Below are 144,179 nucleotides of genomic sequence, written 5' to 3'. Positions count from 1 at the left end.
CATGTGTTTCTGCACATGAGAAACTGGATAAAGTAAGCATCTTAAAAAGCTTAAAGCTTTTTCTGCCCTAGATACCCATTCAGGTGTAAGATGTTACCAAGTTCTTCTAACTACTAATTAGCATTTGAACTTACAGTGACGACAATGTGAGCTTGGTACTGACAGAACGAACTTGTGTGTGTGGCCTCGGCATAGGATCACGCACGGTCATTTACCCTTTATTTAGTCACATCAGTCGAGGGTTGCTACCTTTTAAGAATATTGCTTTCAAAGGTCCTTGAATACTAGTTATCATTTAAAAAATAAATAATAAGAATTTTGGTGACTCTGCCTCCCCTCCCTCCCTCACACACAACAGTCATAATAAGATTTCTGAAAACAAACACAACAGGTTTAGATCAAAGACCTGTGGTATGAATCTGGATTCTTATTTTGAATATTTAACGTGCATTGGACACAGTGATCATCACTAATTAGCATTTCGCGTAGCCAGGCCAGCAAATGATTCAACTGTTTTTGTGTTCACCCTCCGCTGGCACCACCCATCAACGCTGATCCGCATGAATGTTATCAAGCGTTTGCAGCTTGAGAAAGACATGATCCCGATGTGACTCCTCTATTTTGCCCCAATTAGAATCAAGTGGAGCACCACAATCTCCACCGTAAACCATTTACATTGTCATCTTCCTATTATCATGCTTGTGAATTTTATTGTCTTGGGATGGATCGAGAGCTTTTACATCAGTTCAGTGTTGCTAATGGAAAATGTTATTTACACAAGACTTTTTCCTGTCTGCATTCAGCCATGCAGAAATATACTGTCATCTAAAAGCCAAACGATGCTGATCTGAAGGAAAAGGTGTCGGCTGGTACTGGTGCCAGTCAAACGAGAATAAACCGCCAGGGAAGACACAAGTGAGAAACGTTAGCTTGGACCAAGTTTGCTTTTCTCGCTCTCTCACTCTTGACATTAGGTATGTAACACGTGCGTACACACAACATCGGTCTCTGAAATGTGAGGGATGCCGGATTACGAGCAAACAGGGAATCTGGGGACAGAACTCCAGTGCACCCTCATGCCCCACCTCCTTATCTTGCCATATCATGGTTCTGACAGTGAGAGGTTAGAGTGACCTGTGGCAAAGATGGGGGAGCTCATTTCTGCTCTGTTTCAGGGAATAACTAGGGGCCAGCCTCTTCTAGTAGAAGTGGCTTGAAATAGAGCTATAGCCAGAAATTAAGGGATCTTTGTGAACACCTGAAGCAGGAGTTTATCCAGAGATGGAGGGCACAGGGCAAGAAACGGCTTCCGTGTTGCAGTCTGTGGTGAAGACAGGGTCCATTTTGGCCTGCATTTACCACAGTAATTTTTCACTTACCTACTTTACAAGTGGTATTTGAACTGATGGTGAATCAAAAGAATGATAATGGATACTTTTCCCTATCAAAAAAAAAATCTAGATATCTTAGTGTTACAATAACTGCATGCCCTGAGAAGAGTATTTGGATCCTGTCTCATTATCTGAAGAAAATATCAGCCTGATCATATAAAAAAGATCCATCTTTTACCTAACCAAGAAGTTACAGTAAAAGAAAAGAAGTTTTGTAAAAAATGCACAGTTTAGTACAAGAAAATGAAAATAATGAAATTAACTGGTAATGGAAACAAGACTTACCAAAACAATCAATGACATCAGAAAATTTTCAAGAACACTTACTCAACAAACTAAAAATTCACCACAGCAATATAATGTGTTCTACAGCTAATGTTAATTTAAGATACATCGGAGAGAACAACTGATTGACCAATGACCTAAATAATTAAATTTTTATATAAAAATCAAGAGGTTAAGAAATTCCAGGGCAGAAGTAAAATAAAAACTAAAATATAAAGTATCTGGACTTTAAAGACCTGTAAATCATTTTTTTCACATCTTTATTGGAGTATAATTGCTTTACAATGGTGTGTTAGTTTCTGCTTTATAACAAAGTGAATCAGCTATACATATACATATATCCCCATATCGCTTCCCTCTTGCGTCTCCCTTCCTCCTACCCTCCCTACCCCACCCCTCTAGGTGATCACAAGGCACCGACCTGATCTCCCTGTGCTATGCGGATGCTTCCCACTAGCTATCGGGTTTTACATTTGGTAGTGTATATATGTACATGCCACTCTCTCACTTTGTCCCAGCTTACCCTTCCCCCTCCCCGTGTCCTCAAGTCCATTCTCTAGTAGGGCTGCTTCTTTATTCCCGTCTTGCCCCTAAGTTCTTCATGACCACTTTCTTTTAGTTTCCATATATATGTGTTAGCATACGGTTATTTGTTTTTCTCTTTCTGACTTGCTTCAATCTGTATGACAGACTCTAGGTCCATCCACCTCACTACAAATAACTCAATTTCATTTCTTTTTATGGCTGAGTAACATTCCATTGTATATACGTGCCACATATTCTTTATCCATTCATCTGTAGATGGACACTTAGGTTGTTTCCATCTCCGGGCTATTGTAAACAGAGCTGCAGTGAACACTGTGGTACATGACTCTTTTTGAATTATGGTTTTCTCAGGGTATATGCCCAGTAGTGGGATTGCTGGGTCGTATGGTAGTTCTATTTTTAGCTTTTTAAGGAACCTCCATACTGTTCTCCATAGTGGCTGTATCAATTTACATTCCCACCAGCAGTGCAAGAGGGTTCCCTTTTCTCCACACCCTCTCCAGCATTTATTACTTGTAGATTTTTTGATGATGGCCATTCTGACTAGTATGAGGTGATATCTCATTGTAGTATTGATTTGCATTTCTCTAATGATTAATGATGTTGAGCATTCTTTCATGTGTTTGTTGGCCATCTGTATGTCTTCTTTGGAGAAATGTCGATTTAGGTCTTCTGCTCACTTTTGGATTGGGTTGTTTGCTTTTTTGATATTGAGCTGCATAAGCTGATTGTAAATTTTGGAGATTAATCCTTTGTCAGTTGCTTCATTTGCAAATATTTTCTCCCATTCTGAGGGTTGTCCTTTCATCTTGTTTATGGTTTCCTTCGCTGTGCAAACACTTTTAAGTGTCATGAGGTCCCATTTGTTTATTTTTGTTTTTATTTCCATTTCTCTAGGAGGTGAGTCAAAAAGAATCCTGCTGTGATTTATGTCATAGAGTGTTCTGCCTATGTTTTCCTCTAAGAGTTTTATAGTGTCTGGCCTTACTTTTAGCTCTTTAATCCATTTTGAGTTTATTTTTGTGTATGGTGTTAGGGAGTGTTCTAATTTCATTCTTTTACATGTAGCTGTCCAGTTTTCCCAGCACCACTTATTGAAGAGGCTGTCTTTTCTCCGTTGTATATTCTTGCCTCCTTTATCAAAAATAAGGTGACCGTATGTGCATGGGTTTATCTCTGGGCTTTCTATCCTGTTCGCTTCATCTATATTTCTGTTTTTGTGCCAGTACCATACTGTCTTGATTACTGTAGCTTTGTAGTACAGTCTGAAGTCAGGGAGCCTGATTCCTCCAGCTCCATTTTTCTTTCTCAAGATTGCTTTGGCTATTCGGGGTCTTTTGTGTTTCCGTACAAATTGTGAAATTTTTTGTTCTAGTTCTGTGAAAAATGCCAGTGGTAGTTTGATAGGGATTGCATTGAATCTGTAGATTGCTTTGGGTAGTAGAGTCATTTTCACAACGTTGATTCTTCCAATCCAAGAACATGGTATATCTTTCCATCTGTTTGTATCATCTTTAATTTCTTTCATCAGTGTCTTATAGTTTTCTGCATACAGAAGACCTGTAAATCATTTAATCTGAACGTCTACCACTCATGGAAATGGTGTTAACAATTCTAGCAGTGAAAATCAAGTTACTGAAGGAAATCCTTCAGTTTTTTTATGTTTATGTGAGATTTGAGGGGAATCAATCAGGCACAAATTAAAGAAAGGCCACACAAGTCAGCATTAGGGGAATTCTGAAGATGTGTTATAGTGAGAGGTACAAGGTTACCATATTAGAATACTGGGAGCCATTTCTTTGAAGTATAACCTAAGAGTATGGATGGCAGCTCTGTGTACCACCCAGCCCAGCTGCAGAGGCAAGACGGTTCTTACAAGTGCTAAGCATCAATGATTTGTTTTGTTATCAGATCGCAAAACCAGGAGAATGCTTTTCATAGCATGTCAGATTATGTGCATACTCAACAGTTCACACCTCTTAAGCACCCTTAGAATTAGGAATTTGTGACATTTATTCCAGGAAGAAGACCAAAAACCAACAAGAACTACAAAAGCAACCCAGTATCACCTTCAGCTTTAGGAAGCAGACCTACCACATAATGCTTGCCCAGATCATCACAGCTAAAACCCCATCGCAAAAAGTTGCCTAGTGCTGAGGAAAGAAATGCCATTTGTTCCAACTTCCGTAAGTCGGGGTGTTGGGGTACGGTACGTAAGGAAAAGATGCAGCCGTTTAAAACTGCACTTTATATATGATGAAGAAAAATTTGCCTGGTTGCAGAACATACAACTGAAAATGATATTTTCTTGGTTGTTATGAATGACTTCCATCAAAAGACACTACCAACTCCGAGTTATTATAAGTACATGAAAAAGTTATTAAGTATAGTCTAACATATACACAACAGGTTAAATAACAGACAAAAGTATTACAAAACTATTGTTGAAAGCAAAAGCACTAACTGAAATTCTATTCCTCTGAACAGAACTATCCAGAGAACTCATGTAAAATGATAGTGTTAAAAGAGCTTTGGAACACATGGAATTTGAAGGACCTGAAAGTCATGCATTATCTCAACAGCCTGGGTGGCTCCACATATGTGAGGCTGACATCTCAGGACAGTAAGTGGCATTGCATCCTGGCCATCTAAGTTCATTACTTTAGGATACCCACCCATCATCAGGGGGAAAAAATGAAAATGCTCAGCAGTAAGTTATCTGAGGAAGGTAAAATGTTTTTAAAGAATCAACAAATACCTATTACTAACATTGGGAAATAAACCCTCAAACCATTGAGCCTAAGTAGATGGATAAGAGGAATGATATTCATGTGTGAAGACAGCAGATTGTTATTCCTACAGAGCAAGTGACCTAAGTTTTTAAGAGCAGATAAAGCAATTAAACATATTGCTTGTGTGACCTGCCTGCATTTATTCTCCATATGCTAACTCATATACTCTTGTGCGGGTTTTTTAGTATCTTTTCTGTTATTTTTTTTAAATGTACTAAAATTCCCAAGAAGGTGAAAACATGACTACTATTAATAATAGCAACAATCAAGGATTTCCCTGGTGGCGTAGTGGTTAAGTATCCGCCTGCCAATGCAGGGGACATGGGCTCAAGCCCTGGTCTGGGAAGATCCCACATGCCGCGGAGCAACTAAACCCACATGCCACAACTACTGAGCCTGCACTCTAGAGCCCGGGAGCCACAACTACTGAGCCTGCGTGCTGCAACTACTGAAGCGCACCTAGAGCCCGTGCTCCGCAACAAGAGAAGCCACTGCAATGAGAAGCCCACACACCGCAACCAATAGCCCCAGCTTGCCGCAACGAGAGCTCGCGCGCAGTAATGAAGACCCAACGCAGCCAATAAATTAATTAAAAAAAAAAATAATAGCAACAATCATAGCAACCAGTATTTTTTTAGTGCATGCTATTTGTTCACTTAATCCGAGCAGCAACCCTAAAGGCACCTGTTACTATGATCCCCATTTTTTAGTTAAATTAGTTGAGATTCTGAAGAGTAAAAGCATGTTTCCCTGGATCACACAACTGGAAATGAACAGTGCTAGGTGTCCAAGCCCAGACTGGACTGATGGCAAAATCCATGATCTGGTCTCCACTGACTCCTAAACACTGTCTCACATGCAGGGCATATGAAAGTTTCCTTATGAAGTATCTCTGTGTCTTTGGGCAAGTCATTTAACTTCTCCAGAAGCCTATTCTTCTGGAAGAAGGCGGCTTCTTCTCTGCAACCTGAGATACTGGATTAGATGATTTCTTAGTTCTAAATTCTCTGTGATTCTAGCTTCGATTACCATCCTACATAAGGAATACCTTTATTATAAATACCTGCTGTAGAGTTTCCTATCGACAGATCTTTGAGGGAGCGCGCGCACGCACGCGCGTGTGTGTTTGTGTGTGTGTGTGACTATTGCCAAAAGATTTTCATCACAAGCACATGAATCAAAATGCTAACCTTCTAACTGCTGCTAGAAATGCTTCTGACTAGGTAGGTGTTCCAAATACTGGGCTGCTCTTATTATGGACTTGATTTTTAGGAACGCCTATTCTTTTTCACACATGCTAATACATTGTCTGTCATGCCTCTCCTAATAGCCCATGAGTCTTGAACTTGGAGCCAGAAAAGTACTGCCTTTGTAAAGCACAAAAGAATACCAGTTGGGGTGATTTTTTGTGTGTTTTTTTGTTTCTTTTATATCACACAAGGGCTGAATAAAAAGCTCTTGCACCATTCAGAGGCTGCTTGCATTGTGCAGCTGTTCCCTGACTGCTGAGAACATCTCGCTGCTGACAATGCAGTACCTGAAGGAAACACTGCTCAGGGAGCTCTCCAGGAGTTGCAGGACCTGGGATTTTTGCCAGTGTCCTCAGAAAGACTGGGGGCCTTTTTCTTGGTCAAACCCCAATAAGCATTTTGCAGTTTGTTATTGGTTGTTGTCTGCCAGCCAGCGTTTGTTTCACAATATTATTGCAACCATGTCTTCCCAACATGCTGACACTTGGGGACTTTTTCTTTTCCTGTTTCGGTCCCACCTCCGTGAAATGTACAGTGAGACTTTGATTGGTCATAGTCCACACCCAGTTAGCAACGCATCACTGTGTGAACTGAGTTCCCAGGGCTCTGGCTCCCTAGGACAATGTCTCTTTCTTCACCAAGCTGATGGTAAATATCTGGTCAGCCTCATCTATTTAAAACCAGCCAAGCAGGGACTCTAGTGCCGGGGAGAGGATTCTTTTGTTTGTTTGTAAGTAAACAATGGGCCCAGCTCTTCCTAACTAAAATTAAATTCCAATCACTCGGGCTTCCCTGGTGGCGCAGTGGTTGAGAGTCCGCCTGCCGATGCAGGGGACACGGGTTCGTGCCCCAGTCCGGGAGGATCCCACATGCCGCGGAGCGGCTGGGCCCGTGAGCCATGGCCGCTGAGCCAGCGCGTCCGGAGTCTGTGCTCCGCAACGGGAGAGGCCACAGCAGTGAGAGGCCCGCGTACCGCAAAATAAAAAAAAATTCCAATCTCTCTTAAAATAATACCAAAAAACGAATCTAATTGCAATAACGGGGTGGAGGAAGAGGAACGCAACTCTACTGGTGCTGGCTGCTGCTTCCTCACGCTGCCTAAGGTGAGTTTTCTAACTGATGATTCTGGAGAACCCGTCTATGCAGAGGAAATGACTGTGTTCCCTGTGGGTAGACAGGGCTGGGTGAACTAAAAGCCAGATGGACTTTATTTGAAATCAATCTTTATTTGAAATCATTTCCTTTTGGGTATATAGGATTGAGTTATTTAGTACTGGCATTTAACTTTTTAATAGTTGTTTTATAATGCCTAAAAACTTAAGGGCCATGCAAAATGACTACCACATCTTCTTGCTTTAGAATGATACAGAAATCCCTGCTGTCAACAGTCTCAGTATAGGAAAATCTGGATTGGAGAAAAATCGAGGCAGTGGGTGTAACCTGTTTTACAAAATCGTTCATAGGAGGAGTCGGAAGCAGAAACTCTGCTCCTACAGTTATAACATGACTTGTTTACAAGCTGTACATTTGTTGAAAGGTGCTGCATATTTCCAACTTCTCCCTCAGCTCAGCATCAGCCCCGCTTTTCAGGGTGTGTGGGCCCCCCTGGACCGCGCAGGACGCCAGTGTGGATGGGAATGCTTTATGACTCCAGCTGAGCCCCAGCTGATGGGCTGCTCTCATCATCTCCCTCAGGTTGTCGGCAGCCTTTATTCCTGCAGTTTACATTCCCATCTAGTATTAGAAACATCATCAACCCAATTACCTGTGTCTCTGATTGGATACAAAGTCAGAATAACTGTGATGTTACCTGGGTCACAGTTTCATCTTGTTCAAAATCCAAGATCACGTGCCTATCGCAAACTTCCCGCTGCTCACCCACAGCAGCCCCCTTATGCCACAAGCTTTTGCTCATCGCTGCGATTTCTATTTGTCTCCACCCAAATCCTTCCTGTACTCTCCCTCTCGCCGTCGCAAAGCCAACTTTGCATTTGTGCAGACTTGCAGTTCTTCATCCCACTTGCTACCCAGCTTCCCTGTTGCCCAGCCAGGTCAATGACCTTATTGCTTGGTCTAACTTTAAGCCTCCCAGGGCAGAGGCTGCCCTCCTCCCTTCCTTCAGGGCACCCTAGTCCCTGCTCTCGACACAATGTCTGTGCTTTTCTTTAGACTCTCGTCTCCTTATAGCAGCACGTGTATTTGTATGATGCTGAGTGTTTTTCCCCTCCCGGCTGAGGGGCCTGATTTACGTATAGGTAAAGATGAGTAGAGAATTTCAAACGCTAGAAAGCTGAAAATGTGAACTTCGTCAGCTGCTCTTTATTGAGTTATATCTTTGGTGAGGCTTCTGTAACCTTCTAGAAAGGTCCTCTGTTATAAAAGTAGAAAGTCTTCATTTGTTCATTCAGTCATTCAGTAACTATGTTCCCAGTGCGGGCTCAGCACTGGGTGTCTAGTGGTGAATAAAAAAGACATGATCCAAGGATTCATGAGCTCAAAGTCTAGTGGCCACAAAAGATAACCCGACCAGTGAGCAAGTGAGTACACTGCCCACGACAGCCTGTGGTCAGCAGCGCGAAGGGAAAGAACGGGGTTGCATGAAAAACAGCGCTGTGGGGCTTCCCTGGTGGCGCAGCGGTTGAGAGTCCGGCTGCCGATGCAGGGGACACGGGTTCGTGCCCCGGTCCTGGAGGATCCCACATGCCGCGGAGCGGCTGGGCCCGTGAGTCATGGCCGCTGAGCCTGCGTGTCGGGAACCTGTGCTCCGCAACGGGAGAGGCCACAAGAGTGAGAGGCCCGCGTACCGCAAAAAAAAAAAAAAAGAAAAGAAAAAGAAAAAGAAAAACAGTGCTGTGATGAGGAGGGGGTGTCGGGAACCCACACAGATGGTTTGGGCACGGAAGGTCTCAGAGAAGGTAGTATTTGAACTAAGAGCTGGAAGAGGAGGAGGGGCCAGCCAGGGAGGCCAGGGGGAAGAGCTGTGCTGGCTGGCTGGAATGTGGGGACGGGCTCTCAGGAGCTGAGTGTGCAGGACCGTGGGTTCAGGAAGTCTGTATTTTGTTCCAAGTGCGGTGGAAGCAGTGAAGCGGGTTGAGACCCGCTTCATGCTCCATACACAGCAGAACTGAGGTGGCAGCAGATGTGGAAAGAAGGGAAGGAATTCTAGCTGTATTTAGGAAGAATCAACAAAGCTTGCTGAGATAGAGCCACTGGATTCCGGAGCTAGTCCCTGACGGCCTTTGCGAGAGCAGCTCCGGTGGAGTTACAGGCAAGGGGAAACAGATCACTGGGGAGCGGATGGAGGTCGGGAGGTAAATGCGGGTTGGAGCTGTACCAACCCGGGCGAGGCATCTGGCAAGGAAGGTTAAGGCCTTCAAGGGGAGGACAGATGGAGAGAAAGGTCTGTTTGGAGTAGGGAGACAGGCGTGTTAATGGCTGTGTCAGTGGGTTGGGAGAGAGTGAAACTTCCAGAGAAAGGGCCAAAGAGATGGGCAGCCTCCTTGGGGAGGGTGGAAAGAATGAATGTGGAACGAGGTGAAGGAGGGGTGAGTCTTGAAGGCAAGTGGAAACCCGAGGGAGGGAAGCCTGGAGGTGTGTGAGGACGGGAAAGAAACAGCCAATGGCCACCTGGCCTTGGTTTTACGCCCCCGGTAGGAAGTGGGGCCTCCACCTAGACAGGGAAAGAGGTTTTGAAGAGGGTAGTAAGGGTCTGCCGTCTGAACTGCCTCGTCAATCCAGAGGGGGGCTGCTTTCGAGTAAAAGGACTGGAGAGCAGTTAGCAGCGTTGCTAAATTTGTTTGCAACCCTTCCAAACAGCTATGTACAATTTTCCTCCAGCCATGCTGCCTCACTCCAGAGAAAAGTGTGCTGATGTATTTTGGAAAGATTTTCAATAACAAGAGCTTTCTCAATAACTTTCAGTTTAACCAGGAAGTCATTCAGCCGGAACCCCCCTCCCCCAAGTATTCCAGTTAGTCGAAGTCAGTTACTGAGACATGTCAGCACTGAAAAATGCAGAAGGCGGCTCAGGAGGACCGACTAAAAAGGCGTCAGAAATCCCACATCTGTGCACAGAGCAACCAACGGCCAGTCCCTTTAAAAGCTAGTCATTTACCAACCTGCCATCTCCAACGCACAAGAGCACCACAGGTTCAAAAAAGGAAAAAGGAAAGAAGGAAATCCACAGCACAGAGTTGAAGGACAGTCCATTCCGAGGATTCCAAGGCACGTGCGTTTTATTCAGTTGACAGGACGTTTTGAAATCTCAACTTCAAAATGAACCAATAGCTTTGCATAGTCTTCCCGAACAGTCCAAGGGATTCAGATGGCCAAAAGGTTACTAAATAGGTACGACACGGGATTTATTTTAAAACAGTCCTGTAAAAGTGCATACACAGGGCCAAGCTAAGGAGTGCTTGTGAGCTGCTGGCAGAGGGCGCGGAGAAACCTGATCCTGCACTTTGTAAATTATAAACTGCCTACACCTGTCATCTGTCTGGGTCTCTGCTAATGACACTTTAACAATTGGGTTATGTGTGACAGGGTGCTAAGAGCCAGTGGTTTCAAAGCAACCGCATCCAAAGGCATCGTGACTGAGGTCCACTGGAGTTTGAGGGAAAATAACAAGGCACCGTGAGGGGACGTAGGTGAGGACTTTTACCACCAGGTTGTGGATGCCTTTAGGAGGGTAACCCTGTGACTGTCTCCAGTGGCAAAGGAGGGCCTTTACACAGGTCGACTGGGCCGGGCATGACCTGAGAGACCCAAGTGCCTCTGACACTAGCCTCTGGGTCCCACAGTTCCCCAGATGGAAAGGCCAACTGGGAAAGGCAGGATTTATAACATCAAATTAAAGTCATTGAGTTGTGTCCATCTGACCCGATTGTAGGAAGAATGTTTCTTTAAAATTCTGTCCCCCCTTTTCTCCACTCTAGACCCTCCCATTTCTAACCCCCAACCTCCAGTACGATGCCCTGCACTTAGAATAATAGGCACTTATTAAATGTTTAGTGAATTTAAGATTTAGGAAATGACTATGATTAGAGGGCAGTATGCATAGTAGTTAAGAATAGGCGTTGGAGTTGGTTTGCCCAGGGTTCAAATCCATGCTCCCCCGCTTACTATTGCGTGACCTTAGGAAGTCTCCTGCCCTGTAAAATGGGGATAATAATAGCATCTGTCTGGAGATGTTGTGAGGATTAAATGAGTCATAACACATAAAGAGTGCTGAGCCTGACTCATGGTAAACACAATAAAATATTATTTTGCAAAAATAAAGTCCTCTTGGGCAGAGGGAACCCTTCTGAAAATATACCACCTACAATAAAGGTAAACAGGTATTTTTGGTCACTGATTAAGAAAGATTCTATGACTTCTGCATTTTCAGTATCCTGTTCTCAAAAGTAAAATTCTTAGATTAATATGGGTTTTTTACTCTTCAGAAGTCCAAAGGGTTTAAATAAAATTATATACAATTTAATCTTTTTTAAAAAATCAGTATGAGTCTTTTTAAAAATAAGTTAAGCTTCTAAAATATTCTTTCCTCTAAAAGACAAAAACTTACCAGATTCTGTTTCTTTTTGGAAATAAATTCACATCTAGATTGCCAAATTTCACTCTTAATACGGTACGGAACAGATGAGTTACAGTTTTTTAATCTCCCAGAACACACAGACTTGTGATGGGGACATGGGAAAGGACATTTATCTTTCCAGCTGCACGAAAATGAAACCCATAATATTTTAGTGAACTAAACGAAAAATACATATTAAAAATTAAGACCATGTGTAACAGGGAGTGTCTGCATAGCTACAACACTGGAATCTGTACAATTGCCCTATTGGACAGACTATAATGTCCTTTACCAATTACTGGAAGCAACAGTGCCTTTTACATTAGAATGAAAGCAATGAAAACAGTGACTATTTTCAGTCTAAGATATTCAGGATTTACATTTAGCTCAAATAGATGTGCAGCCATATTGAATTACAGCCACCTTGTGAGTAGGAAAACAAAAGCACTCAAAGAAAAGGGGGAAATGCTGATTAAAACTGGTCACTTAATCCCTAGGTTTAGGCCCTACAACAGCTCTCTTGTAGACGTGTCTCAGACACCAAAATAAGGGGTTGAAATATAAAGTATTTCGTTAATCACTATTCACACTAAATAGGTTCTTTACATTCACACTCGCCAGATGTTTTTGGTTTTATTGTCCTTTTGTTCTAATGCCTGAAGTTAATAACCCTTAGAGACTGTCTACATGTCCACCCGCAAAGCAGAGCCTTGGTTTGTTACTACGATGCCAGTTTCACAATCAGAATCCATTAGTTAATTTAACATAGTCAGAGAAAAACTCATTTGTCTCCTTCAGCGTCTTTCACAGTCAGAGCGACATAGGGTCAGGCATTAACTGGTGGAGGGGGACAGTGAAATTAAAGTCCCTGGGTACCGGCCATTCACAGCGGTGGAATGGATAATTATCAGGCTGGATATAATTATAGAGCCACAGCAGTCCCCCACGATATACTGGCTATCTGCCTAGCACAAAGGTTTAGATCCTTAATTTGTTGCGGGCCAGCATAACTATGAAGTAGCTGTGTATTTTTGTGCACCATCAATCACAACTTAGATAGGCAACTGCTGCTGTTTGCATTTTGGAAGCTTGGCAGCTGTTAAGCTCCTGCCTAGTTTTCGGACAGAAAGATAGGATGCAGGGCTGTGGAAAGGCTTTTAGTGGCAGAAGGATTACACCTCTGCCAGGGTCCTATCGCAGGCTCATTAGCTGAGTGGATATTTGAGCCTAGTCAGTTTCAAAGGTATACTTATACACAGAGTTATCTGTTTCATTAAGTTAATTTACCTGATCTGGCTTTCCTGATAATCGGCTGCTTCTACAGTATCAGCTCCATACTGTAAAGGCAAACGAGGATGGGAGGATGGGGTGAGGTGAGAGGGGCTGATCATCAGGGAACTGGAGTCTATGTGGACATACTCTCCTTTAACTGGGCATTTCCAGAAATCCACATCACATCCGTAAGCAAGTGAGAACCATGGCAGGAAGTTTAGGAAGGGTTGTTAATTCACTGTTGGTTTCAAAGGATGAAGTTGGAAAATGAGAAAGAGATCATGTGCTATGTTAATCACTCAGGAATAGTATCCAATTGTTAAGAAAGGAAATGAAGAAAGGAAAGGGAAGCGATAAAGCAGGCTACGCATTTGTTGATTAGGTGTTTAACCTCTAGTGATCCTGGAGAGTGTAAACTGCTTTTCAACTAGATTCACTTAAATGATTTGGCCTAAAGGAAATGATACCTGCAACTTATATCCTGCAAGAAGTTGTTAATTTTAAAAAAATCCTCATTTCCCTCCCCCTCCCTTTTTTGGTTCTCTAAGTTGTTCATTTTTAATAAGCTTTTGCTTTGTGGCATTTAGACTGGAGTGTTATTAAGTTAATGACACTTGAGTTGGATTTCAGCCTGTTAGATTAGTGGAGAGCTCTTTAGATGTTAGAATTTAATCTTATCTAAGGTTTTGTGGTCTCAGGGTTGACTTTTAACTGAAGGTTCTTACCGACTTTCACACCATGCAGTTAACAGACGGTCTAAGACTAATCGTTAGACTTCATTAGAACCAATTGGTTGACAAGGACAGATGAAACAGTCCACGTTCCCTACCCCTCTCTCCTAGAACAGAGCTAAAACATCAGCTCGCAGGAGGAAGATGGAGAAGAATTCCTCCTCCAACCTCCTTTATACTTTCACCTTTTCATGGCCTACTGGGTATACAAGATCACTTTCTGAAAGTACGTTGGTGAGAAATATTTCCCTCCATATAGAAAAAAGAAAAGCCCCTCTATTTCCATGCATTGGATCATTAGACACAGTTTATTTTATTGAGCAAGCCCCAAGTCCATTTGTTTAATTTGGCAATAGTCAGCTCTTGGCCACGTTCAGTTTTCTTGAGCCAGCATATTGGAAGATCCACCTCCACCCATTTTTAGGGCAGAAATGTTCAGCTGCTTAGTTCTGATGACAAAATGTTGAAAGCCAAGTATGACTGAAGAATTAACCTCCATCTGAATTGATATTTTGCTGGTAGGAGCTTTATGTAACAATTTAACCTTCATTGTCAGAAGTAGGTAAAATAAATATCATCTTTTCACACCCAGGGGAATCTGGGCCAGCTACCTCTTTCTCAGTTCTTATTTCATTGTCCATATAATTGAATAAAATGTCTACTCTAATGTAATATTAAGATCACAGATTTAATAATATAGAACTTGGGGAATGCAAAATTTACTTTTCTCAAGATAACAATTTCTTCCACGTGCTGGGCATTACATGCACTAAAGCTATGCTTTCAGTAACAGGTCAGGGATTTCATAGAATACGGAGGTGTTCATGTCACTGTGCCAATACCAGCGTCTTACATTTCATGTATATTTCAAGAGCCTGTATTTGCAAATAGAAAGGCCAAGCCTGTGTTAGTCTGCTGCTGTGTGTTACCAGGGCATGTATACATAACAGGGTTTCTGAGGCCAGCTAGACTAAGGCCTTTAAAAAAGAAGGTCGGGTGCAATCTACAGTAACTGCTTCATGGCTCCAATCCATTATGAAATGAACTAAGCAACTAAATCTAAACCTTTCTGAAAAAACTCAAAATCTGTGGCATTTTCCTTATAGTACATTTGTATTTGTACTTTACTTTGCAGTTCGTTATTGACATATCTGTCTTCCCCCATAAATTGTAAATCCTCTGGGGACAGAGATTGGGTATTCGATTATTCATTCGTTGATCCATTTATTTATCCATCAAACCTTTGTTGTTTTGTTACCCTTGCCGAGTTCACTGTCTAGTGTGTGGGCAGATCAGTAAACGATGTCAGTTTGTTATGACAGAACTCTTTCATGTGGAAGAAAGAAGAGAGACATTAGTAATTAACTGTCAGTGGAGATCAAGAATGACCTCACGAGGAGGTGATATTTGCAGAGTGTCTTAAGGAAAAGGTAGGAATTCCCAAGGCAGGAAAAAGAATGGGATAGAGAAGTTGGCTGAGTTACGGGGCATGGCAATGAGGAAAACACTGGGGGAAAAAAGAAACCACCCCTAGTGGAGGGAAGAGCAGTGTAAGACAGACACAAAGGACCGACAGGAGAGAAGAAAAACCAATAATGGGCACAGGCAGGAAAGCCAAGGCACTAGGGCAGGGCACTCACCAAGAAATGCTAGGTGAGAGGATTCCAGAAATGTTCTTAATGCTGTGTCCTTCCAAGTTCTTGTACATTAGCCATCCTTCATTTTTGTACTGGCCACAGTGCCTGAGACAGTACCTTGCTCATCAATATAGACAATAAATGCTCAATGTACTGTCTGTTATAAAAGGGCTCCTTCCTTTGAGGTATTTGTAAAGTAGCTGGGGAGAGGGTTATGAGACTAGTAGATAATGACTAACACCAGTGACCACAGGCTATTCCTCCTTTTTAAAATGACACGGCCCTGAAAAAAATGCATCAAAGAAAGTACAGCACTCCCTCCCCCAAAGAAGTAATTTAAACTTCCATGACATTTTGGTTAAGTACCAAACTGCACTTACTGTCTTCTCAGAATGGCAGCAATGCACAAGCGAATCAAAATGTGGGCAGCTCCAAGGCAAGACACAGAAGGTTATGTGTGGTTGGGAAATTTTAGGGAAAGGGGAAAATTGAAACTACAAAGAGGAAATATTTTTAGGAAACAAGTGATGCGTAAGCACAGTGTACAAAATTGAAAATGCTGAAACCTGAAGATACGTAGCTTCCCAACGCCAGCCCCCAAGCACAGAGGGGACGGAGAAGAAAATGCAAGCATATATTAAACACCTCTTCAGGGCCCGGGGGCTTTGAGTCCTAACCACAACCGGCTGAAGAGAAAGCATCACTGTCCCACTTTACAAGAACCGGAGGCTTACAGAGATTAAATAGCCGACTCAAGGCCACGTAGCCATTAACGGAAGGAATGGGCTGGAAACCCATTAGAATATACCTGTGCCTGGCACACAGCAGGTGCTCGATAAATCTTTTCTGAAACAACCCAGACTTCTAAACCTTTGTTTACGGCATGGTCAGGGTCGAGTTAGTCACAGAGAGACAAACTTATACTTTCTCCTGGGATAAAGAATTGCCTTGGGCTTCCCTGGTGGCGCAGTGGTTGGGAGTCCGCCTGCCGATGCAGGGGACGCGGGTTCGTGCCCCGGTCCGGGAAGATCCCATCTGCCGCGGAGCGGCTGGGCCCGTGAGCCATGGCCGCTGAGCCTGCGCGTCCGGAGCCTGTGCTCCGCGGCAGGAGAGGCCACAACAGTGAGAGGCCCACGTACCACAAAAAAAAAAAAAAGAATTGCCTTGATAGGCAAGTGGGCACACGTTCGGTGGGAATAAATAACAAATTAACAGCAGTAAAAACAAACAAGATACAAAAGATGAAGAATTAAAGAGATAGTACTGCCTGGGATTTTTACCCCAAATATTTTTTCTTGTATTATTATAAAAATGTTGTCCTTGTCACTGAAACAATAGCTAAGACCAAGCATAGAACATCTGACCCCTAAAGAGTATCTTCTGAAAATTAAGTATGTGAGTGTGTGTGTGTACACGTAATCATACCCACATTCTATTGAGGTTACGAAACTGTGAAAGTAAATGGATATGCTGAAAGCTGTCTTTAATCTTAGCTGTAGCATTTGCTAGTGGAAACTCTGTAATAACTATTGTGTTTTTGGTGGTGGTGATGATTTTTTTTCAAAGGTCTGACAGCTGCCCTCTTGATATTTATATGTTTCTTGTTAGGGAGCCCAAGATGCACAACTCTGAGCCTGTAATGAGGAAAAGAAGACAATATAAGTAACATGAAAAGGGGCGTGAACTGGATATCGCCAGAGAGACAAATCGCATATTCTATGCTGCTTTAATTGGAAAACAGTTCTTTCAGAGGGTTACTTTCTCTTCAGCTGAGATAATTAAGTCTAGGCTGACACTGGTGACCAGCTCCTGATGATATATAGTCAGTTACTAACAATGTAGCAATTAGTAATCAAAATGTATATTTCCCAGGTTACCAGGGCACTGTTGAAGAGAAAAGCCATTCTGATAAGGCTGCAAGACAGGCTTCCTAAGGCAATGTTCACATGGCCTCTACTCCATAGCATCTGAGTGGGTTAATTAGATCTGCTTTATTTCAACTCTGTTATAAAAGAGAACATACCTATTGTCTGTGTTTACATTAAAAATACTTTGCAGGCCCCATGCTGGAAAAGAAGTTTCTGCAGGGCTCCCTGTAACTTTTAATGGATTAAATTATATTTTGCTAGTGGTTTGGCATGAGGGTGGTGGGCACAAAATAAACTTGGATATTTTAAAAGCCACTCCATGTGCCTGGCACAAATGCAAGTTTTTTGAATCATGGTTAATTATCCCTGGCTGTAGCTGAAGGCATTGGAATGAAAGGGACAAGGATTGTAATTTGGATACCACTTGTGTTTACATCAGCGGTTCCCAAACTTGTCTGCTCACTTGAATCACCTGGGGAATCTACTAAAATTTCCAAAGCACACGTCACACCCCCAGGCCAATTCAGTCACAATCTCTGCGTGTGGGACACGGGCATCCTTAACATTTGAAGCTCTCCAGGTGACTCCAGTGTGTAGGCAAGTTTGGAAACCAGTAGTTTATGGCCACAGTATGGTCCATTTTCGCATTTAGCTACAGACAGGGCAGCAGGTACTGGTGGAGTGTGGAAAAGAGAACATGCATGTTCCAATAGGTAGCACGTGCCTCCAAGGTTCAAGTTGGAGTTGAAATTCCAATCAGAAAGTACTGTCTCCCACCCCAGTGAGAAACCTAGAGCCCCAAGAAGAGGAGCGTAATGTGACCCACCCAACAGGAGAAGCAACTTCACAGTGGTTGAAATAGGCTCTCAGGAGAAGGGGAACCAAGGAAGGAAGAAACAAGCCTTTGCCTCCGTCTCAGCACCTAGCTCAGTGTTTGTTGAGTAAACCTCACTCCCCAGAGAAGGGTGCTGGGATAAGGGTGAAGGACACTTTTCATCCATCATATCCCAGTACAGTGGGTACCTCTCCACTCAGCCCTCATCGCTCTTCTGATGAAGTCTCCGTCTTTCTCTAGTCAGTGACCTCTGTTCTCTGGGAGAGACTAAGGTGACCATTCCCAGAAGAGAACACTCGTTCCACTTCTAAAAAGTTGGGCATCCTTTGGGCATGCTTCAGAAGCCGCCTTTGGCCTTCCTTTGCCATGGGACATGAATGCCAAGAAAGGGCAATGGTGCCAAAGAACATGGGGGCAGGAGCCTGCCCAGATATGAACATGCAAGGGGAGGAAAAGTAAGTTCCCACACACAGTCCTGTACTCTTCTTTATGGAAAATAAAATTTTAAATATGAAGGGTTTTTGCTTTGAGCTCATCTGATACTTTGTATTTGACTTCATTATGTCCTGCTTTTCTGAGTTGGTTACATTTTTATTTGAAAGCTAATAAATTAGGCAGCCATTCGTATGGCACACAGGCAGGTTTATGGTGTTGTGAAAACTACCAGCCACCGTATATATCCATCTGGGTCACAGATGAAGTTACCACTACTGACACTACAATGCCTATAAACGTCCCTCACCCTCATCCTGTATTCCAGAATATGACCACTGGCTGAGCATACTGTGAGGGGACGGGATCCTGGGAAAAACTGTGGGAATTGGCAGGTAGCAGCAGGCCTGCGTTCCGGGTTTGCCTCTGGAGACACAGATTTAAAAAAATAACTTGTTTTGTTCCAAAAATGAAACACATACATAAGAAAAAAATTCAAAAAAACATAAAAGGGTACAGCATAAAAAGTGAGTTTCTCTCCCACATCTGACCTCCAGTCCTTCTCCCTCAGAGACAGCCACTATTAGTAGTTGCATATGTAACAGAACTGAAACGTTCACAATTCAAAAAAGTCTGTCAGTCCTGACTTGTGTTTCAATTTTCATTTAAAAATCTGCCTCTTTTCAAATCACTATAGAACTCAATGCACTGATATTTAAAAATACTCAAAGCCACTTGGATCAATATCAACAAATATTTAACAAGTGCCTTCAGTGTACAAAATGTTGTCTAAGCAAGCCATTTCTAATGAGAATTTCACACGTATATATTTCATTTTTCTGGTGTATAATCAACAGATCTAATTTAATGTCTTTGTTCTACATCCTTTTATCAGAAACAAAGATCATCTCTTCCTTGCCCCCCATCTCCACCCGCTCATTTGTCTTCTCATCCTTTCACAATTCTCTAATTTGAGATCTGTTTTAAGCCCAGACATCTGGGTGGGTGGTACGTTCTGGCCAGAGTACTATCTCACATACCTTCTCCAGATGGATTGGCTTAAGGGTCTAATATTCCCCAAAGAAATAAAACTTCTCTGAGTTGCAGAAAAAGAGGAACTGCAGTGTTTTCTGCTTGAAGACACGTATGTGTGGAAGGATGAGAGACGGTCCATGACAGAGCTGACATCCGCACCCACATCTTGTCTTCAACCCCACTCTGTACCCCACTGAAGCATTCTGCGCTGATTGCAGATGAGAGGCCCATAGCCCTCTCCAACTCCAGCCAGCAACATCTGTACGTCTTCTCTCCGGCTGGCTGGCCCAGCTGCTCTGGTGTCGGGAGAAAGTTATGAGTCACTGGTAAGGGATTTGAGACAAGAGTGGAGTTAAATCATCTCCTGGGGTCTGTATGTCATTGGCAATAGAGCCTTAGTAACAAGCCAGTGGATGACATGCATCCCCAGGAAGGCCACACACCAGAGCTTAACTCTGTATCCCACACTTCAAGACCTTCTGTAAGCCTTGCAGAGACGGGAAGAGGCAGGGCAGTATGGACACGGTATGCTCCCAACCCAGAAGGCCTCTGATTCTTGCCAGTAATACTCAGCAGGTAATGACCATCTCTCTCCCTGCATATACTTTTTTGGCTACTGACCTAGAGCCTCTACAAGCTGGTCAAACTGGGATCTTGAATGAATGAGGCCTAGCCAAAGCCCAAGGACTTCCTCTTTGATCCTTTGACTGCAGGTACATTATTTCATCTAAAGAGACTGAGTCACCAGCAGGGTTTTGCTGGACCATCTGTGGTTTCCCGCTCTAAGCAGTGCTTCCTCAGGACGTGGGGGGAGGGCTCATCAGAAGATCCAAGAATCGTAGGCAATCAGGCTCTCCACTGGGACCTTAAATGCTGTCTAGTCTAGCCCCATACCCGATGTCTGCCTCCCGTGGACAACATTCCTTCCACCCAAGCCCTCCTCTGGCCTCCCGGCCCCTCATGGGGGCCAGTCCAGGTTTGTGTTACTGGGACTACTAGAAAGGTCCTCCTTATTTTGAGCAGAAATTATCTCCTCATAATTTCTTCCCATTGATCTTAGTGCTACCCTCGTAACTGTCTTCCAGGTTTTTCTTCAGATATCTGAAAATACCTATCCTTGCCCCTTGCATCTCCATTTTTCTTTGCTTTTAACACTGATTTGTCAGAAATTGTTCTGATGCTCTTCCTTGGATTAACATTTATTCATTATTCAGTGAATATCTGCTGGAAGTTCACTGTTCCAGAACGTGGAGATGCAATGATTAACAAGACAAACTTGCCCGTACAAAGCTTATATTCCTAATGGAGTGGAGGGACAGACAAAAACAAATAAGAATATAAATGAAGAAACACCAATTAGGGGCAAATCCATCACAGAAATTTAGAATAAAGTGATGAAAGAAAAGGCACTGGGCTCTTTTCAGGGTCAGGGAAGGCCTGTTCAAGGATGTGGCATTTTAAGTGAGTTCTGAAGGACAGAAGTGGGCCCACTACATGAAGACCGGGGTGGGGAAAGATCATTCCGCGAGGAGGGAGGGGCAAGTCCCTAAGGCAGGAATGAGAGCTGTGTGTTGGAGGAAGCCCAAGCTGAGAGGCTGGAGCAGAGTGGGCAATGGTGGGATGGAACAAGATAGGGTCAGGGAGGTAGGTGAAGCCCTTTGCACCCAGGGTAGAGGGTTTCAACTGTGTTGTAAATGTAATAAGAAATCACTAGAGAGTTTTATGCAGGGGAGGCCATGACCTGATCTACGTTTTTAAAAGACCATCAGTTGCTGCATGGACAGTAAATGGATGGAGGGCCAAGTGGAAGTAGGGAGATTAATGAGGAAGCTACTGTAGTAGTCCAGGCAGGAGCTGATGGAGGGTCAGATGATCATAGGCAGCATGTAGAGAAGAGGAGAGGTTTGACAGGTGTTTGGGTTGTAGAATCAATGCCGGGATGTTCTCTCTCAGTCCTAGGAACTCTCGTATTTCTTTTTTCTTTTTTTTTTTTTTTTGCCGTACGCGGGCCTCTCACTGTTGTGGCCTCTCCTATTGCGGAGCACAGGCTCCGGACGCGCAGGCTCAGCAGCCATGGCTCACGGGCCCGGCCGCCCCGCAGCATGTGGGATCCTCCCGGACCGGGGCACGAACCCGTGTCCCCCGCATCGGCAGGCGGATTCTCAACCACTGCGCCACCAGGGAAGCCCTCTCGTATTTCTTTACATGCTTTCTATAAACACTTTGTTAGAGCTGCTCCTGTACTATTTCCTATAGCAGTCTGGGGGCTCCTCAAGGGCAGAACCCCAAGACCGACCCATGACCTGGGTCTCCCCCACTGCCCCAGCACAGTGCTTTGCTGGCTCACATCAGACTCTTGAGTGAATGAACAGATGAGTGAATGAGTCAAGGTGAACCATCAACAAAGGCAGTTTCTTACTTTACTTTCAGTGCCTACACACTTGTAAGATATTTTCTCGCGTCTCATGTTCTTACTGGTAACTCCCGAAACATTAAGGAAATTATCCGTGATGCACAAAAGGAATGCTCCCTTGGAGTAAAAGTACTTGCAAAACATGGAAAAATTACTAATAACGACTCTCAACCTTCAAATATACCTTCTGTGTGAGGGAGGAGGAGGCATCCGTAAGCCCCTCACTTGCAGATGGGGAAGCAGTGCCCCAGTGGGGGTTACCTTGCCCTCGTGCCCTGTAGCACCATGCTCCCTCCTCACTGAAGATTCTGGAGGAGACAGCCTTGCTTACTCATTTTAGTGCTGCTGGAAAGGACTGATTTTTTTTTTTTTTTTTTTTTTTGCGGTACACGGGCCTCTCACTATTGTGGCGTCTCCCGCTGCGGAGCACAGGCTCCAGACGCGCAGGCTCAGCGGCCATGGCTCACGGGCCCAGCCGCTCCGCGGCATGTGGGATCTTCCCGGACCGGGGCACGAACCCGCGTCCCCTGCATCGGCAGGCGGACTGCCAACCACTGCGCCAGCAGGGAAGCCCAGGACTGATTATTAAACAGATATTCGAGGAGCACGTCTGCCTATTCTTGCCTAACACTTCAGAACGACTTTTCTGTTTTTACTCTTTGGAGAGGTGAAGGCTCTGTGAACCGCACAGGAAGAATATTGCTACTTGAGTAGAACATAATTCTGCCATAGTCTTTTAGTTATTCAGAGGGAAGCGGGGCAATCTCCCCTTCAGGAAGAAGTTCCCGTATTATCCCCTCTCCATGTGTTCCACAGCTGTGTTTTTTCCATCTCACGGCTCAGCCCTTAGAATCCTCACCAGTGAAAGCCTGGGTGACCCAGATGGACCTCTGTGCTTTCCAGTAACCAGGCGATGAGCTTTCAGAGCCATTTATGCACTTCCTGCACCTCCACTTCCTCCCCGGAAAGGTGAGCCTGTGCCTGCAGGGCTCCTGGGGTGACAGCTGCCCAGGCACGCCTGCTGGGCTGGGCACAGGTCACACACTCACTTTCTCTCTGATTTATCGTGTCCCCTTTGTCTAACCCTCAGCACTTTAATTTGGCTTCTGCCTGTCACACTCAAGCTTATTGAATAATTTCACTTTTCTTCCTGATTCTGGACTCTCTCACAGAAATGGTAATTATACTGATCGTCTGCCGTGCTATTAATTACGGGAATGGTGGTTTATTTATTTATTTATTTTTAGATTCGGAGGCTAATTGCTGACGGCCATGTGCTGTCTTCCCTCCAGATAATCTAGACTGCAGCGATTAACCTGGTGTCCAGGTTATCTGCTATTAACCATTTGCCTCCATTTTATCCCAGAGTTAGGACTGATGACCATCGTGCCTGATGCCCACTACCCCTTTAGTGAGGAAGAAAGGAGGGGGACAGTTTGTGGAAGAGCCCCTCAGACAGGAAGGGAAGAGAGTATGCCTTGCTCCTCAGCCACCCACCCAAGGTAATAGCTGTCCTCCCGAAATATTCTTGAAATTCAAATTCTTCATGGTATTACTTAATCCTTCAACCTACTGGTGTTCTCCATGGAAAGAAAATCGCAGGTGACTGAAAATTAAAGGCAGGTGCATATAACAAAGCAAAGGGCTGACACCGCCAGCCCGCAGTTCCCTCTGATTATAGCGACTGGAGAAAGCCATTATCAGGGTCATTCCACGGGCGAGAGAGAGTACGGGCTGCAGACCTTATGGACATTCCTTTGGAGAAACCACCACCAACTGCACAAAAAAGCCTGTGAAGTCTCATCCATTTAACCCAGAGAGAGGAAGGAGTGCTGAACTGCCTGTAGCTGGCTGTTCGGTGGGAGGAAAACCCTCACCCAGGCGAGGGCTGCTGCGCCTGGTGAGGCTGTCACCTTCTGCTACTGCTGGACGTCAGAGCTCACTCACGGGAGCCCTGGAGACCCTCTCTACCAAGATCACCTCTGCCTTGTGAGCATCACTCATCTTGTGGAAGCCTGCACCTGTCAGTCCCTTGAATGGTTTCCGAGCCTGGGAGCCTGTCATTATGAGCACAGAATAGAGAAAATTAAGGCTAGATGACTCTGTCTGCAGTTCCTAATCTCCGAATTATTCTTGCAAGCAAAGTATAATAGGATATATGTGTTTTTTTTAATGAAATCAGATTACATTTTTTTAATTCTGTGAGAATCTCACAATACACCAAGGGTAATTAGAGAGCTGCTGGGCTTAGCAAAACCAGTGTTGGGGATTCTGCTCTAACGGATCTCCTTTTCCCTCATTTTTTTTTTATCCTTGCTTTTTAATCTCTTCAGGGACAAGTCTCTTTTTCAAAACCTTTGGAACAGATGCACTTCAGAATTAAAAAGTTTTCAGATTTTAAAAAGGTAACATGGGACGTATCTCCCAGCGTGGGCAACATCCAGTAATCAAACCCATTAATGTTTTTGCAGTGAAATGTACAAATATTTATCCTAAGAGGGATAAAGTGTCATGCCACTGTAGGTCAAGTTCTGTTGCCCAATGAAAAGGAAAAAAACTCTTGGTTTTTGGGGTGGGGCGGGGGATTGTTCTCGTTTTTTGTTTTGTAATTGCAAATGAGGGATTGTGTACCTGTATTTCAAACAGCAACTTGCTTGTTTTCCTTTAAACTGAAGGAGAAGTGAAGCATTTTAAAAAACAGCTACTACCACCAAAATAGTTCACCTGTGCGCTGACCACCTTCATCTCAGTGGATGGGGTTCAGATGTTTCTGTGCAGTGACCTTTAAGTCACCTGTGTGCGGAATCAAGTCACCAAGCGGTAGAGATATTTAAACAAACCCATAATTTCCTGGAGCTTACTCTCATTGGCCTTAAGGAAGCATATTTTCAGGATGTTTGGAAATAGCTAGTAATTTTGAGGGTAAGATTTCACACTAAAAACAAATGAACACTTTAGGGAATGGGTAACAAGTAAATGGTGCTTTCTCCACCCCAATTCAAACTGATACTGCTCTAAGTAAATCAAGCCAGACTAATGAGTCCCTTTTTATGTGTAGAGAACATGAACAAAGCCAATAAAGAAATCATTAATTCCAGAAAGATGTAGTGCTATCTACCAGATGCAATAATAAACTGAAATAGGTTTAAATGTATGGCTTTGCAGTTTCCCAGCAGTTTACTGGGACACAAAGTGGACTTTTTTTTTTCCTTTCAATAAATGAAATGAATTTCCTAAAGAATATAAGAAAATTGTGGAAATTCAAGAGACAATACTTCCATCTCATTTCTGTTCTGGGTGTGTCTAGACATACAGAAACATACAGATAGTCCACTGCGTTGGTAGATCTTCTACTGGTGATAGGTACCAGTCAGCAGTATCATGCTTTGTTATGGAACAGATCCTGAAATGATATTATGTCTCTCTCTCTATACAATCAGAAGCTTGTAGTCAAATATAAAGTCTATTTTTGGCTTTCAAGGTACTGGGAGAGCATCAGAGGTCACAGAGAACGACAAGCAATACAGTGAAAGATGGCATGCAGCAAACACCAGAGAAACGGATTCAAAAAGTTTAGCTCAAGGAAATGTTTTTCACTCCCTGATCTTGAGACTAAAATTTACCAAAAAAGCAGTGAGAATTTGTAGCGTTCTGTTAAAGTTTCAATCATCCATGCTTGGTGATATTGCTATTTGGGACTGTTATTCAGAACTCAAAGGAGAGACGTGCAGGTTGTTTTTAATTCTCTCCAAGTCATGTCTGAAGTTGACCTCCCCTTCAAAACCAGGAAGGATCAGCCACCTGAACCTGAGAGATACGGCTGGGAGATTCTGTTTTCTGTAAACCACACTGACAGCAAACAGAGGAGAAATTACGAGGGGGAGTCATCTTGGCAAAGGGCAGCCATTGCTCTGCTTCGGTTTAAACCAGCTCAGGATTTTGACAAAGGTTCATGGAAAACTCCAGTCGCTAATATCCCTAGTTTGTTCCCTTAAAAGTTGTTCTGCAAGTATCTTTCTAAAGGCTGGCAAAAAGTGCCTTCAGTTTAGGCATATTATGTTTGCCCTCTTTCATCTTTAATGAAATTACAAATGTACAGAAAGCTAGGGGGAATAATGGGACAATAACTCAAAGAATAAATACCAATATTCCCAGCCGTTACCTCAGAGTTTCCCCTCCCCACACTACTACTTCTTCTTCTGTCATATTCTTAGAAGAAAAAAGTCATCAGATACCATCTTTATTCTGAGTTATATTCTTTAAACCAAACTTTGGGTGAAGTGAAAAAACATCCATCCATTACTTCAGACACATATTTGAAACTCCTTAATCAAAGAGGGAAGTGGTCCAGTTTGAAAGTGTCTGAAGTCCAACCGGCACGGAGTTGTCCGTTTCAATGCCCTGCTCTCCAGATCTGGTCCTTCTACCCGATATGTCCCCCCAGCTGCCTCTCCTCTAACCGCCCCAGTCCTCAGTGAACAATCACGCAACCTGCCAAGGCTTCCTCCAAACAGAGGCCTTCGCTGAGCTTCCCACCTGCGTCCCTCTGCAACACGTTCACCCTCCAGATAGTATTCTCCCCAACAGAACTTTCATTTCTTTTGGAAAAATTATTGTTTGTGTGTTCTATTTTTGGTCAATGTTCTGGAACTGTCAGGCCCACCTACTAAACAGCAAGGTCCTAGAGGGTAAGGGATCTATTTTTTCCATCTCTGTCTCAGCACCTAGCACAGGAGCCTGGCTCCCAGCAGAAAGCAGGGAATCAGTGAGAGGGAAAGCAAGCGATGGAAGTAATGAACACCAGGCAGCAAGCCAAGGAGAAATGAATGAGTCTTGGCTTCCTTTCTGAAAGCTGCGTAATGTAGGGACAGAGCTCGGTGCTGGAGCCAGGAGTCCTCAGTGGCGGCTCAGCTTGGCCACTTTTGAGCAGTACCACACTTGGCAAATGATCTCACTTCTCAGGGCCTCAGTTTCCTTAACAGCAAAACAAAGCGGGTATTTGTTTCTGTCTCTGGAGCGTATGTTTAAGGTCAGCGCTATTGTAAAAGTTGAGAAAGATGGAGATGGCAAAAAGCTGGGGTGTGACATGGGTAAACATGCTTGGGACTGTGGCAGCTTTTTGAGATCAAGGTGGTTTTCCACAGGATATTCTGCACAGATTGCTGAGATCACGCCTATAACTGCAGAGCCCTAACGAGTCATGAGACTGTATCTGAAACATCCAAGCAAAGTGCCTTAAATGCACTGTCTCAAGCATTTACAAGATAGGGAGAGCATTGGTAGAAAGAAAGCAAACGATCATTACAAAGAATCACCTGAGAGACAAGACTCGCCTTCTCTCCTCAAAAGATCAGAGGTTTACAACCAACCTTTATTTTCCTAAAAAAGAAAATTTTTTTCTAAAAAGACTTCTGAATTCACAGCTGTTTTCTCTCTCCTTTGTGACAGCGGTTTCAGATCAAAATGGAACATCTATCATACACAGTTGATATTTATTATTATACTCCATTGAATGCCATCATCCTTCTCCAAAATGTGTTGAAGTTAGGTCTGTGGCATTTCCCTTTCCTCTGAAATGGGAGCTTTTATGTCTCTGTTAATGGCTGAGGAGAAGAAAAAGATCAAATGCTTTATTAAAAGGCTAGAGCTATTTTTCTCATTTGCATAAAACTTACACCTTAATGCAGTGTCACCAAACAGGTGGCCAGCGTGACCCCTGAAGACTGGGTACAGTGGACATTTCAACCAGGATCAACGGGCCCAAGTTGTTCCTAACTCCCATCTGGGAGGAGTCCTTCTGTGGCCTGGCCGTGCTTGCTGTGGACAGCATCTTCCTCCTAATGCTGCAGCCCTTGAAACAGGGCAGTCCAGGCCAGCGAAGGAAACCTGCTGTTTAAACACTCCTTGATTCCTGAACTGTCCCTCTGGTGCAGGAATAACCAGCAGTCTTCAGCATTCAGCAAGCTGGGTTTTCTGCACCAACATCCGCTCTCCCACCTCTCTCTGGGCAGAGGTTCCCTACTCGGATTTGAGAGGTATCCAGATCTGTTTATCCTCTCAGCTCCTGAAACAGGCAACTTTGATTTTATCCTTCATTACAGACGTTGTTCTCTTTGGTGTATTTATTTTAAAACATCACTCTTGAGGGGGCTGCAAGCAGGCACGTGGTTCCACTTAACCCAGTGGTGTCACGAGATAATCAATTCCCCCTAAAACCGTGGTTGAAAAGCATTTGCATCTTTCTATCACCTTAAGCCTGCAATCGCAGGGCCACAAAGTGGAATGAGCCTTTGCATGCCTACACATTTGCAAGCGACTATGTACTCCTTTTATAGATTTATTATCACTGAAGCCATTAGGGACTTACAGCCACTCTGTCCACGTAAGCATAGATGCATCAACCTATACTCAACTATGATCTTAAGTGCAGTTTCCATTTACGCCAGCCTCTCTCTCTTCCCAACCTTCCTTCTGTTCCCCTTTCCCTGACATTCTGGGAAGGACATCGACTGTGGCATCACATAGCCCTGGCTTGGCAACCTGGCTTTCTGTTCTTACTGATGTGCTATAAATATTGACTGGACATGTCACTTAACCTCTGTGAGCCTCAGTTTCCTTGTGTGCACAATGGAGAGGATAAGGCCTGTCTCTCTGGATCGCTGTAATATTTAAATAAAATAACACGCATGTGTACGTCATACATAGAAGGTGCTCAATAAACTTTCACTTCCACCCCACCCTTTCACCGATGTCCACACTGATATTTTCCTTTGCACCTGTGCGAGTGCTGTGATACACGTTTTTTAAAATCACACAACAAGAGCTGTGCCATCCTGAGACAGACTCTCCTGCCTCTCCCAGACACCCACCTCCAGAGCTGGGAAGCTTAGGGGCCGGCAAGGAGAAGAAGAAGAGAGCTGCTTCTCCTGCTGAAGACATAGAACCCCAGCCGCTAATCTGAGAATTTAAGGAATTCCAAGAGAAACTATTAAAATACGGCAATTTTTAGTACCTCAACTGAAGAATAAACTGACATTTATGGAGGACTACCATTTTTACGTGCAGTATCTCATAACTAATCTTGAGACACTGTTTTTCCCCACTCTGAAGACGAGGAAACTGAGGCTCAGAGATCTTCAGCATCTTGCCAGAGGTCCCAGCTAGTAAGTGGAGCAGAGGCATTCAAATCCTGTGTTTTTACCCTCTGCTCCCGCTGCCTCCCTGTACGATCAGCAATCGTCTGATTTCTCGGAAAAGCTTTTACGCCAGTTTCAAGTCAGATTTTTAAAGATACTCACGTTGTGAAAACAAAGATGATGATGGATGAGGTCAGAAGGCTGGAGCAATAAAAATGAAAACGTTATCTTAGCGTAAAACCCGACCAAGCTCCGAATATGATTCAGCGGTAATAATGGTGGTTCTCTTTGGCCAGGGTAGAACTACTTAATGGACTTGAACTTTGTCCTGATGTTGAAACTAGACAGAGTCACAGTTCTTTGCTCCAGCCTAACTTTCTACAACTTGTGTGCTCTGCCTATTGCAGTCCCCCAAGAGCAAAGCTGAAGAGAACCTGTTCCATCCCTCCTGTTTGCCACATGCAGTACCACAGAGTGACACACCGATGGCTCCTTGAGTTTCCAAACCACATGCAATTTAGGGGCAACCACGAAAGGAAAAGCCCAGCCCTGTTCTCTTTGGAAAGATCACTGCCCAAGTGCACAGAGCTTGTCCTGCCCCCGCCCTGCCATCATCTCAGAGGGTGGCGGACAGAACCGCCACCAGAGCCCAACTGCATCTCCCACTGTCTCGAGCTCCAGTACCCCACCCTGCCTCGATGCCTACTCCTCCTGTCCCAGCCCCACACCTCCAGAAGGTGTCCGTGGCCTTGCAGTGTCCAAGCTCAGGGTCACTCCATGTACTATCCTCCTGAATCACCATCTGGTACCCAATCCTTTCTTCACTAGGGCAGAATCGCCTAGAATTGTACAGTCTCAGAGTCCAGGGGAGTTTGATAGGCCATTATATTTTATATCCTTTCATTTTACTGGTGAGGATGCTAGGAGCCAGTGCAGCTACGAGACTGACCCAGGGTCACACCTTCCATCTATTAATGACGGCATGAATTAATGATTATCGTTTAAACTTCCTATTATGTCAGTAGAAAATGTGCTTTTTTAAAGAAGCATGGTAGCAAATAATTTTCCCCACAGAAAGAAAGAAGTGCCACTACCATGATTTCGTCTCTATTTCTAGGCCACACTTAGAGTTATCATCAAGAGCACTTTGCATCTGCAAGTTTTCGGATAAATTATTTTTCTCATCATTACCACTTACTATTAAAATGTTCATTGGATACCAACATTCTGGAAGAATGGTTGTACCAAATCAGATACAAGCTATATCCGTACAGCCAAGTCCAAGTGCAAGTACACTGATGCATTGTCTGCTACAGCTGGACACACAGAGGGTATGTGGGGCAGCCCAACTGGGTCTTTAAAACAAGCAATGTTCATTCACTTGTGTGTACAGACAATAAACGGGACTTCTATCTACCCCTCATACCCTTGTCGTAGTATAGAAGTCACTGTGTCTGGGACTTCCCTGGTGGCTCAGTGGTTAAGAATCCGCCAACTACTGAAGCCCGCACACCTAGAACCTGCGCTCCGCAAGAAGGGAAGCCACGGCAACGAGAAGCCTGCGCACTGCAACGAAGAGTAGCCCCCACTCACCGCAACTAGAGAAAGCCTGCGCGCAGCAGCGAAGACCCAACACAGCTAAAAAGAAATGAAAAAAAAAAAAGAAGAAGAAGACGTCATTGTGTCAGCAAAGCATAAAGCAAAGGGGATGTCACGAGAACCAGAAATGATTATGAAGTCAGAGAATCAGGTCACAAATGGCCACATCTTACTTCTGATCAATCAGGTTAATTTCACAAGAGCCACTACTACCGAGAAGCCATGACAAACCCACCTGGCCAGAGTATGCCTCACACTTCCCCAATATTAGTTCTAACCCTCTGCCCACTACTCCCCAAATCCTGCCCCAGAAAATTGTACTTGGGCTCACAAACTGGTAGGACTTGGCCAAAGGTGACTCACAGAGAAGAAAAAACTAAGTTAGGTGCCAACATTTAGAGAAAAAAAAAAAATAGGAGGTTTAACATACAACTCCAGATTTCTGGCTTCTTAAGAAATAAAAATAAAAATCAGAGATCTGGCTTTGCGGGCCAACACTGCATAGGGCCTGCACTTCAGAGCTGAACAGCAGCTGCCCAGAGTAGAGGGGCTGGCCCTCCCCCAGTGGAAACATTCCCACCATTGTCTTAGGAAGCCTTTTTTACCCATTAACCTCACCTGCCTGTTCTTAAGGTTTTCCAGTGAATTTTCTGGGGTGGAGAAGAATAGGAATATCACTTTTTAGTGATGGTGTATTTTACAGAGGTCATTTCTCTTCCGGCTAAGAGTTATGGGAGGCTGAAACAACTCAGATGGACAATTCAGGCATAATGAGCTTATTTTTGAAGTAAACGTTTTTGTTTAGAATCCTCATGTTGACAGTCTTCCCATGATCTAATTTTCTGGGTAGCTGATTAAGTCTAAGTCATTTTTAGCCTCTACAAGCACAGTCACAAAGAGAGAAATCGACAAGTGTCTGCAGATGCCTATAAAAATGTGCTATATGTGGGTACCACTTTACAAAGTTTCAAGATCGCTTAAACAACCTCGTAGCAGCAGCCCAGCCAGCTCAAGATTTTGAACGCAGTGGAAAGTTCTTGTTTGTTTTTGTTCTTCTGGGCTAGCGCACGTCTGTGTGCTAGGGTCTTAGCAGGGAGACTCAGCCCCTGTTCAGCAGGATGGAAAATGACAATGTGATTGATTGGGATCTCGCCACAAAGTAATCATTTCAACAGGAAAATATACTGTCTACATATTTACAAGGGTTAGAGCCCAAAGTTGTGTAGGAAGGGAATAATACATCAAAACCTCAGCTGAAGAAAATTATAAAGCGTTCATATGGAATGGCCAAGATTAACTGGGACTGCCAGAACACTTTCACCCACATGATGTACATGTTAACAACCTGATGATACGATGACAGGAAGACACATAAAACAGATATTTTTCCTGGCAAAGAGCCCTTCTGTAAACCTGGAGATATTTAAATAACCCATCTTAGCCATGATCCTGGCTAGGATGAGGATTGAAAAAAAGCCATTGGATTGCATAACAGATTTCTTATGCATGCATTGCTCTTCCTGCCAGCTTCTGGGTTGAGAATGTTGCATCAATCCATGCAATCTTAAGATGGGAAAAATTAAAATTGGGAGACAGACTAAAATAGCAGGACTTTGTCTCGTTAGCTTGAGGACATCTGTACAAAGATGAATGCAATTACGGGAGGATACAGACTCCTTTGTCATGTCAAGGAAAATTAATCTTTAAAAGTATACCTATATTCCCAAAGATTTCTAACGGAACGAGAATCAGCCTTTTGAGTCTCCATTATTCTTCCACAGCGTGCTGCAAACTCTCTGAGGCAATAGGCTTCTGTATAATACTATAATACTGCTCTTGAGCCCTCGGTAAATGTTGCCACTTCCTCTTCCCCGTATACTTTCTGACTGGTGGCTGGTTTATGTTTGCTCTTGTGACTGATTTCTCGCCTTTAATGTTACACTGAACAGAAGCTACGACAAACAAAATCAGGGCACCACAGAGCTTCTTCCCTTTGGTTTTAGATTCTCCAGAATAGGAAGAACTAGCAAATGAATGAATGAATAGACTGGTGCTTTTCACCTGTCTGTAAATACACGTTCGTGTCTCTTGGTTATGGACCGCCCTTGTGAACAAGTAATTATTTAAAGTTTAATTTTAATCTACACATCAGAGATGGAGATATGGAATTGCTTAGGCTTTTCTCTCAACCTCTCTCCCTCTTTGATTTTCAAGATAAAGCAAATTAATTAATGTGCACTTTTCGACTGAAGAAATGATTAAGACCCAGCTGTGTCTGTGACATTATCAGTTGGGATGCAACACTCGGGACTCGTTAATGCTTTTTTTTGGCAACGAAGAAGAGACACAGGTATCTCATATTAAGTGTGCTCGAAAAAGCATAAGTTAGCAGTTTGTTTGCCAGATTAACTTTCAAAGACATCTAAGTTACTAAGTTTGACTTTATTACACACCAATCTTAAATGATTGATGTACGACTGTGAAATAGCTTTGTTCAAAACAAGACCTTTGGCAGTCTACTTCAAAGGCTTTACTAAGATAAAAAGATAGCCCCATTTTACATTAATTTCCCTGACAGATCAACACTTATTTGAAATATGCCTGAGAATTATGCAATATGTACTGTCTTATGAGTTTCCTTTCACTGTATCCAGCAGCCCCATATGGGAATGTTTTTACTTCTAAGATTTAGAAGAATTTTTTCTACACGTGAAGAGCATCTTTAAGAAAATGCAGATGGGTAAAACAGTATATTGGCATTTTTATTCACTACTGTTTCATTGCAAGGTAGTATCTGACACTAAAATATACAGAGATATGATTGTTTAAAAATCAACAGTACTATTTCAGGATGTGGTTTCAGATGCCCCCTATAACATTCTCCAGAGTCTGAAAGGATCCATTTATTTCTTTTTAAACGTAGATTCTGTGATTTTATTTATGTCTAAGGTCACTACAGAATTACTACAGAATTACATAAATGAGTGAAAATCTCAAAAGGGGTCAAGCAGGTAATGGAAATCAGTGAACTGGGCCAGTATAGTGGGGACGGGGGTTGGTGAATGGGAGCATGGTGCTTGAAGGGAACTGACATTTAGGTCATTGTATCAGATATTTAATTTTTCAATATCGGGCAACTACTTCAAAATTTTGAAAGATCCTGGGCTGCCCAAACAACTCATGTCTGGGGATGGCATGCTGCTATAAACCTGCTGAGAAGAAAAAAGATGTATTTACCTTAAAAAAGAAAAAAAAAAAAGCTTTCTAAATCATCCACATTTTTTGGAATGCTATTTCGTGACTGTGAAATAGCCACCCGCAATGGCCTAACACCGACTCGGGACAAAGCAGTTAAGGCTCAGAGTTACTTGTTTGGTAGAAGCTTTGCAAAAGGGCCCAGATGCATGGGGAAGGAGGCTGCAGTGGGTAATGGACACGGGTTCCTTATGCAAAACACTGTCATCGGTGAATTCACAGTGGAAGAGACAGGAAACAGGAGCTCCTTTCTCTAAAATTTATCTTCAAGCCCATTTCACTTTATGGAGTGGAATAAAGCTGACTCGTAAAAGAAAGGGAAAAAAATCCCTTCTTTGCTCTTTGGCAGGGTGAAGTAGAGAAATAAAGTCTCCCCGCTGAACTACTATGAGGTCAGAAGCCTTGCTGCTATATTTCACACTGCTACACTTCGCTGGGGCTGCTTTCCCAGAAGATTCTGAGCCAATCAGTATTTCGCATGGCAACTGTAAGTATCCACAATCTCACTCTCACTCTCACTTTCTCCCTCTGTGGGCACTTGAGCCTGCGTCAACAGGCAAAACATACAAATTAAACATTTCATAAAGCAGGAAACTTGTTAGTCGCTTTAACTTGTGTGGATGGCAGAGGTAGATAATTCAAGTCTAGCCAAAATTGGTGGGATGCCTGTTCTGTAACTCCAATAAACGTGGTTGTGAGGATCTGAAACATCCCTCAATACCTCCGATGAAGTCTCAGTTACTACAAGGAGGCTGTGATCATGCCTGGAAACCAGCTATGGGAGAACATCACCGTCATCTGGGTGTTGCCAGTACTCCACCTTTTCATAAGTAATTAGGACAGAGGCATTGTTACAAGATAACAGAAAAGAAGACTGTTTTTGAGTACTTCAGGGACAAAAATTAACTTTTGTTTAGACTCAGAAGTTTCATCCTTGCTAGATTTGGATAGAGAGATTCTGAATTCATAGTAGACCTACTTTTACTGCTTATAACTTTCTTTTGATCTCTGCTTCATTGTCAAGGGTAGAAAGCAACATGCTGAAAAAGTCAGTTGCCTCTTCAAAAAGAGGAAAGTTCTACCTGTGTGTGGGATGAAATAGACAATTCTTTTTTTTCCTGCTCTCCAAAAGATAAAATATTTTGTCACAATAAAAGTGAAAGCATTCTACCCAAATATCTATCTCACAGTAGTAATCTCCAAACACTGAAGGAACCTTAAAAAGGTATTTGACAGTAATACTAGGATACTAACTAAAGAGATCTACCCAGCTTTCTGCTGGACGGTCTAGGTTGTAAAAGGAAATCATTTGATATGAAGGGGAGGTGTCGAGCCTTGACAGCTTTGAGAACAAAAGTCAGGGTATGACTAAGGACCAAACTGTGTCGTTTGAGACCATCATTCTTGAAGTGGCAGAGCCCGCCTAACTTAAGGTACCAAACCTTAATAAGCATTTATTTATGTCCATTTGAGGTAGGTATTCTATCTTTGGTGCCCCTGTACTGAAGAGACCCCGGGCCCAAATGTGCTGCTGAAAATCGTGCTTCAGTGGACACTCAAATCTTTGATAGGAGAGAGACATGAATTGTTTTAGCAACCTCCTTGATCAGTGGGTTAATGAAATTTCAGAGCAGTAGAGGAAAAAGCACGAGACAATCCCATACTAAGCTTGATTGTGAGTAAAATATACTGAGGCTCTCTCATAAGAGTGAGTCATGCTCAGGTGCTACAGGGGTTTAAGGTGTAGGGGTCTGAGCATACATCTGTGAATGGCTTACAAGTCCTTATTTACACCCCTCTCACCCCCAAAACAACTGCCTTTTAAATGTGACTCATCTTTCTTTTCTCCTTAGTTTCTCTGGAGGATTGCCAGTGCTCTGGAGATTGTAGGTTTAAAGGCAGAGAGATTTTTGAGGTGTAGGTATTTCCAAAGGTCAGATATGATTACAAATTGCCCACTCTCAGCTAAAGGGAATTGCAGAAAAGGAGAAATACGCTCACTGACTCTCCAGGTCAGGGAAAATTCCAGATCACCCGACTGGCTACACTCAGTTTGACCCTGTCCTGTCAAAGCCCCCATTTCTGTGAGATCAGCCAATTGCTTAACTCAAGAGCGAACTTCCCACAGTTCCTAGAATGCCAACCAACCTCGCGGGGCTGCCTTCAATGGTAGATTATTCCAACTGGACGCCTGTGGAGACTGTATTTTTCTTCTGGCTCCTGGATGAGGGCTCTTGCCTCCAGACCACATTGCCTTTGTGGTGATTGATGGGAAGGCTGCTTTGAAATAGTTTTGTCCGGAGACAAGATCTTTGGCAGACTGCCCCTCGGGCTTAGCACTCTAAAGATGAAAAGAAAACTGTGGAAGAAAAGAGCACCTTCATGTAAAGGGTTCACTGGCAAGTTTAACCCCCAGAAAGAAGGACAAGTCAGAAAGAGCGACACTTAGAAATCTAAGCCCAGCCTTATTAGCATCAGGAAATGAAACTGTAACCTGATTATCCTTAAAGAGGACTCTTCTATCAGAGCATTTCCTAAAATAACAGACTGGAAAATGGTGGCCCGGTTGGACTTAAATATGGTTTTGTTTTGTGGCTGGCCCCCCTCCTCTCCCTGCCCTGTCAACTCTTGGCTTAATTTCCTTTTCCCTCTCTTGCCCCATCTCCTCTTTTCACAGATACAAAACAGTATCCGGTGTTTGTGGGCCACAAGCCAGGACGGAACACCACACAGAGGCATAGGCTGGACATCCAGATGATCGTGATCATGAACAGAACCCTCTACATTGCTGCTAGGTGAGCCACCTTTTCCTCACGTTTGCCTTCAGAGCAATCCAAGGGTCCTGATACCTAAATGTCCCTGCTAGGCATCATTTTAAAGATCCCCAACAGAGTGTTCTTTAATTTAAAGTCTACTTTATAGTTTGTCAAGCAGTCATTCTTTCAAGATTTTCTGTGTCTGTTTAACTTTATTATGTGGATTTGGGTAGAAATAATGGCATATTTTGGAGCTTAGACTCAAATGATCCACTGTTTATCTTGAACATCGTGTATATGTACAAATATTTGCTCAAGCACAGAGTAAAGCGCTTCTCTCCTTGATACTAAATTAAGTTGAATGTGTAAACATGTATCAATTTAAGTTCAATGAGTGTGTGGGTGTGTGTATATTAATCGTGTGTTTTTGCAGATAATGTACGGTATATATCATTACTTTAGCAGTAGCCATCCATTTTAGAAGTTTTTGATTTGGATCTAGTTAAGAAAATACTTATCCACTAGGGACATGTCATTGAAACAGACCATGTCTTAAGGCTGGATGGCATGGTAAGAATACTACCCAGACAGGAATTACATGGATTAGGCTTTTGTTTCACCTCTAATCTTAATTCACCTGGACCACAACTTCTCTGGCTGTGTAAGTGTCCTCTGTTAAATGAGAGACTAGATTAGATTATCTTAATGTAGTCCTTTGGGATTCTAAAAAGACATGATTTCCCATCTGGGTGTGTGTGTGTAGCTCATTCAAAATATAAAGTATAACCTGGGTCTAGCCTGATGAATCGTTTTACAACGGGAAGGAGAAATGGAGATTATGTTTGTAGTACCCGTTTGGCTGTGAGCACCGGCAACAAACAGGTAAGTAACGACAGTGCTGGATTCCTTCAAAGCACTTAAATGTTCTGAAAATACAAGCTATACGACATAAAGTAAAAATCCACTGGCTGGATTAAAATGTCCTACGAGTACCCTACATTTGGTCACAGGGAGCAATGCCAAAGCACTTTCTAAAATTTTTACTTCACAAATACTTACGTAGTACATATTGGTTGTATGTGCTATATAAATTGCAAATACAGTTGTAAGTCCTTTATAAATGTTAATCCATTCAATCCTGGAAAAAAACCTACGAGATGGAACTTTTATCATACCCATGTCTTACAGGAGGAAACCATGTACAGAAAGGTGAAATGACTGGGTCAGAATGACAGAGGCAGGATTTGAACTGGAATGGTCTTGCTCTAGAGTCTGGGTCACTACTCCCTGTACTCCGCAGCCTACTGAGCCATAGAAGCAGTACTATTTGTCCTGGCCGATAACCTTCTCATAGCTGTTGCCCAAGAACATGGCCATTGTAGGTATTCATTAAAAAGCAATCCAATGAGTCCTTAGTAGCCACCTCTCTGGGAGAGTTATCAGCTCCTTCTTAAATCCCATTTTTAGTTTCCTAAATGTACCAAGTCTGGAAGATTACATTTGTACCCAATTAGCTAAAGGATGGTCAAAACAAATGATTAAACATTGCATCTGTGAGAAATAGGTTGACTCAAGAATCTTCTATGAATTGTTCACTTTGCAACTGAGTCTTTAGGGGAAAAGAAACATTATAACAGACTGTGCTTGTGCCTGATGATTTAGCATGGGTGTGAACTGCAGGTCTCGGTGGGCACCTGAGTTAGGAGCAAGGTGCTATGCAGACTTCACAGTAACCATTACTACAGCTTGTTAAAACCAAGACCGTTTTATCGTAACTCCCTACCCCAAGAAAAGGAGAAAGAAGAGAAGGAAAAAAAAAAAAAAAGGGAAACACATTCACTTTTTTAACACCATAAAATAGACTGTCTTTGGTTAAAGGTCAAATTTGTAACAGCCTAGCATTGACATGTTGGTTTTCACTCTATATGCAGCCACTTCCCTTCAATACACACCCCTGGAGAAGTTCCTAGATTATTTCTGGGGTCGCTGTATTTAGGGTCCCTCCTCTCCCTTTAATTTCAGGTTTCCCAACAGTGCCCCGAGAGATCCACATTCTCAGGCAGCAAGTAACACGATTTAAAGTGAAATCCTTCCCCCACGCTGAAGTCATGGCAACACAGTTCAGTGGTACTCACTGAAGGGGGGAAGAGGAAGTCCTTGGATTAAGTCAGTTTGTGTTCAAATAACTTAATTCAGTGAGAGCAGGGTATGAACCCTGGGATGCACACACTGGTGCTGGGGAATAACCCCTGACCCTGGTCTGCGGTTTAGCATAAAGTGTCGTTCTGTTTGCTGGGCAATGTGATCTCTTGGAGATTGAAAAAGATTGCCACTGTCCAAAAGGAGATTTCATTCACAGAATTTTTTTTTTTTTTTTTTTTTTTTTTTTTTTTGCCCCGGATGCGCAGGCTCAGCAGCCATGGCTCACGGGCCCAGCCTCTCCGCGGCATGTGGGATCCTCCCGGACTGGGGCACGAACCCGAGTCCTCTGCACTGCAGGCGGACTCTCAACCACTGAGCCACCAGGGAAGCCCCATTCACAGAATTTTATATTTAAAAGGCTTCCCCATTCTTCTAGACAATGTGTGTCAGCAATCAGAAGCCAAGTCCCATCCAGATCCCAGGGACTCAGTGAAGCTTGATGGGAAGAATGCTTTTCAGTTCTGCTTTATTATTATCCATTTTGTAAATTCTTCTTTCTTTGTTGTTTAATCTCTGAACTGCTAATTAACATAAACAGGCCATGCCAAAAGGGGGCAATCTAAGAGCTTTCTGAGGAATTGCCAATATTAATCAGTTGTTAGTTTACAATTCATATGTTCAGCTCTCATGTAAAGTTTTGAGGAGAGACAGGGCCAGGAAAAACCTCGAGTCATCTCAAACCTAATACCAAAGTAATAGGCAATTCCATTCCAGTAATGAACCTGACCCACAGCACCACCAATAAGAGTCAAATAAGCGATAAAGGAATGCCATAAACTGCCTTGGAATTAAAGGGCAGGGCGATTCTAGCACCCTATTGAAGTCTGAAGAACTTCCCAATTCAGCAATTTACAAACCAGGCTCCCCTTTCTCCCCCTCACCACCCTTACACACACACACACACACACACACACACACACACACACACACACACTCACTCTCTCTCTCACAGTCCAGGAGCAGGCAAGGGAATTTTGTAGGCCAACTGCCTTGCCCCCTTTTATTTTCACAGGAGAGAGCCTGTTTTTATTTCCATTTTTCTCTGTTGTACTTTCCCTAAAAGCAGTAGCAAACAGATTTCCAAAGAACTGGGGGGAAAAGAATTGAAGTGAATCCTGACAGCAGATTCCTTTCTTTTTTCTTTCTTTCCTTCTCCCCTTTCCGTTTCTTTTAAGTAATGAGGGGGCTTGAAAGTCTGCACTGGAGCCTTGAGGTCTTGCTTTAAAGCTGTGGGTAATTTTCCAGCCCCAGGACTTCCTGCATTTTAGAAAAAGTCAATGTTATTTCAAGGGAAAACGAGCTGTTTTGCTTTCCCTCACTAGCCCCCCATCTCCCCAGTTGAGTGTAGTTCTTTTCTTTCCTTTCTTCTGAATTCCAGACAAAAACGCCCTTGTACTCAGTTCACACAGAAGGGGATGTTTAAATATAGCCCCACACCTGAGCTGCTGATTCCGTTTCTCCCCTTCCAAGGGGAGAATGGCAGCAAATCATAAAGTCAACCGAATTCTCAGCAAAACAGGAAGGTAAACAGAAGAAATGTAAACTTTAGCTCAAGTACATTTTAGACCTTAATTGACCATCATCGTGTGAAAAGAGAGAGTGGCTTCTGGAAACAGTTTTACTTTTATCGTCTTCCATCTTCTCAAATTATCAAAAGCTAAGGCTGAAAATACGTTGTCTAAAAAGAGATGGAGATGAGCTTTTCGTTAGCTCCCTTGATGAACAACTGTAGCATGTTGAATACCATGTGAAAGGGCATGCGAACCCATCTGTGTTCCAGTTTGGAAGCCCATTCAACTTTCAGACATCTCCCACTAAACTACATATATACAGATGTTATAGTTCTATGATGACAGAGACGACTGGAAAGTTTTCATAAAAGGTGTCCCCTGTGGCAAGATGCCACATTTTGTCAGAAGATGCTGCATGTGAGCCAGAGGCATCTCTTGGAGGCTGAACCCTCCCCTTTTTCTTGCATATGCATGTTTTGTTTTTAATAACATGGATGTGGGTTTATCTGCCTTGAATGAGATATATACTTGTATTCAGGAGAAAATGGACGATCTTGTGTTTGACGTTGTATTAATATTTCTTTGTTTATAGGGACCATATTTATACTGTTGATATAGACACCTCACACACAGAAGAAATTTATTGTAGCAAAGTAAGTAGCTTTCAAACCTTCTTTCTGAAATGAAGGACCTTAGGACAGTTCTTGAAGAGAATATGTATTTTAAAGGCATTGATTGAGATGACGTGGCTTATAATAATTTGGAACATTCTGTGAAGTCCTAATTTCGGGGTTAGTTAGGGCTTAATACATACCCAGAAATGGTTATGTACGTCATATTTTATTCATCAATGATGTGTGCGTGCACACTTTGGAGTTTTAGGTAATTGCTAAATTGTTTTAATAAAATATTGGGTGTTTGTCCTGGAAAATATCAGTTTTCATATGTAAACTTTTGTCCTACAAACGTTTCACTGTTATGTTTCCATATCTTGCAATACTAAGTTTGAGTTGACTGTTGCGGTTCAGGAATTTGATAATTATCCATTTCAGACACACATAAAATATAACCTTAAGCTTCCCTTGTAACTCCACATGGAGGTATTTTAGTTAATAAAATCCGCCCCAGAAGTAGATGATCCCCTTCAGCCCATGAGTTTATGCGAAGGAATATAACCTGAATTAAATCTTTGTCAACCTAAAGTGAATGTCTCCTTTATGTTTAAGAAAATGACTTCCATATTTTAAGAAAAAGGCCTGCTTCACGGAAACTGATTTATCAAGTGAAAAAGAAGGGCAAGGACATGTATTTTATCAAAAAGAGCGTAATTTAGCAAGTTAATGGGGATATTTTATGTGAAATGTCCATCCACGCTGTTGTTTATTCTTCTTTCCTTTGTCCTTCATCTTCATCTCAAGGAGAAGAAGATCATTTTGTAGTTTAATGAATAGATAGGGGTTCAAAATTAAATGAACATTTCCACCTCTAATCTTTTGTTGTTATGGTGAATTAATCATGGAGAAAGGGTGCGGAAAGCTTTCAATAAATATATGTTCAGCCTCTAGTCTCCCCCAGGGAACTCTTACTTCTAAAATCAAATGCAACAACCTCTGGGTTCTAATTGATTTCTTTCTTGATCGCTGCAGAAACTGACATGGAAATCTAGACAGGCTGATGTAGACACATGCAGAATGAAGGGAAAACATAAGGTAGGCAATTTTCATTTCTCCTGCAGCTGCCACTTTGGGTTAAGTCCTTGACTGTTATCTCTAGCCGTAGACCTCATGTGGAATGGGTCACACTAGTCCCTTTTCCCCCAGTAATTGTTTCTTCCATCAACTTATTGAAGGTTTTAATTTGCAAAAATAGTTTGCTTTTAATGTGATAAAACATTACGACAGCTGCCAGGGATGCGTCATGAACTATTTAGGGGCACCAGGGATTATGGACACCAAGCTGGCTTCCCCGACTCTTGTGAGTGCCCTATCCGGGAGCCCACGCCTCACGGTCCAGAGCCCTCAGGGAGTCTGCAGAAGAGCTCAGAAAGGCTGCCGCAGACATACAGAAGTCTGTCCCTTTGGTCATAGGACATAAAAACACACTTCAGCCAGGAACCTTATATATCAAGGGACCCTGGAGTCTCTGGCATTAGAATTAATGTGATGGGGAGGCTGGTACTTCAGGCCTGCCTTCCTTTTGAGGCATAAACACATTTTCACTCTATGCCATGTGCTTATTTACTGTTGACAAAGCAGTTGTTATTCTCATCATCTTGTAAACATAAGGAGGGGCTCGAACTTTTCACAGGGGAACGCTCCAGCCACCAGCATTTTAACCTTGCTGTTAGCAGATCATGGTACACGGTCAGGGGGTCTCTATACTGAACGGACTGGATACCAAAAAGTTTGAATTATTTTTCAGGATGAGTGTCACAACTTTATTAAAGTTCTTCTAAAGAAAAACGATGATACTTTGTTTGTCTGTGGAACTAACGCCTTCAACCCTTCCTGCAGAAACTATAAGGTAAATGCTCTCTTGTCACCACACAGCCCGGAGGTATTTCATAATTCACTGTGATTGTGCCTGCAGTAACCTAAGAGGGTTAATTCAACACCACCTGGGTTCCTCTCACTTGTTGGACTTAATGTATTGCTCCACATGAGTGATCCTGGGCAGGCTTCTAAGCTTCCTGTTTGTTCAGGATTGATTGACTCGGCTTTAAAGAGCCGACCCAGCTAAGTTCGTTTCTGTAAAACCCTATTCTCTATTGTTCAGAACGCCAACATATGTACCACATAGAGGATTTCCTCTCTCTCCCTTTCTCTTTTCCCTCCCACCCTACCATCTCCTCTCTGAGCACAAAAACACACTTATATTGTGAACGATTCCTATTTTTAAAGGGATCTCAGAAGCATGTCATTGGAAACTGCAGACTCTCCTCTAGGTAAGATTTTCAAGAACACAGGAAGTTAATTCCATTCAGCACTCAGCTTACTTGACTATGGGCTTACTTAACTTGGCCTTTATGCAAGGGGAAAAAATTAACCCTCGGGCTTCCCTGGTGGCGTAGTGGTTGAGAGTCCGCCTGCCGATGCAGGGGACACGGATTCGTGCCCCGGTCCGGGAAGATCTCACATGCCGCGGAGCGGCTGGACCCGTGAGCCATGGCCGCTGAGCCTGCGTGTCCAGAGCCTGTGCTCCGCAATGGGAGAGGCCACAAGAGTGAGAGGCCCGCATACCGCAAAAAAAAAAAAAAAAAAAAAATTAATCCTCGCAGCATTAATGAATCTAGTTAGTTCTGATGCAGCTGATGGTGGTGTTGCTGAAGAAGCAGAGATGGCAATGATCTGAGGTCTTTCCTTGTCCCTTCTTTCTGCAACAGTCTGTCATTCAGCAAACCCATTTTGAGTTTCTCCCGTGACCAGGCATTGATGTTGTAAAGACAGATAGGAGGCCTCCATCCTTAGGGAAGCCAGACAGGGAGAAGAAAACTGCAATCCCATGGGTTTGCTGCCATGGTGACATAATGCAGAGCATGATGGAAGCATCACAGAAAAGTGCTTATATCAGCCTGAGATGTGGAGTCAGGGAAAGCTTCCAGAAGGAGGTAGACGACTCCCGTCTTCAAGTGTTCCCTCCTGCTGTCCCCACGTATGGAACACGAACACCCCAGCCCAGGAGAAACCCAAGCTTCTGTGATTGCCCAGAACCTGACACAGTGTCTCCAAACAGGTGTTCGATTAATTTTGAAGGGTAAATAGTGAATGAGATAATGCCTACCCTAACCTCAGTCTTAGAGAAGTAGAAGTTACCAAATGAAGGGAGAAGGGCATTCCAGGTAGGGGAACAGCACAAACAAAGGCATGGAGTAAGAAACAGTCTACTGAGCTTGAGAAACTTCATTTGGTTCTGAAGTGCTGGACTGTGAGGTGACAGTGACAACAAAAAAGAGCCTAGAGAGGGAGGTGGCCTCGGATTAAGGGAGGAGATGAGATTCAGGAAATACTTACGTGACAAAAACCAGGAGGATTTGCTAATTAACAAGAAGCACAGGATAAGGAGAGACAGGAGTTAAGAACAGCTGCAAGGCTATCTCCTGGGTGGGTGGACGGATGGGGCGGCCACCAGTTTGGACAGGGAGTAAAGGAAGAGCAGTGAGGTTGAGGGGGGTGGTGAGAACACAGGTGTTCCATCTTGGATGTTAGCAGTACTCCTGGCACCATGGATGGCAAGGCCTACAGGACATGAAAAAAGATCTCCAACAAGAAGATGGACGGGTCAACCTTGATTTAGGGAGAGACATGGGGGGCATATCTAGATTTGGGTTTCACCAGCATAAAGTGAAACCTTAGGGGTGTGAAGAATGCGCAAAGAAATGCTGGGCTGATATCAGGACCAGAGGGCTCACCAGCCTGGGTCTGACAGTTTTAAAAGACTGCCTTAGCACAGACATCGGAGGGAGGGTCTGCTTTACCCTCATGCTCATCTTTCATCTTATGTTTGGAGACGGGCACCAGCAGGGTCAGGATTAGGGTGAGGCAAGTGAGGCACCTGGCTCAGGAGCAACATGTAAGGGGGGGGGGGCATCCAAAAATTCAGTAATCAAGATAAATGATTTTTTCAATGCAGTATTTTTTTAAATCTAAATTAATGCAAAAAATACTGTCATATCCAAATTTTAAATAATGACAGGAGCCGATTCAGGCTGTAATAGAGGCAGCAGCCCAGTCAAACATTCAGCCAGTAACGGTATACCGGAGCACGGACTTCCATTCTACCACGTAATATTCCATCCCTGTTTGTCATTGTTTAGGACTCATTAAGATCAATGCTTCTAACAAATCCTAACAAATTCCCTAGCTGGAAAGCTTATCTTTTATGACAAACTACAGGTTTTCTTGGCACTGTGAGGCCTGGCCTGCAAGTGTTCCAGCTCTTTCTTCCTGCACATGTTCTATTCCCCAGGGCGCTTCATCTCTAAGGGATGCCTTCATCTCTCCCTTGTTCTAGCCACACCTGCTGAAACATGTTCCAGGAGGCTGGGCCTCTCAGAAACCACAGACAGGATACACCTAGCATGGCGAATGATAGTGAGAACCCTTGGCATTGCTCAGACGAGTGTTTTTAGACCCTCGGGGCACGAGGGACTTGGCTGAGGATATGAGACATAATGTATTTGGCTGCAGGGAGAATGGACAGCCTCTCTCTTAAGTGCTTGTTATCTCCAGATCAGGACCAAAGGGTCAAAGCAAAAACAATGACCAGTCTTCCACTAACCCAACTCTCAGAGCGCAGAAGCGTCAAGTTAAACTATCTGAAGCAGGAGAGTGACAAAATTTTGGTCTTTGCTTCTGCACCGGGCCCTGACTTACACAATTTTTTTTTTTTTTTTTTTTGCGGTATGCGGGCCTCTCACTGTTGTGGCCTCTCCCGTTGCGGAGCACAGGCTCCAGACGCTCAGGCTCAGCGGCCATGGCTCGCGGGCCCAGCCGCTCCGTGGTATGTGGGGTTTTCCCGGACCAGGGCACGAACCCGTGTCCCCTGCATCGGCAGACAGACTCTCAACCACTGCGCCACCAGGGAAGCCCTTACACAGTTTTTGTAACAGAAGTAAGCTGAATATATTAGAGAGATTAGAGCCCCAAATAAGATTATCTGGGGAAGAATTCTGAAGGCCGCCCACTATAAATCTACAACTACACTCCACACCTTTTCCCTCCTGTTCTCTAAACCTCTTGAATTTCCGCACAAGTCAGGCTGGTTCTTAGTATAATTATCTGTACCCTATGGTGATTTAATTTACTAGGGGCTGCTATTAAGTCTAAGATCTGATGACTGCTACAAGGATTAGTTCTTACTTCATGGAAGGAGGATTTCACCATGGCATTGTTTTGTCTCTGGACTTTTCCAAGTTCCCAAACCAATACATTAATTCTTCATTGCTTCCTGCCCTTGACTCGCTATAGCTATAGCCGCTTTTTTAGAAGTAGGTACATTTTAAAGCACATATCCCCACTGTATATTATTGTTTCCCCATTGCCAGGATTACAGCATGCACTGCTTGGGATAACAGCATTTCCGTTGCATCATTGTGTACTAAGCCTCACTTTGAATACTTGCCACAGACCGCAAAGTCTGTCACAGTTCATCAGGAAGCTCTCCTTGGGACAAAATATTAGGAAAAGACTTTCATAAAAATGTGCTGGGGCGAGAGTACATTTGCTTTAAAGGATGTCTAACTTGAACATCTTTTCCCTAAGATTACATTTTTAACACACTGCTTTATGTGATTCTCGGCTACAGTTTAAACAAATAGGATGGCTTCGATGGGGGAGATTTCAAAGTGCTTGTACATAGAAATGGCCTGTCATATCCCTGAAAAGGTTTCTGTGGGTTGAGGGCAAAGGGCTAGTGTTGGACAACACTAGCGGCTGCTCAGTAAGAACCTCGCTCCTTCCTCCTGGGCAGCAGCTCCAAGCACCTTGATTTAAGGCACCCCGATTTAGTGCTAAAGGCCTTTTCACAGATCCTTCCTCAGCACCACTGCTGTCTTAGGTTTATCTTCTTTCCGTTTTCATATTATGTAGTCAAACCAGACAACTGCCAGATGATACACAAAATACCCTAAAACCGTAAAGAAGACTGAACTACAGAGAGGGTCAAAACATTAATAATGTGGAGGAGATCTGTCTAGGGACTCTGTGCTTATGAGGTTTAAATTCTAGGACGATCCATGGTGTAAGGAAGAAGCCTGTGTGGTAGGAACCCCCTTAATTATTGGTCTAGGTGGACCAACCACTGACCAGTGTTAGTGGCTGATCATCAGAGGTTCATTTCCTGCTCACATCACAGTCAAGTGTGGGTCAGTGACAGAGGTTCTGTTCTATGAGGAGGTTATTCAGAAAGCCAGCTCCATTCTGCTCTTGTGTCTGCCATCTCTTAGGATCTTGGAATTCTCCACTGGATCCTCTGTATCTAAGGGAAGAATGTGGAAAGAGAGCAAGAGGGGAGGACCCTGGAAGGTTTTTAGAGGCCAGACCTAGAGGTGGTGCAGAGCCTTACACACACCCCATTGGCCAGAGCTCAGTCATGTGATCATACCTGACCTGCAAGGGAGGATGGGAAATGTAGTTTAGCGAGATATGCAGGAAAGGGAAATGAAATTTGGTGAACAGATAGTAAGGCCCTGCCTCACCTGCAAATGCCTATGGAGCCAGACAGGTAACTCACAGGAGTGAAGCAATCAGGTTGTCAGGATAATCTGTGGGTGAAGGAGCCCTGGTGCTAAAGACCACGTGCCTGTTTGAAGAAAATGGCAGGGGCTGCCATTACTCAACTATAGCCTGCTGCCACTTGGGTAAGAACAGCCTAAACTGACTTTCCAACTTGTTCAAAAGAAGCAAGAAATCCAGGTTTTTATATGCAATCTCCCTGTTTTAAAATAGGGCTCACAGGGGCTTCCCTGGTGGCACAGTGGTTAAGAATCCACCTGCCAACGCAGGGGACACGGGTTCGAGCCCTGGTCCGGGAAGATCCCACATGCCGCGGAGCAACTAAGCCCGTGCGCCACAACTACTGAGCCTACACTCTAGAGCGCACAAGCCACAACTACTGAGCTCACATGCCACAACTACTGAAGCCCGTATGCCTAGAGCCCACGCTCTGCAACACGAGAAGCCTGCACACCACAACAAAGAGCAGCCTCTGCTCGGCACTAGAGAAAGACCGCGCACGGCAACAAAGACCCAACGCAGCAAAAGTAAATAAAGTTTTTAAAAATAGGGCTCACAGGCAGGCCAGTAATAACCCCTCGCCAGTAAAAATCTCTAGCTCACAGGAACAAGGCCAGGGCTGGGCAGTAGGAGATGGAAGTCAAGCAGCAGCCTGTGGCTGTTGGGAGCCTCTCAGCTTCTGGGCCTTTCTCACCTGCACAGTCTGAGGATGGGACATGTTTCTGAAGTAGGTACAAAGGCTACCTGAGCTCTGCTTGCATCCATGTTTTTGTTCCTTTGCTGACACCATACTATTCTCATCAGGTAACCCGAGAAAGAATTCCAACGTCGTCTTCTAGGATTTAACCCACAAAGGCAGGACTCCTCGGGCACAACAAAACCAAAACTGAAGTCATTCTCTATAGAGTTCATGACTCAACAGATAATTCATGCAGAGTAGAGGAAGGAGGGGAATTAAGTTTTCCTGGTGTCTGCCTCAGAAATTCCTTTTCCAAGGAGGAAGATGCTACTTCTTGAGCATTTCAGAATGATACTCTTTATTGGAATAAAGGAAGCTCTTTATTGTAGTGGTTCAGCGTCAAGCAGACATGACTGAATTTCTGACTCTCCTAGCCGTAGAATCTTAGTCAAGTGACTTAATCTCTCTAAACCTCAGCTTCGTCATCTGAAACCGAAAGACTTACCTCAGAGGGTATTCGAGGATTATTTGCGCCATGCATATGAATTACTGAGCAAATTGAGAGCTTTGTAAATATTAGTTGCTATTACTACTGTTGGTTTCTGTTGTTCTTAATTAAGTCCCATTATTTCATTTAGATGGATACTTTGGAACCTTTTGGGGATGAATTTAGTGGAATGGCCAGATGCCCTTATGATGCCAAACATGCCAACATTGCACTGTTTGCAGGTAAATGACCTGATTTCTTCTCATTGCATTTGCTTTTGCGTGCTGAGCCTGTGGCCGCACATCTCCTCTGGAGGATTTGCAGAGTCACGGTTGTACTTGGATTCTCTAGTGCACAGTGTAATTAACAACGCCTTTTCCATTTGAAATTCATATGGAAACTGTACTTTCGCTTCTTAAGAGAAGTCTTTGCCACGCCTACCCGTGCTTTTGTGCCTTCAGAAAGAATAACAACTTTGTACTGAACGTGCGACATACTGGTTAGGGCACGCTTGGGCTGAGATACTAGAATATCCCACCTTGAACCACCAACGTGGATTGAGTATTTAAGGTAGGGTAGACTTTGGGGTTGGTTTGATTCAACAACTCAACAATCTCATCCAGGACACAGGTCCTTTTCATTTCTCTGCTCTGCTTCCTTTCTTTCTCTGAGAGAGACTGGCTGTTCTCAGAGTCATAGGATGGCTGCCGGGGCTCAATTAGGGCTACATGTCCTCTTGTCTACATATAGAAGGGAGAAGGAAAGGGACAAAAGGAAGCTTTTGGAAGCTCTATCAGAGCAGTGAGACCACGTACTCATAAGTTAGCAGCAAAGATCTTCTCAAATATCATTGACCTGATTAGGTTGCATGCCTATCTCCGCTAGAAAAATTGCAGTGGCCAAGGGGACGATACTGATTAGCGGAGCTTGACCCATACGCCCCATCCCTACTCCTTCCTTCCATTGCAAAGGATATAAAACAACAGCAAGGAAGCCATGACTTTCAGATTGGGATTTCTGTGTGCGCATGTGTGTGTGTTTTAATTAGAAATTTATTTAGGAATTCACGGCCAGCTGTGCACGTGGAGGTGGGTACAGGGAGAAGTGTTGGTATAATAGTGATTGTTATGGCATGTAATAAAGCAGTTAGCTGTAATTTCCATCACAGCAGCTAAAAACCGGCACATCCTAGCCAGATAAGAGACTTTAGGGCTTCGATTATGAAAAAGGATTAGCTCCTTGAACTTCATCCTCAGTGTCATCCGTTTGTGGGCCTGAATGTGTGGTCAAAGATTGAAGAAGTGGTTTTTGCCAGGTTCAGAAGGAAACGTTTCTCAGGTTCTCCTCCAAAGGTAGAGCACAGCATTGTCGGGAAGCAGCATTGTGAGAAACACAAAGTCTTGTAAACCTGTTTGTAAGCATGGTCAGGGGCAAGGCCAGTGGTTAGGGTGTTTGAGCATATTCCATAACTTGTGCAGCAACACTTTTCTGACGCTTGGCACCTGCATTCGTCAGTACCGTGGAGGATGTGGGCTGCAGTGGAGAACACAGGTTTAAGCATTAACTAAAAAGAAGTAGCTTGAGGTAGAAAGAGGAGAATGGGCAGAGTGTTTACTAAGGCCACCAAGCTTCAAGAAGCAAGCCATGTGAGACCATACTGTGACTGCCCCTCTGCCCCCTCCAACACGTATACTTGAATCAGTGTTCACTGAAATGTCTGAAATCTCATAAGAGCTCAGCCCTTATAAACAGAAGATATTTGTTGCACCTCAACGGTTGCCATATTACGAAGAGTGCCAAAATAGTACTTGATGTTACAAGTAAAAGTTCTGGTGAGATACCCAGTGTACGGGGGAGTGTTCAACAGCGATAACCACACACGCACACACAGTGCTCCCACTGCCCTCCACTCTTCCGGTGTATCTGAATGACCTGGGGCTAGGATTCTATAGGACAAGTTGTGATTTTTGTAGACATATGTTTATCAATAGAAAGGTGTATGTCTGCAGTTAAAATCTAACCCAAACAGTCAACGCTTACTGATATATGAATGCCAAGAGTGTAGATGTGAAGACAGCTCTATCCTGAAACTAAGCAAATGTCAGTTAAGACCAAAAGTAGACATCAAGAACTTTGCTTGGGTATGTCTGGATAAGATTTTTTTTAAGAAAAACCATATGCTTATTCCACAGTGGAAGGGCTTAAAAGAATACTGTATTGTATATAAACCACTTTTGAAGATGCTTTCGAAGCCACAATTAATGAAGATATGTAATCCATTAAAAATGAGCCAAGGAAGTAATTTTTTGTATTAAATATAATTAGTGTTTCCATTTCATCTACATAGATTTTGCTATTCCAGAACAGCCCATTTGATTATTTGTGTAAACAGTGCTTGCTAATCCGCGAAAAGAACGCATAATTTCAAGGATTCACCTTCAGTCATCTTCGCTCTCTTTTGCCTTGAATGTATCCTCAAGCATAAGTCCCAAAGAGCATGAATTCTTAAAGAAAGACCAATCTGAACTCAGCACCATCCCTTCCCCGCCCCACTTTACTTTGGCTTCTTATATATCAGAATGTTCTCAGTTTGTGACTTTGGAAATAATGAAGCAAATATTTCTTAAATGGAAAGCGAGATCGGCAGGGCTTAGTGGCTCTCATGACTGAGGTAAAGAGGGGCAGAGACGCGCAGGATACACGTAGCAATTTTAGTCAGCTCTTTTTTGCTCACGAATCCCCTTTCTTCAACTTCCCTCACCTGCTCAGGCCGAGGACGCTGTTACTTCTGCTTGCACTTAAATCTTCTGGTGATTAAAATCAGCCTCTATCTTTCCCTGGGCTCCTCCCTAATCCAGTTTACCAGGGTGTGGTGGCAGTGGCAGCGTCCAAGAGGCCTTGGCCTTGAGGTTTCGGTCAAGGTACATCTAATCGAGTGAAGCAAACAACATGTTTCATTTACCCTGTTCCCTGAGCTGCTGCTTAGAAATTGCCATGCAGTTTAGAAAATGAAAAATGTTTCATCTCTCAGGATCCCAATTGAAAATGGTTAGGAATGTGGGCCAAGTGCCCTACCTTATCTACCTGATACAGGAAAGCCGGGGCGGGGGAGGCCTCTATTATTCCCGCATGCCCACTGTCTTGCTGCAACTCCGACCACCTCTTCTCTTTCTCTTTGAAGACGGAAAACTGTACTCTGCTACAGTGACTGACTTCCTGGCCATTGATGCAGTCATCTACCGGAGTCTCGGAGACAGCCCAACCCTACGGACCGTCAAGCATGATTCAAAATGGTTGAAAGGTGAACAAACAAAAGAAGAAAAGGAGGGGAGGTGGGGGAGATACATATCCTGAGGGAGATTCAGAGCCTGGATGGACCAGACTGTAGTTGCATTTTAGTGATAGGGCTTCTCACGGACGGGAAGGTGGAAGTTGCACCTTCTGCCCCCAGTTGATTGATTTACCTCCCCTTTTCACTTCCCATGAGTTTCTGGAGTGTTATCAAAACTACCAATGCCACTATAATAGAACACGTGACATGTATCTTTCCTGCTTCAAGCTCTCATTTCAGAGTCCCACGTGAAAACAACTAAACACTTCATTCATGGGAGGGAACAGGGGATTGGAGGTGGTGGGGAACAGGAAAAAAGCTGTTCACAACACTGTATGAGTCGAGGGTGACAAAGGGATGTGTACAAAATCCATTCTGTAATTTGAGCGTTGTATTGTGGAAAATAAAATGACATAGGTATGCAAAACTCATTTATTCTTCACTGTTCATTGCAACTGCTTCTGAAAGATAAAAATCTGTAGGCTTAAATGCTTTCTGAAATCACCAGCACTTGCATGTGTGAAGTCACTAGAAATGGTTAGTGTTAACCAAATGTCTAATGGCCCTACACTTTTCATTAATAACATGTCTTTGGTTGCAGCTGATTGCAGTTCTTTTAACTCTGTGTGACATGTCCCCAATTAAAGTGCCCATTTGTCCACAGAACCGTATTTTGTCCAAGCGGTAGATTATGGAGACTACATCTACTTCTTCTTTAGGGAAATAGCGGTGGAGTACAACACCATGGGAAAGGTAAGAGGGGAGGATGTCTCAATTTGGGGCCAGTGTGGTTATCAATGACTTTGAAATAAGAACCGTAAATCTAATGACAAGGTCGTCGTTTTGAGAAGATCCAGCCAAAGACGGGTGGAAGTGAAACATTTCGCTTCCTCAAACCCCTGTATGCTTTTTCTGAGTAGTGACAGATTACAGGGAAACCTCTTAAATGTTTATATTGAAAATTTAATAGATAGATGTTGGGTTGATTTCATACTGAGTTTCAAGTACCTTAAGATGTGGTTTCCGGGTCCACTCATCAGGGGTTTTTTTGTTTTAAATTGAGTCGCTCCAGAGAGAGAGTGTAAATGTTCAATATCTTTTAAGAAAACCAGGGGTCTTGACTGTATTACAAAAAGCAACAGAACACTTAGGGGATGTCTATTTCAGTTATTTTTATCAGAGAGTAGATCAAGATCACTAAGTTAGAGGGCACAATTCAATGCCGGGGTGGCTTGCACAGTTAGAGGAATTCAGAGCATGAGATGCAGAGCCCAGAGGCAGCTAGTGAGCATGGCCGAGATGGTGCATACAAGTGTGCTTTTGTTTGAGGAAATAAAAAGCTAAGCAGTCTGTATGGAAATGAGTTTATGTGGCTGGGAGCTGATCCCCTGAAGGATTTATGGCTCTGTATTAAATGCTACAGCCTTATCTTTCAAAACATGCTGTTCCAATGCTGAGTTTTTCCCTTCTTTTTTTCTTGCTACTGATTTTAGAAACACAGGATTAAGTTAAGCACCTTGTTGTTCTGTTTCTGTTTTCTAAGAAAGGCAAATTCTACTAAGATCTCCACGAAAAGTAAGTGCATTCCATTTTCTCCATGTTTTTCCTCTGCAGGTAGTTTTCCCAAGAGTGGCTCAGGTTTGTAAGAATGACATGGGAGGGTCACAAAGAGTCCTGGAGAAACAGTGGACATCTTTCCTTAAAGCTCGCCTGAACTGCTCAGTTCCAGGGGACTCTCATTTTTATTTCAACATCCTCCAGGCCGTTACAGACGTGATTCGTATTAATGGCCGTGATGTTGTCCTGGCAACCTTTTCCACACCTTATAACAGGTAACCATGCCCTGGCTGTGTGGACCTAATCGGTCCTTCCTGGCTTCCTTTTCCCAAGGGGTTGTTGTCTAACACACAAGATTTGCAACTGATGGAAAAATTGCCATTCATTCTTTGTAGCTAAGAAGCACTTAACATTCAGTTTTCATCAACAAATTAACAGTCACTTATAAGCACTGTTAGAGTAGGATTCCGGAGAAAGTAATTAGATAAATTGTAACAATATAGTCTTTTCATATGCCTGGGGTATAAACACTATTCATGTGCTATTCCTCAATCCCTCCCGTAATCTTGAAAAGTGAATACTGCTGCCTTCTTTTTACACTTGAGGAAACTGAGTTCAATTATACTATCTGGTCCAGGTAGCCAATGGGTGGAAGCAGCAGTTTTGGAACTCAAGAATGTTCCTCCTTTCCCTTCTAGGTCATCTAACATTTTATTTGACTTTTAATATTTCTATGACTAGATCAGTAATTTTTGAAGTAAAAACACTGGAAACTTATTAAAATGCTACAGAGTGACATTTAGGAATTAGATGAGTCCATCTTGCATCCCACCTAAGGGACCCTGGTTATTATCCTGTCAGAGGAACCAGGATCCCAACCACAGCACTACTGTCTGACTCTGGAGGGTTCTACTGACGACTTACAAGTCATCAAACGTTGCACGGAGAAATACCGTCTCAGCCTGTTCACCCCTATTTTTGTATTTACTTAAGCTAAGACACTGAGCTATTAAATGGCACACTAATAACCGTCCCTGGAACAGTGAAATGTGTAGAGACTAAAGAACAGAAGGAACAGGGACACTGTGTTCCCTGGTACTTGGCTCTCCCAAACCTTAGAGTACTAGCACCGTTGTGTGGAAATGATCCTAACTCTGGCCATGGTCATGAAATTGAAATACATGTACTATATTTTCACTTCCGTGTAGAATTCTGTGTGTTCCATATAATCTTCCATAAGGAATGCACTGTTTTGTTTTGGATTATACTTTTTACAAAAACTCTGAAGAACTTGATGAGTGGCTAGATGACAGGATAGCCGCTAGGAAGAAATGCTTAAGAATTGGGTAGAGCCCAGAACAGAGCTAGCTGAAAGATGAAATAATGTTCCCCAATTATATGGAGGGCAAGAGTCAAGAGTTCCCACTGAAGAGATATGAAAACATACTGCAGCAAGAGGTATTGAGTTCGGTTTAAATAAGCTGCAACCATCTGAAGGAATTTTTAGACTTGAGGATAGAAAAGATTAAAACATTCAGGCCTTGACTGCTGGAACCGATGTATCTAGTAGTGTTGAAAAAGAATACTATTTTGGAACACAGAATGTAGGTGCCAGTGGAGTTTCAGAGCACATTTCTAGTTTTTGTGTAATCACTTCATGATTACAATAGAGTAGTAGATTCCTGCGTATTATGTATACTCCCATCTAAAGAATTTTCTTAAAAGGGCCCTAGGAAACATTCAATTAGTGCGTGCTAATGCAGTCCCAGAAACCGTATCTGTTTAGTAAAATCAGAAAATGGCAAAGATATGCATACCAGTTTTCATATATAAATTATAGCCCCTCTCTTGTTTTACTCCCCCTGGTTTCATCCCTCTCCACGGGCTCCTCCACCCACGCACACTTCATCATGTCAGGTTGTTTCAAACCCTTTAGGTGCTCCTCTCTGCCCTGGGGATAAAGCCCAGCTTCCTTGGCGTAGCATGTAGGCTCCCTCCTGATCAGGCACGGGCTCCTCCTCCAGCGCACAGGGCTTACCCGAGTTTGCTCATGCCCTGCTCTCTGCCAGGTCTGCCCACCCAACCCGTGTCTGTCTGCCCACTGAACCCCCGGGAATGCTCCAAGCCGCGGCTCCAGCTGCCTCCCGTGGAACCCTGCACATACCTCTTTTTACCAGATTGTGTTGGAATATTTGTTATTGTTGTTATTATTATCACCGTTGTTGTTTTTGCTGTTGTTTTCTTACACACTGAACTGTGAGGCAGCTGAGAGCAGGATGCCCTTACTTACTGACATTCACTGCTTGAGATTAGGGATTCCATAAATATAGGCTGAATGAACAGAAGATGGGAAGAAAGGGAGGGAATAAAGCAGGGAAGGAAAAAGAAAGGATTTACAAATGAGTATAACCTTAGGAAGATTATAAAACCCTAGGGTATCTTTAGCTGTTAGGAAGTGCCTCATAAAATACTTCAGTATTTATCCTATTTTTCTTAATATTTAAGGTAAATAGGTACACCTCTTACTTTTAGGAAAGCGAGATGTGGAGAGAGTCTTACAAAATTAAATAATGCTGGGGGTTCTGAAATTTCAAAACAAATGGGGATCATTGTCTTATTACAGACTCAATACTGTGAATACACACACACACACACACACACACACGCTACATACTTTAAAATTCATCCTGCCACCTTGTTTTAAATAAGCTTTCTAATCCTCTCCCTATTTCTTGCTTTATTAGTAATACTTTATAACTGTGTTATGAAATTAAAGATGGCATAAAATTCTCCTAATCACATATGAAGCGATTTCCGTATCCTTTCAACATCTGCAAAATCAGGACTAAATCATTCTTTCTCCCTGGATGATGTTTATGCTGCAAAGTGCTTGTGTCTTGCCCTGGATGCCTCTGTGTGCAGTGACCCACTACCTCAAAGCCTGATTAAAACTGTTGGCCAGCCAGTGGCTGAAATTTATTTGATCAAAATCAAGGAACGACCGCAGCCAAAAACAAACATGGGTTTAAGCAGTGTACCTAGATGAATGAATAATTCATGCCTGTTCACCACTGATGCAAAAAAGAAAAATCCCAAAATCCTTCTAGGAGTGTCAGGCAAGAATGTAATTATAGGTAGAGATTACTGTCATTATTATTATTTAGCACGTAATAGAGCATTTTATTTGCAAAGTGTTGGTGCTTTAGAGATTTAAATTGTTTAGTCTTATGCAAATAAACAGGAAGTAAACTTTGCAATGTTCAGTGACTAACATAAAATATGGTTGGGTTCCTCACACATACATCCTCACTCCTGAAGTCCTTGGCTTGAGAAACTAAATTCAAAGAAGGAATATGTGAACAGTAGGGGCACTTTTACTTCAAATTTTCACCAGTATTAGAGATGCAGAATGTTGTCCAAACGTTTTATCTTTGGTTTAAAGACTGATAATTTCAGGGAATTCATGAAACTTATAAATCACCAGCTCACCCATTCCTCCTTTATAAACAAAAGCAGTGCCAGACACAAGACATAAAGAGATTTTCCTCTATGATTCTGCTGTAACTAGCCCTTTCTTTAAGGCCACTGATGCAAATTTGAGTCACAGAAACATTCTCCTTATGAGCTAGGATCCCTTACATTTCTAGTGTTCACGATGCGAACATTAAATTTCAACTGCCCGTACTAGGAAAGTTACTTTGGAGTATATTTTCCAAACTGCATGCGTGACTGTTGCATGAATAACACTTGGTGTGAAATGTCCTACTGCAGCATCCCTGGGTCTGCAGTGTGTGCCTATGACATGCATGATGTCGCCATTGTTTTTACTGGGAGATTCAAAGAACAGAAGTCTCCAGATTCCACATGGACACCAGTTCCTGATGAACGAGTACCTAAGCCTAGGTATGTGCAAATATTTATACGGCTTTCTTGAATTTCTAGAAATGGTGCCATTTGCTCCCCTGATAATAAGCATCTTATAAACTGCAAACTAGTGCCTTCCATGCTGACCACGCAGATACAAATGCCAACACGATAGAAAGGCTGGTGAGGCCGTTTGCCTTCATTCCCTTAACCGAAACCCCAAATTACCTATAGTTGTATTCAAAACAGTGACTCTCTAGTCTTTTGCTTAGACTCCCTATCTGTGGATTATCCAATGCAATCCTAGGATGACAGGAACCATCTGGTCCAGCAGCCCCAATGGTCTATAGTTGACGAAATTGAGGCCCAGAGAGGTATAAAGTGAGTTGCGCAAGTTCACATCTCTGGGGAGATGATTTCCACCGCCCCTCCCCGCTTCTCTTCAGTTTTGCGGAGACCCATGTCTTTCAGCCTTAAGAAAAATGTAAAAGATAAATGGTGTTCCCTGGAGTTTGTGACTAGACTGGATCAGAGCTGATCCCGGACTCTGGGCCAAGGGCAGCAGGTACAATGGGCCATTATTAGGATGTCTCTGGTCTGTCAGGTTCTGGTCTGCTTGGGGTCCAGATGCACTGTTGATTCTCCCCTCCCCAAAATGTGCCCCAGGAGTGCTTTCACGAGGAACCTATTGTCGAGAGACAATACAGAGACCTTTTGGTCCTGTGGAATATCTATCAAATCCTCACACTAAACCAGTTAACTCATTCCTCCTAACTGGGACAGGATGAAACTCTCTCCCAGCCCTGTGCCTGCCCTGTTTCTGTGGCACACACTGCATACCTCCCATCACAGCATTCAACATCTAAGCTATATAGAAACATCCCTGTGTGTTCGGCTTCCTCCACTTAATTTGTGGAAGGAAACCCCGTGTCTTCTGAACTTTTTTGGTTTCCAACTCTCTCCTCCGACATCCAATCCCCCACACAAAATACCCAGCCCAATTCACTTAACTGAACTAACTTAGATGATATGAAACACTGTACCCACGGGAGAACCCTACAGTTCATCCATTTTCATCCCCTGAATTAAATGGCATGTGCATTCTGTTATTTATGGAGAGCAGACTAGGTGTAAAAAGCATACCCTGGCAACCTCAGAGAGATTCTCTAAGTCATTGCCTAGGATTCTTAGCTACCTTCCAGGTAAGCAGGAAGGGGAGTTAAGCTTAAGGGATCAGGTTTCAGGGAGTACTTATGTAATATGCTCCCCTGGGTATCGAAAGATGGTGTCACTCAGCTGTCACCAGGACACATACTTCAAGTGACTTTCTACTGGTGGCAGCATGTTTGCTTTCATCCTTCCACGTGCTGGCCTGTCTCTCTTACAGATATCTGGGCGCTTTCACTGGCTGGCTGGGTTAGTGCCGTGAAAGCGTGTGCCTGGGGCTAGACCCTGCCAGTGTTGTCAGGGTCCACTTTTCTCTCCTGCACCAGTGGGCAAAGCAGGTGTCTGGACAAGACTGGCGCCGGTGTTGCCCTGATCTGACTTTGCTGAGATGTGCCCTTGACTCCTAAAACCATATAATTTCTTTTAGAAATGAATTTTCAGTGTCATTGTTCAGAAATTTTAAAAATGCCTTTTCAGGCAAGAATTTCAGTGTAAATGGCTTTGCGTACCTACCCAAATCAAACAAAAACAATAAAAAACAAAATCCAAATGTTCTCTGACCCCCTAGTAATGAGAGATGGTTACACTGAGTCTAGCAGGTACGTAAGGCTGGCAGCTTTCTGAACGCCTTTGTTTTCTACATTTGTGAAAATGTCAGCCCAATTGTCTCTTTTTGTGGAGCAAATGCCTCCAGAAATTCTAGCAGTTTTTTGTTTGTTTGTTTGTTTTTCCTGTACGCAGGCCTCTCACTGTTGTGGCCTCTCCCGTTGCGGAGCACAGTCTCCAGACGCGCAGGCTCAGCGGCCATGGCTCACGGGCCCAGCCGCTCTGCGGCATGTGGGATCCTCCCGGACTGGGGCACGAACCCATGTCCCCTGCATCGGCAGGTGGACTCTCAACCACTGCGCCACCAGGGAAGCCCTCTAGCAGTGTTTTAAGAGAGACAGAGCAGTCCCGGAGACGTGCAAACCAAACCCTCACTTGTTTCAAGCTCCATCACTGTTTATGGGGTGGGTTTGTGCTTCTGGCGGGGAAGCCAAGCTGTTCCCAGCCAAGGCTGAACTGTCCTGGCTCAGGCTTCTCTATGGAGTGAGGAGGTGGCCCTGAGGAAATCTAAGCATATTTTTTGGTGGCATTATGCATTGTTCAGCTTCCTCTTCTCAGCCTACGGTATATTCTCCCTCATGCAATATGCACAGAGAAGCAGTTCATTCAAAGAATTTGCCATAAAGCGTGATATAAGCCCCCTCCCTTTGTTTCTTTTTAGGCCAGGTTGCTGCGCTGGCTCATCCTCCTTAGAAAAATATGCAACCTCCAATGAATTTCCTGACGATACCCTGAATTTCATCAAAACGCACCCGCTCATGGATGAGGCCGTGCCCTCCATCCTCAACAAGCCATGGTTCCTGAGGACGATGGTCAGGTGGGTGTCAAGCGAACCACGTCCTCACTGGATTTCCCCTGTTCCTTCCCATGCTTACAGAACCTATCATCAGTGGATCACAATTTGAAATGCCACAAACATCTTCTCTTATCCTGGGCATTGATTCAGCTCTGAAGTCCCGGGCACATGGGTGGATGCCACCAAGCCCCATGATCACATTCCCAGTGAACACAGTTCAGATAGTTTCAGGCTCGTTGGACACTTGCCAGCAATTAGAAGAAACAAAGATATCTCCTTCTGCGTTAGCCTGTTCATCCCATGTGTGTAAGAGTAGAGGAGCAGCGAAGAGAATCAGTCAATGGATGTAGATACCTGTTTGGTTGGATATGGTTGCAAAACGTGCTGCAGACGTCATCCGAGCACTGTCCCTAGATTGTTAGCTATCATACGGAGCATGGAGTAACGGAGCATTTGCACAAGTATACCAGCATGAAGGGTTCATACTTTAGCATTTGTTGTCTGGAGTGGTGGCCAACGGAGAACAGATAGCTGATTAGAAATCTGTGACAGCATTAAATACTCCTCCTTCTCATATTTATTTAGGGCTTATTGCCAAACAGTTCAACAGGCTTTCCCAAGTACCATCCAGTTTGGGCAGTCATCAAACAAAATGTTAATTAACTTTACCACCATTTTTAAACAGTGACTTGATTGAAAGATATTAAAGTAGTGGGTTGGCCAAAAGGTTCATTCCGTTTTTTCCATAAGATGGCTCTAGTAGAACTTAGTTGTCTTTAACTTCATTCGAAGCAATTTTGTTAGTTTGTATGTGACAGCTGTCGTACCAGCGTGCATTTTAAAAAAGACTTATGAAAATCGGTGAATTTTTGTGTAGCCATTTTAATACTGAAGATGAAAGAAAAAAAGCAACATTTTTGGCATATTATGCTGTATTGTTTCAAGAAAGGTGAAAACGCAACCGAAATGCCAGAAAAGATTTGTGCAGTGTATAGAGAAGGTGCTGTGACTGATCGAACCTGTCAAAAGTGGTTTGCAGGGCTTCCCTGGTGGCGCAGTGGTTGAGAGTCCGCCTGCCGATGCAGGGGACACGGGTTCGTGACCCGGTCTGGGAAGATCCCACATGCCGCGGAGCGGCTGGGCCCGTGAGCCATGGCCGCTGAGCCTGCACGTCCGGAGCCTGTGCTCCGCAACGGGAGAGGCCACAACAGTGAGAGGCCTGCGTATCGCAAAAAAAAATTAAAATTAAAAAAAAAAAAAAAAAGTGGTTTGCGAAGTTTCGTGCTGGAGATTTCTCACTGGACGATGCTCCACGGTCAGGTAGACCAGTTGACGTTGATAGCTATCAGATCGAGACATTAATTGAGAACAATCAACATTATACCACGCAGGAGATAACCAACATACTCAAAATATCCAGATCAAGCGTTGAAAATCATTTGCACCAGCTTGGTTATGTTCATCGCTTTGATGTTTGGGTTCCACATAAATTAAGCAAAAAAACCCTTGACCATATTTCTGCATGTGATTCTCCACTTAAATGTAATGAAAACGCTCCATCTTTGAAACAAATTGTGACGGGTGATGAAAAGTAGATACTGTACAATAATGTGGAATGGAAGAGATCCTGGGGCAAGCGAAATGAACCACCACCAACCACACCAAAGGCCGGTCTTCATCCAAAGAAGGTGATGTTGCGTATATGGTGGGATTGGAAGGGAGTCCTCTATTATGAGCTCCTTCCGGAAAACCCAACAGTTTCAACAAGTACTGCTCCCAATTAGATCAACTGAACGCAGCACTTGATGAAAAGCGTCCAGAATTATATGATGCATTAGGTAATGCAAGACCGCGTGTTTCTTCAATGACCAGGCAAAAACTGTTATGGTTTGCCCAGGGTTCTGATTCATCCGCTGTATTGACCAGACATTGCACCTTTGGATTTCCATTTATTTGGGTCTTTACAAAATTCTCTTAATGGAAAAATTTCAATTCCCTGGAAGACTGTAAAAGGCACCTGGAACAGTTCTTTGCTCAAAAAGGTTAAAAGTTTTGGGAAGATGGAATTATGAAGTTGCCTGAAAAATGGCAGAAGGTAGTGGAACAAAAGGGTGAATATGTTGTTCAGTGAAAATGAAAAATGTGTCTTTTATTTTTACTTAAAAACCGAAGGCAGATTTTGGCCAACCCAATACTATAATGGCTCTTGCCCATAAGATGGAAACCATGGTATGTAACTTGCAGAAGAGTCCATGTTTCCTGGTTCCTGCCATGATGCTTAAGGAGAGTGGAGTGTTGAACGGCTATGGGATTTCAGAGGAGCATGCCCAATAGGGCTTATCTAGGCAGGCAATAGGACTAATGCCCTTCACCTTTGGCTTTAGGTGGATCTTGTTTGGCTTGTATATCCATTTATTTATTAATATTGCCGTTAGCACTCTACCTCCCCATCCTTCAGAACTCTCTACCCCTCTGTACACAATCAGAAAGCTTTCCAGTCTGACATTTTGTTGACAAGTCTTGGCACCTCAGAGGAAGAGTATGGAAAAATGGTAGCCGCTGCTTTTCTTTTCAGTGTTCAGTGAAATGTTAGCTGTGATCGCATAGTGGTTAGTACTTTGCATTGCGAAATATGAAATGAATTCACTTATTATTTCTTCCCCTCTTCACAGCAGACATCAGTCTTTCCTTGTTGTTCATGGAAGGGATAATTGCTGAGTGGTTTCAGATGGTGGTGGCTACGTATTTATTATGTAACTTGGCCTCCACACATACATACCTCTTTCCTCCCCTTGGAGCCATACTAATGCTCTACATATGGAAATAAAGGAGCAGAACAGCTTGAGAGCATTATTTATATGCATATATTTTTCTTGAGGTTATTACTAGAAAGCTCTATCCCAATTGTTTGAAGTGGAAAAGGGGACACTTTAATGAAAGACCAACAAAGAGATAAAAAATGTGATCCTGTCATTTTAGATACCGCCTGACCAAAATTGCGGTAGACACCGCTGCTGGGCCATATCAGAATCACACTGTGGTTTTCCTGGGATCAGAGAAAGGAATCATCTTGAAGTTCTTGGCCAGGATAGGAAACAGTGGTTTCCTAAATGACAGCCTTTTCCTGGAGGAGATGAGCGTCTACAACCCTGAAAAGTGCGTAGAATGTTTGGTTCTTTCCTAGTAACTATTTGTTACTTTATTATCTTTTCCATTCAGAGAAATCATGGCAGACTTAGATTTTATGCACTTAGGTGACTTGTAGTATTATTTGTAAAAACCTTTTCATACGTTAAAAGCATTACTTTCTCCTTGCTAATAATGTGTGTGTTTATATAAACACATACATTGTGTGTTTATGTGTATGTGTGTGTGTGTGGGTGCACACATAAGGTTCTGTTTCCCATTCGGTTGGATCAGATTAAGAGATCTGACCTTGTGCGCTGGGAGGTGGGCTGTAAGGGTGGTGGCAGGAAAGAGAGAACTGACCCAAGAGAGACTATGAATGATATTAGCCTGCCTTATAAAATTAGGTGCAGCTATGATGGAGTAGAAGACAAGAGGATTATGGGCATGCAACTGGACAAAGCAAGCAGCTCTCTGTATGTTGCATTTTCCACTTGTGTGATAAAGGTTCCCCTTGGCCGGTGTGAACGACATGGGAAGTGCAAAAAGTATGTATTTGCCCTATTGATCATTAGCAAGTCCACGGTGCTTAGAAAAGAGTCCTAGGTAGCTCACAGTCATCCTCTTCCTACAGAACCTGTATCGCTTCCAGAGACCCCTACTGTGGGTGGGTAAAGGAAGGAGGTGCCTGTGCCCATCTGTCACCTGGCAGTAGGTAAGGAGCCCGAGGTGTGGGAGAGTATAAAGCGGCCTAGACGTACAATAAATTGCGTTCACACACACCACCGCCACTCAGCCTTCTGTGCGCAAACCTCATCAATACGACTGCCGGCCGTTCTCCCTCCTTTTCCCATTTCATAGAACAACCCAACATCACGTGGCAGATTTCCAATTGATTAATCATCCATCCTCAGACTAATTAAAAACAGAGAGAAACAACACAGTGGACTTCTAAGTATCCCCTGGAGAGAGGGACAAGATGGTACATGCCTGGATCATCACAGTGCGAGAAGAGCAGAGAAAGGGAGCAGGAGGGTACCAATTAGATTAGTGATGTGGTTTGTCCAGCCACAGCAAAACTGGCTCTTCTAATTGACCATCCAGGGCCGAGAAGAAACTGCCGAGCATTTGTTAAGCGATGTGTTTGTACTGCAAGCACAGTGTATACATGCAATAAACCTCTCCCCTGCACTGAAGAACAGCTGACCCTATTACTCATTAGGCAGTAAAATCAATTCTTGGCATTTCTCCAGCAGATCAGCTAGATCAAGCTAGTCTGCCATGCATGTGATTTTGATGCTTAGAATTGTTACCCTGACTTTAAACGCCTGGATGGTATTAGCTCAAAGGTTTTATGCTTTTACTTCAGTGGATGTGAAATCCAAAGCGACATTTGGAAAAGTATTCAACGCATGTCCTTGACGGGTTATGGCAATTCAAGGAAAGTGCCAGATGGCAGCACAGTTCTTTCTTAGCCATTTCTTCAACTTCCTCTGATCTAAAGGGCGAAAAGAACGGTCCTCACATCACTCTGAGCCTCCTCTCCCATTTGAGAATAGCTAGGCAACAGACAGGAGGTCATATCTGATGACCACCTGCATAATTTGAGGGAAAGTATTTCCATATACAGGGCTAATGGTAACTATCAAGTCTGACCTGGAAATTTGACTAATGCAAAGGGTTGACTCACCATTTAATATTAGATCAACTTTGTGAGTAGCAATATTGACCTACTACAGTGTTAAAGCTTTGCATCTTTTCACCGGAACCTTGAAGTGAAGGAGAAAGGATCACAATGCACAGTGAGGGAAGCTGAGAAATGACCCATCGCCTTTCTTTAGTCAAGGTGTGACCAAAAGTAGGCAGACTGATTTTTAAGAATCATTTTAAAGTCAACATGAGAACATTTCATTGTTCAAAACATGTGGAACTCTCTTTGGAAAGTGGCCTTCAGGGCCTGGTGCATACTGGCTTTCATTACCACTAGAAATCTTTAGCCTTTGAGGATGAATTTGATTTTTAATACAACACAAAAACAGTGGAAAACAAACATGGTGCATTATTAGATCAAGGTGTGACTTTCCAAAAAGTTTTCCTATATGGCTCATAAGTAAACTCTGAAGGCAGTTACAAAACAGGAGTTTCAGTTACGGTGTAAGAAGCGCAAAGTTCCCCCAAAAAAGGACAAGACCCCTTTGGAGTATTCCAGTGTGCTTATTTAAAAATCAAAATAGATACTATTAGGATTGATCTTATTAATGGCGTTAATAGTTTATACAGCCCAAAGGTGTCCTTATAAGAAGAGTGAGCCTGTAAAGGAGCATGACGGCAATACTCCTGAGGACTGGGCAGGAGTGAACGAAACACTTCAGTGGTCTCAGCAAAATGCACCGCCATGTCCATCCTCTCAGGGTCCCACACATCCGCTGACCATTTGAACACTTTGTTATACAAAGCTACTTCTAAGCAAAGAAACAAGTAAAGGTCCAGGAAGGCAAGAGTTGGGGCAAAAGAGAGGAAAATACTTCTTTCTAATTTAGAGACGTCTGTATCACTTACGTAAGGAGCGTGTGTTAACATGTAAACTTAGATATTTAAGAAATGCTCAGGGCATCAGAGGCAAAGAGTGATATAGGTAATCCACAAACTAATTAACTCCCTGAATAATACCTGAATTAACTGTCTAAAACATGGCTTCTCTTGGGAGATTCACAAAGGACTCATTTCTGTAAGCTTTGGAGATAAACTTCCGAGCTGTTACCTACCTTTTTGGCACCTGTCACTCAATTTATCAAACTGTGGTAGTTGCTTTAGTGAAACTTCAGATGCATCCTGCAATAGACTCATATCATTGAATTTGTGTCTATCTTTCTTCCCTTCCCTCCTTTTTTTGGAAGACTGACTTTTGAACAGGACATAGAGCATGGCAATACAGATGGCCTGGGAGACTGTCACAGTAAGTAGAGCTTTTTATCCATTTGGGTATTGATTCTATAAAAAAGATGCTTTTATAGACTGGCCTAGAAACATGACCCCACATGTGAAACTGAGTGCAGCTGCCTCTAAAACATGTATAAATAACAGAAATCACCTTCTAAATATCAAAGAAAACAGTGTGTTTTGAAGCCTCTGTTGCCAATGCTGTTGCCATAAGGGCTGGTACCTATTTCGTTATCATAACGCTGTGGAACAAACTCACTCTAGAGGATGTCTACTACAGCAGAGCAGTAAGTTACATCAGCACTTCCATTTAAAACCAGTTTTGTTGTTTTTAAAGGTATGTTATTGCCATAATTTTCAGCCAAGTAATAAAAAGACTGATCACTGTACTCTAGCTTTTTAATTGAATGGGACTATTTTATTTCTCGTGAACATATCGATTAACAAAATTATTTTTTAAATTAGATTTAGGTTTATTACCATTTGCAGTAGAAAAAAATTTCAGAAAGAACCCACTACATACAAGGTGACTCAAAATAACCTTTTTATAAGAACTGACCTACTATACTAATCTCAGAGGTCATTTCAAAAGTTATTACATGCCAACGTTTCAGTTAGAACTTTATATAAAGGATCCTGGTCAAAGGTCTGCCCAGTGGTCCAGTGATCTGATTCATATCAATATTCTCCTGAAAATGCTTTATTAATGCTAATTTAGAGAATAATGCCATACTCTTGGAAAACATTTAGTTTGCCATGTTTTAAATGTTGTATGTGATAAATTTCAAGAAGCCTGGATTCAGAATGGCACCAAAAATAGCTCCTAAGGGAATGAAACTATATGACTTCTGATATTCGATTTGATAATGAAAATCATGGATATAACTCTAAATCTTTGAGCCATGTTCTAGGGAACAGACATAATCAAATAAATAGGGCCACAGAGCCTCATCTCCAAATTCTTGGTCATATATTGTTTGTTCGTTTGTTTGCTTGCAAATATATACCGGAAAAAGCTTCTTGTCTTCACACACCAAATCTGAATTAAGAAATTAGCATAGGGGGCTTCCCTGGTGGTGCAGTGGTTGAGAGTCCGCCTGCCGATTCACGGGACACGGCTTCGTGCCCCGGTCCGGGAATATCCCACATGCCGCGGAGCGGCTAGGTCCGTGAGCCATGGCCACTGAGCCTGCGCGTCCGGAGCCCAAAAGATCTGCTATGTGTCTGTAATGAAACAATTTGATGTTTGATTTGGTGGATCTTGATCATGTTTGTGCCTTATGGCCCCATTTTTAGGGAGTCAGGTTTCGGTTGGTATGTATGTCTGAGTGAACTTAATTAGCTGTTTTTAGTGAGTAATTTTCTCCATATTTTTATGATTCGATGATATAGGCATCTAGAAAAATAGGGGTGTCAATTTGGATTGAATAGGTAAATGTATGAAAAATGTGAAAGTGTTACTGGCTCTCTAGAGCATCCACTACAGCAGCAGGCTTACACCACGCCTGGGTCCTCAGGCAGAGTGCAGGGCAGACCCTCAGGCCCCAGGCCAGTGATTTACTCTTCCGTCTCACTGGTCAAGCCTCTGTGTTTTCGTGTGCTCGGTAACTGGATCCCCACTCCTGCTGAGGCACGTAGGGTGCCTGCTCCGGGCAGGAGGTAATGCCTTTCCTAGTGGCTTCTCTGCTCCTGGGCGCCCACCGGAGCATGACCTACTTCTGTCAGACATATCGAGTCACACACAAGCATTCAAAGGATTTAGATATTTGGTACACAATGACTCTTTAACAGGAGTTTTAGGGAAAATGAGGAAACCATAAAGAGCCAGTGTCAGAGGCTGAGTAGCAGGCTGAGTGAACAAGTGACTTGACCCAGACACACAGCGGGGGCACACAAGTGCACACACACACACACACAAATGTATGTTGCCTGTATGTGTGATTTTTATTTTTGTTTTTGATTTCCTAACTAAAACCCCTGCTGAGTTCAGAACATTGTGATACTGGACAGTTGCTCACAGCATGGTTGGGAGGATGAAGTGAGAGAGAATGTAAAGAAAATGTGCTTTGTAAGCGTGGTCCAGATGTGACTCACTTTATCCACATACACATCCCTCTGTATGGAGTAGGGCTTACATATAATGGCAGTTACCATTCCTTCCACTAACTTGCTTTGTCTCTGCCTCTTGGCAACAAAGGCATGACTTTGAGGAAGCTCACTTGGGAAAGAGATAGTATAAGGATATGGAATCGGACCAAATATGAAGCATCTTCTATTACAAGCAGAAAGTAAAAAGCGCTTACTTAGTATTGGGGATCGTATGTTAGCACAGCTCTGTATCAGCTCACTCCCACTTATTACGGAAGTCACACTGAGCAGTGTTAAATGTTAAGTAACTTACTCCTCCCTTCTGTCTTTCAGATTCCTTCGTGGCACTGAATGGTAAGGAAGATATTACTCGTAATTTAATAGCAATGGAAATATATTTGAGAAATCCTGTTTCACTAAACCTCTTGAGTATTTTCGAATTTTACGTTTATTTTTAAATTAATTTTTAAATTCTCATTATTTTTTATAGACATTTCAACTCCTCTACCAGATCATGAAATGTCTTACGACACAGTATATGGTCAGTTTATGGGTTGTTATTTTTTTATTCTTCGAGCCATTCATCCTGTGGTAGTTTATAATCTTCATTCCTAAACATCATGGACCAGATTCTTTGCTACTTCAGGGCCCCAATTCACTAAAATTATTCATAGATTTCATGATGCTTCAAAAATTACTCTACATATATGAGACAACTGACATGTGAGAATGAGTCCTACATTTTTAATCCACAGAACATGAAATATGCCAACCTTAGGGAATTTGGTGAATGCATTTAATGAGTTCTTGAGGGAGAAGAAATTGCTTTTGGACATAAGTACATCCAAGATAAAAGAATAGTGCTTATAACTCATAGGCCATAGCTCCTTCACTGATAGTATCATTCCCCAGAATGCTGACTTTCAGAACAATACCCTCTGCAGGAAAATCTATACAGACTGCAGATACTAAGTTCTTATTAGGCAAAACTTTCCAATATAGCCATCGAAATTTAATCACACAAAGAGTATGAATATGTAGACCTATCTTCAGTGAAATGTCTTTAGATGTATACAAGGAAGAGTGACGCAGTGGAAATGATGTGCAAACAGGATTTACCCCATTGTTCCTGGTCTGAAATATACAGACACTATACTAAACAAAGCCATTAAGTCCATAAACAGACTATTCTGAACTCTTTATAAGAAAAGTTAAACTGTAGTTGAAATGTTCCAGTTCAATTTCTCAAAGCGTCCCCAAATGTTTATTAAGGTAAACTATTCATGTGTCTTTTAAAGATAATGAACAGCATATATGTAATGGGAAATTTAAGCTTCTGCATTATGATGGGGACTGCAAGCTTCACTGATACACATTTTATAACTTATGTTTAAGACACGTAACAATAACAGCTCTAGGTCAGTCTTTAAATGTAGAGGTAGGTAATAGAGGAAGGGGACAAAATAAAGAAAAGAAAAAAAGAGGGAAGAAAAGAAAGCAAGGTGGATTCAGGATTCAAAAAATAGTTCAAGATGGCTACAAATACATCTAATAGCTCTGTGGACACTCTCACTCCTGTGTCTAATTAGCGTAAGTAAAAAGCCTCTTTGAAAGTCCTAGAGACTATCTTATAAACTGGGGCTGTGCCGGTAGGGAAAACAATGCCCGGTTTCTCCTGTCGTGAAGTGAGGCAGCACGGCGTAGATGAGCCCACTGAATTCATCCTCCTTTACCATTCTCTCATCTATGATTCAAGCCAGAATGTCAAACACCAACAGCTGGAAGAAACACTTCTCAGGAGGCAAGTGTCATCTAGCTCAGCTTGCCCTTCACAAAGAGAACCCACTTCGCATCTGCACTTCTCCAGTATCATACTTTGCAATCATTTCCTATAATTGAATAATCTTTATCAGATATTGAGAAATTCAGGTCTTGAATCTAACTGAGCCAGCATTCATCAATAGTACTACGGCCAATTTTAACTCCCAGGTAATTTCTCATATAGATAGAATAATTAAACCATGGGATGCTCTTTATGAACAAAAATCACTCTTCAATTTATGGATTTCTCTTACTGCCTTTATAAAAGGAAAGGAACTTATTAATTCCTCCATGTTAACACTTTAAAGAACAATGCCCATTCGCTCGGTCAGTGGTTTCTGTGATGAAACTAAAGAAGAGTTGGAATTTTCCTTTCAACTAATGACCCTGTCCATTTCAGGCTCAATCTCTCCCGGGTGTGAAGGGGTTAGATGATTAACTGACCATCAACATGAGGGCTGGTCCAGACAGTACTTACAAAAACAGAGGAGACTTTCTTTTCACAAACTACTGCAAGAGATGCTTATTTTGGAGCTAATAAACCTAGAAGAGATTTAACTCATTCATTTGCAGACATCAGTTTAGTGCTTACTATGTGCCAGGTACGGGATTAGGTGCTATATTTGAACCATCAAAGAAAAAAGCAAATTGCTGTTTTTATGAGCATGGATGTAGACTAGGAAGCCAACCCCAAAGTCCAAAATGCACCCACTGCGTCTAGCTGTGTCCTTTGCATGTTCCCATAAAAAGTTCAGTGGCTGAGTACAGACTCATAGGGCGACCCACAGAACCAGAACTGCCTAACTCTGAAAAAGGGATCGTTCAGTAAGCCATGCAGACTCTCTGTGTGGCAAAAGCTCTGTGCAACACCGCTTACATATACAAGAACCCTTTTTTAGTGAATTGGACCCTGATTATCTTCCTTCTCTCATCCTCTCTTGTATTGATTTAGTGTCTCTTCTGTGTCTAACTGGGTACAATCATTGTTAATAGGTTAGAGTAGTTTGAAGGATCTCTAACCTCTAGAATTACAAAGACTTGTAGATATAGAGAAACAATATGATGCATATTAAAGTTAACTTTTTAAATCTGTTTCTTTGTATATTATAAGAATAATACACCATAAGCTCCACTGATTATAATATGAATTTTCATACTGGATTAACAACACAAAATTATAGGTTCCAAATTGTTGACATGTCATAATACCATATCCACAAACGATCGCCTATTTTTGTAGCATTATTTTGGTTACAGTCTCTTAGGGAATGCACAAAAACAATATAGCCTGTAGAATCAGACTCTAAGAAGGAATATAAGTGATTTTCTTTTAACAGTTGGAGAGGTAATAATAATACACCTCTTTGATTTCAAACTAAGGATGGCTGCTTAATGGTGCTTTTACATGGCAGTTCTAAAATTCTTGAGAATCAGGCATTGCTTTCTCCGACTGTTTGCTTCACCCATGACACACATTGCCTGTCCTCAAGCATAAGTTTAAAAGATTACAGACCTCATGCTGCTCTATTTTTTTTTTCCATTTGAGTACATCAGATGCATGGTTTCTCTAGATTTACATGTAGAATATGGAGATGTGGTGGGTATTAGACTAACACTTCAGCAATAGGCAGGAGCTGATTTCTCACATTTGTGTGAAACATTTTCCTACCTAACTACCATCTGGTCCACATTAATTTCCTCTCATAGCCATAGCTTTCCATTACCAATGAGTTTTCCATATATTTGCAGCATATGGTCCAGGAAATCTTTCTACAGAGAATGTGTCCCTTAGGCATATATTTCCCCTAGATTACCGTATTAAGAAATGTTCTCCCTAAACCATACTTAATGGCATTACCATAAAATTGCCCCTTGAACACAGTTAAATTGAAAGTGCTCAAAATGCATATCAATTCAGGTAAAAGAAATTCTTGCTACTTGGTGGAGAGGCTTCTTTTTTTCCTTCCCCCCTTTCTGACGCCCTGCAAAGCTATTTCTAATTGTTTGCTTAGGCTGGGTGCTGAAGTCTCTTAGGTTGACCGTATATTGCATGAGAGCATTGTTGAATTCAAGAGTAGAAAATAGGGCTATATTTTAGACCTCAATATAAGCATAAAGGAAGTAAAAGAAAGTCTGTATTGCCGATTCCAGGTTAATAATTTTCCTACCCTTGTTCTCTTACCAGTATTGGGAGATGAGATGTGAAACCCAGAAATATGAAAACAAAAAGTCTAGACGCAAGAATTCTTTACTTTTAAATGAACAGGTTTTTAGCAGTTGGATGCGAACTAGACTATTTGCAACAAAGCAGATATTTGAAGCTGTCTAAGAGCCAAACAAGCTCTTACACAGAAAGGGGCCTCTTAGACGTTACCAAAGCTTTGTGGTAACACTTCAAGTGTGGAGCCTCCACGGAAATCCTATAGCTTAGATAAGCCACTTGGCTCGCTTGCTTTTCCCCGCTTTATTCATAAACACACACACGCATGTGTGTGTATATGTGTGTGTGTATATATAGTATGTAATTTATAGTATTAAAGTCTCCTAGGAATCCAACTTCCAATAATAATTGTAAAAGAGAAGAATGCAGTGCATTCATTATCTTTCTTTCTGGTGGCTAGTAACATGTTTATCACATATGCGGTGATCACAGCCCAAGGCTGGAGCCACTTGTGAATCTGTCCTACTTTCTACCAAAGGCCCCAATTACACATTCACAGTGGTTGCCTTGATGTCTTTTTAAAAATTGTTCAAGAGGCTGCTATAGGTAAGATGCTTTAATAAGCCAAAGACTCTACTTGAAAATCACAGAGAGGTTATTTTTTATTTCCACCAGAGAGAACAGGTAGTGGGGCTTCTTTAAATCATTGTGACAGCTTAGATCAAAGCACCAGATATGATCTGCATTTAACCTTGTGGAATGATGGGGGGGAAAGCTTAGAAATGTGCTCACAGGAAACATCCAGTTTCTGCCATAACTCCCAACGTAGCCATTCTTCCTCTGGCATTATCCTAGGGTAGGCCACTCTGGATCTCAAAAAGCTATCCCTTTCTAATCTGAATTGGATCAGTCAGTGTGGCCTCAGAAAACCACCTCTCACTAGTATGAGTCATGAAACCATGAAACTAACTTGGCTGGAATAAGACACAAAAGGCACAGCCATAACAACATGGAGCAGTTGAGGCCTCTGTTCCAGGAAGGAGGGGGTGGGAGCAGATCCCTTTAGAAACCAGTCACTTCCCCCGCAAAGAGGAATGCCTGTGAGGCTGAGTTGCAGCTGAAAACTAGACACATCCTCCATGGGAAAGGCTCAGGGCAGCTGAGTTGTTTGTGACGGGGCAGAGGCTCATCCAGTACCATAAACCTGCCCCATCCGTCACAAATGCTCTCCCCAGAGTGGACACATTCTACCTTAGTGCTGCTGTGAGAATACCAAAGAAGGACTCTGATACTTCTTGAGCGCTTACTATGTGTCAGATACTGTTAGGTACCTTCAACATGATGTCACTTTATCCTTCCAACACTGGGAGGTAAACGACATCATCTCCACTTCGTGCACAGGGAAAACCAACCAAGGCCCAGAGAGCCTAAGTGATTCCCTCAGGCTCATCCAGCAAGCAGCAGAGACGAGATCCGGCCCTTCATCCTCTAACTACAAGGGGTCTTCTGCTGAATCCTACCCACCAGTCTTGTTATTTCTAGGACAATCTCCTTTGAGTCTTTTACAGCCAGCGTGGGTGTCCAACCTCCTGGCCTCTGAGCAAAGGGAGAGCGGGTGTCTCCGGTGATGTTTTCCCTAACTATATTTGTGATGAAAACAGGGCACTCCAGTTCCCTCCTGCCCAGCACCACCACGTCCAATTCGGCGGCTCAAGAGGGGTATGAGTCTAGGGGAGGAATGCTGGACTGGAATGATTCACCTGACAGCACAGACTCTTTGGGGGCAGTGTCTTCCCATAATCACCAAGACAAGAAGGGTAAGGCCTTGGAAGTACCTCTTCCTCTGGGGGGAGAGGGAGGGAAAAGTGGGGAGGACTATGGAACTGCTTCCAGCTGAATCATAGCAGCATTTAAGGAACGAACCTCCAACACACTATGATTGAAAGCGTCTCAGAAAAGGCTGCAACCCGATCCTCTATGCTAGGCTTGATCCACAATGATTCCCTGACCAAGGAGAAACCACACAAAACAAATAACACATCCTCTAAGCTTCCTCCACCCAAGAGAGGCGTGGCTTGGCCCAAAGCAGATACTGGCTGCTAAGATCCCTTTCCACTCCTCTTAGCTCGTTCAGTGATTTCTGGATCCTCTCTTCCCCCATAATGGGATGGAATGTGGTGCGGGCTTTGGCAAGTACACGTAATCAAAGTAAAAGCCCGTTTAATCAGTGAATGGAGAAATAGCAGAGTTGAGTCTTTTCTGGCTGGTAGCATCCCTCACTCCCGCATGGTGCTGAATTTGAATAGAGCTGAGGTCCTGAGACGCACTTCATTGCCCTTAGAGGATAACAGCTCAAACAAAAATATGTTATTTAATCAAGCAGAATTGCTATGCATTTAAAATGGAAACGAAGCTGCACTAAATGAAAGGGACTCTACTGTGAACTGTCCTAAATTCTCCCTGGCTTTCTTTGCTCAACTAGAGACAGGAAATGTCATCTCTTTTCTCGCCATTTGCTGCTTCTGGTAACACATCCTACTTTAGTTGCAGCTGCAACCAAAGAGGCCTTTACTTGTCCAAAAAAGTCTTGTAAATCAGAGACTGAAAAGCTCAGTTATGTCGCGAGCTGTTTCCCCCCATTCAGCCTTGTTTACTTCTATATGTTTTCAAGAGTTTCATCCAAGCAGGGATTCGAGTCTCAAGGGCAGACCAGCCACAGTGACCCTTGGAAGACAGTCTCTATCGTGTCTTCCCCCAGGATTTTCTGTATACATATTTCCATCTTTACTTTTAGAGAATGTTTGCTAGGCAGACTCACACACTAAATTTTCACCTTTTTTTTTTTGGCGGCTCATCTCCTGAGAACGTCGTACCTTCTGCTGCTACAGGCCAAGCCCAAAATGGGAAGATGTAGTCCTTTTAACTTTTTTATTTTTTTTTTAGTCTTTACTGAATTTGTTACAATATTGCTTCTGTTTTAGTTTTTTGGCCGCAAGGCATGTGGGATCTTAGCTCCCCTACCAGGGATCAAACCCGCCCCCCCTGCGTCCGAAGGTGAAGTCTTATCCACTGGACGGCCAGGGAAGTCCCTTAACTCGTTCTTTAATATATCCCCTTAATCGATTTTATTATTCTTCTATAACTTCTCACTGTTAATATGTCCTGCCCCAATCTTTTTTTTTTTAAGTGGCTTTTGTCTCAGCAGCCTCTAAATTGGTGGGATCCCTGCTCTTAACCATCGCAAGAAAGCACCAGGCCAATTCGTAATGGGGCAGAACTATCACAGCAGGCCACCAGCCCTAGCATGTGCCATTATTTGTTCTGTGTGGCTCCCGACCGCAGATGTGTTAGTCTTGGCCGAGTTCTCAAGAACAGACAACACAGTAAAAATCACTTTGTATTTGCCCACTGCAACTTTCTGAAAAACCAAACAGCCTTTCCAGTAAAGCATTAAATATGTCAACCAAATATCTAGCTGTTGGTTACAGTCATTTCCTCTTCGCTTCACTGAGACGGATGGTGTGAATTTTCTCCAATCGTTACCTCTCCCGAGGGAGGGAGGTTATCAAAGAGTCCAATTAACACTTTGACAGATCATTTTAAAATTCGGCATTGTTCATTCTCTTGGGTCTTATCATGAATATTGACAAAGCTGGAAGCAGTCTACAAATTGTCAAACAATGGTGGCAGAGGTGATTGCATGGGTGTTTAACATGATCACTGTTCTCGTGCTATTAACTCCTTGCCTTGCCCTGTCAAATTTGAGCTTCATTTTTGACAACTGATTATGTGTGTATTTGATAGGGCAATGACAATGAGTTGTTATGCAGAAACTTTAAAAATAAAGAAGTAATGTAGCTTGATGTTCCTTTTGTCATGATTTTTTATGATTTTAATTTCCATTTTGCTCTGAAGTGTTTTTCTGTTTAATGTTCATGATTTACTTTGAACTTTTGTTTTGCCAAGCACTGTGTGGTATGACTTGGTGATGGCGTTACTTCTCCGTTGGAAAAGTCTTGTTTCTTTTCTGACTCATGATTACGTCCTTTAACTTGACCCAATCTGTGATCCCTCGCTTCTTTCCATTCCCTGACGTGGGTGCCTTAATGATGTCACATCCGGGTGTGCAGCACCTCCTGGGATGCCAGAGTTTAATGGGGTTCCTGCGGGCCTCTGGTGGGTGCTCTTTTCACTGGGCCAATTGTCTTATGGGAATGTGACATTTGTGTGCCCCAGCTTTAGGAGCTAAATATACTCTGGAACTGTTTGTAAAATACCGCACATTTCCCCACTAAGCAGAAAACGTGTCTGCTGACCAGCTAGCTGAGGAGTCAAGTGTCCCATGCCCTTTTCATTCTGGCTGCTGAAAAAAGACCAGTGAGCAAACGAGCCCAGAGCTCTGCTCTGCAGAAATGTTGAGCACCACTGGGTTGATCCCACTCCGGGTCCCAGCTCATCCTCCAAACAGTTCTGCATTTCCAGAGTATGTTTGCTTGCCTTTTTCTTTCTTTTCCTTGCTGTGTCTTTCGTCTTGATTTAATCCTGTGCGTCCCTCACGTTCTGTCAAAGCACTGTTCCTCACCTTGCAATCTAACCCCCTTCTGCTACCATTGTTCTTAGCCTCCCCCTTTCAAAATAATAGACCCAAGCCCTCTGCCCCTCTGCGGAACGTTCCAAGGCTCTTTCCTTCTACACTGGGGGTAGCATTCCGATGCTGTACGTAGATATATACAGCCATACTAACAAAGCATGAGAAGAGAGCTACAAAGCATACACAAGTATTATCGCAGAAAATGAAGTAATTTTCTCGCTCAGTAACTGGCCTTGTCCTTCATTACCCTACTGGCCTTGTCTAATATCTCTTGTCCTTGCTGCTTTTCTTTAAAATTGCCTGATATCTTTCACAAGCCCTAGATTCATTAGTAAAAACACAGCCAACTGCCCTGTTTTATCTCTGGCTCCCTAGATGTCTGGAGCCTCTAGAGCCAGCCCTTTAATCACCAAGTTGATAAATTAGAAGCAGCCCTGGCTACTTCTTTCTTGGTTTTGCCACATTTAAAAATATATATTATTTATTCATCCTATAACTATCGAGGTGGTAATGAGTAGTTACAAAGGGGCTCTAATTACATATGAATAAGAAAGAAAATCCAGTTTATTTTTAGATCTGGCTTGTCTCCCCTCATCCCCTTCCCACAGCAAAAGAAATAAGAGCTTTCCTTTCTAGGTTAAGCAATACTGGGAATTAATAGCCACTCTTGTGTCTCTTGTTTCTGACCAAAGGCAATAATCCTCCAAAACCCGATTTCCAAGAAGACTGCAAGATAGGTGAGGAAATTAGCCAGGGACAGATCTGCCAAGAGAGCTGTGTAGCATAAATGTCTAATGTAATCATGGACCACTGCCACAAAGACACAAGAATAAATCAGATTAGAAGAAAATCCCCTACTTCAGAGTTTATTTTCTAGAGTTCTTGTGAGCTCTCAAAAAACTGATGAAATAGTCAATATATACAAAAATGTTCCCATTTGATTGGAAATGCCAGAGCTTATATATATGCTTATATATTTTGGGAAATCTTTAAAACAAGATATTATCACATTATTATATTTAGTCAAGAAGATGTCATTACAGACAAGGAAAAGATGTAGAAACAGAATTTAAATTAGAGATCAAATGAATAATTTAACCTAAAATGTACAGCAAATGCTGAATATATTTTAATCAAGGTACAAGCTATTTTGTAAGCAATTTTTAGTTTGGGAAATAACATTCCAGTAAGATTCAGAAGGTCTATGAAGAGTGATGAGTATACTGGCCACACTGCATAACAATCCTGAATGGAACTGTATAAATCATAGAGTTTATCAACGATCCTCTTTACAGTCAATTATTTATTCCTCAAAGGCATCACAGCCTCCAAGTAGGACACGTCACATCTTACATGAGATGAGTTGGATGGCTCAGAGACACCACGGCCTTCAAGAATACTGAATCATGTGGTGGAAAGTTAACACCCCTTTCATTTCTCTTTCCGTCTTCTTGGTTATGTCAAGGCAAAAGCCTCAGCTTGGTGCTTTAACAACTCCAGAAACTTGCTACTACCCTTCTGAGAAGAAAGAACAGGCTTTAGATTGGGGGCTTTGCCATGCAGCTGGAGCTAGCTGGAACAAACATTGTTTTGCTTTCAGTTAATTTTATTTTTAGGGTTACCTTCTATTTATGAAAAGTGACACTTTTTTCCATTTATGATAATTATGTAAAGTTTCCACTGGAAACTCACCTTAAAGGTAATTTAAATAAAATATTAAGTAACTACTAATTCAGGAAGTATAGGGATACAGAGGTATAAAAAGTAAATAACATGGTAAGTGAGGCTCACTGATTTCACTAGGACTGTAGCATTGGTAGCTGGTGAGTAAAGTGTGGGTAACTCTGGCCTGGAGCAATTTAAAAAGTCCAGTGATGATTAACCTAGACCAAAACTGTGCTTCTGGCATTTGGAAGAACGAGACTGAATAATGGCCCTACCTTCTAGCTGGGCTCTGAGCTCTGCAGTTATATGACCTGGTGTTCTTCTGATTTCTCTTCCAACTACTGAGCTTTGTGATTAGGGATGAGAAGTTTGGTCAAGTAGGAATTGAGAGTAAAATGGATTTAGACTAAAAAGAGATTAGTCATTCTAGGCTTGTGAAGCGTCTGGCGAGATGATTCTCCAGACCAGCAGTGAGCATCCAAGTGTAGACAGCAGCTCGTTATTTCCCAAATTGTGGCCCGGGGAAAGTTTACCTCCAGCACTTCTGCTTCCCGCCTACTTTTCTGAGATCTGTAAGGACTCTTGGGCTACAGCATGTTCCCCTGACTTGGCAGTAGCCTACACTTGACCCTTTTTTCCCTTTTCTCTCTTTCAAACTTTACCTATTTTGAGTCCCAAACCCACAGAGCCAGGCTTTCTTCATGAACAGGCTAGGAAATCCCATTTTAAGAGAGTATATTTGGTAACAGAGCCTGGCCCGACAGCTTCTGTGTTTTAACAATCTGCAATGCTTAAAATCTAATGGATGAAGGATTTTAAAGCATCTCAGTTCTCCCAATGGGGAAAGTGATTTCTTGGTTCCTATCAAGTCATATGCAGGTGATCTTATTTACAGAGAAAAGTATTGCTGATGACGGTAATAAAGGGAGAAAAATAAGATTCTCTTCTTTCCCTGACTCCTAAACTTGGATTGCATTTTCTCTGCCGTTTCTTCAGTAACATTACATAACAAAAATGTTTTCTGAGGAGTCTTCAAGCAAAATTTATTACTGGCTCTACAGCGCAGTATTGGATGCCAATATAAGGAATTAGAGGCTAAACTAGAGATAGACATAGTTCCTGTCCAAGAAATATCAAACTGCGAGACAGATGAAGCACACAAAGACACAAAAATGCACCAAAAAGCCTTTACGACCACTATTGTCTTTGTGAACAAGGCAAAACGGTGCACGGCAGACTTTAGAAAAAGATGTTAGACAACTGAAGACAACCTGGCTGAACACATCAAGGACATAGCCCTTGGAAACGGCTTCTCTGACCCTTTAGTCGTCCCCTTCAGTGCCAATATTATAGCAGTCATATATCACTTGACAGGGAGGATGAGGGAAGTGAGGTACCTCTGGTACAGGACTCATTTAAAAGTTTTGTGGAAATGCTGGCAAACTCAGGCTCTTTTTGAACATCCTGAGCTCTATTTAAAACAAAAAAAACTTAACTCCATGGTAATATGCATAGCTTTTATTAGTAAAACCTATAGTATCACAGCCATTTTTAAATGTGATGGTAGAACAGGACCGTCTTGGAAGAGAACTCAGAGAAGGGGGTTGAGAGGGGTTCTATTTGATGGGGAAGGGGCTGCTAGCGGGGGGGCAAAGGGCTGCAACTTCCACCTAACAATCGATGACTAACTCAACCAGGTAGGAACGTGCACGGTCAGGGCCAGGGAACACTAAGAGATGGGGGACTGGTTGCTGTTGTTCCAACAACGCTTCTGAATTAGAGCTTCCTTATTTCTGGGGTTTTTTTTTTGTTGTTTTGTTTTTTTTTTTTTTGTGGTATGCAGGCCTCTCACTGTTGTGGCCTCTCCCGTTGCGGAGCACAGGCTCCAGACACGCAGGCTCAGTGGCCATGGCCCACGGGCGCAGCCGCTCCGCGGCATGTGGGATCTTCCCGGACCAGGGCACAAACCCGTGTTCCCCGCATCAGCAGGCGGACTCTCAACCACTGCGCCACCAGGGAAGCCCTGAGTTTCCTTACTTCTGGCTTTGAGGGTTAGAGGAAAGGTATCTTTCAAAGTTCGTAAGAAAGTTGGCATCTAAGTTGCTGTTGTTGCTGATGAAGATATAATTCTTGAAATTTAGTCCATTAGTATATTTTTAAATTTGTAAATTGTGCTAAACCTGCCCCATAAAGGCTTACTGTCATTTTTGTTATGCTGTTAAGCTATTTTAATCTCTGAAAGTTTAGAGTGAGTCTGAAGAATATTTACGGGGAACCAGTAGAAGCCCATTATTTGGAGGCAGAAGAGTAGGGTTGCTACATAAAATGGAGTGCTCAGTTAAATGTGAATTTCAGATAAACCATGAATAATTTTTTAGTATAAGTATGCCCCATCTACTGCACGGGACATACTTATACTGAAACATTATTATTTATCTGAAGTTGAAATTTAACCAGGAGTTCTGTATATTTATTTGCTACCTGGCAATCCTACTGAAGAGGTTGCTGATAACTTCTCCAGTGAGTATATAAGATCTAATCTCTAGTCTACATTTGCCCTTCAACTCTTAGAAAATCTAAAATAACCCTTATAAGAGGAATTGAAGTAAAGATTTCATTCTGTGAAAAATATTATCATTGTATTTAATTCCAGAGAAATATCACTACAAGTTGTATATGCGTTTGAAATATGTTAGAGTAATTTTAAAAATTATCACTGAAAGCAAGCTTCCAAATACCACTTTTAAGTGAAGAAGGCTTAGAAGTCAAACTGTTCCTAAACAAGGGTATGATTAAAACTACTGTTTCTTTCTAATTTTAATTTAACCTCGGGTTTTTATCAACAGTTGTGTAAACTATATGGGGTTATTTTTCTTCTTCAATTATATGGCTGCCTTTGTTTTCATTTCTCATTTCCACAACTTTGAAGGATATGAACTGGAATCAGAGCACTAGAAAATAATAGTTAAGAGAAAATGTAATAATGGTAACAATAACCCTAGTCTCAAAGAAAGGCAAAATGGCAACGTTCACTTCTTTCTTCGTTCATTCAACAGATGTTCAGCAAACATGCGCTGCATATAAGCCTTCTGCTGAATGCTACAGTACACACTGATCTGATCCAACATAAGCCCTGCACTCAAGGAGCTTGCAGTTTAACAGGGGGTACACACAGGTGACATCCTGTCTAGCAGTGGGGCAGAGTGAAGTCTGAGAGTAAGAGAAGCATTTAAAAGGGCCAGAAAGGGAATTGAGATTATAAGTCATGCTAAGGGGTTTTGGCTTTACCTGTAAGCAGTGGGTGATACGAAGGAAGATGGGTGGTAGGGAAGGAAATACAGAGGTCAAGAGACTGACAGATGACAGATATATAATAAATTGATTATTCAATCATATTAGGTGGTTAATTGCACGTACACACAATAAGCTTGGGAGGTGGAATCTTGCATCAATTTTGGATCTAAAGTGTGTTTCCACACATCACTGGCATTTTCTGTAGATGATCCTTGCCAAGCTAAGAGCTCTATCCTAGGTAAAGCCCCAAGCAAGCTCAACTCCAGACTCAGCCTTCTCTATCACTTTAGTTAAAACACTGGGGTGCAGGGCACATGGCAGACTTTTCATCCAGAACAGATTTTGAAATTGGTGGAGAGACTGAGAAAGAAATGCTAATATAATCCAGGGTGCCACCATTTATTTGTTTACTAAATTAATATTTCTTTATCACCTACCAGAAAAGGAATCTATTTGCAGTCTCTGGCTTTTCTTTGAGGCACCCAGGGAAATGATAGATTGTGAGGTCAGGTGCTGGGCTCTCTATTGGAAGACATGCAAGTTTTCCTGTGAGTGTGTGGCGGGGAGGATGCCCACGTGGTCGGCTGTAATTGTTCTTTCAGCAGTGTGGGCAGAGAGGTAGATTTGATCTAATTAATTTTGCATCCTCTTGACAACTTGCTGAATTTATCTAAGGTCTTGATGAGATTATTGTGGAAAGGGTAGAAGAAAAATAAAGTTAAATGTCAGGGCTTCCCTGATGGCGCAGTGGTTGAGAGTCAGCCTGCCGATGCAAGGGACACGGGTTCGTGCCCCGGTCCGGGAAGATCCCATGTGCCACAGAGCGGCTGGGCCCGTGAGCCATGGCCGCTGAGCCTGCGCGTCCAGAGCCTGTGCTCCGCAACGGGAGAGGCCACAACAGTGAGAGGCCCGCATACCGCAAAAAAAAAAAAAAAAAAAGTTAAATGTCAGCCATGTAGAAAGCTGTTTCATCTCCCTGCCTGCCTGAATCTGAACACCAGTATTTGAATTTTCTTTCCTAGAGATACTAGTTAAACCCTTTTCTCTTCGCCTAACATCATTTTCTCAAAAAAAAAATGAACTTAAATTATGATTATAGAGACTTTAATTTTTTCTTTTAAAATCAGCAACTTAAACCTTGGGGTATTAAAAAAAAGCAATTCACCTTCTAAATGTGCTACTTACTTTAATCTGTAGCCACTTTTTCAAGCCACATCACCCTTGACATGAATTCATTTTGCTCCCACCCTTTTCCTTCAGTCTTTTTTTTTTTTTTTCCATTCCCTCCTATCTTTTGCTCAAAAACACACACAAATGACAAAGTTTTCTGACAGCTTAATGGAACTTTCAAGGACTACAGGGACTAGGTTAGGCATGATCATATTAACTGAACATCTGGTGTAGTTAAAAATGTGCTCTTTAGGGCTTCCCTGGTGGCGCAGTGGTTGAGAGTCCGCCTGCCGATGCAAGGGACACGGGTTCGTGCCCCCGTCCGGGAAGGCCCCACATGCCGCGGAGCGGCTGGGCCCGTGAGCCATGGCCGCTGAGCCTGCGCGTCCGGAGCCTGTGCTCCGCAACGGGAGAGGCCACAGCGGTGAGAGGCCCGCGTACCGCAAAAAAAAAAAAAAAAAAATGTGCTCTTTAATTGGTTCAGCTGCACGGTGTTCATCTCAAATTTGTTTTGTCCTAACAATAAAATTGTGAAGAGTCGACATATATTTTGGAGCGTGTGTAATAATGGGAAAATAATATTAGCTTTGTCTCAAAGCTGTCTTTCTGATAGCCTCGTTTCTTGGAGTTAAAAAAAAAATGCTTGTAACACAAGTTTTACTTTGCAAACCTTGCTGCTCCACCAACAAAGTAGTCTAGCAAGGGCAAAAGAGTGGAAACCGGGAAATCTCTTGCGGACAGCCTCTCTTTTCTTGACATTATACACGAGAATGGCCTTAAAAGCTGCAAGAGTTGCTCAGAATACATAATTCATGCCATTGCCATAGAGAGAAAGAGGACAGAAGAGCTGTGTCCACTCGCTGGTCCCAGGGAGACACAGGCTGTGCAAGTAATAAACAAGTGAAGTCCTGCAAAGCACGTGGACTGCACTGCGGGCCTGAGCAGACCTGCAAGAACGGTATCAGAGGTCAGTCTCCTGGCACTTTAGTGGTAGAAAGGCCCTGGAGTCTACTAGTGAAACGCAGTTGGATAAATTCACATATACTGGGTACAGAGTACACAGCTCTTAATAGGTGTCAGAAAGCTAATTATGGGCGGTATGAAGGTTTGTCATCCTTAATGAGTATTTCTTAAGCTCTTGTAAGTCTACAATTGGGCATTATCTTTGTGAAGAGATTCCTTTTTAATGGGATAACAGGAACTTCCCACTGCAATTATTTTTAAAATTTGTATTTTTTAAAAGATGCACTCTATTTCAAATATGTATCTGCAATTAGATTTCTTCGCTAAAGGCAGGGGCAGCCATTATGAACTGTATAGAAATAATGGAAGTTCAGTATAGTCACCACTGACAATGCTTTATTAGAAGGGAAAATGATGTCAAGAAATTTATAAGGCAGCAAACTGCGTTATGCCTAACCTTTTGGACATATTAGAGCTTGTTGTTTCCAGTCCTACAGCCTCTTATTATTCTTAAATAATAGATAACACTGGACACAATCATCTGACATTTTGTTAAGGTAATAAATACACCGTAAGTGATGATGGGCCTTGCACTCCATGATTTAAAAGCACACAGCAGAAATTTAATGTAACTTAAAATGTCTTATGTAATTCTATGGATTTGCAGATTCAGTTCAACTCAGCAGATGTGTAAGCACGGAGCTCCACTGAGGGCACTTTTGTACCAGGCATTTTTATTACTCTAAAGCAGGACCTTAATATGGGGAATGAAACATGAGCTTGGGTCCCTCCTTCCATCCAGAAAAGAAAGGAAAAGAATCTTCCTGAGTTTCTTATTCTCTTGTCTGATCATGGAGGGGTAAGGGAAAAGATCCCCTGAATCATTATCAGATGTTGCTTGATGGCTGTGCATTGCTTGAGTGGAGTTGACTTCAAGGTGACATGTGATGCAAGCTTTAAAGGAGGTTGCTCTATTCAATAGTGAGTTCCTACCAAGCTTCTGCTTCTTCTGTCCCTGGGACTCAGTCCTGACTGGGCTCTCTAGTACCACCCACTACCTGACGGCCCCTGCGACAGAGTTGGGGAGTATCAACAATTCCCCTGTCTTTATGCTGAGGCAAATAAAGAGACCATGTGCATTTTTCCAGCAGCTTTTCGCTCTGGCATATTGGGTTGATTCTGTTACAGAAGTAGTGGTACAACATTTTAGGCCATATGTCAAGCTTTTGTCAGGTACCAAGGGAAAGTGTTAGGGATGTGTTTGTCTCTCCAATAAAACCTTATCCATTTTGTATTCTTTGTCAGAATATGGCAACTGCAAGAAAATGTCATACACGAGACCCACTAAAGAGTCACACTTCAGTGAACATCAAGGAAGACTTTATTCATTTTTTTTACAAATAATTTTGAAAGTCTGGCTATACACTGCCTCAGTAGTGTCTGGGGTTGGACTTTAAAGCATAACACCTTGATGCTGTTTTCTGGAATATTATTCATATCATTTAGGGCAGTGCCTCTCAAGCTTTAGTGAACATACAAATCATCTGGAGGCCATATTAAAACATAGATTTCGGAACCCAATCTCCAGAGATTCAGATTCAGAAGGTCCGAGTAGGACCCAAGGATTTGTATTTCTAACAAGTTCCTGGTGATGCTGACGCTGAGTAATACTGATTTAGGACACCTTCCAAGTTGTATGGGCTATGTTATTTAAGGTCACTCTCCAAGATTTTGTTGTATTTTTAAATCCTTATTTGTCCATTCTTGGCTAATACACTTGTACCCAACCAAAGCGTTCCATCAAAATAGCCTATCTGAGACCATGCAGAAGGCAGGTAACTTGTCAGAAATTCTAGAAACACTCCCCTTACATTATTGAGCATTAACATGTGTCCTACACAATGCCCAAGATCATACGGCTAGTTACTTATAGATCCAAGACTTGAACCCAGGTCTTTGTGACCTCAAGATTTACATTCTTAACCAATAATACCCAGCCCCATCTATAACCCAGATCCCAAGACCTATATTTCCAGCAAGTTTGTTTTAGGAATATTCAAACAAACCTATTTCCTCATATTTGTTTTATCTTCATTTGGCAGAGAAAAAAAAAAAAATCAAAGCACTGCAAATAATCCAAAGAATCACCTGAGTTTCACAATTTTATAAGGAGATCCACTTCCCTATTTTGTAGCTTTGATGCCTCTTAAGAGAGCAAACGAAGATGGGACCAGGAAGCTGGAAAACAGAAATGCTTTGTCTGGTTTCAAAACCTATTTAGATGTTGGGTTTCTAGCCTTATTAGAAAGAAAGCCTCAAAAGGAAGGAAGATAAACCATGCAAATTCTGCTTAAAACTTTGCCCATCTGAAATAGTCACTACCTTTACAAAGACAGTGACAGTCCTAACACATGGAACCACAGATCAACATTCCAGAGCATGGCTTTTTTAAATGATCTCATCATGACCCCCAGTCTAGACCTCAATCTCCACTCTGGGTGTAGCACTCCCCCTGGCAGTGCCGAGTCTAAAGCAGTGGAGCAGAGGAGGAACAGTGAACCCAGAACTCCCATTGGCACAGACGGAAAAATGAAGTTGTATGCTCTTTCCCCCGTTCCCTCTTGCGATGGCATCCCAACAACAAGTAAAAATGTATCAGTTTCAAAGGTGATAGAAATGGAAGTGGATTCATCTGCGGACAACCACAGTCAGTATTATTTCAACTTATGAGTTTTAAAATAGCTTCTGAACTGAGGATATTAAACAGCCAGGAAGCTGCCTCTACTTTGGCATGGTCAGTCATTAACTTGATACATCTTGAAGACCACAGCCCCTCCCGGCACCTAATCTTCAGCCTGCCGGGGGAAAAAAAAAAAAAATTGAAAATAAAAGAAAAAGGAAAGTTTGAGTTATAAACTCTGAGTCCATTTCCACAGCTGCTGTCAGTTCAGCTCATTTGTAAGCCATCTGGTTCGCATTATGCAGTAAGAGGAGGAGAAGGCTGCTTCCTGCCGAGATAACCACAGAGAGCTCCCACTGAACTTCCCGTGTGGTCATCTCTGTGGGCTGGGGTGTGGCTTTGAGGATAAATTGTCTCCAGTTAGGGTTTTCCCCCTATTTGCTTTTTTCTCTCTTTAATAGGGATTACAGCAGGCCCTCTGTGGTTAGCAGGGTGATGTTTGGCCCGTGACTCGTTCATTCACTCGTACTGCCTTGCAGGACTGTGAGGCTGGTATTTTGTCGCAATAAGATTTTCAGACAAGAAAGATGGGGCTGTTAGATTCCATCCACCCAAGTTGTTATGAGGATTTCAAGGGAATTACAGGCTTGTCTTACTACAAAGCAGAATCAAGAGTCTATTTTTAGGGCATCCCACTCCAGGGCTTTTCTTGGTATTTTGCCAACCTTCTTAGCTCTCAGGCCCAACACGAACCCCACTCTGGCTCTACGATGGAGGAAATGTCCATCCTCCTTTTTGCCTTTGCATATTTCTCTAAAGGACACAGAGAGGCTTTGTTGTCTTTGTGGTCACCAGGTCCGCTTTACACAGATGCCTATTAATCACTTCACTATGGCGACAGACACATCCATCATATCACAGCAGCTCTGACACAGGCAGTCCAGTGAACGGGGGTGAGAGAGGAAAGTGTGCACTTAACCATTTCAAGGTACTGTCTGCCTAAGGCCTCAGGTACTTAGCAAGGTAACTGGGATGGGGATGGGTAGGGCTCTTCCTTGGGACTTACTTTAATAGGTGCAATAGATTTCATGTATTTTTCTTTGTCTGTTTGGCTTCATTTTTTCATAGGACAGATAACATCTCCCAGGTATGTCTGTATGATGCAGGGGATAAGTACAGTTGAAGACAGAGTCTTAATTTTAATAACAGTAATAATAAATTCAAGTAGACTGGCTGTGCTTTTGATGCAAAGGTACTGACTCTTTGAAGCCTGTATTTTTTTCAATAATGGATTCAATGTGAAACAGAGTAAGCTGAAGCCCGCTCTGACTCGATGGTCAGCTTTCTCAAGCAAGAAGACCATTGAAATGACAGGTAAATTAACCAATAACTTTCCTTCCAAAACTGACATGTCTTCTAAATATCTTTTTCAGACTTTCATGGCTTTTCACAGCCTGCTTCCAAATGGTGTTTAGCACTCACTCCTAGTTTTCCCCTGCAAGTACTCATTCATTCATGCATTCATTTACTATGGATTTAACAGCTATTTACTGAACACCTTTATGCCTGGGGGTTCAGCAGGAAATCTCTCCTTGATGATTTTAGGATAGAGAGGTGCAGAGCTCTGGGGACACCTACAGAAAGAAGGAAGAGCTAAACTGGCTTGAGGGAGTTGGAGAAGGCTTCCTCCTGGAAGCTGAGACCTAAAGGAGAAGGTCAGTGGGATGGGAGGTAAGCAGGGATATTCCCGGCAGAGGGAGCAGCCTGTGTGAAAGCCCAGAAGCAAGTGTGAATGCAGCAGAGAGGCTGGTGCCTACAGCTAAGAGACTAGAAGGAAGTTGGACCACTGGCCATTACTGAACACAGCCTTCACTTTCCTCCCCTCCATGCCTTGGTTCTTGTTGCTGTCTCCACTTGAGCTGACATCCTATGCACCCTTTAGACTTAGCTCAAATGTCACCTCCTACGTAAAGCCTTTGCCCATCCATATCAGGTAGAAGCAATGCATCTCATGACGCTTCCGCACTTTGGATGTAGATGATGTGTGCGCACCTACCTTCTCCCCGACTGGATCACAGGGTTTGTGCCTCCTTCACCTTTGTCTCCCCAAAACCCAGCATAGTACTTTCATCTGTGCTTAGTAAATGTTTGCTGCAAGATGCTTGCCACCAAAACCTTATTAGTCCAGGAGAGTGACAGTCAAGGCACCAAGAACATCACCATCGAGCCCTGAGTTAGGAGAGCATATTTTCTGAGGTATGTTGTCCCAGAGCCTGGCACTGGGCTCCCTGCGCAGACTAGAGACAACAGCAGAGTACCTGCGAGCTACCAAAACCCATTATTTAAATAAAGAATTTGATGTGTGAAATTTCAGAGTGCATTGATACAGTCATCGTAGGAAAAACCAGAACTGTGCTGGGTTCCCTCTTACTTTGCAGTTTATAATTGTTCTTATTTTGACTTACATATTGTAGGGCCTGGAGGGCGGGGTTGTTCATAATCTTTTCATCGCTTCAGCCTCTAAAGAGCTTCAAACTGCCCCTCTGAGACCTCCTTCTAGCAGCATCTGAAAACTCTCTCACCTCAGAGGAAAAAAAAAAAAGTAGATATTCTATTCTTTCTCAGTTCTGCCAATTTAAGGCATGATTTCAGAGAAATCTCTATGCCATTGTGTGTCTTGCTTCCTGCAATAGGAAGGTGGAAAGAATAACCATTTAGCACCTCGTGACTGGTGAGAAATAGCTGGCGGTTAATTAATCAATGCAAAGGGTTCTTCAGATACTGTTTTCATTACTAATGCCCCATTTTCAATTGGTGACAGCAGAAGGCCCAGGGGTTGGTGGAGGAAGGCATTTCAACAGCCCAGGGTGGAGCCAACTTTCCCCCTCTACAGTGGGGGACCGTGGGGAGGGAGTATACCACCCTACAAAGGCCCTCCACTTCCCCAGGGTTTCATCGCAGCACCTGAAGCAATGATGTTTCTCCAGCCCCAGCCCTTTGTAAAGAGGCATTTGTTTCGAATTAGTCAATTCTACTGGAGCACTCAGTTGTTACAAATAACCCATTTACCCTCACCCTCTCTTGTGGAATTATCCCAGAACAAATGTCTTTTCATTTTTAAAAAAGTTTATCCTATTATTATTTTGAATACATACTGAGCATCTGTATAGATTCTTTTGCCTAATGGATGTTAGTATGATTATATTCTGTTGTATGATTAGAGATATGTTTCTGTGATTTCAGAAGCAAGGTTATACATAGTCACTCCAAAGATGACCCAGCAAATTTAGAAGTCCATTTAAAAACATGTCTCTACAATGTACTGCAAACCCATTTCTTTAATAATCACTTATTAAGTGTCCGACCTAAGAGCCCTGGGGATGGTTAGGATTATAAATGCATATAAAATATGGTCCCTGCCCTCAAGGAGCTGACTGCAGGATTATTATTCCTCCACGAGGAGTATATCATCTCTGTTTTGCTCAGCATTTCCCACTGTTGTTGTTTTGCTTATTTCAAAACTCAGGACCTATAGGCAGTCCTGAAACAGAGGTACATGTTCCCTGATGTTGCCTCGACCTCTGGCAACCCTTTGGCAACATTTGGACAGCTGAACGTTTGGAGCTGGAAAGAACAGGTCTATCCCTCCCCTGGGAGACCTATAGCAAATGGATTCTAATGGCGAAGCCTATGACTGTTACTCTTAAGCCCTCGGTGAACTACTAACCCACCATTTCTCTTTTGTGGCTTCCTCTGACCTTTAGATTTGTCCAGCAAACTACAGCACTTAAGCTCTTTCTTAATCATTATTTAAACTGATTCTTGTAACTACACAGTAAGCCATTAAGTGTGTTAACCCCACATTACAGATGGGAAAAACTGAGGCTCAGAGACGTTAAGTCATTTGCCCAAAGGTCACCCAACAGTAAATGGGAGCTTAAAACTCCAGGCCTTTGGAGAGGTCTAGTGTTGCACTACCCCCAGCCTCACTGACAAGTCTGGTGTGTTCAAGCCTGGGCAGTGACCATTGGCAAAAAGTTGATTTAATCATTTGCCCTTTTTCATGATATAAGTAGAAAGCTTTCAGTTTGGAAGGCATTTTCCAAAAATAACTTTTAATGTCTTATCTTCTTGACTTTCAACTTAATCTCTGATCTGTTTCTAACTTTGGACGTGGGGTTTCTGAATGTGCACAGGTGGATGAGGGAAGCCACCTGCTTCACGGTAGATATCTCAAAGCCGAAGAAATGCAGAAAGGTTTTTTGTTTGCTTGGTCGGTTTTTTTAACATCTTTACTGGAGTATAATTGCTTTACAATGGTGTGTTATCTTCTGCTTTATAACAAAGTGAATCAGCTATAAGCAAGAGGGATGTATATGCAGAAAGATTTTTAAGGACACTATTTACATAACAAAATGAGCCAGAGAAAGCCATCTGAGACACTATTTTTCTCAAAGGTCATACCCTGCTTGATTTGTTAACAACCAGAAACCTGAACTCAAATATCATCCACTAAAAGAGTTTTTACCAGTGAAAGAGCGAGTGGGGTCTATGAGTCTAAGACAGTTAAGGACCTTCAGACATGAAAGAAAATTATTTGGGAGCTAAAAGTAAAGAAGCAATAGATAAACTTTAAAATTTTGGAGTTCTCCCAATTAAACAATAAATGAAACAAATGGATTGCTCTAGCCTCCGGCTTTCTATAGTTCTCTTGTTGAGATGGTAATTTAAATTGTAAAATCCCAAAGTCAACTGTAGATAACTACCTATCACAAGTGTGAATCTACTGGGGAGGCTCAGCCCCCATAAATACAGTTGGCTGGAAGGGACCCACGAAATACCCACTGCTATGAAAAAATTTAGTACCCTGCATCGGTGACATCACCAATAAGCAAAATTAAACCCATTTTATTCACAGGTGTACATTTTTTGTGCCATCATATGTAGGTGGTTAAAAATGATGTTAAGTAGAAACCCACTCAAAACCAAAATTGAAAGAAAATCAGTTGCTATTTTAGCATTACAACAGGGAAATGCAAATTTAAGGAAGAAATTCTCATTGGCACAGTTCCTTGGTGACTAGGTATTAAAACATATTTGGATACAAGACACCCCACTGTTTGGGGAGCTCCACAACACATAAGTTGTGAGTTACAGCTGAATTTCCTGCTCGTTTTTGCTTTTCAGTTTCTACCCCTTAAAAGTTCATGAAGATAAATCTTGAAATATTTGACAAGTGTCACATAGGGAAATTATTCAGTGTCTTACTATCTTTTCCCTGGGGTGAATTACCTCCCCTGCCCTTCACTACCAAGGGCATTTGTTTAATCACAGAATCTTTATTTCTCAAGAGATATTTGCTGCTTCTATTTATCCCCCCACCTGAAGTCACAATCCTTTGTCACAGGAGAATCATTTCCACAGCAACCAACTGTGATGTCACAACTGGGGGGAGGAGGAGAGTTCACAAAGAAAAGAGAAAGAGAACGTTTTCTTCTTCAGGCTAAGGTTTCTGAGATTTAAAACCACTGCTTCACCAATCAAAATATTTTAGCAGAAAAACTCCGTGACAAAGCTGCATTTCTTCAAGGTCTCAGCTGTGACACAAAGCATTTCAACGGAAGTGTAAGGGCTGTGTGTTGTGGGTTTGGGAAGGGATAGAGATTTTTATTTCATTTCATTCTAATTCTATGCCACTGATATCTGCCAGTAAAACACATTAAACATATTCCAGAAAGAGTTGATTTAGTCGATGAAAAATGTGTCTCCTGAGACCAGAGAAGGTACATTTTCTGTCTTACTATCATTTCCATAATAGGAACAATGTTTACATTTCCTCAGCCCATGCAGAGCCTCTAATGTATTCATGTTCTTTCACTCTCCAGAGGCAGGAATTGAGGTATTTGAGATTTTATTTTTTTAGCTACTGCATCAAGCACTTAAGATCTGACAACTGTGATGTGTATTCTCACTTGGTATTAAAAAATAAAAGCTTTAGTGTTTGCATTTGATTAGAGTCTCTCAGCTTGGTGGCTAATTAAGCAGGAACAGGGAAAGCCACTTTCTTCAGAAACACAGCATCTTGGTTTACGTAGTGTAAGATTATTGACAGGTAGAGCCACACAATTTTTATTAAACTGAAGAGATTAGCTCTGCTGAAGAATTTCACCGTGACAACAAACTCTAGCTGTAATAATGATACCTGACACTTCTCAAACTCACTACAGGAGCCCAAATGGTCTCTTTTTCTAAATATTCTTTCAGCTCAAGTAAGGGAAGAGCTTCATTCAAACATTTAGCATATTTATCTGAAATTGAGTGTGCAACGGTTTTTTTTCTCCCTGTAGAAGTGATGCAAAATCAGCATAAATATTTGTAATCTGTGCATTTTAGCTATTCTCTTACACTATAAATGATACACCCTGTCTTTCCCCCAATTGGTTGAAATGCTAACCAGCTTTTCTCCAGATAGAGGCCATGTTGCCCACAGGAAGTCATCAGCGAAGTCCCTGGAAGCCTGGAGTGGTGGGCAATTTGTTCATTTAACATGCATAAAATTGTTGCCTATTCCCCCAGACTCAAAATATCTCGCGGTTTTAGGACCGGGAAGATTGAAAAGAGATGAGAGGGAAAGAAGGATAAATTTTAGAAAGGAAAAACTTCCATATTCCACGGAGTGAAGCAAAGTAGAAAGAGCCTGTACTTGAAAAGAGGGGGAAACACTTTTAGAACACAAAGAGGGCAACAATTGAAGTCTATTTACATAGCTGGGGGTGGGGTGGGGAGGATTAATTAGTTGACGTTTGGCAAACGGTGTCTTGAAGACGAGTTCTGCGGAGGTGCTATTCTCACTTATTACTGTTATTAATTAACTGGGTGCATGCCAAACAAAAATCCGCCTCACGGTCTGCTTTCATTTCTTAACACCATATGCGATGTATTTTGCAGGAGTGATTCGGGAGAGTTATCTCAAAGGCCACGACCAGCTCGTTCCTGTCACCCTCCTGGCCATTGCGGTCATTCTGGCTTTTGTCATGGGAGCCGTCTTCTCGGGCATCATCGTCTACTGCGTCTGCGATCACCGTCGCAAAGACGTGTCCTCCGTGCACCGCAAGGAGAAGGAGCTCGCCCACTCGCGCCGCGGCTCCATGAGCAGCGTCACCAAGCTCAGCGGCCTCTTTGGGGACACCCAGTCCAAAGACCCCAAGCCGGAGGCCATCCTCACGCCACTCATGCACAACGGCAAGCTCGCCACTCCCAGCAACACCGCTAAGATGCTCATCAAGGCTGACCAGCACCACCTGGACCTGGCCGCCCTGCCTACCCCAGAGTCCACCCCGACGCTGCAGCAGAAGCGCAAGCCCAACCGCGGCAGCCGCGAGTGGGAAAGGAACCAGAACCTCATCAACGCCTGCACCAAGGACATGCCCCCCATGGGCTCCCCCGTGATCCCCACCGACCTGCCTCTGCGGGCCTCCCCCAGCCACATCCCCAGCGTGGTCGTGCTGCCCATCACGCAGCAGGGCTACCAGCACGAGTACGTGGACCAGCCCAAAATGAGCGAGGTGGCCCAGCTGGCGCTGGAGGACCAGGCGGCCACCCTGGAATATAAGACCATCAAGGAACATCTCAGCAGCAAGAGTCCCAACCATGGGGTGAACCTGGTGGAGAACCTGGACAGCCTGCCCCCCAAAGTCCCCCAGCGGGAGGCCTCCCTGGGTCCTCCCGGAGCCTCCCTGTCTCAGAACGGCCTGAGCAAGCGGCTGGAGATGCACCACTCCTCGTCCTACGGGCTTGATTATAAGAGGAGCTACCCCACGAACTCGCTCACGAGAAGCCACCAGGCCGCCACGCTCAAAAGAAACAATACTAACTCCTCCAACTCCTCCCACCTCTCCAGAAACCAGAGCTTTGGCCGGGGAGACAACCCACCCCCCGCCCCGCAGAGGGTGGACTCCATCCAGGTGCACAGCTCGCAGCCCTCGGGCCAGGCCGTGACTGTTTCGAGGCAGCCCAGCCTCAACGCCTACAACTCACTGACCCGGGCGGGGCTGAAGCGCACGCCCTCGCTAAAGCCGGACGTGCCCCCCAAACCTTCCTTTGCCCCCCTTTCCACCTCCATGAAGCCCAACGATGCGTGTACATAATCCCTGGGGGAGGGGTCAGGTGTCGAACCAGCAGGAAAGGCTAGGCGCCCGCTCAGCTCGGCAAGGTTCTCGGCTGCTGAGTACCCACCCGACCAAGACGGCCGCGGCGGCGCCCAGGACTCTGGGTCCTCCCCTGAGACGCGGAGGGCGGGGGGGGGGCGCTCTTGAAAATTGGGCCAAGCTGTTCGGTGAAGGTTCGCGACGCGGGACTCACCTCCATTCTCTTCCTTCACTCTTCCCCCACGCCCTGCAACAGGTCGGACTCACGAAAGACTTCAATCAGCATCACAAACATGAGCCAAAAGCACATACGCACCCACCCACCCAGCCCCGCGTGTGCGCCTGCGCGCGCGCCAGCGCGCACGCGCACGTCACACACATGCACACACACGCGCGTGAACGGCAATTGCAACATTGTGTCCATGACTGCACCGAGCGCTGCCCAACTGGGCTAGCGTTCCAACCTGCAAAACACAGATACATTTTTAAAAATCATGAAAATTAAAAAGAATTCATTGATAATTCTAACTCAGACGTTAACAAGGGCAGAAGTTTACTATGCGCAGATACTGTGAAATGCCCACCAGTGTTACAGCTTTCTGTTATAGCAGATGAATGCCATGTTGGGCAACTATGTCATAAATTTCTGCTCCTCTCTTTTAATGAAATAACCTGACCGTTAACGCAAGTAACTATTTATTTTTCACGCTTTTTTTCCTTAAGGAAAGGACTCTCCACATACCATCCTCTGAACAGCTCTTCAGAAAGTCCCTTGACAGTTAAAACTATTTAACGTGAAATCCATTAACTGGAATAATTGAGTTTATTTTTACAATAAATTCACTGAGTAAGTAAGTTGCAGCTGGAATTCTGAGCTTTGTGTTTAGACTGATATCTAGCTAAAGGAAAAACTTAAGAGGGGAGTATTTATTTAAATCTACCAGTTAAATTTGCTGGTCAGGTCCCTGGCTTATAACATGCAAAAGAGTAATTAGTTTAAAAGTCCTTCCAGATCCTAACTTCTAAAGCAACCAGGAGAGGAACTTTTAGAATGGAACATCGCGTCCCATTGCTGCCAACATGGCTTTGTCAGTGGTTCCTACTTTCTGTGAAGGCACCAGCTTGTGATATGCCATCTCATTTCACTTTGCATGTGAGACAGAAAACAAAATCCACCAACCGTGTGAACTAATTAATATGCTGGCTGCTACCTTGCATCAATTAATGGTTTGATCACACAGGTTTTTCGTGGGGTTACATCTGTGAATAGCCTGTTTTCCACATGTAAATTTGTGCCTTACACCCTGAGTTGTGTACACTTGCAAACTGTCATTATGATCAACTTTTCCCCCTTTTGAAATAAATGCAGATATTTATTTAACCCTCCCTCCCCCCACCCCCAGTCCAGCCCTCTGGAAGATTAGCGTCCAGCAGATGGAAGAAGAATGCAGTGGTGATGGTTACAATCCTGCAGCCTGGGAAAGCTGGGCGGCACCACACCCTCCGATTCACGCATTCTTCTGGTCGTGCCAACTCCAACCACCCTTTGGCCATGCTGCCAAGCGTGGACCCCAGTGTTGTGGGTGGCAAATCTCCTTTCTTCCTCCAGAGCTCCCTGCTTCCCTTGTATTCTCAGATCATTTCAAAATGATGATATCCTCATTAGCCAGCAGAAAAGGGACTAACGTCCCAGTCCTCATTCCTGCTGTGTCCACTGCCTGGAGAACACAGCAGTGAGGTTGGGCAAGCACCTGGGTGGAGTCTCCAAGCCATGTGCGCAGCACACAGGTGCAACGCTCATAAAGAAATGACATGGAAATAGATGCAGGCAGGCTGGTCCCTGCTGTGATTAATGAGTAACTCCAAGTACAAGGCCAACCACAATGGATGCTACAAAAACGTTGACTGGGGCAAAAGGTTTTTAATTTTTTTTAATTTCTTTATCCTTTTGCGGGTATTGTTTGTAGGGGGAGGGGGTCGGGCGTGTGTTTTTCCCCTTGGTTTTCATTAGCTCAAGCACACACAAGGGACTTTTGTTTACTCTTACACGAACAAAAGAATTGTCAACATACTGTAAACTGTGAGCATTGTTGGTTGTTATCGGTTTTTTAAAAACAGCTAAACAGTATATTTAGTGGTCTCTTTGTCTCTTTTTCATTTCCAGTTTGATCTTCTGGGTTTAGTTTTGTCTTAAAAAAAAACTTTCTAAAAAAGACAGTTGGGGATAATTTTGAATTGGCTGTGAAAAGTGGTGCCTCCATAAACAGAGTGAGACCTGGGTGTGTCGCAAGGGCACGTGCACAGCCTTTTATTCCAAACACCCCTTGCAGTTTTGCTGTCGTTCGGGATAGGTTTTTGTTATTTTTGTGTTATGTTTTTGTTTTGTTTGTTTTGTTAGTGGAATCAATGTTCACACCCGGTGAACTCTGTACCCTGAAACCATGAAACTTTGCTACGAACAGAGATATTGTCTTCTTCCTTCTATTTTCTTTAGAAATGTGGAACTTAGGAAGGTGATGGGTATGTATCACCCTGCTACCTTCTCCCCCAAGCTTCACTCCCAGGGGTATTGAGGTGCAACACCTGCTCTCTCGTCCCCATGTGTGGGCATCAATGCCTCAGCTGTGTTACAGAGTCCTGTGTCAAACTTCCACCCCAGTCCCTGTATCCCACAACCCATCACTTGTGGTGTTAACCCTGAAATGCCCACAGGTATTGAGCTGGTCTTCTGCATTTAAGTATTTTCCCTTTTTCTTTTGCTTCCCACAGCGTGTGGGGAGAGGGTCCATAAACCTGAGTGTGCCTTTGCTTTCCACCCTTGCTAGACACTGGTAGATGCAACCAACTCAGATTTATATTTGTTGTAAAGTTGTAAAAATATTGTGATGTCACCAATTTTCCTTCCATCTCCACACCCCCTAACATCTGATTCACGACTTAATGTATGTTGTAAAAAAGAAAAAAAAGAAGGGAAAAAAAGACAAAAAGGCAAGGAAAAGGCTCTTTATTACTTAAAAGTAATAAAGCAAGACTGTTCTACATTCTCTTTTGTGTCCTGAATGCTTTTATTTATCTCATAATTTCCCCCTTTTTGCCTAGGGTGCTCCTCTTTCCTCCATCTCTATTTGGCTTCCAAAGCATAAATCACAATGTAGTTAGAACCATTTGTCTGCAATACCCACACCCTGCTCCCCAAATTATTGATATGTTCTCTCTGCCTGCACCCAGCCTGGAGCAGGATCGGAGCAGAAGCCACTGGTAATTAAAAGGCAGAGCATGCGTTGACTCCCTCAATTCATTTCATGCATTTTCTTTTTATGGGCTTGTTCATCATCAAACATTTATGGTAGGCTTGATAGTTAAGGAGATCAAGGCTAGGATTTTACTATATAAGGTCCACTAAAAATAGAACCTGGGCTTCCCTGGTGGCGCACTGGTTGAGAGTCCGCCTGCCGATGCAGGGGACACGGGTTCATGCCCCGGTCCGGGAAGATCCCACAAGCCGCGGAGCGGCTGGGCCCGTGAGCCACGGCCACTGAGCCTGCGCGTCCGGAGCCTGTGCTCCGCAATGGGAGAGGCCACGACAGTGAGAGGCCCGCGTACCGCAAAAAAAAAAAAAAAAAAAAAAAATCCTTGCACAGATGTGACTTCAGCCTTTTTACATATTATTAAGGTGGAGGGTGCAGGACTTTACTCTTTGTTCGCATCTATCTCTTGGAAGCCAGAAGACACTGTCAGAGGTATAGTGCAATGCAACACTTGATTTTTATTTTGCAGGGTAGCCTTTTGAAATGCCTAGATCAGGGCTTTTTTTCCCCCTCTGGAATATTTTTAAAACAGTTATTTAAATAAGTCTTCAGCTGTAGTATTTTACTTTTGACCTTCTGAAATAATTTTTTACAAGTGTTTTGGGTCAGTTTGAGTGTGGGAAGCTGCGGCTGGACCTCAATTTACACCTACAACGGTCTAGTCACCTTCTGATAACTCATTTCCAATTGTGTTACTTGAATCCCACCCATAGGGCGAGGCGCTGTCAGGCACAAAAGTTGACTAGAATATAGTTGCTGCCTCCTCATTTATAAGGAGAGGTGGACACGGCCTCTGTAATTGCCATTGGGAGACAGGAACAAAGTGCTGAGGAAAAGGCCCAGAGGTTTGGGGCTCGAGGCTACACACGAGCTGGTCCTTACGGAATCAGTTCTCTGGACGGCTAGGGCAGGCAGAAGGGAAAACTTGTACAAAGGTGCCGAAGGTGCTGTGACTGGGACACAGAAGGTTTCGTGGACCTTGAGCAGGGCTGGGAAGGGGGTTGGGGTCAGATCGGGAGAGGCCTGTGGACCATGTGCTAGGATTTTAGCTGATGGGCAGTGGAGTGCATTTGGAGCCTATAAAGCCACAAGCACATACGTTTGTGCTTTAGAAAGCTACCTGGCCGTAATGTGGAAATGGTCCAGGAAGAGGCTGCTGGCTGCCGGGCAATGTACCACGTGGCATGCCAAATTGGTAGGAGCAATGCGTGAAAACCCCACATCCAGTTTCGGATTCTTTAGGAAACAGAACTGAATCAGCTCTGTGACCATTCCTTCTTTTGCCGGTCAGAAGAGCTTCCTTCTTACGTGACTGACGGGTTTGCCCTGCCTGGTTATACCCAAACGTCAAATGGAGAGAATGGCCAACAGCTTGTCTGACCCTTTCATTTTAAAAAATGAGAAAGCTGTGGTCCATTGAGTGAAAGGATTTGCCACGATCCCAAAGCTGGCAGTAGAACACTCTTCCAAGGACGAATTTATTGTCTTTTATGCCCTCTTCATTCATATCATTAGAGTAATGCTAGCTAAAAAGACCTGACACTCGCTCCTCCCAAACTTCATCCCCAAATCACTCTGCCATCCTCTGTCACAGGAAGGCCTGCAGACACGCCTCACCCTTCCCCAGCTGGGCATCCCAGATTCCTTCATCTGGGCCGAGGCAAGCGGGTCGGTTGGAGCTCAGATCACACTGTAGACAATCCCTGCAGTGCAACCTGATACTTGGGATGGTGGCTTTTGCTGAAGTCAGCTTTGTTCTTGTCTGGGGAAGAGGTGACAGAGGCTGAACAGGTGCAGCCTGTATTTTAGCTGGGGCCCCAGGGATGTCCCTGCTCAGGCTTGAGAAGTGCCTCAGATAACCTAGATTTTGAATTGTTGTGTTTGCTTGCTTGTTACAGGGTTGGTGGCTTCTGCCAGATGTTTTCAGACTGTTGGCTCTCAGGAGAGGCTGTCCCAGTACAGCCAACAGGCTAGGTGTTTCACGGGGCCAGAGCCGATGTCTTAGACCTGCCTGCTTTCCTTAAGTGCCATGCCAAGCAAACACAAACTGGTCTCGTTGTTCAGTCTCCTAAGTTGGCAGAAGCCAAACAAGATGCCCAGAACCATAGTGCTTAGGTGTTTGCACGAACAAAAGCTCTTTCCAAAAAAGTCATTCAGCAAATGAAACAAAAGTGTCAGAAAGGCACCTACAGTTTCAGACATGGGATATTTTGCTCGAGGGAAAGGGGTAAGGGGAATTTCAAAGACCCTTTAGTAACAAAATAACACAATTAAGAGCGTAATCCTTGTCCTGGCTGAGCACTGCGACAGCTGGGTGCTTGGACTCAGTAACCCTTAGAAACCCACACCTCATGCCTGTCTTAAACCCACGTGGTGATGTGTCTCTTGTACAGAATTGGGAAGGAAGGGCTCACATTTATTGATCGGGCCTGCCAGACAGATGGGGATCTTCAGTATTCCATTTAGACTATTGTGTATCCTTAGCTCTAACCCCCCGGGGATGCCTGGAGGTGGGGGGCAGTTGACCTCAACAGAGAGCTATATCTGAACTGATGTGCATTAAATGTGACTGGGCAGAAAAATGTGCAGATGTCCCTCTAGCAAATGGAAATGAAATTTGAGTAAATCAAGAGAGGCAGATGAGTGGTGGGGAGTTCCCCCATCCCCCTCTGCAAACACATCCCTGTGCACATGTGCCAACAGCTGCTGTCATGAGGCTTTTTCCTCTTGGTGTCTAATACCAAACATGTCACAGGGGTCAGAACCAGTGTCTGCTGAAGGTGGACCCTTTGGGAGGTCTTTCATCCCTCTTCCTGGTAAAACATGCATTCCACCTCAGCACTTTCTGGTCAAATGTGAACTGTCATAAATTACAGTCTCAGGAGTGAGAGACAAGACCTTTGCAGAGGGGCATGGACACGGGTCGCTGGCAGCCCACGGACACTGACCGAGGTGACTAGCAGTTTTTTATTCTTCCTAATCTCCCTAATCTCTTCAAATAAAAGGAGATTTTCCCTTGAGAATCACTAACATCATCCCCAGAGCAAGTTACTGGTCCCGCTGATGGAGCTGCAATAACGGTCCGAATAAGGGGATGCTAATGAAGGGGAAAGTAAGTAACCATGAAATTGGAGGCATTTTTCTCATTGATGATTTTCATTTTTAAAAAAAACAGATGAAGGTGACATTGGACACAACAGCAATGCCAGGTAACCAACATGAAAGAAACTCCAGCAGGATTCCCAGGGGTATCCTAGAATGAGGAAGATGAGAACTCTTGTCTGTGAGCCAAACGCTCTCTGTCATCCTGTTCATCATGACACCTGCTCTGACCATGTTACAGGGTGGTGAGAAAGTGCGTGTTTGAGAGAGAGGGTAAGAAACTTAGTTCTCAGGTGTGGACACAGAACATTTTGCAGACCTGGCCCATGTCAGTGCGTAAGCATGAATGTCAATAATAGGGCTAACTTTTGCTTCATAAAAGATGAAACGTGGAATGGTGCCAACCCAAGAGGAGCAGGGCTTCTGCTTGTTGATGACAATGACAATTTACATCAGGGGCGTTTTACAGTTTGCAGACATAATCTTGTCCATTCTATTATTAGATCCTCAGAACAGCCTAGTGGGGTGGGCAGCAGCACATGTATGCTTATCCTTATTTTACAGAAATTGGAGTTTGGAGAGGAGGGATCTATTGGAACAGTGATCGAAATAAAAACGGAGTCATGTTTCCAAAACCTGTGTGCTGACATCATCCCCTCAGCTCTCTCAGGGACACCTCAGGTTACACAATTATTCTGTTTCACCAAAGGGGAAAAACCCCCAAGAGCATTTCCCAGGAGAGGCGGCTAACAACACTAAAGTCCCCCAAATAAAGGCCAGGCGCACACGTTCTATTTTAAGGGTATCGTGCTCTAATATTTTTCCATCATTAAAGAATACATCTCTTCCTTCCTGCGTCTGCAAAGTCCTGAGGCCAGCAGTGTTATGAGGAACTGTCAACAAAGCAGGAAAAGAAAGAGCTGAAACCAAATTCCGTGACCTCCCTTCTTGAGATGCACCCTCCCACTTCAGGGGCAGTGACACAGGCTGCCTCAGTGGAAGAAAAAGATGAAAGGCCTGGCTTTCAGGGCTTCTTCATTTTACCCAAGCCTCACAGAGCACAAGAGAAATGTAAGAAGCTTAAGAGAATGCAGGCTTAATTGGGAACAGAGTTGAAGAAATACCCTATATCTAGAAGGGTAAAGCATTTGCCTACCCTTCCCTTCATAGGAGAATGAGGTAAAGTAAGTATGAGAAGAAGAGGTAAGAAAGAAATACCCCTGCTGACTTCTCATGTTAGGCCCATTGGCCACTTTGGCACTATGGGTACCAACTAAACAATTCGACATCATCTCTGATGTCAATGGTGGGATGATTCTCCCGATAGGAGACAGAAGGTAGAGATGGCCTCCACCTAGGTAACTATCTTCCTCTACCACATCACTGCCCATGTTCCATGTTGCCAGCGCTGAAGACTGGCCGTCCTAGAGTTCATACACTGCTTGGTATGAAGGCACATGGTGCAGAAGAGGCAGGGCCCTCTTGTCTGGAGTGGGTGGCTGGCCTCCCTCCTGCCCTGGGGGCAGTGCGGCCCAGCCAGTCGCCGTGTCGGGCTATTCCATAGCCTTCTGAGGAAGCCAGCATCTTCACTTGCCTGCTCAACTGGTAACCTCAGACAGATTTCACTCAGAGGGAGAGGAAAATCACCCTTCTTCTTAACCCCACTGTTTTCTTTCTGCTTGGTTGGAGCGTTGCTGCTTGTTTATTTGTTTGCCAGCTGAAGCCCTGTTCCCAGTCCACAAGCCTTTTCTCAGCCCACAAATATGCTTTTTTTTTTTTAGCGGTACGCGGGTCTCTCACTGTTATGGCCTCTCCCGTTGCGGAGCACAGGCTCCGGACGCGCAGGCTCAGCGGCCATGGCTCATGGGCCCAGCCGCACCGCGGCATATGGGATCCTCCCGGACCAGTGCACGAGCCCATGTCCCCTGCATCGGCAGGTGGACTCTCAACCACTGCGCCACCAGGGAAGCCCACAAATATGCTTTTTAGTAAAGATGAAGGCTTGGCTGGCACCAACTTTGGTAGTTCTGGTATAAAATATACACATAATTCCAACTGCTGCACGGTGCTATTTACTTAATCAGGTACTGGGTAAACTGAACGACCTCTGACACGATTAACTTTCCCTGATCTAAAGGGTCTGAGTCAATAACCAATTAACTTTGAAAAGGAAGGTTTCAATTCCAAAGTGTGCATTCCAAGACAATACCAAATGCAGTGGTTCTGAAGACCTGCCTTCTCCATTCCTGGGAAAAGGATACATTTGTTGTCTGAAACAAAATTGTCTATTGAAGTCTGATTAGGTGTTGGCTGAGTTGAATTCTTATTGGTGTTTAATTTTAAGAACCAAAGATTTATCCCCCTCTGTCTCCAGAGTGAAGAGAAGTCCTGCAATCACATTTCTTGCTTGGGGAGAAAAGATAATGTGTTAGACTGATATGTATGAATAGAAACAGGTAAATAGTCTTATTTCCCTCTGACTTTGTAATTAAAACAGTGTAAGTCAGTAGGGAAGGGCTGGAACTGGAGCTGAAGTAAGTGAGGTGAAAATTACTAGGTGTTGGAGCATCTGCCTCTCATTTTAATTAGGTGACTATAACAGCAAGATCAAAAACTTCTCCTTGTCACTCAATCTGTTGAGCTTTCTAATTGAGAAACCAAAGGGCTTGTTTTGTCCTCAGGAAAGAGTGACCCAAAAAGATCCTCTCTAATTACCCGGCCAGAGCAGCAGACAAGCCTGGGCCCAGGGACAGAGCAGCGCTCAGTGGGAGTGGTGTCATGAGGTGCTCCAAGACCAGGCCCACCAAGGCCAGCCCCCTGGAGGCTCTTAGGGACAGTCAGCCCTCATCTGGCAATCTGGAGTTCTCACTTCTCACAAGGCAAAGCAGCTGAGAAGGAAGAGCATCTCACTGTGAGTCTGTGGGTCTAGTCTGAGCTGGCCTCCCCATTTGTGGGGCAGTCATTCAAACTCTTGGCATGTCCTTTGCCCCATGTGCAAAAGTAGACAATGATGGTGGCCCCGTCTACTTCACAGAAGTGTGTAAAAGTCACATGAGGTGGGGCTTCCCTGGTGGCGTAGTGGTTGAGAGTCCGCCTGCATCGCAGGGGACACGGGTTCGTGCCCCAGTCCGGGAAGATCCCACATGCCGCGGAGCGGCTGGGCCCGTGAGCCATGGCCGCTGAGCCTGCGCATCTGGAGCCTGTGGTCCGCAACGGGAGAGGCCACAACAGTGAGAGGCCCACGTACCGCAAAAAAAAAAAAAAAAAAAGTCACATGAGGTGAACATTTACTGGTGCTTACAAAACCCGGAATCCCACCGTATCCTTCTTCTCCAACTTGGCATCCAAAATGAGATCCTAGTCCTTTAAATCTTCAAATTAAATAAATGACTTTGAGTCCCCATCCTGCTGATAATGAAAATGTCTCTTTTTTCTCTCTCCCCTAAACACTCCTTATCTGCCAACAAAAGCAGCCAGCCAGACCTCGTTAAACAAAAGCTCTGCTTGGCCCGATAGGGTTCTGGCTCTTTCTCACTGCTGCGGCCATCTCAGCCACATCATGCCCGTTTGGAGGCCTGGGGGCTCCAAACACTACAGTGCTGTGCCCCTCCTCCCTTCTCAGATGGCCGGCTGGGGAGAACAGGTTGTCCTATCACTGAATCCTGCCTTCCCTGCTGCCAGGACTCTTCCTGTCTCCTTGGCCCCAGTGGTGCCTCTGGGCAGGACTCTCTGGCCTCGAGAACGGGCCCCAGAAAGCACTGCGAGGAACACAGCTGTAGGTTCACTCTCCGCCTTTGCTGTTGAGGCAATACTTGTGGCACCAGCATGACGCCCGACGGTCTTGGATTGCCTGTCTGCTTTGGTGCCTTGGACTTTATACCAACACCCTCACAGCCGTTTTCCCTGAGCACACCTGCAGTGCTGCCCTGTCCGGGTCCAGAGCATTTCCAAATCTCAGCTCCATTTAGCCTGGATGGATGTACCACTCACTCAGTCCCAAGCCCATCCCTTGGGATGTCTCATCCCAAGAGTTTGTGACATTTCTTTCAAGAGAAAAACTACTTTGTTACAACTGTAAAGCATTATACCAAAAATGTCAGTGAGAGTCATTAACATATATCTCACGGTGCTGAAAAATCTAGTTCAACACCCCTCTCCTTTCGGAGAAGATGAAATCATGACATGAGAGGTGGCTCAATAATACGCTGCTCTTTCTTGGCAGGGCTGAGGGCAAGAAGCAGGCGTCCCAATTCCTAATTCACTGCCTGACACCATACGCTATGAAGTACAGATTTAACTACTGAAAAAAAGTAACAGCAGAACGTGGAGGCTGAAAGATAGAAACTTATTTCACTCTCATGTAACAGCCCCAAAGCACGTGATCCAGCATGGGTGGGGCAGCTCTGCAACTTTCAATGTGTGCCTTCCTTCTTTGGATCCGAGAAGCGTTTCTAATTGTGCCATTTTCTCAGTCAACCGGAAGAGCAAAGGAGAGAGTGGTGGACCATCCCCAGCCTTTTTTTTTTTTTGCGGTACACGGGCCTCTCACCGTTGCGGCCTCTCCTGCTGCGGAGCACAGGCTCCGGACGCGCAGGCTCAGCGGCCATGGCTCACGGGCCCAGCCACTCCGCGGCATGTGGGATCCTCCCAGATCAGGACACGAACCTGCGTCCCTTGCATCGGCAGGCGGACTCCCAACCACTGCGCCACCAGGGAAGCCCTCCCCAGCCATTTTTAAGAGCTAATTCCAGTAGTTGCACGGAACTCTTTAGCACATCCCAGGGACAGGAGTGTAATCACAGGGCTACATCAGGCATCAATGGAAGCTGGGAAACTTCAGTTCTTGTGCTCTGCTAAAACTCAGGTGTGTGCTGGGACTTTAAAAAAAAGAAGGGGGAATGGATACTGCAGGATATCAGCAGCCTGCCACATTCTGTGCACATAAAAACATTTCATTTACAAAAATGAAATGTAATCAACCACTACAATTGCTACATCAACACCTGGTTTAGGTACCCTGCCTCCTCCAAGCCTTCTCTGAGTTCCCAGGCAGAGCTGGGCTTTCCTTCTCTCGTCCCCCAAAGCAGCTTGTGCATAAAGGTTTCTAATTTGTACCACAATCCATTGGAAAGATTTGCTTCTCCACTTGACTGTAAACACATCAAGGGCAGGAAGTGAATCTTTTTCACCTCTGTAAGTCTACAGTCGACACCAAACCTGATAAACTGTAGGTGCACAAGAAACTTGCTAAACTAAGTTATCATCAGACGTAAGATAGTAAGCGTTGAGTCTCCACACGCGTCCACACAGAAACGAAATTACTGCTAGCAGGTGTCATAGTAGCACTGATTACACACTCACCAGGTACCAGGTGCTGGGTTATGTGTTTTCCCAGCATTAGCTCATTTAATCCTCACAAGAATCCTACCTTTGTCATTTCCATTTGACAGATAAGGTAACTGAAGCACAGAAAAATTGAAGAACTTCCATGCTCACTGAGCTGGTGATTTGTGGGTTCAGGATGTACATTTGGGTGACACCATAGCCAGGGTTTTTAATCATCTTGTGTCTTATTAGGTGACGTGGGCTTGGGGATGCTTTTTTAACATGACAAAGAGTGCCTATCAGAAACCAAGAGAGAGCCAACACCGCAGGAAGCTAAGTGATTAATGACACAAGGGATGGGAGTCAGATTAACCCCTCAGCGACACTCTTCCAATGGTGCAGACAACACCGTGCCGCCCATCTTGCAGATATTCTGTGTGTGCACGCCCACGTCAGTACTAAGGAGATGCTGCTCCTGTTTTCCAAAGGGGCTTCACGTAGGACATGAAGTCAGCAACTGAAATTTCAGGTGTCAAAAACAAACAAACAAAGAAATCTCCCAGTGCCCTAAACCCTTGACCCTCATGAGGTCCCCACCCCAGTACACACTCAAATACCTCAATCTGCAAAACCACAATAAGAACTAAACATGCAATGATAGTGGAAGATAAATCAGAGATGACCCAAGACAGCAGAGTGGGCATTAGGGGATTGTGACCCAGTGATGACACTGGGGACACAGAAGCATATCAGTGCTGGACACCAAGCACATATGTGCTGAATACAGAGAGAGAGAGAGAGAGAGAGAGATTTCTCTCTTCTTTGATGCTCTGCTGTGTAAGTACTGAGAAGAATCTCCTAAAACCATCTTAGGAGATTTTTTTTAATGCAACGTGGGTATGTTGGGGGAAAAAAGACATGATGTGGAGGGGGAAAAAGACAACAAGATTTGATTCCACAGACACTTCAGAAATAATGGCATAATCTCATCCGTTTTCAGCAAATACAGTCTGAAGCATTCAAGCCTCCGATAAAGGTGTATCACCTTCATTGGTGCAGCAAGCTGCAGATTAAGCTTTTTTTTAACGCTGTTCAAATTGCCGGTGGAGCAACCTTTTATGAGATATGATGGTTCAAACAATTTTGCAAAGAGCAGAAGACAAAGAATATGTTTTTACACTGAACTGGTTTCCTAGGAAACACTGAAAAAATGTAATAGGATATCTTTTAGAGGTAGTTCAAGGACCAGGGCTCTTCTTTAGTTATTTGATTTTTTTGAACAGCATTTAATATCTGCCTCTCCCTCTCTCTGCAGCAGGAGCTAGGAGGGTAGAACGAGCTCTCTTGTACCCAGAAGCCCGAGTGTCCCCTCGTTAATTGCCTGCTCTAAACAAAGGAAAAATATTTGAGCCAAGTTGAGCCTTCCTTACTCTCTACAGCAATTTGAAGTAAGAAATTAAAGGGATAGAATTTGAATCTTTTGCTCTACCATTAAAAAAAGAAAATCTCCAAATCCCAACTAAGAAATTAAGGGGGAAAAAAAGCCAATCCACTCTTTTTTCAAACCATGTCTAAATTAATCTGCTTCAAGGTCTTCAAATACCGTTTATTTTAGGTTGATTTTTACTTGGGCTCTTCATCCGTCTCTGTGATGTGCCAGCATATGCAAGCTGACAGAGGGTGCCTGAATTAGCCGGCTCACCCATTTCCCAAGTTCAGAGGCAAGATCACCAGGGTCTCGAGGCGGCAGAGAAGCTCTGGGTAAAGATTTGGGGGAATCCACAGGTCATGAACCTTTCAAGGAGCACAGCGTTGTCTGCAATGACACCTTCGCTGGCCCTCATTTCCACCATTCATCATTCATGTCAAGAGGAAGTCAAAATAGGAAAAATGAAGGAACATCTGGGCTGTGTGGGAAGGAGTTAAATTTGATTTTAAAATAAATAAGGCATCAAAACTTCAAGTTTCACTTATTCAAAAATTGGAGATGAAAATGTTGGTTTGAAGAAGTTTGGGATATTTTTGTGGATGGGCAAGGGTGGGAGGGGGCTACAGTCTCACGAGGACTTCCTCACTTGTAGGTACTCTCATTGCCCCACCCCTGGCTCCATGCAAAGAACTGGGGATAGCCCAGAGAAGGCAGGGGGGCCAGGAGGACAACTGGTGGCGGTGGACCCCCTCCCAGCATCAGCAGGCCATGTACACCCTACCTTTCTTCATGTCCCCTGAGTCTGGGTAAGGGTGACATTCTGGGAGGAAACCTCTTCAAGCTGAAAACAATACAACTGTTTCTCTTTCAGGATCTTTGAGAATTGGTGTGAGAGTCTCAAGGATCAACAGAACACTTAATAACTGCCTTTGTAATGGTAGAGTGGGAGAACTTGCCCAGGAAAAGGGAGGAACCCCAGAATCTGAAGCCTTTTCACTAAGATAAGAAACTGTAAAATGCCAAACCACCAAAAGCAAGATGACATGCACAATGGTTGTCCTTAAGGTTTCAAGGGACCCAGCTCATGCTAAAGGACAGGGCAGGCCCCAGAGGGACCCTATAACCCCACCCTACACATTTTCACATGCAGGTGGAATCGGATTACACTGAATATAAGGAACCTCATTGGAAGTTGAGAAATTCAATTTTTAATACAGCTCGTGGGGATGCATGGGGAGGGAACAAAGCAGCCCTTCCCATGTGCCTTGGTATAATGAGGAGGCAGGTGAAAACGCACGGAGGCTACATATGAAAGCCTCAGGTAGTGGTAGATATTTGGGTGCCATGCTTCCTTGCTGCTTTTTTTTTTTGATAACAGCATCTTACTTTCCTTTTGTAGCGCTAACGCCCCCTTTGCTGTGGTCTTGATGGGACCATAAATTAAGGTTGTTTGTCCTCCCCTAACCAAGAGGTAGATGGGTGACCCAAGCTAAACCAAAGTCTTCTTCCCAGAATCTTAAGGAGAAGGCTGTTCTCAGTGGTTGGCACTGATGCCTGAACAAAAGGAACATCACTGGATGTACCCTTGAAGGTACATCATTGTGATGTACCTTTACAGCGGCAAGCTGCTCTAGATGTAGACAGTAAAATACCCATATGCCCTAAAGCCTAGGATAACTGCCATTCTCCCCACCGCACCCCTCGATCTTGCCTTGCCACATAGAGGGCCACAGGGGAATCAGAGGACAGGGACTCTTTCCTGTGGTTTCTGCATGGTCCGGAGGTTTCAGACACATGTAGGCAGTGCTGGATCTTCCTTAGCTTTTCTGAAGGTCTGTTTTGACTGTAAATACAAATTCATCGAGCTTGCTCTGACATCCAGACTCTGCATGTGAGAGCATTAGACTGTAAGCAGTCTCTGGGCCCTGAATGTGTTTAAACAAACATGACATTCTACATGGTTAATGGGACTCCATAGGTGCTCAATGTAGTTTTACTCTATAATGTTAAAAATGGAAATATATTTTTCCCGGGATATCAGAGACCCAGCTGTCAGGTGAAGAGGGAAAATCTCAATATGTGCATTGTATTCAGAGATGCAGGGCCGTGGGGGGGGGGGGGCTTGAGTGCAGTGGGGAGGGATGGGGGCTTTAATAATATAGTCTCTCCCCTTGGCTAAGCCTCACTCTGGTTTAGTGTTAGGTTGACAAGAATTGTGGCACACTTCTAATGGCCACCAGAAAACAAATGTAAAATGTCTGTCAGAAAATCTGAAACTGATTCATTAGTGAGCAAACATTGATTGCACAACATGCTGAGTGTTGCTATTCTAGGGGCTGGAAAAGTGGGCAGGATCTGGTGATGTGGGTGGGACCCACTGAGAAATCAGAGGAGGGGTCCCTACCCGGACTGTGGGGCAAGAGGGGGCTTTCAGAAGCCTTCTTAGAGGAGGTGGCCCTCAAGCTGGGTCTTAAAAGATGAGTAGGAATTAGCTGCATGAGTGGGGCTGATACTTGGATCTGGGAGTAGGTGGCATACAGAGCTTTTTCCACGAGAAAGAAAACATATATTAACAAATGTCCAGTGGAATATGGCTCCTGTAGGAATTTGCAAGCACCCAAAGTCTTCAAATGTAAGACGGACACATTTCTGCAGACGCCTAGGTCTTTGAAGTCAGCACACATGATAGATACGGTCAATATCTACACATAATACTGTCCTTTCATGGGCAGCCCCCTCCTCTTGTTCACACATACACACATTGTAATCACTGTTGACAATTTGACATGTGCCCTCACATACTTTCTGTTTTGCGGGATTCTTTTCAAATATGGAATCTATCTATGTTTCCATGATCCATATATTGCTAATCACATTATTTGCATTAACCAGATATCCAAGTTAACCGTGGTATTGAACTTCACAATGTTTTAAACGTAGTAAATATGTAGCATTACGTATTTATAATAGTTGTTCCCATGTCAACAAGGCTATAATACATAAACTAGAAGCTATATCATTAAAAACTGAAATTATTTTTACTTATTAGATTCCCAGAAGTTGGATTAGTACTATTATAAAAGATGTGTATATTTCGGTATCAATGATTATTTCTGAAAATCACTCAAAAATGCTCCTATAATTCACAGTAATACCAATGTCTTAGCTTGGGCTGCTATAACAAAATACCATAAACTGGGGGGCTTATAAATAACAGATCAGGTGCCAGTATGATCAGTTTCTGAGGAGGAACCTCTTCCAGGCTGTGGACTGTCGGCTTCTTGTTGTAGCCTCACCTGGCAGAGCAGAGAGGGCGCAAGCTCTCTGGGAACCCTGACAAGGGCATGAATCCCACTGATGAGAGGATTCATGACCTCTTATAACCCTAATCGCCTCCCAAAGGCCCCGTCTCCTAACACCATCACATTGTGAAGGTAAGGTTTTGACATATGAATTTTGGGGGGACACAAACGTTCAGTCCATAACAACCAATCACAAATGAAATTCTCCTTCTCCCCACACCATGACCACCCTTGAAGGGCCTCCATATTTTTAAGTTGGGTCAATCTTGTGGTCACAAAGGCTCATTGCTTTTAGTGTCCATGTCCCTGAATATTAGTAAAGTTACCTTTATAAGTGTATTGTCCTTAGCAAATAATAAATCCTTTACATGAAGGTTTCACAACCTCATCACTATTAACATTGGGTTAGAGAATTCTGTGTTATGTGAGGCTGTCCTGTGCATTGTGGGATGTCAGCAGCTCCCTGGCCTCTACCTGTTAGATACTAGTAGCACCTGCCCCTTAGTTGGGGCTACAAAACAAAACGTCGCCACGCATTGCCAAATGTCCCTTGAGGCCAAATTGCCTCTATTCGCTCTATGTCATTGATAGTGGTTCCGCTTCTGTGATTGAACCCTGAGTGAGGTCATCACCTTTATCAGACACTGTCTCCAGACTGACCTGGATCCCTTTCCATATTCTCTTCCATTTATTAATTTTTGTACTTGTGTCAGTACTATGCCTTTTTAAAAAATTTTTTTTACTGGAGTATAGTTGCTTTACAATATTGTGTTAGTTTATACTGTACAGCAAAGTGAATCAGCTATACGTATACATATATCCCCTCTTTTTTGGATTTCCTTCCCATTTAGGTCACCACAGAGCACTGAGTAGAATTCCCTGTGCTATACAGTAGGTTCTCATTAGTTACCTGTGTTAGACATAGTATCAATAGTGTATATATGTCAATCCCAATCCCCCAATTCATCCCACCCTTGCTTTGGTATCCATGTTTGTTCTCTACATCTGTATCTGTATTTCTGCTTTGGAAATAAGATCGTCTATACCAATTTTTTTCAGATTCCACATATATGCATTAATATACAATATTTGTGTTTCTCTTTCTGACTTACTTCACTCTGTATGACAGTCTCTAGGTCCATCCACATCTCTACAAATGACCCAATTTCGTGTAATATTCCATTGTATATATGTACCACATCTTTATCCATTCATCTGTCAATGGACACTTAGGTTGCTTCCATGTCCTGGCTGTTGTAAATACTGCTGCAATGAACATTGGGGTGCATGTGTCTTTTTGAATTATGGTTTTCTCAGGGTATATGCCCAGTAGTGGGATTGCTGGATCATATGGTAGTTCTATTTTTAGTTTTTTAAGGAACCTCCATACTGTTCTCCATAGTGGCTGTATCACTTTACACCAAAGTGCAAGAGGGTTCCCTTTTCTCCACACCCTCTCCAGCTTTTATTACTTGTAGATTTTTGATGATGGCCATTCTGACCGGTGTGGCGTGTTACCTCCTTGTAGTTTTGATTTGCATTTCTCTAATAATTAGTGGTGTTGAGTATCTTTTCATGTGTTTGTTGGCCATCTGAGCACCATGCCTTTTTAAATTATGGTAGTTTTAAAGCAGGTAAAGCAAAACCATCATGCTGTTCTGTTTTCAACATTTCCTTGGCATTTATCACATATTTATTCACCCACATATGATGTAGCTGTGATTAGGATGTAGCCATCCCTGACCGGGAACAGCATCCTATTTAAGCCATCTTGTAGAGAATGGGTTTTTAAACCAGAGTTCCCAACGCCTCGAAGGTGTATGTAAAATTGTGTGCGTGTGTATATGTGTGTATGTGTACAGAGATGCTAATGAAAGGTGGTCACGCTGAGGCATAGTATTTTTCTAATCACCCTACTTTTTCAGAATCTCCTACAAAGCACATGGCAGGCACGTCAGCGTGGTCCATCTACAATAAAGATGAATGCATTGCATGCACGGAACCCCTTCTCTGAAATCTGTGAGAGGTGCTCTGGAGAAGGACATAGTCAAAGGACTTTCTCCCCAGGTCCAGCTAGGGATGATATAAACAATGACACTGCCTCGTGAGTGTGACCAAGTATCCAGGGTGTGCACTGGGGGAGGGCAGGGGCACACACCCACAGACGGACTGGGAAACCTCTCGCATTAGCAGCAAGGCTTGTTGTGAAGCAACATAAGAGCACTGTATCTTATGTTCATCTCTCATTTATTATTTATGTCCCACCTGCTTCCAGAAGCATGTGACACGGCTTTCAATGAAAAGCACGGATATAAAAGAACCATGCAACCTCTTAAACTAAAGTCAGAAGGCAAGAGCTAAGAAGGAGAAAAGGCAAAAGGGGGAGGAGGTTTGTAGAATAATTATACCAGGAAGCACTGGCTTCACCCCGAACTTCCTGTCCTCCAAGAAAGGAAAAAAGAAAGAAAGCAAACACAATGGTATATAGTTTCCTTTAGCTAGTAACAGGAAACAGACCATCAGGAGAGGCATTAGCGACCTCCTGGGAATTCTGGCCCCTTTGGCCAGAGGAGAGCCAGTTGAGGGGAGAATGGGTGTGAATCCTTCCCCAAACATCCGGTCCCTGCAGGGATGTGTGTCCATTTTAAAAGGGCTAATTTTCTGGTGTCTAAGGAAAAGTTGCCCTTGCAGAACTGTTCATTCTGCTCATCAAATATTTACTGGGCTCCAGCGCTGGCCAGACCCCATACTAAGGCTTGAAAGGTGAGAATAAGAACCTGGTGTCTTCAAGGAACTCATGGTCAAGGAAGGGAGATGTCTGCAAATAATTAAAGTGAACCTTGATAAGTGTCCCAGAGGAGGGATGCCCATTAGCATGGAAACACAGAAGGGAGACACATGAACTTTAGTTGGGAGAGATGCCACCATCCAGGAGACCAGGATGGGGGAAGAGGAGTGTTCCCAGCTGAGAACCTCATATGGGTAGAGGAAGTACAGGGATGGGCAGCCAGTTTTAGAGGAAAGGAGTGAGGTTGCATGCCTGGGGTGTAGTGTCTGGTCATGGTAGAACAAGAGGAGGCTTGGGCTTCCCTGGTGGCGCAGTGGTTGGGAATCTGCCTGCTAATGCAGGGGACACGGGTTCGAGCCCTGGTCTGGGAGGATCCCACATGCCACAGAGCAGCTGGGCCCTTGAGCCACAACTACTGAGCCTGCGCATCTGGAGCCTGTGCTCCACAACAAGAGAGGCCACCATAGTAAGAGGCCCGCACACCACAATGAAGAGTGGCCCATGCTTGCCACAGCTAGAGAAAGCCCTCGCACAGAAACGAAGACCCAACACAGCAAAAATAAATTAATTAATTAATAAACTCCTACCCCCAACATCTTCTTTAAAAAAAAAAGGAGGAAGAACAAGAAAGAAATTCACTAATCAAATAATAGAACTATTTAAAAAAAAAAAAAGAGGAGGCTTGAATATTTGGCTGCAGTTAAATCTTGAAGGGCCTTTTATGTAGCCTTTTATGAAGAGCCTGAGCTTTGGCATGTGACCCAGCAAAGATGTTTAAGCAGGGAGTGATGAACTCAGATCGTGGGTTTCGCGTATTTGCTTAAGATTGTCAAAGCCCACAAGGCTTATGGAGAGAGTTTAAAATTGGCCAACAAAACCTCAGCTGGAGCAACCAAGAGCTGAAACAAGGGCATTTCCTACAAGCTCGGTGTTCTTCTGTGAAGCAGAAGAGCATCTCGCTCATCGTAAAACAGATAACGAGGGACTCTGGCTCAACGATCCTACTTAGGCATAACCAAGGAGAGACGTCGTATCAGCAGCGAGGGGCTGCTTCCAAGAATAAATCTAGGCATTTGGGAAGAAAAAAAAAAAGACAAGCCTCATTGGGAACCAACTAAAAATGTTCCTTGGTGAAGGACACACAGGTACTTTCCACTTCTCTGTGTAGTTGAAAGAACAAACACAGCGCCCTGTTCCCCTTAGTGCAGCAGCTTCTAGTGGGATAAAAAGCCAAGGGCGGCACAGCTGAATGAGCGACAGGAGCCCAGAATGGATTAGGGATGAACGTCAGTGGTTCTAGGCAGAGCCCAGTGGTTTCAGGGGGATGTGGACAGGAAATAGACCTGTTCTAAAAGTGAGGGGGGAGGGGAACCTAGGAAGCCAAGAAGAGGCAAGACCACAGAGCACTGGTCTTCCTGCTCTTTGCAGGAAGAAAGATGGGGCCGCTCACCTCTGCTCAGCCTCTGACAATAACCAAATGCCCCTCTCCTAGCTGGCAAGAGCTCAAGGTCCTTCACTGCGACAAGCACTCCACAGATTTGCTCATTGCATGTGTGCTGAGCCTGAGGAATCTGCTGGGAAAGGAACTATTGCCACAGTTTGCCCATGCAAGTGACTTATGATCCCAGAAACCCTGAAGTTGGAGTACGTGGCAGTCCAGCAATGACACCTTCATTTTATGACTATCGAGGCCTTGCAGTGTAGATCCCGAGCATCTGTTATGACCTGCTATTTGATACAGTAAGTCTTTCCACTGGACTCTGTGATGGCAAATTGGTTTGCCTTTTTTTTTTTTTTAAGTTATTTTTGGCCGTGTTGCTGCACGCGGGCTTTCTCTAGTTGCAGCGAGTGGGGGTATCTCTTCGTTGTGGTGCGCGGTCTTCTCACTGCGGTGGTTTCTCCTGTTGCAGAGCACAGGCTCTAGGCATGCGGGCTTCAGTAGCTGTGGTATATGGGCTCAGCAGTTGTGGCTCGCGGGCTCTAGAGCGCAGGCTCAATAGTTGTGGCGCACGGGCTTAGTTGCTCCGCGGCATGTGGGATCTTCCCGGACCAGGGCTCGAACCCGTGTCTCCTGCACTGGCAGGCAGATTCTTAACCACTGTACCACAAGGGAAGCCCCTGTTTGCCTTTTTAAAATCCAAAAGTGGTTCATTTGTCCTCTGCTCTTTCTGGGAAGCAACTTTTCATAGTTTCCCATGGCATTTATGAGTTCCCCACAAATACCTCCCAGGTGGCTTTGCCTCTGATAATTCAACACCTCAGAGCTCCCGGAATCCCTTGCAGAGATGCTGCTCAGAGCCTTAGACTCAGCTGGTAAAGACAAAATTGCTCTCTAATTGCTCTCTCCTCCGAGCTTACCTCTTTTACTCTCTGACCCCCATTTGGGCTGAGATGCCTGGATACAGTTTTGAAAATGGCTACTGTAAAAGGATAGTGCTTTGTTATAGGAAAAACTTAGAGTTCTACCAAGACAAACTGGTGAACTCAGCACACTTTCTGGTTAGGGCCCATCATCCTCCTTTTAGTAACCCCATCTCACTTGGCACTAACCTCCAACACTCTCCAGGCCTCTCTAGGGCTCAGACTCTTCTCTTCCTCTTAGATCCTTCACCCAGGCTTGCCTCTTATCACTTTCCATGTTCCAGAACTTTCCCGAAGCCCAAATGTCCATCAAATCACCCTGTGTCCCATCTCCTCACGCCCTGGACTCTGTTAATTAATCTCATGGTGAAGTGACACTACTGCAAAAGTCTCTTCAGAAGGCAGACTGTGAAACAAGGCGCTTCTACCTAGGGTATCCATTTAGTGCATGCGTCCCTCCCCCATTTTCTGTAGCAGCTCTCAGATTCCCCCTTTTGCACAACCTCATCTCCTCATTTTTTGCCATCTTGACAGGACCATCACTCAGGATGACCTGGTCTGTCATGAAAAAGAGGTGGACACATGACCATAACCGGGCCAGTCAGGCTCTCCTTGAGAGAAGTGACAAAATAACTCAACAGCTGGAAAAAATTTATCCAAAAGTAGGGCTCCAAATGCTGTGCACTGATTCTGGCTATCTAGAGCTCCACACCTGCCCTGGTTCCTTTCTTGTCCTTTCTTAGATTTGTTTGCCGGGCAAAAAGCCCGAATACATTTCTTACCTGAAAGAGTGGTCAGCTGTGGACATTTTAAGAAAAGGAAGCCTTAGAAGAGACTGTTTTAGACAAAGTGGCCTTTGGGGAGGTTGGGTGTGCTCCTTGAGAAAACAGGAAAGGCCAGTAGATGTTTCTGGTACATCACAGCATCTCCCAGCTCTACCAGTAGGCTCCACCTAGGGGACAAAGGGCTGAGGGTGACATTTGACATGTGTCAAGACCTCTGCATGAGGATCCCACTCATTTTATGGTCTGGAGGGATGAATCCGCCCCAGAAGCCTGGCTAGGCCCTTGCTGGAGCCCTCCTGAGGGTGACACCACAGGACATAGCCTTGTTTGCAGGGTATCCCTGCCTGGCGGTACAGGCCGAGGACAAACTGAAGGACATTCCCACAGGGATCCCAGGAGGAAGCTCGCTCCCCTGCCCCCCGAGGAGGCTCTGGCTCCTGGCTCCCACCCTCCTAGACAAAAGGGGGAGAAGTTAAATCAGCTGCAGTCAGAGGCAGACTACCAATGAAGCAAAGAAAGCCCATGTTTCAGGACCACCCTGTTCTTTCACAGTTTTTCATAAAGCAGGCCCTTCACATTGTATAAGCATGGGGCCCTACAAAACTTGCATCTATCCCGAGTGTCATACAAACAGAGGAAAGAGAAATAAAACCAGAAAACTCAGAGGTAGGAGTTCTCTGAGCAACATTTTTACTTTTGAAATAGAATAGAATTTAAGCAGGGTGTATCAGGACCTTCTTTTTGTCTCACAGGGGGATGTCCCTCACTACTTAAAGGGGGAACCTGGGTAAACAGAGAGATGTGCATGATGGTCACTTGGGCTAAAGGAATTACAGGCCAAAGAGGAAGGGCCGGGCGCTGCCAGGTGATCAGGAAACAGGTGCTTCCCCTTTGGAAGAAGCACCACGCCCGTCCTCCTCAGAAGGAGCTCATTCTGAACTCAGCAGGACATTCTACTGAAGGTTCAAGAAGGTATTCTACAGCAGACACAGTAGATGGGCCGGAAGAAGTGGCTTTATTTAACTAACATTGTTTCTTGCTCCGTACACATTTGGAGCTGGGAGAACAAAACCTCGGAGCTTAGGCCTTCAGAGGATGTCCCACAGGGACAGTCCCACAGAAGCAGTGCTTTGTTCTTACCCAGAACAGCTGCCAGTTTATGCTGTGCTCCTGTGAGAATCAGAAAATAAAGCAAGTCCCCTCTATCTCTATCTCAATGGTGTGCTAGGCAGACACAGCTCATGTCTGACCCCTGGCTTGGTAAGTGGAGCGCATCTGGAATTCTCGTCCTCACTCGCCCACCAGCTCACTAATGCTCGACCCGCTCCGGGGGCCCCAAGGTCTCCCAACTCTGTCTCCAGCACGCCTCCATCCCTCTTCTCCTGTAGCCCCTCTCTGTGCTCTGCTCCTTCCCATTTCTTGCCTCCATCTGTTTGGATTCCACCCTCCCATGGGAGACGAGTCTGTAGATGAATGTGAACGATGTCTCCAGGACTTGTGTGCGGTGGTGCCCCCTCTCCTCTGTTTTCCTTCTCAGGCTGCAAAGTAGAGAGAGGGGGGCTCTGTCCCATGCATGGCAGGGACCCACTTTAGTTTCTCCACCATGACGGCTTGGGTTACCTTATGACTACCTAAGAGCAAACAACCTCACCCAGTAAGAATTAGTTTTCTTCTGAAGCCAATAGAATCTAGATTCGTGCAAAATACGCTTATTTTTTCTATTAACAATAGTTTGGGTCTAGTCTCAGAGAAACAATAATCCTGGCATTATTATCTATTATTCAAATATTATCTATTATCCAAAAATGAAACTACTATCCATATAGTTTCATTTTGATATGAAATCCCCTACCCACAAATAAAGATGGAGGGGAAGTTGCAGCTCCACCGATACTGGGCTTAGCTACTTGATTTGATCTTGGGCATGTGACTTGCTTTGGCCAAGTGACACCTACTAAATGTTTTTCAGGCTTAGCAGAAGAATAAAGCTCTAGTCCCTTTTATGCACCAGTGATTCACTTTGTGCTACTGCTTCCCTAGAAAAGGTACTCTCTCTGCTACTTAATGTATGCAGCATTTATTATGGACGGTGAAAACTTTAAGGTAGTTATCAGTTAGCTATTGCTACAATAATGCTACTTAACTCAGAGACCTACAACCATAAGCACTTGTTTCTCCCTCTGAAGATCAGTTAGGGTTCAGTTGATCTAGGCTGGGTTCCACTGGGCTTGGCTCCAAGCTGCAGGCCGGGTCCAGGTCTCTGCACAGGTTTCCCAGCCTCCCCGGCCCAGCAGCTTTTTGAGGCCTGTTGTTCTCATGGGAAAAAGTGGGGTGGCAAGTGAATAAGCTCAACCATAAAAACACATTTCAAGCCTCCACTTGTGTCATATCTGCTAATATGCCAATGGCCAAAGCAAGTCACATGCCCAAGATCAAATCAAGTAGCCAGGCCCAGCACCAGTGGGGGCAGAAAAATATATTCTGCCTCTCGCTAGAAGGAACACGGGAAATGGTACACATCGAGGGGTGAAGAATTGAGAATAAGCCATCTACCATAAGGAGGGAAGATACATGGAAGGATGGCAACAGAAATAATATTTTTAGAGATATATTTTGTGCCAGGTATTGTACTATGTGTTTCAGGCACAAGAACCCTATTTTATAAATGGAAAACTGACATCTAGATGGGAAAGCTGGTGAGCAACGGAGCCCGGGTTCACACATGGGTCCAACAGACCCCAGACTTTGCCAACGGATAGAGAGCTGGAGATAGCAACCTCTATCTTACTCTAGCAGAGCTACAGATGGATGTTGAGCCAGGAAAAGGGTAAATAAACTGTGATCTTTTCAAACACAGGCTTCTCCCGAAGGGCCTGAAGCAGGGACACGATGTTTGAAGTAATAATTGGAATCCAGTGACCTGAGGCTTTCATCATCAGACCGCAGATTCACTGCTTACTTATTCCAGCACCCTCGCAGGCACTGAAGTTAGTCTTGGACCGTATGAGTCATGTAATCTGGCCCTAACATCTATGTTATAATGGGGTCAGGAGCCATTTTCAAGTCTTATGTGATAAGTTCAGATTTTTACCCGTTCTGATCGCTTTCTTGCATTTGACTCATGTGTTCATGCAGAAGGTAAGTATGGGAGGAAAAAGATGATGTTTTCAGGCAGCGCCCCAGGTGTGGCTGTGAATCCCTAGGACGCTCTTAGGAAGAACAAAGCAGAACACAGAAGTGTATGGATCTGGTGGTAAGTTAGTTGGTGCTGAATGAATATGTGTCAAAAGAATGAATCCATCAACAAGGATTTTCCACCTGTTCAATGCAGCTGTATTGTGCCATGGGTGCTGGGGACCAGAAGGATGATTAGAACACTTCCAAACCACCAATGCTCCTCCACTCAGAGAAAAACACTACCTCTGAGGTTTTCTCCAACCTGCCTTCTCATGCTCCTCCTTTTAGACCTTGAGTGACATCCTGATGATTCCTCCATATTCACTGATGACTTGGGCTCATGTATTACAACCTTCCCTGATCCACTAGTCCCACCACCATCCTGGGGAACTTGGATACCGCTGTGAGTGATCATACAGTACCCGAGCTTTGCAGTTCCCAACTCTGTCCACTCAAGCAGCCTTACTCTTCTCCCAACCCCCCCACCTCCATGGCCCAGGCTTTTACCCTAGGGCATCACCCCCACCATGTTTTCAAACTTCCAGTCAGAGCCAGTGGTGAGTCATGAAGTTAATTCAGTGAACTGCAGCATTTTTACAAAATAAACTAGAAAAGAAAATATCCACAATCACTGCATGTAATAAGGCTATTTTTTCATGAAACTTTTGCTGGAATTATAGGTAATATTTTATGGGGGTACAGGGCTGGGTGGGTGTCAGATTTTTTTCCTGAGGCTTATGGTCAAAAAAGTTTGAAAAATATTTCCCTTGGCTTCTTCATTCACAGAACATTCCATTTTTAAAATATCATTCTCTCATAGCCACCAATTATTACATCTGCTCATTCTCTACTCTTCCTACACCCACGGTTGCCGCTCTTCAGTTTCCATGTGGCCCATTAGCACAGCAGTTAAGAAATTTACGAACAGGAATAATGCCCCATTATAAATCTCCTACTCCATCCCAGTCCCCTCTGACACACACACACACACACACACTACCATACTGCACACACATACAAACTGTCTAGTGCACATGGGGTGTGTGTGTTCCTACTAACACTTGAATGGAAATTGACACAGAAGGTGAGTTTTCACATATGAGCTGACATGGGACAGAACAGACACCACATGTGGTAAAGGAAGATGATCAGAAACTCATACATGGGAGTTTGAAGAAATGTTAGGCAAGGAGGTATGGACTTGGAATTTGAATTAACTTCATGAAATTAATTCAAGAAACAGGGAGATTTCAGCTGTTATCTGGATTACAAAGCCATAAGCCAGAAAGAAAACCCCAGTGTTAAAAACTCAAGCCATAATCTAAACTTTGATTCAATCTATATTGTAAATTCAAATTTTCCCTTGGGCAATAGGATATAGCAGGACTTCTCAACCTCAGTACTATGGATATTTTGGGTTGGATTATTTTTTTATTGGGGAAGAAGGGGGCAGTTCTCTGCACTGAAGGATGTTTAGCGGCATCCCTGGCCTCTATCCATTAGATGCCAGTAGCATACTCCCTCCCAACTTGTGACAACCAAAAACGTCTCAGACACGGCCAACTGTTCCTTGGGGGCAAATTCACCCCAACTGAGAACCACTGGGATAGAGCAATGGTACCAAAAACAATGTCATGAAGTGTCTCATGGTTGAAAAGTTCCCCTCCAGCCATGATCTCCTTTGGTAGACACAGAAGACCTGTGGGGTAAGAAAGGCCCCATGGGAACTTTCCCTTGCCCCATTGCCCGGGGTATCTCAGCGCTCTTGGGAGTTCAGCCTTAGCCTTTCCACTCTGAAGCAGAGAATCTGTGACTTCACGATGTTGGATCAATCACAAAATCAGCCACCTCTTACCCTATTCTCAGTCTTCTAGCAATGCTAAGATGAGAATCAAAATACCAGGAAACTACAAGTTTGGTGGGAATGTAAATTGGTACAACCACTATGGAGAACAGTATGGAGGTTCCTTAAAAAACTGAAAATAGATCTACCATATGATCCAGCAATCCCACTCCTGGGCATATATCCAGACAAAACTCTAATTTGAAAAGATATACACACCACAATGTTCACCGCAGCACTATTTACAACAGCCAAGACATGGAAGCAATCTAAGTGTCCATCGACAGATGAATGGATAAATAAGATGTGGTGTATATATATATACAGTGGAATATTACTCAGGCACAAAGAGAATGAAATTATGCCATTTGCAGCAATATGGATGGACCTAGAGATGATCATACTAAGTGAAGTAAGTCAGACAGATAAAGACAGATATCCTATGATATCACTTATATGTGGAATCTAAAAAAAATGATACAAATGAACTTATTTACAAAACAGAAATAGACTCACAGACATAGAAAACAAACTTATGGTTACCAAAGGGGATGGCGGGGTAGAGATAAATTAGGAGTTTGGGATTAACATATACACATTACTATATATAAAACAGATAAACCTACTGTATAGCACAGGGAACTATATTCTATATCTTGTAATAACCTATAATGGAAAAAATCTGAAAAATTATATATATATATATCTACACCTGAAACTAACACAACATTGTAAACTAACTATACTTCAATTTAAAAATGGTTAAAAAATACCAGGAAACAAGAAAGTGCTTTGGGGAGCCACGTTTGTACACTACCATTCTGTAGTGAATCACAGGAATGTAGATTATTAATTAACATCATTCACCCTCCTCATTTACAGGAGGCTGAGGCCCAGAGAAAAGAAATAACTTCCTCTATCTTGAACATGTATCAGGGTGTCCCCTGCTCTGGACCCAAAGTCCTCTCTCTGTAAACCCCAGCCAATAACAGTCTCTATCTATCTGCATCCCAATTCTAAATTCCTGGAGCGAGTCACAGTGGGGGTCTCTGGATGGTGGCACTGAAAAACTCCAGGAGGCACTATTCACACATACCAAGGAACTCCTATGACACCTAGTTTTGCAGCATGAACAGGGCTTCAGGGGTCACCCCACGGATAAAGAGCAAATCTCAGAGAGGGTGGTAATAAATTGGACAGGCACCTCAGAAGGTGTCTACTGAAGTGATCTCAGGCAAGTCACTAGACTTCTTGGGGCTCTTCCCTCATCTCAATTTTAAAACATGGCCCCCAAATTCTTTGCCATTCCTCCCACTGAGAGGTGTAGGTCTCTGTGCCTTCCCCTGGAATCTCGGCTTTATGACAGCTTGGCCAGTAGAATCTGGCACAAATTCTGCTATGTCAGTGTCCAGACCCGGGTCTTTAAAAAAAAAAAAAAAAAAGAAAGAAAAAAACTAAAATTTCACTTTGTCTCTCAGGATGCTCACTCTTGGGACCCAACCACCATGCTGTGAGGAAACCCAACTAGCCCCTGGAGAAGCCCAACTGGATGGCCAGCACCAATTTGCCAGCCAGGTGAGTGAGCCGTCTTGGAAGTTCATCCTGCAACTTCCAGTCAGACTATGTCTGCTTTATCCCTTGTGGTGTTTATTGGTGTTTTCAGACACTGTGTTTTAGGCTGGGCTGTGGTACAGCAACGATCCGGAGAGCTCGTATTCTCAGCCTTCCTCGTGGAAGTGTTATGGCAATCTAACGAGAGAGAGGGCATGAAAAGTGAAAACCCTTGGTAAACCCGAGAGAGTCAGGTCAGCTTTATTTTGTATTATTCCAAAGTAAACAGACAGCAGAGCCATGGTTCTCCCAGCCAAGTCAGCTTTGGCCCACGTTCAGGGAAGAGGAGATGGCTGCTGCAGGCAGCTACCAGGGAAGGCAGGCTGGAGGAGGAGTGGGCATGAAGAAAGAGCAACGCAGGACAGGTTGCTGCAGTTTATCATCTCGGGGCTAAAGGTGACCCTGTGAGGCTGTCTGAGCCCCTTCCTCCAGATAGATACACGAAGAATATCGATGTTATTATAAAGGTTCTATAAGGAAACAAATGTCAGTGTCTAGCAGTAAGTGTGAGTTATTCTGTATTCTCTGTTCAGGAAATTCTAAACCAAGTGCCTCTGGTTTCCTATTTGACCCATACCTTTGGGTTATGGTGTCAGTTACATTAGGGGACAAAAGTAGAAAGTCTAAAGGGGAATAACTCAGGGGGAGGAACCAATCAAAGAGCCAGCCTGGTTCACTGGGCACCTGCATGGGCGAGGACATCCTTGGCTGTGGTGAGCCCGGTCCAGAGAGCGTTTCCAAAAGTCTCAATCACTGCAAAGGGCTGCTGTATTGCTGTCTTTTAAAAAATATTTTCCCCAGCTTTTTTAATGTCTATTTCATAAACTGAGCAGAAATCTGATAGTCCAAGTCCCACTTGGATGATGGAAATCCATAACTTACTTTGTATATTAAGGTGCAAACACCACCAAAGAGATCTTTCTGAACTAAGTTCAATGCCTGGCCATTGCCCTTCAGGTTTTCTCCCTTGCAATTCAGAGCTAGACCTGAACTCAGTACAAAATGGCTTTTTACCTTCCTGCAACCCTGGATCTGCTGAAAAGCTGCAGAGGAGTGAGTTGCAGCTGAATATGTCCTGGAAACCAAAGACAGTGTAGGCACTGGTGCTCCTGCCGCCATGTTAGGACCGTGTAAAGTCAAGATGGAAGCAAACGAACTTATTTACAAAACGGAAACAGACTCACGGACATAGAAAACAAACTTATGGTTACCAAAGGGGAAAGGCGGGGGATAAATTAGGAGGTTGGGATTAATATATACACACTATTATTATAAAACAGATAATCAATAATGACCTACTGTATAGCACAGGGAACTCTACTCAATACTCTGTAATAATCTATATGGGCAAAGAATCTGAAAAAGAATGGATATATGTATAACTGAATCACTTTGCTGTACACCTGAAACTAACAACATTGTAAATCAACTATACTCCAATATAAATCAAAAATTAAATTTAAAAACGATAAATGTTGGAGAGAGTGTGGAGAAAAGGGAACCCTCTTGCACTGTCGGTGGTAAGGTAAATTGATACAGCCACTATGGAGAACAGTATGGAGGTTCCATAAAAAACTAAAAATAGGGCTTCTCTGGTGGCGCAGTGGTTGAGAGTCCGCCTGCCGATGCAGGGGACACAGGTTCGTGCCCCAGTCCGGGAAGATCCCACATGCCATGGAGCGGCTAGGCCCATGAGCCGTGGCCGCTGAGCCTGCATGTCCGGAGCCTGTGCTCCGCAACGGGAGAGGCCACAACAGTGAGAGGCCTGTGTACCGCAAAAAAAAAAAAAAACAACTAAAAATAGAACTACCATATGACCCAGCAATCCCACTCCTGGGCATATACCCAGAGAAAACCATAATTCAAAAAGACACATGCACCCCAATGTTCATTGCAGCACTATTTACAATAGCCAGGACATGGAAGCAACCTAAAGTTCCATCAACAGAGGAATGGATAAAGAAGATGTGGTACATATATACAATGGAATATTACTCAACCATAAAAAGGAATGAAATAGTGCCATTTGCAGAGACTTGGATAGACCTAGAGACTGTCATACAGAGAAGTAAGTCCAAAAGAGAAAAACAAATATTGTATAATATCACTTATATGTGAAATCTAGAAAAATGGTACAGATGAACCTATTTGCAAAGCAGAAATAGAGACACAGATGTAGAGAACAAACGTATGGATACCAAGGGGGAAAGGAGCGGGGGGATGAACTGGGAGATTAGGACTGACATACATACACTACTATGTACGAAATAGATAACTAATGAGAACATACTGTATAGCACAGGGAACTCTACTCAATGCTCTGTGGTGACCTAAATGGGAAGGAAATCCAAAAAAGAGGGGATATACGTATACATATGGCTGATTCACTTTGCTGTACACTAGAAACTGACACAGCAGTGTAAAGCAACTATACACCAATTAAAAAAAAAAAAGACGGAAGCCAACTCGGTAAAGAGATCTGAAAAATGAAGAGAAAATTGAGTCCTGAGGACACTGCTGAGGTTCATGCCCAGCCATGCCTGAAGCCAGTCCTACTCCTGTGTAACGCAGCCTACATGAATCAATACGTTCTGGTTTTGCTGAAGACGATTTGAGCTGGCTCTCCTGTCACTTGCAGTCAAGAGTCCTAACCAATCAACACGCACCAAGAAAACTGTCTGAGGTGACTGAGGCAGGAAAAGCACATGGTGAACGGTTCACTCTGCTCAAATATTATAAAGACACCCATCCCAGTGGGGGCTTTTATCTTCCCTTCCGGCAACCTTCTCTGGGCCAGAAAAGGGCACTGGCAGGGGACCCTTGGGCTTCCACATTATCTTCCATCTCAGTGCTGGGCCTCATACCCCTCTCATCACATCAACTTACCTGCTTTCATTCTCTCTCTCTCTCCAGTTAGTTTAGACCACAGCAATGCATGCTAGTGAAGGAGTCTGACTGTGTCAAGTAATACGATACAAGGAATTAAAGTTTTAGAAAATGTACAGCTACATTTAAGCTAGCCCATAAAACCCAGTGAGGCAGCAAAGGGCACAAGCTGTCTCCAGGTGGGTCCACTTTCACCCTAAGCACCAGGCCCACAAAGCGGGGGGCGGGGATGAAGAGTCACCCCACCACCGTCTCCAGAAGCTCTGTGACTACAACAACCTCGCTCTCCATATTTTCTGGAACTGTTTCATTTAAAAATATTCTATCCTGTGACTGAACCATGTATCCTGATCTAGGGTTCTGAAAGCATGGCTACTGTTCACAAAGCGGCAGCCAAGCTCGTCTGGGTTCTCAGGAAACGCAGCTCCCGTGGCAGAGGGTAGGCGCTGCCCAGATGTCACTCAGGGCCTGTCTGTGCTGTCGCTGTCCTTTCCAACACCAGGGACGGTGGGAGCCAAGCCGACAGCTTCCAACCCTTAGAGCCCCAAGAACAGACAGCCCCGCGCAGAGGAAGAAAGCATTCTCGGTCCCCTTGCACCTTGATCACCAAAGTGTGCCCCTCAGATGATTTATAAATGCCACACAAACACTTTTTATTTCAATTATCCTAATTTAAGGGTGCTTTAGAAAAACACATAACTGGTAAGTAATTTCATGGATATGATTGCCCGAGAGGGGGCCAAAATACTTACAAAGTGAGTCAAGTTAAAATATAAAATAAATAATAGCTCAGTGATCTATTGACAAAATTTGACAAAAATTATAAAGGCGGCAGAGAAAGGAAGGACATTTAGGAAACTCCGCCCTTGGTTCTTGCTCTAATGTCTTCAAAGGCGTCTGCTTCTCTGGGCCACGTTTCTTCAAAGTATTTCATTTTGTTTTCCTTGCCTTCAACTCTCACACACACACACACACACACACACACACACCCCGCTGAGCCCAGAAATGTCACATTTGGCTATGTAAAAACAGTGACCAGGCAGTTGGACTTACAAGGACCTCTCAACTATGCTGAAAGAACAATGAGTTACATGATTAAACGTGCCCCAGTGGTCAGGTGATTCTAATACACACTTCACAGGCAGACTTCACGCTGGGGACATAATAAAAGGTTCTTCTGCTCACAACTTTATTTTGACTGTGGTTCACCACTTTTCTAGCTTCTGCTAAAGAGAAGAGCAGCGCTGGGTGCAGTAGTGGGAGAGGAGGGGCAGGGCGCTGGGCAGGGGACATGACACTCTCCATGCTCTGGGAGGTCCGTGTTCACGAGAGGAAGGATGGCAAAGCCACACAACCTGTTTTATCTGCAATTTTCTAGCCTAGTGTGGTCACCTTCCTGTTGTCTTGCAGGACAATACTCTAGGAACCATATATCTGCATCTCTGTATCTACGCATATCACAAAGCCAGGCAAAACAGCCTCTCAGCCCACAGAAGTAAATTTTAGGAAAAAAGAAAAATAGACTCGGAGTCTTAGAACTAGTCGTTAACCCTGCGGGATGCACCAGAAGTAAAGCCACGAGCCTGGATTTCAGAGTCAGAAAACCTGGAGTCAAATCTTGACTGTCTCTCTTATGGGCTACACGATGCTAGCTGACTCATTTCTTAGATCTTTAGCCCCAGTTTCCTCATTTGAAAAGTAGATTACCACCCCAATCTCTCCGGGTCCTTGTTGACAGTTCAGATGGATTATTTCACGTAGAGCAGTTGGCTCACAGTTGACAAATACTCACTGTTCATTCCCTAGGAGAATGAACGCCCTCGCTCCTTCCAATGCGAAGCCCGCAGGGGGAAGGAGAGTTTGCTGCCAGGAGGGGGCTGGCGGGACTCTTAGATGTGGATTTTCCAGGCAGAAAGCTGCAGTTCTACTCTCTCACCCCTGCGCCTCCAGGCCTCAAGACAGGAAAGCTTTGCTGAGCTCTCAGGGACACCAGCTCCTTTCACACCACCAGGCTTTGGGGAGCAGACCTCACGGAGGAGACAGGTCAGGCAAGGGCAGAGAACGCTGGGCGAAGACAGGCCACCAAGGCTGTGCTTCACAGCCGGCTCTGACCAGGTCCTCTCCTTTGCCACAGGCTACGTTTTGGATTTTCCCTCTTCCGGACGCTCTCTCCCACACTCAGGCCCGTTTGGCGATCCCGCTCCAAGCGATGGGCTTGACTGTTGGTGGGCCACAGAGTGTGGATGCCATCCCAGACTCCATGCAGTTTGTTTGGTTCGATGGTCTGTCACAGCCATGAAGCAGGACATCTGATTCAACCAGAGAAAGGAGACATTTATATGCTTTGTCTCTTTTATTATTATTAGAAAATGAATGAAATGCTGCTACCAAAAAATGGAGCAGAAAATTGCAAAGTTCCTGGTGACGACACCCCTTGGAGATAACCACTGTAAGTGAATCTTATCTGTAAGCATCTCAACTCTCCCTTGTTAAAAACTAAATTACTATCACTCTGATTCCTCATTAAACCGTTTTCTTTCAATATAACAAGACACCTGGCAAGTGATTTCTATAAGGAACATTCCAAGACAATGCAAAGCAATAGGTTCTGGAGGTGAAGGTGGAACCTCTCTGGAGGGCGGCGCTGGGCTACATCCACACGTGTACCAGGTCCAAGTGTGCCCTTCAGAGGCCATTGCTGGTGAGGGGCATTGCATACTGTCAGAAGCCAAACAGATTTCCCTTTCTTGGACCCAAAAAACTCAGCAGAGAGGAGGAATGGGGATTGTGGCATGCACATTTCTGCAATCACCGGAGGACAGGCAAAGGCAGGTACAGAAATGAACTAAAGAGGCATCTCTCACATTAATACACTCTGGGCATTTTTCGCCAATTGCAAGGCATCTCAAGGGCAGTCCATTCTGCGCGCCTCTGCATTCTGAAAGGGGATGGAGTGGGGTTCATAATGGCTCCATATTGCCATGAATTAAAGTAATACTCAGCACTCTGTGCATTTAAATGACTTCTTTATGATGCATAATTGATAAAGTTTTGTGTACTCAGCCTTGCTGAGTCACTTTAAAAGTTTCAAGGCCTCAGATGACAACTAAGCTTTCTCTTGGCACTTGGTGTCCTGCCACCTGGTCTTTTGGGGCCTGTTCCACCCAAGGGGTAGTAATTCTGGTAGCTCCCAGGTTTGTGACTTTCAAAGCAAAAATCGTTGCCTCGCAGCTGCTGGAAAGCCGGGGCAAGTCCTTGTATTCCTGCTGCCAACTCAGGAGGGAAAGACAGTCAACAGCAGGTGTGGAAAGCCGACCTCGTCCTCCAGGAGCTAACGGAGCAGAAAGGAGCAGCTTGCTGAAGTGCCACCGCAGCAGGGGTGAGGGGAGGGCTCCCCCCATGGCCTGTGCCTCCCCCTACAGTTTAAGGGAGAAGTGAACACCTGGATGGTCTGACTTCCTGTTGGGAAATCTCGTTGGCTGCCTTCATTAGTCCCAAGTCTGCAGCCCAGGCAGGCTGAGCAGACAGAAAAATTGAGCCTGGGGAAAATTCACCTTTGAGGGCTGTGTTAGTTTGCTAGGGCTGCCATGAAAACGTACTGCAGATGAGGTGTTAAACAACAAAAACTTATTTCCTCACGATTCTGGAGGTTAGAAGTCTGAGATCAAGATGTCAGCAAGGTTGGTTTCTTCTGAAGCCTCTCTCTTTCACTTGTAAATGGCCACCTTCCCCTGTGTCTTCACGTGGTCTTCCCACTCTGTAAGTCTGCATCCTAATCTTTTTATAAGGCCACTAGTCATTTTGAATTAGGGCCCACCTCATGACCTCATTTTATCTTAATTACCTCTTCAAAGACCCTGTCTCCAAATACAGTCACATTCAGGGGTCCTGGGGGTTATGATTTCAATGTATGAATTTGGGGAGAACGAAACTCAGCCCATAACAAGGGCCCTCTCTCCCCAGTGGCGTGATTTCCTCCTACTCTGTGTACACCTCACTTGAGCTTCAACAGTTGGATGCTGTTGGGATTGACAAAGAGAGCTGAAGGAAAAGCATGACATTAGCTGGGCCAGTATGATCCCCCCTCTCTCAGGAATATAAACAGGAAACCTGGAGAGAGGCTACCCACTGGTCACGCAAGGAGAGAGAAAACACAGGAACAGGCGTTGGTGAACCACACAGATCGAAGATCGTTTCTAACCCTGTTGCTGGAGGCCTTTGAGCTACTGTGGACCCAGGAATACCTCCCAGATCCAGTCACCTGAGCGAAACCCACCCTGGGGTTTGAGGTTCTGAGGTTTCTGAACAATTACACATGGATCCAGATAATAAAACCCCTTGTTTGAGCTGATCCTGCTATGTATCTACCTCTTGCAATGGAAACAAAAGACACCTCCAGGGCAGTACAGATATAATATAAAACACATATGTAATTTTTAATTATCTAGTAGCCATATTAAAAAAATTAAAAAGCCAGTAAAATTTTAATAAATATTTTATCTAACCCAATAAATCTAAAATATTACCATTTCAGCATGTAAGCAATATAAAAATGTTTAATGAGAATATATATGTGTATGTATATATATATATTATATATACACGTAGAGACATACACACACACATTGGACTGTGCGATTCTAAGGGACAATCCCAGTCAGGGTCTCCAGTCCCACCAAGTACATAGGTAAAGCCGTTATCTGTATTGTTCAGGTCCTAAGCTCAGCTTTTTCTCTATTGTCTCAATTGAGTGATTCTGTTTCTCTAGAATCCCATCCAGAATGGAGCATAAGGATGTATTTACCTAGGAGATTATGGAGCACGCTTGCTTTTAGATTTGGAAATAAGGGAAAGATTGAGATGATTTGCCAGCCTGGGATAAAGTGCCAGGGATTCAGCATCGTGTGAATTTACCCAGCTTGCACCGCAGAGGTAGGGCAACCCTGGAAGCATAAAAGAGTGTCCAAGTCTGTCTGTTAAGACAGCCACGGCAGAGTGGACACTGTTATCCCCCTGCCCCTTACAAATATAACATATTTACAGATATAACAGTTCATGCACTGATAACAAAGAAGCAGCACTGTTTGCCTTATGGTAGCCTAGTGTAATCGATATGATTGCTTCACAGTAGGCTAGCCTATACACTAATGAGTGATTCATTATAAAATTTTTATAAAATCAGCTGAGAGGTGATGTAACTTATCGGAGGTCACTCACTAGTGGGTAGTAAGAGCCAAGACTCAAGCTGGGGTCCCTTTAATTCCCAAAGTGGTGCTTTTCATGGTACCCAAGGTTCCAGGGACTTGGGTTTAAAAATAACTGTTTCAGAAAATAAAATCTAAGGTAAACTGGGAAGTGTTGTGGTTATTGTTGTAGCAGATTATTCAGGTCCCAACCTCAAGCACTTTGCACGTGAACCTACCCACCGCCATTGAGCAAGTGACCCCAGCCCTGGGAGAAACTCTGAGTCCTTCACCCTCCTGCTCTGCTGAGAAGCCTGGGGTCAGGCCATCCTGGACCTTGCTGGCCAGGGTGTTGAATGGGAAGCAAAAGCCATTCTCCCTGATGGGTGGAGTCAGATGGATAAGATGACGTCTGTTAAGCAGGCAGAGTGCCTTGGAATAATGGCGCGCTCCCAAGCTTTGTTATAGACTGGATCTGCCCTCAGCAAGCCATGATGCCTGCAGTCTCCAGAATTGCTCCTGCCTCAGACCCAGCCCAGGCCTCCTGATCCCTAAAATGTATTAAGAGACTCACCTGTGTGGGTCTGAGTTTAATTATACTCATCTGGCAAGGGATTTGGGGAGCTTTAATTTAAGGCTGGTGTTGAATGCTTTTAAATTATTTAAAAAGTTTCTGAGGCACCCAGGTGCAACACACATCTTTTTATAAATTACCGAGCAAATGCTGTGGTGGCTGGATGCACAGAAGGGCCAAGGATCAGAACAGATCCCCAAAGGATGAAATATATTTCTGGCAATGAGGAAGAGCTTAATGCACACCTCTCATTATTGTTAATGGGAGTGGGGTGTTCAGCTCACTCTCCGGGACGCTGCGGAATGCAAATTTAGCTCTTGGAATTCAGTTCCTCACTGCTCCCTGCCTGCCTGGTAGCACTGAGCCCTGGTGAAATGTGTGTCAAGTTCTTCAAAACAATTATTGCTGCTAGAGGAAAAATGATCAGTGAAGTACTCTGAAGTTAACACCTCCTCAGAGCTGGAAATGGAAATGGAAATGAATTCTGGAAATGTTTGCATTCTGTTTAAAATGAATCTGCAGACATCTCGGTGGCTGTGTGCAAAACGAGAGAAGGGATTTTAACAGATGATAATGAGCTTAGGAAGGAGCTTGCAAGGTCTAGAGGCCAGAGTAACGGGCTGGGGGTCACACTCCGAGATTTTGCCACGGCTCCGCTGTGTGACCTTGGGTGAGCTACTTAACCTCTCTGGTCTCCTTTTAGGAGTCTAACTCACAAAGATGTTCAGACCAATAATTTATGTTAGAATCTAAATAACGATGCAAATTACTGGTAAGAGTGGTTGGAAGTCCCATCAGGTAGGATTGAAATCCCTCCAAATGACCAAAGAATCAAGGCATGTGAATGAATACTCCTGTGCAAAGGTAAGTTCCTTTCACTCCTGGGACCACTGTGGCCCAGATCCTATTGGCTCCTGGACAGAGAGATGATTTGGGGGAAGAGCCCAAGGATGGAATGGGAGACCCCTCTACCAAGGAGAGTCCGCTTACACTTAGAACTGGAACCAGAAAATTCTGACACAGACCCCAAGGCATGGACAAGATGTTAATAGGGGACTCTTTATGTCTCAGTTTTGATTAAGTCTCCAGAGGCAGAGAGGTACCAGTGAACACTAAGAGCCAAGGAAGTCCCAATCTAAAGTGGGGTGCTCGACCATTATGAGGCCATTGCAAAGATTTGTCCACTAGCCGTCATCTGCCTGGAGGACACAAAAGGGCTGAAGTGAAGGAAGCTGCCAGACCTTCTTTGGAGAGAGGTGAGAGCGTGCTCTCAGTCTGCAGATGCTCCATCCTACACTGGGGTCGTGAGGAGGGATGAAGCTTCCCTCTTTTCTATTTAGCTGACATGGGTTTCAAAAGAATCACTTGGAGAGTCTGACCTGTGTCCCCTGGAGTATGTAGGGGACAGAGGCTTGGTCTGACTCACTTCTCAAGAAGTCCACAGGCAGAGGCGTGCTGAAGTGGCCTGGTGGCAGAGCAGAGAAGTGTACTGAGGGCTGATTGCACATCTACAATGGCCATCTCCCCAGGATTAGATGTGGGACCCCAGGAAGGGACCTGGCTTAGCAAAATCTTAGACCTGGTCCATATGGGCCACCTGGAGGGAAATGGGAACCAACAGAGCCAGTGGACCGCAGGGGCTGAAGGAGAAAAGGTGATGCCCTTTGCAGTTGAAGGCTCCCAAGAATGGCCCCCATGAAACCCAACAGAATGGACCCTGCTGGGAACCTGTCAAACCAGGAGGCAACAACATGGGTTACGGCGATGCCGGCCAAATATGAGTTTGCTACGCCCACCTCTCCTCCCTCACCCTCTCCAAGCCCTGGAGGAAGCCAAAGCAGCCTGGGGAAGTAAAGAGGGGGAGGAGATGGGGGGACCCGCAAAGAACCCAACCAACCATTATCCCTCTCTCCCACTGCTCAAACCTAAGCTGGGAGGACAGAGTTTTCCTTTGTTTTTTTTTTTTTTTTTTTTTTTTTTTTGCGGTACAAGGGCCTCTCACTGTTGTGGCCTCTCCCGTTGCGGAGCACAGGCTCCGGATGCGCAGGCTCAGCGGCCATGGCTCACGGGCCCAGCCGCTCCGCGGCATGTGGGATCTTCCCGGACCGGGGCACGAACCCGCATCCCCTGCATCGGCAGGCGGACTCTCAACCACTGTGCCACCAGGGAAGCCCAGAGTTTTCCTTTTTGAATTAAGTTTGAGGTTTTAATTATTAGAGCAGACTGGGTATTTTAACTATGGAACTGAAATTTTTCTTAAAAGTTAAAGCGACTGGAAGAATGTTTTTTTTTTTGACCGCACTGCATGGCTTGCAGGATCTTAGCTCCCCAACCAGGGATTGAACTCAGGGCCATGGCAGTGAAAGTGCAGATTCCTGGCCACTGGGCCGCCAGGGAATTCCCAAGAATTTTTATTATGGGTGCGTAAAAACGGGTCCACAGAATGGATCTCAAGAATCAACAATGAGAAAGAGTAAAATTGTTCTCTACCTAGACCCCACAGAGTTTGGGTCAGTCAATGTGCCAGTTACGTATGCTTCAGGGATTGTCGTGCACTAGCAAGGATTAAGTTATCACCCTCTGGACAGGTCTGACTTGGTGAGAGCAGTCAGTCCACTCACCAGCCCAGCAGGACAGATGAGATGGCCAGTAACACAATGAAGCCACTGCTCCCTGCAGCCAGAGCTTAGAAAGGTTTGGAGATGCACTGCCTCTTTCCAGTCCCTGAATGTTTAGTTGGTGTCCCAGAATAAATACATTTCCAAAAGTGCTTCACTGTCTCTACAGTGTATATTTGTGTCACAAATACTCTTAGATAAAAGGAATCTCATTTCATTTAATTGTATCAATTATATACTAAAGCCCAGAGAGGTTAAGGCGTTTGCTAAAGTCACTGTTCTTTTGGTTGCAAATGACAAAAACCAAGCCGGAAGGAAGGAAAGAAGGAAGGGAGAATGGAAGGGAGGGAGGGAGGAGAAAAAGGCAAATACATGGAACGTTTATTAGCTCTTGTATCTGAAAACTCCAGGCATTATTTGTGCAGGTAAGGCTGTATCCAGGTGCTCAATTAACGTTATCCCAAATGTATGTCTCTCCATTTCCTGGCAATGCATTTGCTTTCCTGTGAGCAAAAATGTCCACCGGAAGCTCTAGCACTGTAGTCTATCAACTGGGCAATCCCAGCAAAAATGAGTAGCTCTAGTAAAAGTCACAGCTTGAATTTCATTGAGCTGGTTTAAATTGCACGCCCAATGCTGAACTAATCACCAAGAGTCTGAATGTTCTGGCCTCGCACATTCCTTGGGGTTGGGATATGGGATCAGTCCCAGGGAGAACATGATGTGCAAGTGAGAAAGAGCTGCTGTTACTTGAAGACGAGGACGTGGGTGATGGGCAGGCAAAAACAACAGATGTCCGCTCTGGACAGAGAGCCAGTAAGTAAATGGCAAAGCAGGCATTAGAACGTACATGTTTTGATTCCTAACCCAGAGATTTTTGCAGGCCCAAAGAAATTTCATTGATGTGTCCCTCTTTTTATTTTATTAACCAGTCTTAACAGGTAAATTTGGGGTCAATTTATCCTGCACTCCTGAGTAAAAGACCTGTTAAAAATCATCCCATGTAAACAATATCATTTCATATACAAGACGGCAAATGAGACCACTGGCCTCATTTTATTAGTATGTTCAAGAAAATAATTTGTGCTCTAATTTACTCTGACACTAGAGAAAGCTCTAATTTGATAAACTCCTGATTCAGGATGACCAAGTGCTGTGGCTTTCACATGAGTGAGACAAAATTTACAGTAAGCTGGTAACAGAGCCAAACGTATTCTTCAATGCTCTCTGGAGTTCTGTCAGCCTATCACAATTAATTCCGAGAGTGAAGAGCTGAATATGGCTTGTGGAAGTGACAAAGTTGTTAATTTGTCAGAGAAGATCAAAGGCATAAAGAGGATGTCTAATGTGAAGTCTGGGGGGGTTTCTTTTGTTTGTATTTACCTGTACATAAGAGAAGGAAGCTTTTCTTCTTTTCAGAGTAATGTCACCTAGACTTTTAAAAATCCTTATCCTTGCTACACAGAAGTTCAGAAGCTTCAATGAAACGAGTGGACTCTTGCTGGTAGTCGGCTAGTCACTAATTCTAATCATGCTCTGCTGTACCCAAAGCACAGACGCACGGAAATGGGAGGAAGGTGGGCAATGGAGTGGTGTTTCCATAATCTCTCAGTGACTCCCTGCTTCCTGGATATTAAACTTGGGACCGGAAGTCCAGGCCCTGCTCTGCCACAACCTGAGTTGAAATGGGAGGTAGCTGGGAGCTGGAGGGTCCTCACCCTGAGTGCCTTCAAGGCCCTGAATGTGAGTTACGGTACCTGAAGCAGACAAACTGAAGGTGGTTTGTGTTGTTTCAGAGTGTGGGGATCAGTGGATATAATTTTCAGTGCCTTTTAAAGAAATTACTGCGTGCACACAAAATTCCTGAAAAGATGGGCTTCCCTTGATTCTCCCAAGGAGAAGCCTGCCCCTTGGAGGGGCAAGTGACGTATGCATGGTCTGTCAATTACCAATTCATACAAAAGTCTGGCCTACGGCCGAGCGCTCAATGAAGACCACTTTAAAGCTTGATAAACTTCCATCTGTCCACCCATCCATCTGTCCATCTATACATCCACCCATCTAACAAATATTCCCAAGTGCCCATGTGTGCCAGGCTGTGCACGTGAGACCCAGTCTCCAACACCTGGAAGCATCAAACATCACGGAAGGACACACTGAACAACAAATGGCTTCAAGGGTAATGAGTATGATAGGAGCGCAGAAGCAAGGGCCCCACCATGCCTCCAGGTCCTACCTTCAGGAAACTCTACTGCCCCGGGTGTGGGTCTCTAAGAGGGTCACAGCCAAAGTGGGACAACAGCAGGAAGGGGGAGGATGCCCAGACGCCTCGCACAGAAGGCAGGCTTTGTGCTGGCTCAAAGTGGAAACTCTGACTCGGGGCAGTACAGGCTTTCAGATGGATTTCCTATCATTTATCTTCTTATCAAAAGGTTTAATCACTTCCCGCTCTCCTGACTGTATGTGAATAATGAGTGTATTCTATCCTTACCAATACAATGCACAATAGAAACTGTTCAGAGACTATTCGGCCTTCTAAAATGAATGTTTTTATTGTATGCACATCATTAAAACCACAGTAAAAGGCATGTTTTAAGAAGAAAAATAAATCTCAGGCATCCCATGCACGGTTATTGTGTATTGCCTGCTGTTCTTTGTGAAGATGAATTTTATGTGAAAATTAGTTGTCATGTCATTTTCCCCCAAAGCTGAATATATTCTGACATGTAAGGGGCCTGTGGCTTTTGGAGAAGAACACATCTGCTCTTTCAGGACTGTCCACTTCTCGGTCAAGAATGAGAAGGTGCTTAGAAACTGAAAACTAATCATGGTGGGTTTTGTGCAGAGTTGGGCTGCTTAAGTCTTGTTCTGGAAACAGTTAAAAATCACATTACACTCCTGGACGGCAAGGTCTATATCGTATACCTTGATGCCTCAGTTAGCTCACCCCCTAAACAAAGCCCCTTTCTGTGAAGTCAGACGTAATAAATAGCCAAAGCAGCGTGGAGCCAGAGCCACACCGAGAGACGGTGGCTGCCAGGACTCCCTTGGCTTGCCCTGTGCAGAACGGTCAAGTCTTCAAAGTGATCCTGGCTTCCCCAGACTCCTGTTTCTGTCCTTTCTCCCGGGTCAAAGTCAGGGCCCTCATCCTCTCTCCACCATCAAAAGGCACATTAGTCATTTCGTCCTGTGGAAGAATTCGTCACTGATACTGTCACTTCAGCTGTGTTGAACCTTTTCTCTAGTTGTATAATCAAGGTGGATTTTAGGCACTTGCAAGTGGTGAAGAGGTATGAGGGAAGGGAACTGATGGGCCCTAAAAGAACCCAACAGCCTTGCGACTCCAAAGGTGGTCCCTGGGCTTCCCTGGTGGCGCGGTGGTTGAGAGTCCCGCCTGCCGATGCAGGGGACGCGGGTTCGTGCCCCGGTCCGGGAAGATCCCACATGTCGCGGAGCGGCCGGGCCCGTGAGCCGTGGCCGCTGAGCCTGCGCGTCCGGAGCCTGTGCTCCGCAACGGGTGAGGCCACAGCGGTGAGAGGCCCGCGTACCGCAAAAAAAAAAAAAAAAAAACAAACAGGTGGTCCCTGGACCAGCAGCACCTGCATCCCCTGGGAGCTTGTTAGGAATGTAGGAGGCCAGGCCCCTGCAGCGGTACTGGATCAGAATCTGCATTGTGACAAGACCCCCAGGTGGTGCTGATGTTGCTGATCGGGGACCCCAGTTTAAGAACCACCGCCCGAGAACTAGTCAGGTAACCCACGCAGAGTATCCCCCAGGGTGTTTTCCAGTGGGGGTAGAAGAGGCAGTTAATGAGCTGTCATTTCCTTGCGGGCAGAGGTGACCCATTGGCAGGGCAACACACTTAGGGTGGAAAACTCACTTCCCACTCATCGCTGCCAGCTGTCGCCCAGGTCCAGCCTGCCCTGTACCCCACCTCCCCTCTACCTCCCCTCACAGCTGCTCAGGCCTGCCCCTCTGCCTACACGCTTTTCGGCCTAAGTTATCAGGTACAAGGGAGAGGGATCCCAGTTCGTTATCACAGCATAATCACGGCAAATCCAAACCAGGGGATATAAAGTAGTATGGACTCGACAGTCTCATGTTATACACAAAATTGGAATTAATATGAATCCTCCAAAAAAAAAATCCATCAAGGACTGCATCATTTCAACACCAGGAGGGGTCCTTGGAAACAGTTTGTATTTTTCCCACATGTGTGGGCATAGAAATGCCTGCCATCCCCTTTCAAGATCTGTAATCTGTGAACCTTCTTACTGTTTATATGTATCAGAGTTTGTTAGTATCTTGGTGACTATTTTGCTAATATTAATCGTTATTGATATAATTTATTGTCTTTTAAAAATCTATTACCACAGAGTCACCTAAAAGACCACTGAATGGGGGTGCTAATGCTAAGGCTGATAAAAGGGGCCCCAAATCGAAATCTTGGCAAGAGAAGTTAGATGTGGTAAAATGCCAGGGTGAAACCCATCCATAAGCTCTGACATGCTGTTAATGTGGGACAAGGCTCCGCCAGATATTAAAGATAATGCTGGGGGAAAGAGCAGCTTTAAAGCAAAAGGACAACATAGTAATTACAGATTTCTGCTCTCCTGGAACACGTTCCCCTGACTTTACATTTGCTGCTATGGGAAAAGTTGTCTTGAATTACACACGATCTTCATAAAAGCATCCATTGCATAAAATGTGACTGTGACATATATGAGAATATTTGACTCCTTAGGTCAGCAAAGCCAAAAATGTATCCTGATGTGTCCAGCGTGATTTTTTCCCTTGATTCTGGAACCCATCCCCTCTGCTGGGAGAGGCCTCACAGTCTCCATGTGTCCCCTGGGACCCCAAACACCATATTGCATGCAATAGACACCCAGTAACATGCTAATTATGCCATTACCAACAAGAGACCTGGTTTGTAATTCATTCTCTGTTTTATTGTTTTTTTTTTTTTTTTTTTAATCCAGGCTAATATTTTTTGAGCTCTGGCTTTGAGTAGGATTCCTGTCTGCTCTGCTGGATGGGTGTTTTACTGGTGTCTCAGTTTCCTGTCTTTGCAAAGAGATTTGCCCTCAGCCTGACAGTCATTGCTTGGAGGGAGCTATGCGAAGGACACAGGTGGTGCCCTTCAGAATCAAGGAGGGCAGGGGCCTCGGCTGCGTCTCTAGCAGTGGGAAACAGTGTGCAAGTCCATCCACACCCCTGAGTCCGCTCACGCTCCAGGGTGAGGGGGCCATCACAGATGTACACAGCCATCACATTCTTTTCCCCTCTGCAAGACCTGTGCCCTCTAACTGCAAGAGTGGGATACATAGGGCTGTATCTCAGCGGACAGGGTGGGGTTTGTCCTGGGGTCCCTCTAGGAAGTGGCAAATTGGAACTGTGAGTGATGAGCTCTGAGTATGAAGAAGTAACAACGGATGGAGGCTGAAGGTGGGAGATACTGACCCTCAGGGGTCAACAGCAGGAGGAGAGGAAGATGATCTGGGAGGTGGAGTGATAGCAGCCCGAATGGGACAGTCTTTTTGCCTGCTCTTATGCAAATTCCTCCTTGGTCCCCACCCCAAATGGAGGGTCACAGAGGCCAACAGAGACGTGTTGAGTTGAACCACATGAAACTGCCATTTTTAGGTAAAAAATGGTTGACCGTTGGCAATTTTAACTTAAAATTTCCTGATGGAAAGGCTTGAGAGGGAGGATACTGGAGCCTCTGAAATTTGCCTGTGGTAGGAGTTGGGCATACGGACGGTGGTGAAAAGTGAGGCCGAGCTGCAGGGGAGACCTCTGTCTGTCCCCTGCTGTGGGGAGGAAGCATAGAGGCAGGAGTGGACTTCAGACGTGACCCTGTCCCTCTGAGTGGTCGGGGGGATTATTCCTTTGAGTGGCCTCCATATCACCGTCGTCCTTGACACCCTGGCTTGTAACAATTTGTTTTCAGGTGTCTCCAGAGGGCAGGGATAGTGTCAGTCTCCTGTGCATTCCTAGCACCTCACGTGGGTGCCTGACACCCAGTGGAGGCTCCAGTAAAGGGTGACTGAATTAAAGCAGAAGCCTACTCAGTAATACAGCATCCCTCTGGAGAACTAGTAGCTGAGAATCTTATAGAGAAAGGAACAGGATAGGATATATCCTGAAAGTACTGGATGACAAAATATGTTGTTTTCATGGAACATCTCCCAGGACTGATGTTTTCTAGAATGTACTCTGGTCATTCAGACAGGAGTTGGGCTGAAATATATCTATGCACACCTTTGAACAAGAAATTAATAGTGTAAACTAGATTTCAAGGTAGAAATAGTAAAATACTTAGGAGGGAAAAAAAAAGTCTCCAAAGACCTGAACAGTATTTCAGAAGCACCAAGTACATATAAATAATTGATATAATATTAATCATAATTCAATTATGCATTAAAATAGGTTCCCTAAAGATATCGATGATGCAAGACTAGATTAGCCTAGCTGGAGATATATACTTGAAAGTAATATGACTACGTGGCTTCAACTACATTCTAACTTTTCAATAATTCAAACTACTTCTACCATTTTCTTCCATACTTAAAATATTTTAATCTATTCATTCAATTCACTAATTCATTTGAAAATCTGTGAAAGCTATTGTGCTTGGTATCATGGGGCTACAAAGATGAATCAGGAAGGGAATTTGCCTCCAAGGAGACTTCTATAAGAGGTGCTAAGCCAGGTAGATGAGATTAAATGAATATTCTTCAAAGGAGAAAGTGATAAGTGGTATATGAAAGACAAAGACAAACGCTAGGGGCTTCTGAGGGAGGGAGGTTGCTTCCAGCTGCCAGATGAGAGATGTCTTGGTCCAGGGAATTCTATCTGGGGAGGAGGGCTGTTGGTGAGGAAGGGCATAGTTGGCAGGAGGAAAGAGCGTCCTCTACTGGGCACCCTGGGTCATGCTGAGACACTTGAGCGTGTTTGTACCGTCCAGCAGCCGAGATCTGGGATTGGCTCTGTAAGTGATAAGAAACCACAAAGAGTGGGACCAGAGGAGTGACAGTGGGTGTCAGAGGGAGAACTGACAGCTGCAAACCCATTGAACAGGAGGTTGTAAGAGGCCTCAATGGAGAGTTCCGAGTTAAAAGAAATAATGTGTATGTTGCAAATGTGAAATCCTCAGCTTGGTTCTGTCTGCCCCGGTATTAACATGTTCCACATCCATATGTGAGAGTAACCAAGGAGATTCTGGCAAGTGCACCAAGCGATTTGCCAAGGGAATGAGAACGGAAAGTGCCCTTTGGATTCAAGCTATTTAAAACAGCATAGAAACAAAATTAATGAGCTGGGTCATTTCAGTGTGAGGACACTGGGAAATGTCCTGGCTGTGTTATGTCAGCCTCACATTGGGCCATCATTAATGGAAATTGGCTCTAAAGAGATGCCACCACGTGAGTGGTACGTGAGCTAGTGAAAAACAAAACACGATGCACTGGCTTTCCATAGGTTGTAGCCAGTATTTCCATCACGACTGAACACCTGCCATGCGTTTTCATTCAATTTTCCTAGCAACCCCAGGCAGTATGTTATTCCCACTTAATACATTTTCTAAGGAAACTTAGGCTCAGAATGGTCCCCAAAACTAACAGAGGCAAATGTGCAAGCCAGTAGCAGGGCCTCAGTTTGAATCCAGGTCCTTTTGACCCCAAACCCAGGGTTCCACAGAAGTCACACTTCTGTTTAATAAACACCAACTCCACACCTTCTCGGAATCTTGAGTCCCTTCTCTGTAAATCAGGGAGTGAGGCTGGGGCAGAGGTAAGTCTGCTCACTTCACAGGGCCATTCTGAAGCTCAAATGAGAAAGTACCTTTCTACCTCTGAAGGGAGGACTTCATTAAAGGGCGTGCTTTGATTAAGAGATAAAGAAGCTGCACAAAACATAGGCTCTTCCCCCAAAAGCAGACTTGGCACCACTGGGCCATGATGGGAGGAATACACCTTTAAGGGGGAGGCAGAAAGAAGTGGCCTTGAAAGTAGCGGGAGGAGTAAAGAACAAACTCCTCAGCCTCTCCAGTTTTGTCCAAGGCCATCTCTGGGTCTCACAGGACTCCAAAAACAAGGGCTTGGCCAGTAGCACCCCTCTCACACTGCCACCCTCACTGGCCTGGCCCCAGGCCTCTGGCCAGGCGCTGGTGCTGACGGACAGCTCGGAGCCAAGGCCACCACCAGCCACCCTGCCGAGAAACGTGGTCTGGGTCCATGAGGTTGTCCTGCCAGTGAGAGAGAAACATATCCAAACCGATGAAGAATGGAGAAGGAAGCCTTCCTTTCTCCACTAGCTGAGGAACTCCGGGGCTCCCCCACAGTCTGCACAATAAATCAGTCCCGATGCACCAGCTTCGAGGTCATGATGGGCCCCTGTTATCATAAGCCAAACTCAGAGTCAGTGCTGCAGGATTTATTTTCTGGTTCACAAATCCTGGTTGATCAGAGCACATCCTCCCAGCTTTGCTGAATCGTCTCTAGCAAGAGCTGTGCACAAAGCCACAGCCATGGGTCTCCACGCCAAGAGTATAGGGCTGGCGGAGAAGGTACTACATACCTTGCAAACCACACGTTTTTGGTTTGACTACCCCTTGTAAAGAAATACTGGGGGGACTTCCCTGGTGGCACAGTGGTTAAGACTACACACTCCTAATGCAGGGGCCCTGGGTTTGATTCGCGGTCAGGGAACTAGATCCCACATGCATGCCGCAACGAAGAGTTCATGTGCCACAACTAAGGAGCCGGCGAGCCACAACTAAGGAGCCCACCTGCCGCAACTAAGACCCGGCACAACCAAATAAATAAATAAATATTATTAAAAAAAAAAAAAGAAATACTGGGAAAAGGGAGGGAGGGGTTCTACCTAAATTTTCCAGAAAATGGTCTCTGCCTTCTGCTCAGTTTGGGGGTGGAGAGTCGCTCTCCAGGGCTTTGGGCTTCCTCCACTAAAAGCTCTAACCAGACATTTTTCCTGGGCTTGA

The 144,179-nt window shown here is 44.0% G+C and overlaps 1 protein-coding gene and 1 pseudogene across 3 annotated transcripts; both read left to right on the top strand.

Moving 5' to 3' along the window:
- The first annotated feature begins 34,436 nt into the window (after nt 1-34,436).
- Nucleotides 34,437-95,738, top strand: SEMA6A (semaphorin 6A). Of its 3 annotated transcripts, XM_065873219.1 has the most exons (19): nt 34,437-34,536; nt 36,727-36,844; nt 41,111-41,171; nt 42,165-42,227; nt 42,940-43,041; nt 49,068-49,158; nt 52,098-52,217; nt 52,912-53,000; nt 53,862-54,079; nt 57,576-57,707; nt 60,103-60,258; nt 63,217-63,393; nt 63,771-63,911; nt 63,998-64,078; nt 66,261-66,319; nt 68,725-68,745; nt 68,882-68,932; nt 74,035-74,190; nt 93,685-94,883. In XM_065873219.1, exons 1-19 carry the CDS (start codon nt 34,437-34,439, stop codon nt 94,881-94,883), a joined length of 3,135 nt encoding a protein of 1,044 aa, XP_065729291.1. The 3 variants fall into 3 exon arrangements, with proteins under 3 accessions (XP_065729291.1, XP_065729292.1, XP_065729293.1); XM_065873220.1 differs by lacking the exon at nt 68,882-68,932 and having other exon boundaries at nt 93,685-95,738; XM_065873221.1 differs by lacking the exons at nt 68,882-68,932; nt 74,035-74,190.
- A 601-nt stretch (nt 95,739-96,339) lies between these two features.
- Nucleotides 96,340-99,887, top strand: LOC136120220 (uncharacterized; annotated as a pseudogene).
- The last annotated feature ends 44,292 nt before the right edge of the window (nt 99,888-144,179 follow it).

Source organism: Phocoena phocoena, chromosome 3 (assembly GCF_963924675.1).
Source record: "Phocoena phocoena chromosome 3, mPhoPho1.1, whole genome shotgun sequence".
Lineage (NCBI taxonomy): Eukaryota > Metazoa > Chordata > Mammalia > Artiodactyla > Phocoenidae > Phocoena > Phocoena phocoena.
Note: the sequence above shows the minus strand (reverse complement) of the source record. Positions and strands in the feature narration are given on the sequence as shown.

Excerpts from the sequence above, each read along its gene's own strand:
- SEMA6A (XM_065873219.1), top strand. The coding sequence starts at position 34,437 with ATGAGGTCAGAAGCCTTGCTGCTATATTTCACACTGCTACACTTCGCT. Across the intron at positions 54,080-57,575 it reads TTTTCCACACCTTATAACAG|CATCCCTGGGTCTGCAGTGT; the intron begins GTAACCATGCCC and ends GTCCTACTGCAG. Across the intron at positions 64,079-66,260 it reads CATCTGTCACCTGGCAGTAG|ACTGACTTTTGAACAGGACA; the intron begins GTAAGGAGCCCG and ends TTTTTTTGGAAG.